Genomic DNA, 110,980 nt, shown 5'->3' with positions numbered 1-110,980 from the left:
TCAGCATAATGACTCAGCATCAGCTGTAAGATGTAACCATTTAACAGCCACATTTGAGGCACTTCCCTCTGGATGCTCACTGTGTCTTTACATCTTTCCACCCTCAGCACTGTAGTTGTGAGTGATGGCTTTTGTTGCATTTCTCATCTTGGCTGTTGTCTTTATAGTCTCTCCTCTTCCTGTTTTCATGATGGGTCATGTGACCAAGGTCTGTTTGTAGGTCTTTCAATGTATACAGTATGTACTATATATCATTTAATGCAATTAATAAATGTATTACTTGTTATTGACTACTTAAAGCTAGGTAGTCTTGGAAAACTAGCATGAATTTGAATGTAGCATGTCTTCAGGACTCTGTCTAACCCCTCCCCCTTCCCCTCGGAGCTCCTCCAAAATGACTCCCCGCTCACATGCACAAGCGCCGCTGATTCATGACCATATGATGGTGACTTATTCAAAATCGGTCCTCACCAAAACATTATCATGAAAGTTAAAAACACAAAAAAAATGGCTGTTGTTAGTACTCACAACTGTCATGCTTGCATTATCCAGTTGTACTGGTGACACGATATCAGGAGAAAAGTTATAACACATATAATACTGTAACAGCTCTACTGTTTGTTAAACGAGTTCAGTGTAGATGTTCTTAATTCCTACAGTGTTGACAGTCAGTGAAGGCATCATCAAGGAGAGGATGTGAGAGAGTGCAGGTGAGCGGGAGAGAGGAGACAAGAGGAGAAGTTATTCATTCATTCAAACATTGATTATTGCTTTGTTGGTTGGCGTGATCACGGCCGACAGTGACCGGTTATTAAAGATCAACGTGTTCACGAACCGGCTCGTCATCACTACAGCGTCCGGACGGACGCTACGATACATCTACATTTTCTGTAGGACTTACTAGATGTCATTAATTCTTTTGCTTGTCAGAGCCCCCGTGGTGAGAGCTTTTTAGACTTTGATCCGGACTACAGTCCTGAGCAAAGCACCTCATTGGGTCAGAGGGGACAGGCCCGACGTCGAGCCAGAGGGGCAGTAAATAGAGTCAGGGGAAGAAGAGGCAGAGGCAGGAGATGGGGAGTGCACGCCGGGGAAATGTACGCGCAGGAGGCGGGCAGAACGACAGGACAGGATTTGATTGGTTTAAAATTTTGGGACCCAAAAACGGTGATTGGTTGGTGTTTTCCCAGGTTTACTCCGGCTGTAGATAGCAGCGTTTTTTTCACTCTTTTTTTAGGAACACATTATGTATTGATTGCCATCTGGACATAAGGATCATTTTAACCAGTATAACAAAAAGTGTATCTAAATCTGACTACCAACCCCAGCTTTAAGTGATTTTCTTTTCTGTACATGAAACACATTTTTGAACACAGACTTTCCAAAGCTGTGTTGTTCCTGTTCAACTGTATGAGTACAAGTGTTGTGGGTCGTTAAAAAAACCCAGTCCCAGTCCCGTATCCACGTTTAGCTGATTCTGACAGGAAACAAAGTTTTAGCCACAATAATATATGATGCTCCAAATACAGTGTGCTGGTACACAACCATCATGTCCAGCTTTATTTTTTCAAGGTCAGCATCTGAGATTAGTGTCAACAAAACAGTATCCAACCAGATGTGAAATATGGCCACAACCACCCTGTCTGTTTCTGAGTTATTGTGTTGAATGTTGGCCAGAAAGGGGATTTGGTATAAAACTATGACATCAGGGTGAAGTCAACCCCTTTGGCCCTTTGGATACAAAATGTGATCTTAATCATTCCAGCCTATTGATAACTGGGGTATGATTATGTTTTGTCAGAACATATTGGACATCACCGCAGCACCATTTGCTACATAATAAAAATGATAAAACATGAAACAGAATCTACAGAGGACAGAGTTCTTCATGTAATTTTTTATCTGGAAATCAGCTTCATATTCCATTTAGGGGAGACAGTTGAACAAAACAGGGCTTCAATAAAGCCTGTTAAACCCTTCAACCCTGTTCATCTTTTAAATTCAAGCTCATATTCAATGTTCAGAGCAGGGTTTATGTTGTTGCCTGTAGGCTGATTTTTTAAGTGGCTGGTCTACATTTTTTTTAAGCTAATGAAATAATCATACTTACAGAAGTATAAATCAAAGGTTTTATTGACGCTGACCATTTTTTTTTATCAGTTATTCCTTAAGTCCAAGAGGATGTGCGAGTCAAATGTAATGAAACTCCCTAGAGATATTACTAAAATATGGTTTTCACAAGAACAACCTGCAGACAAAATGCTTCAGCCCTGGCTGTTTGGAGCCAGAGAAACACATCAGACGTGGTTTACATGACTCAAACCGCTTAAAGAGTAAAATAAAAATAATCGCAAATTATCGCAAAACTGCTGTCACGGCTGTAAATGTCCATTAGATTTACTTCCAGGTTCATCTTTGACCTGCTGCAGTTCTCTAATGCTATGCATGTTTTTAATGGACTTTTCATTTTTCCTTTTCACATACACTTGAAATCATTTGGCTAAGGTAATTGTGCTGCCGAGTATTTCTTTGCAACCTGTCTGACCACTTGAGCTGCTTTTAAAGGGAAACAAATCACACTTTACTGATTCATATATTTTGCTCAGCTCAGTGATTTATGAGGAGGGAAGATCTTTACTATCAGGAGTCTTCTGATTTCTTTTAATTGTCACTGTGATCACATCAGAAAAGGGATTTAGTGTCATGCCAGAAAACAGTCAAATAATGCAGATTTAACTTTAATTCACCTCTTAAAATATCTGCACATTAATGCAGATAACAATTTTGACTTACCTATTATGCGATCAGGTTTACAATTCCAAGTCAAGTCTCTCATGGTTTCAGTAAAAAAACAACTAGTTAGTCATATAATGGAGGACCTCGGCAATTGAAAAAAATTACACAATGTATTTTACATCATGTCATACATTGATTTTTCATCAAATTCTAATTCTGCAAAGTTGTTATACTATCCATACTGCAAGAGGCAGATCCAGACATTTTTGACTAAGGTGGTCAAACTGGGTCTCTGACTTTTACAGCATAGGCATAGGCGTCCGGTCAAATTTTGGAGACGGGGCCTGAATCCACCCCTGACAACTGCAGCTTTCCTCTTTCTCTGCAAACAGCAGGACGTCCAAATAACACAACCCACGTTTTGAATATACCATTGTCACAACAGGTGATCTGTGTGTGGATGGGGCTTAATAATGGCAATCCAAAACTTCAGCAACCATCTGCACAACACTGTTAAAACAGCTGAAAGAGAGGGTTTACATTTAACATGACACACTGACCTCAATTGCTGCATTAGAAGGAGGGAAATACAGATAGACATGTCTCTCTCTTTTTCACTCTGATCACCAACACAGCAGGCCTATTAGATGCTATTTACAACATACACAGCAGGGGAGATTGCTCACTTCTTTATTGAGATGATGGTCTTGTGGAGATTTAGAATAAGTAAAGCTGTTCAGTGAATAGACTTCAGCAACCTTACAATGTATGGTCTAAGAGTAGAAAACACTGTACTGTAAATCTGCATGTGATGTGCTCAACATAGTTTCATGTGTTTGCTCATGCATCAGATGCAGGATGGAAGGGAATGACTTTCAGCAAATGTTATATCAATGGGCCAAAACATATAAAATAAAACAATTTTCCATGAGTTCTAAAGCACAAGTCAGAGGCAAGTCTCAAGTCTTTAAGGGGCAAGTCAAGTCTGAAGTCACGTCAGTATGCGATCATAAGTGGGACTTTTTCAAAGTCTCACACTTGAGTCCCCATCACTTATTACACTCAGTGGACTGATACCCCAAACAATCAAACAAAAATCAAAATCAAAATCAAAATAAAGGATGCTGGAAAATATTTGTGGTGACAGTTGCAGATTTGTTAGGTTTTGCCCTAAAACTATTGGTTGGCTTTAGGAGAGGTCACAGCTTAATGTTAAAACAGACAGTATTGACTGATGGTCTATAAGTGTTACAGTAAAAGTGCTGTGTTCTGATTTATGATCCCATCCTGACCAGCCCCCAATGCAAAATGTTCCCCACATAAAGCACTCTGTGGTCTGGCTCCACAGACCCTGAGTGCTGGTTTCACATAAACAACACTTAAATGGATAAACTGTAGTTCCTTAGATGGCCCACGTCAGGCTTGCTCCAAAGTGAACCAATCTCCATAGAAGCCAAATTTAAATGTCCAACCTAACATCAGAAATAAACCTGCTTATGACATGGTACAGGCTTTATCGCTAATCCTCTAAAAGGGAACTGAAGAGATGAAAGTTTAACAACTCGAGTTAAAATTAGTTAAACACTGCAATTTATGCTTTTTTTGTGGGCATGGAAACAGCTGGGTGCTGTTGGCTGTTAGCAGTGGAATCACCTCAGCTAACCCAGGTCAATGTACCCAACCTTTGGATATCAACCCCAACCACCCCACTTCCCCCCTTACCCCACACTTACACCACCTCCACCAACACAAACTGCTCCTGTCAACTCAGCCATGCCCCTAATCATAAAAGTGTATTAACTCCACAGCTTTGTATCACCTTATAGGTTGTCAAGTGGACACTCCAGGAACTGCAGCCTTTTGAACGTCCTCTTTTGCTTTTTTTCAACACCATATGTTGCCGCTTGTCCCTCATCCAATTTTGGCAAAGACAAAAAAAAGCTACAGAACTGTTTTCCCATGTCCAAATGGTGACACACAGTGGTACATCCCCTCTACAAACAGTCTTTGTTTATTTCACGTTCTTCCTCTTCACCAATAACTATCACTCCTGCTACTGCTTCTGTCTACATGTGGGTACTTTCACATTTACTATGAGTATATCAATTTTTTTAAATCATACATCACTATATTTTATTTTCCTAGCATCACTATCACATCAATATTATCTGTCTTGATGCAGCTCGGACCAATTGTACTCCTGACACCTTGAAGAGTATTTGTGAGTATGAATATTAGATTTGTTTGTATTTGTGTATTTCAAGACAACAAAACAGATCCAGGGGTCTCACCTTCATAGAAGTGTCCTGAGGAAAACCACAAACTTAACCACCCCTTGTATGCTCACACTCATTTCTAAATGCTTGTTTGCGTTAAGGTGAATAAAATGTAGTTTTTCAAACAACCTTGGTGGAATAAAAGATTACCTCCTGCTGTTTCTCCCTCTTCCCTCTCTGTATGTTTCCTGCTTGCCAGTAGGTGGAGCTTGTCTCCTTTGGCTAGAGAGAAAGAGAGAAGAAGGGAGAGAAGGAGATGATTAAAGCGAGAAGAAAGACAGCAAGAGGAGAGGCAGAGAGGAAGAGAGAGATGGAAGAGAGAGGGAGGGATGGAGATGGAGCTGGAGAGGGAGGAGGGGAGGAGAGAGCAAGCGTCAGCACTCCATGCGTTAAAAGGGCAGATGGTAACCGCGGGTAACTGAGGAGCAAACCACTCTGCTGGCCACAGAGCAAGAGATCAGCAGAGAGAGGGAGGAGGAGGGAGGGAGGAAAGCGAGCACATGCAGCGCAGGCAGCAGAGGAGAGGAGAGGAGCATCTGAGAGGAAGCTGCACGCCGCCTCTGACAGAAAAAGACTGAGTTCTTCTGCTCCTCACTAACAAGGAGGCAAAGAGAGAAACAAAGACAGGAGAGAGAGAGAGGGAGAGGAAAGTATCCCTCCTTTCCACTTAGAGGGAGACAAAGAAGGAGGGAAAACCAAAGGGGAGGTTGAAGTGGAGGGAGAGGAAAGGCAGCCGGCGGGAGATAGTTAGAGGAACTGCAAGGCTGATCAATGAGCGAGCTGAGATTTCGGGAAGAAATTTCGACTCAGCAAGAATAAGAGAGGAAGAGAGAGGGAGTCAATGACAGGGAAAGATTGATGAATGAAAGATGGGAGCAAAACATCTGGAGAGGAATAGGACTTAGAAATAATTAAAGGGGGACCTAAAGAGAATTTAGAAAGAGAATAAAAACATTTAGAGGAATAGAAGAGGATAAGAGAGGAGGGAAAGGAGGAGCAGAGGGTGAAATATTTAAAAAGAGACAGAAGCTGAGGGAAGACGAGCGGAGAGTCAGAGAGTCACCGGCACAAAACTTCGAGAAGAGAGAGAATAAATCAGAGCAGCAGGAGAGGAGGGGGCACTCCTCCTTTTCTCTCATTTTTTCATTTTTTTTCATTGAGTCCCTCCTCTTCTTTATAAAACAGAGGAGGGCATGAGGAGAGCCGGAGCAGAAGATTAAGGAGGAGAAGAAGACTTTTTTTTCTGCAGATTGATTGTTCTCAAAGTTTGTAAAACTTAGTCAAATCCAATGGCGTGCTACTACATTGTGATCAGTTCCACCCACCTGCGTGACGGACAGCTGAGGAGCATCAAAGGGGTGTTCAGAGGACCAATAGGAACCACCGGACAAAGAAGCACGGTAAGGCCTTGTTGTCTTTGTTGTTTTGACTTCTTCATTTTCTGTAAGATAGAAAAAAAAAGCCAATCTGACATGCTTCATTTTGAAAAGTTTGTGTGAAGTCCTCACTGTAGGTTTACTGCTGTGAGAAAGTCAAACTTTAAACTTTCTTTCTGACTCATTTCAGTTTTGAGCTCCTTTAATCGACATAAATCCAGTCTAATCCAGAGTGCATGTGCCTCTTTGTTTTTTTATGTGCTCCATCAAAGAAAGCCATTACCTTTAAATCAGCATCAGTAAAACCACTCCCACTCGCTTGATTGTCAGCTCCTTAATCATCGTGTTTGCCGGGTTAATTAATTGCCACTTCCATTAGGTTAATTGACTCGGAGGCAGAAAGATGCAGAAAGACGGGGGTGGATAAGCTGGAGAGGGTTTCCCCCTTTCTCACACTAAGAGCTCCTCTGGCTCCGCGTCTGCACTTAAACATGTTTGGCATCTTGCGTCCTACATTTTAAATGTTTGATGTTTGAGGTCAGTAAAAAGTCAAGAGGGGTTTTTCTCCTTACATTTAGCCTCATTCTGACATGGCGCTTATGCTCCTTTACTGGAAACACATGCAGAAGTAAAGTGTTTACATGGTTTGATACACAATTTTTTGCGAAACATTTCAATCCTTTAATCACAGTCCTACTTTTTAAAAAGCCTTTCAAAGTAGAAAAAAAGGCAAAAAGATGAAAAACAAATGCATCCAAAATACAATTAGGTGTTAATAAAACAATCTAGATGCTTTTATTAAATCCTGAATGAACAGGAGTTGAGGGAAACTTGCTGCGGTGTGCAGTCTTACAGCTGTGTGGGAAGAATCAGTCCTAACAGATGAGTCACACATTTTCTTTACTTCTTTCTCTTAATCTCAACTCCGGTTAAACCTTGTTCCTTCACTCTCTGTCACTCTTACTGAACGGTACATGGAAACATGATTACAGCAAGTCCTTGGAGAAGCAACAAAAAATTCCAACAGCCTTTGAAGGGAGACATCATATGAGATGTGAGAATGTTATGTAGAGGTACAAGTACAGTACGCTCATTCCATACAACACACAACAAGCTCCTTTTAGCTTGAATAATTCATATTGATTACAGTTTCTTATTTAAATGAACCTCTTTCAAATATGGTTGTTTTATGTTTTAACATTAAAAACAATTAGAGTCATGTACTGATGACATTTTGTGTTAAACAGTGATGATTTGAGCAAAGGTTTGAACACAGTACCCTGATTTTGTTCTGGTGTGTTATCACTGTCGGATCATATTTCACTTCAACTTGTGTCAATACTTTTAATAAGCAACATAAATCATAAATTATGATGACATGCCATGGAGAGCTGATGGAGCTATCAGTCTGTGTGAGTGACTGGCCTACAGTAAATCAACAATGCACCTGACTCAGACTGTAATTAACTGTAGAAATATAACAGGCTGCGGCAGCGCTCGAGTGTCCTGCAGCTGCAGCCGAGTGTTTGTGTTGTTTTATTGGGCGTCTTATTAAAACAGTGTTGGGCTGCAACAACTTGGCATGCAGATGTTGGACCTTTTTCATTATCACATGAATGCATAATGTAACACTTGCATAACGCTGGTGTTTATGGTTTCAAATGAATACTAAAATGAATTCTTATGGGGCAAATCCCAAATCTGGATTACAGCAGAGATGAGAATTTGTTTTCATGTCTAACAATAATTTTAAAGCCAAATGCAGAAACTTAACGATAAACATGTAGTCAGAAAAAAGGTGTCTTGAGTCGTTGGCACTTTTGAGACCATGATGAAGAGCAGCATAAAACATGGGGCTCCAATCAGAGTTAATAAAAACCTTGATCAATTTTTATTGTCTGAGCGTGCAATCACTTCTGCAAACACTTGGACTTCTTATTCCCTCATTCACTAAGACATGAAGCTTCACTTGAATGACATGTGCCAGAGTTTTCTTATCTGAAACCCCAATTATGACCATAGCATCATCCGTGTTTTCTTAAAAAATTCAAGACAAAGGGCAGAGGACTTGGACTTTGGATAAATGAGCTTGTAGCAGTTACTTTAGACTCAGTCAGTTGAAACTAATGCATGTAGGCCTACAAAGCACTGCTTCATAAATAAAAAAATATGTTATGATTTTGTATGGCAGGGGATTGGGTTTGTGACCCAGTGAGTGCTAACTAGGATTTCAATGTTGAAATTTGGTTGAGAACACGGGGAAATCTTTTTTTTTGTGTGGTGGTATCCAAAGTAAAGGTATTCCAGTGGCTGTCTTAATACCGTCTACACAAAGACATGATGTCAACATACTTTTTTAAAATCATAAACTAAAAAGCATTATTGGCTGTTAAATGTTAACAGGAAGGTTCAGAGACAGAATAATAAAGAAGACTTTGCATCCACGATTACTCAAGCTGCACAGCTCAGATTATCATGTTAAAAGGCCCCCTGGGTGCTGACGTAGTAGAAGGATACCTGATGGATAATAATACGACAGAGCTTAGATGCCAATGGTGATTAGAGGCCGATGTGCTGGCTGTTGCATGATTGAATTTCGCCTCACTTCTTCAATATATTCATCAGTGACTGTGATGCATTGTTCTACAATCATTTTAGCTGGAATATAAACAAGACGCGACTCGAAGATTCGAGTAGACAGTAGATTTCCCTGTGACATGGACGTTTTTATCAAAGTGTAGTTGGTGAAAATGTTTGCACTTTTTCAGACATTTTTAAAATGGAGAAATGCTCACAGTGTAGTCTTAGTCTCCAAACCATATGGCTACAGTTAAGCTTTGGATTAAAATGCTGCATGACCTTTGTTTCTCCAGACTCAGATTTGTATGCAACAGTGAAACTTTGGCTGTCTTTTTTTTGGTTAGTAAAGTAACTTTTTTAGTGTATCATAATACCATTTGCAATATGACATAAGCAATACCAGCAACTGTCTGCTTGTTACCTGAGTTTATTCCACTTTGGTGTCTCTGATTTTAGAATGACTTGTGGGTGGAAGATGTCAGGTAGCCCCAGGGATGCATCTTGCTTGGCTGGAAGTGAAGCTTCCAGCAAAGCGTCTACCCCCTGGTGGCTGGCAGCAGTATAGGTCAAAAACTCTGTCTCCCCCATTCATTTGAATGGGGCTGCGGTCAAACTTTAAAAAATAAATACATGTGGTACGAATGTTTCTCACATCCGTATGCTGTGGTGATATGTAGTTATTATTTGACTATTTTGTGTTCAAGGCCTCTTTTTTCTGAAAAGTTTATTTTTCGTTTGTTATTAGAGAAAAAAAATTAAAAAATGGGGTTTTACTTCCGGGTTTGCTTTGATTGACAGCTGCCGTAGAGGGAAACTCCATAGGATCTTGTGACACTACGCTGTAGGGCGGAGCGTGTTACCGTGCCGACACAGAAATTACAGTGGCAACCACAGAAATTCTGTGGCTTCGCAGACTCTGGCTGCACAATGGCTGCGCCCTGGAGTGGGGTTTTTCGGCTTCAGAACCATACAATGGGAAGAGGCGGAGCAACGCTATTCATTTTTATTGACAGTCTATGGGTAGCCCCAGCAGAAACTGAAAACTCTAAGGTATAACTTTTACATACAGTATGATTATACTCAGTCATGCTTTTCCCCCATTGGTCAGTGTGTTGAAATGACACAAATAGCTTATAGCCCAATTAAGTTAAAGTTCATGAAACCGGCCATCAAAAGTTTGCATGCATGGCGGTTCTTGGTGATTTCAGGCATCAGTATCTCTGTAGAGACCATACTGTGTTTTATTATTCAAACTATATTCAAAACATCCCTTTGTGTTTTTAAAATTCAAACTACAAACAGCCCGTGTAAGTTGCTTATGATGCTTTGTATGTGGACACCATTGGACTCTTGGGATATAAGGATCTCAAAAGAAAAGTTCCCACATTTTGTTGGCTCACACTCACCTCCTCCTGCAGCATACTTTGTGTAGCTATTAAACTTTATTTTCTTGAATATTAATCCTAATAACTATATCTTAGAGAGGTATTTGTCACTAATGTTTCTGAGTGTCACTTTTGGCCGGCTTCTTAGGAAAAAACTCACATTTCTTCTTGTTTCTTGAAATATCTTACAGATGGAGCTTTTTTTCACCTTTGATTAAATTTATACCCAAACCCAGACTTCTTATTACAGACTATGAAAGAAAAGTTAAAAACAGATGTTCACATACTCTCCTTTAAACACACATTTGTGCTTCACAAAATAGATGACAAACAAATGACGCTGTTAGCACCTTTCGAGAGAGAGAGAGAGAGAGAGAGAGAGAGAGAGAGAGAGAGAGAGAGAGAGAGAGAGAGAGAGAGCTTTCAAACTTATTAGAATAAAATAATACACAAGAAACATAAGGAAAAGTTTCCACTAAAAACATAAATAAGTCTTCTCTAATTACCCACACAAGAAAACGAAGGCATTTCAAAGGCACGCATTCAACTGTGTTCGTCACCTCGTCCAGGAATAGAAAGCTATATCAAGAGATTTAATTGGCGAACAACCACACATGACGATCACCAGTCACCTTGGGTTCTCGTGTACCAGAGCTAATTTTATCTCCAACTTCTCCAGTGCAGGCAGGTCTGATGAAATTTAATGAAATGATCACGTCTTAAAAATCACATATCAGGCTGTGTGCATGGGAAATGAGAGACGTATGTGCGTGCCAGCACAAAAGGATTGCAAAAGAGGAGGGCTGAGACAGGAAGCAGTTTGAAGCCAAAAAAGTGTAATGTGAGAGATCAGTGGGATGGATGAGCGTCTGCAGTCTGCTTTGAACTCAAGTTTAGTATAATGTTTATGCAAATATGTTTTCATGTTCAGACATCATGGACAAAATCTTACTCTAGATATACTTTAAACTTTTATTAGAGTTTGCAAGTCCACAGATCTTATCAAAGAAAGTGACAAATTTAAAGTTTTAAAGGTTATTCCAACAGTTACAGGCAGCTATTATTATCAATCCATAGCTGAAATCACAGTGAACTTCAAGTCTGTACAAACATTCTGTTGCCTTGAGTTTTAATTGCATGGTAACAGTGGCTGAATAAAGATCGATGTGGAACATTACTTCACACCTGTCGCACCAAACATGTACTGTATGTAGTTATATATATGTGGGAGAAACATACTTTTCATTTTTGGACTACATCTTTGATTTGATTTTGATTTTTACAGTTGTGTCATGAACGGAGCTTAGCTTAAGTATATTGATAAAAAATAGGTGCCAAATAAGTTACCACAAAAATGTAGCTTCTGCAAAAATACACAAACCTTTGAAGGCGAGAAATTAAGTGTGATGGAACTCGAGTAATGTTTAGGGATCTGAAGTTATTAATTCCTTGAATGCCTTGTACTTTTTTAATGCATGATGTGGCTCAAGACGAATCAACTGAACCTGTAGAAATCATTCATTTGAGTGAAGCAAGAGTTAAGTAGTGTTACCTACTTGGGCCAGCTGAGATGAAAGTGAAACGTAGTAAAAAACAATTATCACCGAGGTATTTGACATCCCGCTGAACCTGCCCAACATGTAAAATGTTTAGTTCCATGTTAAAGTTCATAAGATATATCACAGTTAGTTTGTTTAGTCAGGTTTCTGCCTGTTGTTGTGTTGTGTTGGAAACAAAATCACTGGAGACTCATGAGCAATAAATTTGGTGTTTCTAAAAACGTTTCCTCGCCAGTACGGGAGTTTTTTTTCAATTTTCTAAAAAAGATGTTGTGTTTAAATGTGGAACAACAGTGACTGCAAAACAGAGAAAATGTAAAATGGATATAAATCAGAGTGTTTAGTCATCTGTGGTCTCTGGAGTTAGCCTATTTTAGTCAGGGAATCACGTTTCATTATTATTTTCACATGTGAAATCATCAAGGTCTACAAAGTGTCCTACCTGTCTTGCTTCCTCTTCCCCCCACGATGAGCTCAGAGCTCCAAGATTAAGTAAATTGATCGGTCCACTCTGCATTCGTTCAGGCAGCCAATCAGTGCAGAACCTCATTAACATAGCATCCCCGCCCACTCACATCACTGCATGGATAATGAGGTTAGAAACTGAGAGGCTGCAGATTTTCCAGAGGCTGAATTTGTGATTTTTTAAAAAACTGAATTCAAAACATTTCTTTAAAGAAAACTAGGACATGTTGCAAACAGTTAAAAATACCATGATGTGTGACCTTTGAAAAGACAACCAGTCTAAAAATGCCTCAAGAAAAATGCCACTGTCTCTAACCATACAAATATTCTGCAGTAGTTTAGAGATGTTAGAAATGCGATATGATTTGTCTTAAAACAATCTAACAAAATCTAAGTCAATGAATCAGTCATTTGTATTTCCTCACCTTTGTTACTGCAAGTAGCAACAGCATTTATTCTCTTCGAGTACGCAATGCCCCTTTAATAAATTACTGTTTCACCCATCCATATCTTTTCTGCCTTTAAGTCTCAGAGTATAATGATGAATTCAAACCACTGTAACATAATCTTTTCCTGTTTCATAACTGTACTCTCAGACTTAATCCTCATTTCCTGAAATTTTGGACACTTTGTTATTCGACAGGTGAGCATTTAGCGGCTGCAGACAGCAAACAGATCTCACACTGCATGCTGATATCACCCTCTTCTCTCCTCTTTAAAGGGAAAATAAATTATCCTAACACCCTGAATAAAATGTTGTTTTTTTTCTCTACCTTAATTGCCTGACTGTGCCAGCGATATTTGGGCACGTTGCCTGTGTCTCTCTGTGTTACTATTCATGCTGTCAACACTGCTCGTCTCAAAAACCACAGCGCCTCGTCCAAAGCCTTTATTTATTAAAGCAACATTTAAAATCATTCAGGAAGTGTACATGCATACATTGTGTGTGTTTGTGTGTTTTTCTATAACTCAGGTAGTTCACACAGTCACTTTGCTGCAACATTAATTCATGATGGCCCACCAGCTGTCAGCTAATTTTTCACACCTTTCCCAATATCAGTGAGGCCACAGTTGTGTTGCTATAGAAACATTGATTCCAGTAAGTTAAATAACGCTGATTTTCTACACCCTACTTGGCACAAAATTTGACATCAAATTCCTTCTGAGTACATAATTTATTCTCTGCAGTGATATTTTTTCAAGCAATTTATTTTGTTTTGGAGGCTTCCTGAGCCGCATGTGTGAAGTGCACTTTTGCTCTCGAGGAAGTATTTTCTGTTAAAAAAGCTCCTGACTGAGGAAGAAGTAAAAAAGGAAAAAAAAAGGGATGAGTTTATAGTATTCAGGTTTATTTGTTTTTATTAGAAGTCAGTATTTTAGTGTTGTGTGTTTTCAATTAAAAGCCTGGGTGCAGCTGACTGTCTTGTAAAAGTAATAATGTCCTTGAGCCGCCAGGTTATGGTGCAATATTCTCACTCTGTGCAATCGACTATTTGACATCAGACCTAACAACACCCATGACAATACTGCTCTATAACCTACTGCCTCTCAGCCTTCAGAGCTTCAAGTGTATGTGTGTGTATGTGTGTGTATGTGTGTGTATGTGTGTGTGTGTATGAGAAAGGGGGAGAGAGCGAGAGTGAGAGAGGCTGTAAGTTTGTGTGTGTGTTATTGGGTTTTGGCTTCGTTGCCAGCAACATGGCTCCTCACTCCATAAATTAACGCTGATGAGGACACACCGTGCACACGTGTATATGTATTTGTGCTTGTGACTAAGCGACTGTATGTATCAACGCTTATACGTGTGTGTATATGTGAGTGTGTGAGTCGTGACTCACATGGTTGGTCTGCCTGGGTTCAAGCGGTTATGTATGTGTGCAAGCATGTTCCTCTTTGTGTGTTCAGAAGATGTGACTTGCATGCCACGAGTTTGTGTGTGTGTGTGTGTGTGTGTGTGTGTGTGTGTGTGTGTGTGTGTGTAGTTGTGAGTACATGGTGTGCTTCATTGATGTGTGAAACATCAGCTATGACTGTGGAGCCATCTGCTCCAAAGGGAGAGATAGAGTGCAAGCGCGTGTTCATGCATGTGTGTGTGTGCGTGCATGTATTTTCTTCTCCATGCATGAGTGTGTTTGTGTAACAAAGCAGTGTGTACATGTGTGTGTAAATTTCTGACAGTCTAACAACTTGGCCAAACCAACAAGTTGGTTTTTTTTGACGCATGTGAGACATCGTGAAGTTTTAAAGTTAGATTATCATCTTCAAACTTTTAAAGAAGTCTTTATGTCTGTGTATTTGTGTTTGATTTCAGCCTTCTCTTTAATACTTTCAGATACACTCAGCTAGATTAATAAGAAAGTCCTACAAATCAAACAGCAAAAATTCATCAGCACATATCTTCTAAAACAATTAACAAAAACAGCCTTCCTGACTTGTGCATCCAATGATTCCCTGAGTTGACCACCGACCGAAAAATTCATTGCACCGCTGTCCGCTGCACAACTACAGAATCTCTCAGCCACCGAAAATAAATCACACAAAGTACAAAACCACAACTCAGACGTGGGAGAGCAAGAGCATGCATTAACCCAAATACATAAACATAACTCACATGCATCTATTCCAGTTACTTTCCATAAGGGTCTACATATGTAATGTTGTAAAGGAATAAACTTAAAAACATTCATACTGTGAGGGAACATTGCTTTGATAGATAAAAAACAGAAAACAAACAAACTTGTAAGCCTGATAGTTTTTGTCCTCTTATAGTATTAATAGCAACTTTCAGCTTGCAAATCACCAAAACCAGACTTAATGAGTTTCTAGACTGTGATTCAACTTTGGAAAAACATGTTTTTGCAAAACCCAACAACCCCGTGCTCCTTGAAATCTTCATGGATTTAATTTTGTCTCCATAAAACCCTCACGCTTCGTCTGAAATCAGAGACTCTCCAAATACGAAACCTCACTGCCATTAGGCTTTGACAAGAAGCCAACTGCTGAGACTCACAGCATATGCTGTTGTTAAATGCTCACAGAATAATGAAATGTGGATGTCTATGAACATAAACATAAATAAATTCACTGTATTTACACTCAAAAAAAATATTTAAAACACACTAAGGAAGAGGAGAACTTTCTACGTGTGGAATTAACATAATTAAAACAAACTTGTGAACAGAACCAGCTAATATTGCAGTAATGTGGTCTGAATCTGTGTTTGTAGACGCCTGCCATTAGCTGCCTATTTCAGAAAGATTTTTCTTCCCCCTGCTATCTGGATGTACTTCTTCAAATCCTCTTGATACGTAACACAAAAACTTCAAAGCCAAAGTGTAGGGCTGCCCACTGCAACTGTGATTAGTTTGAAGATATACAAGCCGTCCCAAGCATATATCCTTTGGGGTAGCACAGGTACAGGGCTGCAGAGATGCGTTTGGCAGTGTATGTAACGCTATTGTAATGGGTAAAAAACACTTATAGTATAAAACCCATTTGGTGTAAAATAGACTACTGGGTCTCAAAACAAAGTTCCCCCTTTGAAATACAGGAAAACTTAAAAGTTCTTGGAGGGAGTTCAAGCTCGATACAGAGGTACAATACAGTGTTGTGTCATCAGTAGTTGCATACAATTCGCCAGTTAAAGGTAGAAGATAGTTATGCCTCGTCTGCAATGTGTTACACTCAAAGAAGAATGAACGAGCAAGGTTGTTCCGCCTCTGATCTGCTGACATAGTTAGTAACAAAAGGGGAACAGAGGGAGAAGGTGGCACTGTACGGTGTCAGAACAGCACTGTTTGTTTGTGTACATCCCTGACTGTGTGTGTATGGTGAACACTCGCTGTGTGGTTACATGTGCCGGGAAATAATGCAGAAGTTCAAAGGTGTGCCTGCATTTGTATGAAGTTGTCATTTGAAAGACTCTGGATCATAGGCGTTTCTAGCCCATTTTTGGGGGTGCTGAAGCATCTCTAAATTAAATCCCATCACCCCTAAAATTTGGGAGATTTTTAATTTTTTTTTACTGTATGTCCTTTCTAACAAGCTACAAAAGTTTAAAAACCATACAGTACTTGGTTGAAACGTATTATTTTAACAACAAAAATACAGCAGCTTCACCGCGTTTTACATGTTGTGCATTGCTTTTCAAATGAAAGTCCAAAAAATAACTCCAATGTCAATTTTTGGTATTTTTGGTACTCACTGTAGGGGTCTGGTTTATTCCAGAAACATACATACTGTTTATGTGTATGTTGAGGAGCTGCTGTATCAAACTGATTCCTCCTTCCCCAGAAATTAGGGCTACCATATGTTTATTTTTATTAGTCCAATCAATTTCTCTTTTGCTGTGGCTCAGCATTTAAATAATCTTTATCAGATTTGATGGTTTAGTCAAAGACTTTCCCAAAAAGTGCTATACTTTTCTTTCACAAATGTGGGAATGAAATTGCATTAAAATGTACAAAACAGGGAAATGTATCTTGCATGGCTCAGCCCCCCTAAACATCCGATCCTAGAATTGCCCCTGCTCTGAATAGAGGAGTGAAATGAATGTCTAGCCACATTGTAGCAACATCTGAAGCCAAAATGACCCGGTCAGGTAAGAACATGCTGCCTGTAGAAAGTGTCTAAGAAAAGTCATGACCTGTATCTGGAGCTTGCCTGTGAGAAAAACAGATAATTTATGTGATAATCTGTTTAAAGTACGTTTGTGATGACAGGCTTTTCAGAAAAAATCAATACACAAACATCCATGTGAAAACTCATTGAGATTCAGAGGCCAGTGGAACAGATGTAGAGGAGGAGAGGAGGCGGGACTCCGTCTGTGTGTGTGTTAGCGTTGGTCACTCATGGTGTCAGGCACAATATGTTTGATATCTTACCTTTCTGCTGACTGGAGAACTTTTCACTGCTTTCATCATACACTGAGAAGGATCAGAAATAGCTCTCCAAAACACGAGATGCTGTTTCTCAAAGGGTTAATATGAACACATGTTAAATATGCTGAATGAATGGCTGATTTTGTACACACAGCGTTGGAGCATTTATACCCAAATAAGCTTTGATCTGACTCTCTCATGAGTCGTGAATAAAGAATGTTCTCTGGTGCTCATGAAATCCCCCGGGGTCACATTTACCATCATGTTGCGCTCGGCAGAGCAGCTCACTCTTTTACATCCCTGCTACCTCACAGGTTCAGAGCTCCTCTTTTTTTTTCTGTGCTCACAAACACTCACAGGAGTAAACCAACACACAGAAAGTCCTCTAAATTTACCGTGGTGGCCCCTTTAAGAGGAACAACACCCTGAGAGATGAATTTTTCATCCAAAGACGTTCTTAATGAGTTGTGGAGTGCCGAATGTTAAAGCATATATTTATGTAGCACGGTCGCTACTCGATTACCATGGAAACTGAGGTAGCATGTTGGAGGTGAGTGGGCGTCAACGCGACTTAGATGAACCCTGCGAATGTGGTGGGTGGGACAGAGAGAGAGAGAGAGAGAGAGAGAGAGAGAGAGAGAGAGAAAGAGAGAGGCTGAAATAGAGAAAGTGACAGAGGAAATGGAGGCAGATGGAGAAAAGTAAGATGTGATTTAACTTTCAGGAGGAAACTTTGTTGTGCTGAAAAGTTTGCATTTACCTTCCTTTACTTTCATCTTCTTTCCTCTCTCACCTCATCCGCTCCTCTTTTTATCTTATCCTCCTGTTGCATATTGTATCCTCTTACTTCTCTTTACATTTCATCCACACATCTGTTGTCCCTCTCATCCTCTTTTCTTTGCTCAACGCCTGGATTCCTGCTTCTCGCTAACTTTGTCTTGCCTGTTGACCTCACTCATTCTGTTTTCAGATTCTTTGTTGTCCTGAATAGAGAGAGGATATTTCTTCTCAGTCTTTCATACAAAAAAAAACAAACATTCTAAATAACAAAACAACAGAAGTCTATCCCAGTGACAGGGTATTTAAAGTAGCTGGGGGCACTAAACTCTTCCTGAAGTGTGTTTTAATCCTGCAGAACGAACACTTGTATCTGCAGCTAGAGGAGAAGAAGGTGAAACATGGTTTTAAGGGTGTCAGGGGTACTCTGATCAGGGCTCTTTAAGTGGCAATGTCAGGACTACTCAACAAGTCCTGTAATGAAACATGACAAATGGGGTTGTTTGTCTGCACCTGACACATGAATTGTTTTGATAAAAAGATCCTGCAATAACAGCGTAGAGCAGGCCAGTCATTACAGCGGCTTTGTTTATAAACTGACACAAAAAGAGCAGTCGTATTGTTCCCCTAGAGTGTGATTTGACACAGCCAGCTTGAGGTGCCGACATTGCTGTCCAAACAATAATAATGGTCTTTTAATATACCTGTAATATGGTGGTTGAGCACTCTGCTCAAAGGGTGAGGAGCTCTCAGACATCGGCTTCCAAACTATGGACTGTATTTGAAGATGAGCGACATGACATCTCCCAATAATAGAAGCCAAAACATTTGTGACCCAAAATATTCACATGTATTTTGTATTTTTTTTTGGGGGGGGGGGACTGTTATATCTGGGTTATATCCTTTACCTATCCGAGTCCGGTGCGATAGTGTTCACACTGATAAAATCAACTGGACTTTGGGGTCGAGTGTATCTCATTGTGAAACCACCCTAACATTTTTCAACTCCTGCATACTACTCTTCTCTTCTCTCCCGTTTCTTGACCTGTCTGTTTGTTTTGTTTCTTCATTGCCTTTCCTCTCTCTCTTCTCTCAGCAAACTCTATAGTTTGAAGTTGTCCTTTAACTTTTCTCCACCCTTCCTTTATTTGTGTTATCTTTGCGCCTCTCTCCTCCCTCGTCTTCTACTAGTCTTTTCCTCCTTTCATCACGTCTCTCCTCTCCACCCTCTTTTACTCTAGCTGTCCTCTCCTCTTTTTGACATTTGTCTTCCTCTGGTTCACACTGTCTCCCCTTTGTTTCCTTCAACTCGTCTTCTCCTTCTCCTTGTTTCAATGAGCTCTCCTCCTCTCCTTGTTCTGTACTTGCTCTCCTCCTACTTTCCACCTGTTTGTTTTTTAACCTTCTTAGTTTGCAAATACAAAGTACAAAAAGGAAAGATAAAGAGTACAATCAAAAACTAGGAATAAAGTCACAAACATTCTAGTCCCCTCTTTTATTGTAACGGTTTAATGGCTCCTTACTGGGAACTAGTTTCATCAGCTGTTATCGCAGATTTTTAACCTTATGTTTAAATCTATTAGAGTTCGGTGTATAGTGCACGAACTGCCTGCAGTTGTTGCTCATTTTCTGATGGGTATGTTGTCTTAAATTTCTTATTCCTGCCCTCCATTGTTTTGAAAAGAAGCAACATGAAAATGACAACTCCAGTGAAGCAATGCATGTCTTGGCTGCTAACATCCAATGCACCCTGGTCCATGAAGGCACAAGAGAAAGCTCTGAAAGAAGGAAACCTCAGCTGTCTTGGTCAATATTGCACACAGAGAATTTCTCTATTTTCAGTGACTGCATTTACCATCAACACTGATTCAACATCCCAGTCAAATTTGGCAAAATTCCCTTTAACTGAGGATGCAGTGGGTGGAAAGATGCATGAATTTGCATTTTTATGCTGTTTCACCAAAATTTTGTAAAACTTTGCACTAATTTTGTATGGAAGAAGATCTGTTGGCAAACTGGCTTCTGTCTCATCTTTTACTTGTTCCATCCTTCCTCCACCCACCCTCCTCTTACCATTTACTGCTCATCTTATATGCCTTCTCTATTGTCTTACACTGAGTTTTCCTCTTTCTCTGTTTTTGTCACCTCTTACGTTGTCTTCTTTCTCTGTTTTAAAAGACTCTTTGTCTTCTTTATTTCTCTCTTGGGTTGCATCCTTTGTTCTTGTCCTTTGCCCTCCCCTCTTCTCCTATGTCTTTTTCAGTCAACCTTTCATTCCCCTCTCTGAGCCTCTTCTACTTTTTATTACCAGCCCTTTCTTTTCTGTTTATTTAAGTTTCTCCTCTAATTGTGTCTGCGTAAACCTTAGCACCCTTGCTTTTTTATCTTATCCTCCTTCAATTACCTCTCTGTGGTCCTATCCTCCTCACTTTTTCCTTAATAGTTTCCCCTCTCATCTCCTTTTCCTCCTGCTTCCTCTGCTCTCTTCACCTTGTTTCCTCCTCTGTTTTCCTACCTCCTCTCCACTCTTCATTCTCAGTTTAGTGAGCAGTAAAAACAACGATAAAATAATAATAAAAACAACAACTGTCCCGTGATTATAAACCCATCTCCATCTGGATCTCTCACACCCTCACACTGAGACACACACTGAGCCGAATAGGAAGTCAAACAGAAGGCCAATAAGACACGCTTGACTGGAGGCGACTCTGCGTATGTGTGTGCGTGTGTGTGTGTGTGTGTTTGCGAAAAAGAGAGATAGATAGAGAGAGATAAAGAGGGACTGTGTGTACGTGAGCAGAGAGAGTATCCACTCCTGTCATTGTGTGAACCTTGTGTCCTCACAGCTAAAAGAAAGTGAGATAAATCCTTAAACATTTTTGTCGATACTCGAGGGAACGTTTCCAACTAAAGGCACCTGGAGGTGTTGAAGCGACGCTTCCTCCTGTAGTAGTAAAATAAAATGAGTAGAAAGCAGTAATCAAGCTGGAACGACAGCAGTAATTCCTGATTAGACCCTAGAAACTGAGAATGGTATTTAACTTACAGGCTTTTACAACATGTTGACTCATTAATATTGTGTGTTTGTGTCATAAGATTTTCTTGCTGTCACCTGCTAGGGAAGTTTTTTAATTAAAGTTCTAGAGATAGACCATTATAAAACAAACGTTGGTGTGTGTGTGCATATGCAAATAAATGTATGCTTGATGAAGTTTTAGGAGCAGTGGTGCAAAAAGTGATGGGCAGAAAGGGACACATCTGGCCATAAAAGCCTGAGGGACACACACACACACATTTGCGTATGAGTTCACATTCGTGTAAGAACTCTTTACTGACACTCCAATAGTCTATGACTTTAGCCTGCCCTAAATGTAAGGTTAATGTAAAACTTAATCCAACGCTGGGTTTTTCATGTATATAAAACTATGGTGGTCCCTTCAACAAATTTCATACCCCTCCTTGACCTCGTCAGAGTCTGATTAGAGTTTCATAAAGAACAGACTTTTGTCCCGATCATTAGTTGTCATTTTATTTATTTTTAATTTTTTTGCATTTATTAGATAGGAGAGCTGGAGAGAGGAAATATAGGAAGTAAAGAGTGGGGGAAGACATGCAGCAAATTTTAGAGGCAGGGAGGTCGAAACCGGTCCTGCTGCAACGAGGACTGTAGACCTGTATTTGGGGTGGCGCTTAGACTGCCAGGCCAACAGTGCCCACTTCAACCTGATTTTAACAATGTAGATTATCACATCATATGCTGTATTGACATTTTATCAATTTATTTCGAAAAATTGGGCAGGATTTAGTTTGAGATTGCCCTCTCTCCACTAATACAATGATTAGAAATCCTAAATACACTGTGTGTGCAACGTGGATGAGCAAGTACGCACAGTACACATTCTTCTGTGTGCATATGGTAAGGGTGGTTACCACCAAGTCCCAAAAATGTCCATTTACAGTTGTGAGGACAGCATTGACACATACAATAGAGAACAAATACACACTCAATTCTTTGTCACATCATAAATAAAGGAGTGTGGTTTACTAGATCTTATACTGGGACCAAATCTCCCCTTATATCTTAACGCACCTGTGAGGTGAAGCTAAACAAGCACAGGGGACAGTGATCACACAGGCGGGGATAGATTAAATCACAGACAGTAGAGCTTCAGTAACATGAGTGGGATGAGAAACAAGGTTAAAAACAGGACACGTTAAACACATGAACAAAGTAAAGCACAGAGGCATTTTGATTATCTCTTCATTTTAGCTTCAGAGTGACTGCATACAAAAAGAGATCTTCATTTTATGCTGTTAGCTAGCTGCTACTAACTATTGAAACTAACTAAATAACTTACCTAATTTCTTTCTGCAGTCACTGGACAGTGGGTAACAAAATGCAACTATAACTCAACCACACAAAATAGGGAAGAGTCACCCAAGAAAAACCTGACAACAGTATGCATTTTCAATCTGTTTTCCTTCTCTCCCCTTAGCTGTTGTAAGCTAACTCTGTCCTTTAAGCAAATACAATTTCTACAACTTAAGACTCAATCATTTTCTAATTATATAAGACACTAAACTCACAGTCAGACTACAGTATGTTTTTTTAGTTTGTTTGCCTTGTATCTCTGTTATCTCTGTTTCGCTTTTGTTAGCTAACCTTCAGCACAAGTCCTCTTATCAGACAATACAAACAGGATTATTGCTAATACAATTACGGAGGTTATTCACTTTTTTTAAAATTTATATTAAATCCTTCTTTTTTTATGCCCTCATCTTCTATCAAAGTTAAAATCCAGATCAGATGGCCTTTACTGTAAAAGTCTTCTAAGCAGACTACAGTACAAACACACAGCTACTGCTAATACAATTACACAACACCAGAAATGATTTTAAAACGTTGGGATCCTATTTTACTACAACACCAGACCAAGTCACACCACAGCATGTTTATTTTTTTCCATCTGTCCTCCTTGTGATCTTCTACCTCTGTTATCTCTGTTTAGCGGTTGTTAGCTAACGGTCTGTACAAGTCTTCCAGGCAGACCCTACAGCGTAAACAACAGATGACATAGAGATGCCCTTGCTCCGGGGCACGTCGGCAGTGTCGGCCCCACTGTTGATACCTGAGATCAAACCAGTAATTCCCTCTCCTGCTCGGTGGCCTTTCTAAGAGGAAAGAAAGATGGTCCGATATTTTGGCACTCAGGCTCTGCTCTAATGACACAGGAGAGGAGCAGATAGCATTGATCAGAGTGACCCCTCTTTCTAAATCAATAGAAATGATCCCATCTAGATAACGTTACACACAATCAATAACTCTCTGTCTGCGTGTGTGTGTGTCTACGTGTGTGTCTGCTCGTGTTCCTCATGACCTGACCGATGTCTTGGTGAGGCTACCTGCATGTGTGTGTGTGTGTATGTGTGTGTGTGTGTGTGTGCCTTAATATAGTTTTGAGAGCACATTTGTCTCTGTATAGGTGCATGTGTAAATTGTGTGTTCGTGTGCGTGTTAAGGGTTTGGGTAGGGCAGCTTAAGGTCAGACAAGGTGAGGCGTAATGGGACTCTGACCAGATCCAATCTGGGACCACTTGTGGCAAAATGAATTGGCCTCAGACGTAGGAAGTCTATCCTTGAGTGTGTGTGTGTGTCCTTCTGTCATCGTGTGTGTGCGTACATGTGCTCCCAGCTGACTGTGTGTTACTTGCAATGTGTTTGTTTATGTGGAATGGCCATACTTGCCTCGGAAAACTAATCTAATTTTGACGGGTTCACACAGACAAAAGGCCACATTTATTAAAAAAATAATCATAAAATGACGAGGCGACACATTGGCTTTGCACCACTAAGTGTGTACAAGAAATCACCGGCTGATCTGGTCGAATGTTTCACACACCAGCCGCCACTTTGTGACCGATTGTGCCGAGTGTAAAATGCCACATGATTGGTTGTGTTGCGTTGTGGAAAAGCATCTCCATTCCCTCGCCGTCTGGTTCATCGCCTCGCGGTCGACTCTGCAGATCAGATGTCGTCTTCAATCCTTAAACTGTCTCTGCCACCTTTGTTTCTCCCTTCACCGCAGCCTGTCGACCGATTTGTTGCTGATATTTCCAGGTTTGTGACGGTTTAGGTCAAAAAATGTCTGGACTGAAGGTCAAAACTGAACTAATGCTGGTAAAAAAAAGTAGGGAGAGTTTTATGTTGTCATCTATGTTACTTATAAATTTACTTTCAACTGAATAGTGACTCTTATTTGAAAGCTTACAAAGAACATGCCCAAATATAGTTATTCAAAGGCTTAGTGAAAAGGCTGTTTTCACAAAGATCTAAATTAGTCAGAGAGGGGAGGAGCCAACAATAAGATATATATCAATAAAAGTAACCAACTTTGGACATTTTTACACAATGAACAGATCAAACAGCCTACACAGCAGAAAAGCGCCAATAGCCAGTAAGTCTGCAGGTTGTGGCACATGAAGTACATGTGGGAGTACACGCCCACAATGTACGGCATTGTTTGAGCTGAGGGTGAATACAGTGAATATTTTCTGTTTAAGAGAGACATAAAAGAGAGAAACAGGAGACCAAAGAACTACTGTGAAAGATGTCCTCCAAAGCTGAGGTATTATTGACCAGAAATAGTAATATGCTGTCACTTACATGGACCAAAGTAGCATCTGTACAAGAAGGCTCCTCATTGAACATCTTTGGTTCATTTGAAGAAACATATAAACCTCTTCATTCATCCTTTTTACCAGTTTAATTTACTTGAACCGTTTGTTTTAGCAAAGAAAATACTTCTACAGATATGGCTTCCCTCAAAAACTTGTTTTTAAGATGTGAAGCATGAACGCTGAATTAATAACCAGAAGACCTTGAGCTCTGAAAGAAGCAAACGTTAGCAGCAGCTCACCTCGTAGCACTTCTGTCATTGTCAGGATACTCCTCTAACTGGCAGCATTTCATGTAGTGATAGGTATGAATAATTGTCAGCACTTGATCACAGGCCCCAAGAATTTACCTCCAAGCAGGCCTTGTAGTGGTACACAACAGACTATATAGGAATGGATGGAGAGGGGAGAAAATATAGAGGCTTTATGGTTATGGATGAGTGGAAGAAGGGATGTGGTATGAATGTAAATGGATCTGAGGTAAATGGCAGAAGTTGCACTGATTGGGTAAAAGTAGGATTGACAGATGATGAGTGTTATGTAGCCTTGTCCAGCTCTAGATCTTGGGTTCACTCATGTGTTGTCATGACTTGCATCCCAAAGACATATCTTGATTTAAATGCCCTTGAAACAACATCTGAGAATAACTTAAAAGTACAATACAGATAAAAGAAAAGGAATGGGTTGTGTTAACTCAGCTGTAATCCAAATATCCAGATGGCCAGAGAGGAGTGCAAATAAGGGAAAATAAGAATTGAGAGTGCAAATATATTCCTGTGCATTTGGGGGTTGCACCATTATTTTTCTTGGTCCACTTTCCTGAGGTCTGGCAAAGCACAGGGACAAACAAACACATCTATGCATTTATTCGCAGTTAAGAATCAATCTGGGTGTATTTGGACTCTCTAAGTGCTCCAGTTTTTGAGGGCTGTGCTGAGTTTGAACCCAGCCAGGACCTTCTTGTTGAGAGGTGAAAATTGTCAAGCACCTCTCCTCTGAAATCATTTCTCTTGAGTATCAATTTCTCACCATATGTGGGTCTGGAAAGTGGCTCTGAAAAGTTTGTAGTTCAGAGCACTTAAAATGGATTTCAATGGTGATTCAAGAGCCACAGCGAGAAAAAACAAGAGAAATGTCTCAAAGCCATGGCTTCGAGAATATCGACTCAACATTATCTGTGTGTTGTCAGCATTGACAGACTCTAAGATTACCGTATGTGCAAAAGATAATATATATACAGTATGCAAGATATATGTCCTTATATTATCACTGTCAAGAGAGTTCGAAAGATAATCTCAGAAATTACAGGCTCTGTGATTACATAATCCCATATGTTTATTCTTTGAGAAGCATTGCATTACAGTTAGACTGCATTAGAATTTTTCAAGATGGTTGTTACCAACTTCCACATTTTAACTACACCTTTTCACTTTATTTAGTATTAATTAACAAACTAGCCCATTTAAAAATCATCACCTTGCCTTAGTTTTCTCTCAAAAGTTTTTTTTTTGTCCTACAAATCAGTCATAAAATGTGATACACAGCGCAAGACGTTTTAAGGAAAATGTTGTTAGTGACATAGCGTTTCAAAATTCGCAAAAAGAATGTAGTTCTGAATGACAACAGCACTTTTTACAATCTTAAAAATGTGACAGGAATGTATTTACATCTCACAAGAAAGGGCATGTTGCGTTTGGACATGAGCGTGTTTCTTTAAGTGTGTGTGAGTAGAAGAAATTAAAGCCATATTGGGCCTCATTCACTAATAAATGCGTAGAAATGTTCTTACTTCATGACACGTGCGTACCAGCCAATTTTGCTCTCACCACCTATTAGTGAATCAGAGTCATTCTAAATTGACAGGCGTGTGCCCGCAGCCTGCAATCAGCATACTACCACGCCCCAATTCATCCATATAAGGACATCTGTTCGGTGCATCAAGACGCTGAATTTCCCCTCGGCTGAAATAGAGGTGATTGTTTCGGAGGTTGAGATAAGAATACCAACACTTTTCCGAAGCGTATCAGCAAGAGTCACCATGACAGGAAGAAAAGGAAGCCTGGGTTTCTTAGTGAGGCGACGACGACTAGAGACTTCATCTAAATAAAACAAAAAATATGCTCACCAACTAGCCATCCGTTTCTAAGAGCAGGCAGGGGTTCCCAAAGTGGGGCTTGGGACCCCCTGGGGGTCGTGAGACACAAATGGGGGGTCGTGAGATGTCTTCTAGAATAGTTTTTTAAAAGTTGTCTAAAATAGTACACTTTACCCATTATAATGAAAAAATATGGACAAAAATAGTAGCTAACCTTGAAATAAAACCTTGAAAATAGAAAATGTGCTAAGTTTTCTGCTATTCTTTTTGCTAGATGGCTATGTGACAGTCATCTGGCTTTTTTCTTTTGCTGAAAGTAGTTTAAATATGACATGCATTTAGTTAAAAGAGTATGTGTTTACATTTTCTGAGAAAGTTGGTCGTCATCATTTGTGCGTAGGCATGGTCTGAGGAAGTTCTAAATTTGTTTGTAATGTAAGAACAAATTCAAGAAAGAATATATTAATGAATCCCAGATTTGTGCTTCAAACGTTCATATGCACAGTTTAAGTACGTATTCGTGCGTACGCACTGTTAGTGAATGAGGCCCATTGTGTTCATCACCTTAACTACAAAGCAGCTGTGGTCTGGTGTATGATCAGTGATATACTTATGACGCAAGCCTATCTGTGCTCATTATTTACCTGGTTATTTTCTCTGTAATTCATTAATCAAAACTTACATGAAAATTTAACAGCCCTAAGATATATGTTTATATATGTATAGGCTCAAAAATAAGACCATTTAATATAAAATCTACAATACACACATAAGTTACAAATGCTGATGTAAAAACAGAAAACTTCCTTCCTGTATAAATATGGTGAATACGGTTATGACACCTGCTTCAGATGTTTTCAGTCCATTGCTGATCCATTATAAGTTTTTACTACTTTAGAATGCCATAGATGGTGTGATCTGCCACTTTAATGCTGAGAGACGGTTGTAGTCTGATGATGTTGAGTTCCCAAAACTAAAAACCTTGGTTTTGGCTGGAAGTCACATTAGCTACATGTCGTAACTTATATCTTCACCCAAGTTTCTCCCATGCTCTGCTCTCGTTACACTAACTATGGCAAGTTGGGGTCTCTGCTAAAGTTCAAAGTAGTGTTGTTCCACCTAACCAAGAGCCAATTAGAGTTTCCCAAAAATATCTTCTTCTTAAAGAAATAAATTGAGCAGATAAAGCAAATTACCCTTTGGTATTCAAATATGCCATTGTGAAGCTGGCTATGCTGTAAAGCTGGTTTAAGACACTATAATAGATGCTTTGTAGCCCTGTTAACTATGACTCTAAGGATCCTTTCTCCATCTATTGTAACTGAATTCAAGTTTTCCTGAGCTGAGTGAGTGAGCTACAGTCAAAAAAAGATTTGACATTCAAGAGCTAAGCCCCTAGAAGACCACTTATTTGGGCACTGAGCTGACTTTTGTTGATTCTTCTGTCAAATACCTTGTGGTCAGCTCAACCAATTGCATGCTTTTAAAGTATTTTCCTCAGCCATCTTTGTCCCGTGCTCACCACAGCAGCTTGAATGTCACCTGTCTCAGATTTTCCGTCACCGCTATTTCCGGCTTCCCTCGGTTTACCTTATTCCTCACTACACGGCTCCATGCAGCGTGGAATGTAAATAAACCAACAACTGAGGTGCCACAGCCAGTACACACAGACACACAGACACACAGACACACACACACACACAGACACACACACACACACACACACACACACACACACACACACACACACACACACACACACACACACACACACACACACACACACATACACACACACACACACACACACACACACAGATTTGTATGCAGCGAAGAGTTCGAATGTGTTTCTATTTCTGGCCGGTTTGACTTCTTTGTAAGTCTGCCGTGCCGCCTTTTTGAGCGTTTCTTGGTTGTAAAATAAAGAATACAGATACATGTACTTCTCCACAAAGATTTGTTCACTCTCTCCATTACAAGGTGTGTGTCTGTGTGTTTGTGTGTGTATTTGACAGTGTGTGTGTATGTGTGAGTGAAGAAAGAGAGACAGAGATAACATTGTTCCCCTAGAAATCTATCAGCGCCAACAGGATTGCTTTTCCCCCCGCCTCGCTTTTTCCTGTGTTTCATTCCTGTTTCCATCTCCCCCGCCTCGTCTTTCTCTCTTTTTCTCTATTCACTGCTTTCCCTCCTTCCTCCCCCCTGCCATCTCTCCCTTTCTCTCCCTCCTTCGCCTCTCTCTCCATTACTCTCTTTTTTCTCGAGCTCTCCCCCTAAGAAACTGGGCACCAGTTGCACTTTATAACATCTAGTTTAGCAGCTGCCCACCAAAAGACGCAGACCACATGGAGACAAAGGATAGCTGGGCCAATGTGTGTGTGTGTGTGTGTGTGTGTGTGTGTGTGTGTGTGTGTGTGTGTGTGTGTGTGCATCGGTATGTCTGTGAAAGCTATCTTCTCTAAATGATACTCTGCCTCCTCTTACCCCTGACAGAGAAAGAGATAGATCTGAAGATGGCAGAGAAACGGGAGTAGAGAGGGAGATGGAGAGGCGGGAGACGGATGAAAAGAAGGGGGAGTGAAAGAGGAAAGAGGGGAAAGAGGGGGAAAGTGAGACGACGTGGGAAGATGTAGCGTGGGGGAGCAATGAGTGATCGCAGGCCAGAGAATAAAAAGAGATGTATAGGGATTAGGGTGAGAGGGGAAAAATTAGTTATGGCCGCTGCAGACGGTAGGGATCGAGGTAGGGCGGATCAAGGTTGTACTTTACATTTGTCAGTTCAACTGTTACACTGTGAAATGTATAATTTCTTCATGTAGGGGGCAATTACTGCACATGTAGAGTACTACATACCATATAAGAGGCAGCCTGGGAGGTTTGATGTATAAGCAAATAAACAGGCTGATAGTGTGCTGGTGATAAAAACATCTGAAACCTACAGCACAAAGTACTTAAAGCAAGACTTGGTAAATGGGCTGCATTTAAGTAGTGCTTTCATCCAAAGCCCTTTATATTTTTGCCCATCATTCACACAAACTTACACACTACAAGACACCATCCAAGAAGCCGCCTGACCACCACACAGTTTTTTGGACCAAAACCAAAGCTGTCAGTCTGTACATCAATACTTACCTACCTTTCTCCCAGTCTGCTGAGAATGCAGACCCTCAAATTCTCCCTCTGCGTCGAAAAATGTGGTTGGCTAATTGTAACCTCTCGTGGTTGTTTGACCTTCATTCTGCAGAATGATGTATGTGCAGATAAAAGAAGGCTGAAGGGTCCTAAATCTCACTTACAGACTTGAAGTAGTGCACAAGTTTGGGAGCCAATTATGGTCCAATAAGCTCACACCAAGTCTTGAAAGTTTGGAACCAATCAGCTGTTGGTGGTATAATGTCAAGGTTATTCTCGACAAGCTGTTTTGTGTAAACAATTACTCATTTGCTACAGAAATGTGTAATATTTACAGTGACACAACCCCTCCATCTTTTTTTGTCTGATGTCTTCCATCGTCTCCCACTAGATGCCAGAGCTGAAATAACTTACATGGTCACAAAATGCAAGGGGACTATTTTTCCTCTCAAGTCTGCAGCATCATACAATCTGCTCTCAGAACATGCTTATTTCATCTGACTATAGCAGAAAATTAAATCACATTTTCACCATCACTGAAAAATGAACCTGAGCGGTAAACACAAAACAAAATATGGTCTAAATTGGCCAGAACATGAAAACATTTTACGTGCAAATGAATTGTATCAAAACTTAGAAAACAAATTTTATCCTGTCAGATGGAGGCCTCTATGACCCTTTTTAAAATGTTTCCAAACAATTAATTTAAGATCAGTATTCAGCTCTGTTTTGGTCTCCACCACCTCCTGACAGAGATAATATATGATATCGTAAGATGAAAAATATTAAGCTATATTTTTAAAAATGTGTATTGGGGCTAAATTTTGCCATAATGAACAGGACAGCCCAAGAGAGACAGGAAATATGGGTAAAGAGTGGGGGATGACATGCAGCTCAGGGTTATGGGCGAGGGTCCAACCAGTGGCTGCTGCAACAAGGACAATAGCCTCTGCACATGGGGTGCATGCTTTCACTGCTGAGCTAAACTGGCGCCAAATATTAAGCTGGCTTCACTATTACTAACCCTGCGTCTCTCCTCAGTTGTTGGCTGAGTGATGTACAGTGGGTTTATCAGCGGATGTCGCCTGCTGTATCTGCAAACAAGGTTTGTAAGCAGAGAGAGTGAACACTAAAAAACATGCCAAAGAACCATCAACAAGATAAAATAGGCTTAAAAGCTTAGCAAAGCTGCAATATAATAGTTTCCTTTGACTTCAGATTCACAATACGTAGTTAACTTCTTTAATTTTACGATGAAAAATACTGAATTATTTTCTTTGTACAATGTATAAAATGAATAAAATAAAACTCTACCGTTTTACCTGTGCACCATTTCTTGTTCACCACAAAATTAACTGAAAATGTTCATTTATTTAACTCTGAAGTTCATTATTTGAATATGTGATAAACATGGGTTTGGGCTTTAAGTAATTATGTTGCAGGTACCTCCTGCTACAAGTTAGTAAACCTTTCTAATTGCAGTATTGGATTGCTCATGCCTTGCTGCAAACCATTAACTAAATGTCTGAGGAGCCAGATATACGCTGTGAGGTAGTTAATTAGAATGGAGCAATGCCAGCGGTTAAGACATCCCATAATATAGCTATAATGCCTGAGAGATCTCGGCAGAGCAAACCCTCTATGGCTGGAGGAGAGCGGCTCAGTCTTACAGACATATTTTCAGACGTCCAAGAAGCTGGACGTTAGATACTGAAAGCAGCGTAGCGAGGCGAGTGCGACGATGAGCTTTTCACAGCTTCCTTCATCAATCCTTTCCAGTGGATTTCTGTCACCGCTTCGCAATATTTCAAAATAATATCCCATCTTAGCTGAAACCTCCCCACTCTATCCTCCCTCCCCTCAGTCTGTTCATTATTTACCTACCTGCATTTTTTCTCTTTCATCCCCTTGTCTTCCTACATCCCTCCTCCTATCTATTTCTCCTCTCTTCTCCTCCCCGGCCTGTAAATCTATTCATCTAGATCTCCTTCTGTCTCTTTATGTCTTTCTCCTCCTCCCGCTCCCTTTAGTAACCTCTTAGAAATTCCTTAACGGCACTTTTCTTTTTTTTTCCTGAGAGGAAAGGCAGAGATTGATGGAGTGAACAGCAATAAAGAGACAGTAGAAGACGAAGTAAAAGTGTGTGTGTGTGTGTGTGTGGGGGGGGGGGGGGGGGGGGGGGGGGAATATAGGGAAGTAGTGAAAGAGCAGGGAGGGAGAGAGGAGAAAAAAAGGAGGAGAAGTGAAAAATCTCTGAGCCATAATCTTCACTCAGCCTGGAGAAGCTCTGCCAAGCTGACCACACACACACACACACACACACACACACACACACACACACACACACACACACACACACACACACACACACACACACAAACACAAACACACACACACACACACACACACACACACACACACTAGTGCGCACAAACACACACGTTGTGTGGGCTAAGTTTAAGACAGAGTGGAAATCAATGCAACCACTACCACTATGCATGATAATGAGAAACACTGTGCCTCTATATGTGTGTATGGGAGTGTGTGTGAGTGTGTGTGTGCGTTTGTGTCAAGCAGTTTGACAGAAGATGTGTGTATAAAACCAGCATCTGTTTGTGTGTGTGTGGATGCGAGTGGATATCTGCAGCGTGTGTGTGTGTGTGTGGTCTAATCCTAACTAAGCCTGTAGATGTGTGTCTGACGCTGATACAGTGTCATAGGCTGATTGGTGTATCTGCCCTGTGAATGTGTGTGCGTGTTTGAGTGTGTGTACTATAAGTGCACTCATCTATAAAAGTGTGTATCTGTGGAGGTAAACTCAACCCCCTGAATGAAATGAGGAAGAGTTCAGGTTCAACAAAAAGTCACTTTATTAAATGTGCAGGAAAAGGTTGGGGGTAGTGAGTGAAACTAAGCTTCTTCCTGGTCACGCTGCCTTCCCTCTGCGCGGTCCAGGCGGATGCAAGCCTTGTCCGCTCGTGGGCAGAGGAGGAGAGGTGGGGAGGAGCTGGTGGAGGTTAAAGACAGGGCCGTGTAACTACAAGCAGCACTAACCCGTCCAGATCCAGCGCTTGAAGCTGCGATCCAAAATCGTTATTCCTGGTCATGCTGCAGGGTCCAAAGAAATCTATAACACCACCACTGAATACTGACGCGTCGGACTCTTCATCAGCAGTTCTTCCTCATGTTAAACAGATATAAAATGGTACAGATGGCAGACTGACATATTATGGAAATTAAGATGTATTAGTTTCTAGAAAAAATCAGATAGAAAATGTTACATGCCCTTCCAACATTTTTCTTTTGTTTTTTTATCGATACCAATGTGGTGACAATCACCATATTGTTGCAGTGGTTGTATTGTGATAAAGCCTTGGATTTATGCATGTTGTGCTGCAGCAGCAGGGAGCATTTTTGAATTGTTTTTTAAGTTAAACTTCAAATTTTGGTTTATATCAAACTGAGAAGAGGCATGAAGAAATAATACTGAATCATCAAGTTAGTCTTGGTTTTATTTTTTGCTTTAATACCTGTTTCATATTGAATCAATATTAAGACTAAAATCTTTTCAGCCCACGACTCCCAAAATAGTGGTGGCAGAGACCAGTGACCCCCACTGTCCCTCGAGGTACTTAAATGTTCCTCACTGCTGTGGGAATACACTAAAAGGCAAATCCACAAACGGACAAAAGTGAAAAATTGTCATTAATCAGGATTAATCACCTCAGGGGTCTTATGGCAACAAAGAAAAGTGGAAAACAAATCAAACATTTTCTATATGCATGGTTCTATTTGAAATTGAACCACTATTTTTGTCTATATTTTTATAATTATAGATTAAATTTGCAATTGTAAATAGTTTATGAATTGAAAGGCATTTGGTGAGCCCCCTTTTAGTGTTTCCCAACCCCCCAGGGTGTTCTGACCCCCACTTTGGGAACCACTGACCTAGACCATGCAGTTTGTAAATGTCATACACATTGCCTTGCCCAGCTAGTAGATAAAACACAACCATGATGAACTCACTCAAATCAGAGTCTCATGCATCCGTTGACCTCTTTTCTCAATTTTTTTACATTTCAAGGAAGGGCCTATGACACCCTGATCACCCCTCTGGACATACCCCTGGTACTGATATGAATTATGCTGTGTTTCGAGTCTAAGGTGTTAACTTTAAGAACCAGTATGTACCAGAATATCTTGCTCAAGGCGCAGTGTCTTTATTAAAAAAATGAGGTTAAACTGTTCAGAGAATCTGGCCCTGTCACACTCAGCTGTGTGTGTATGTATCTCTATATCTGCCCAGTACTCTAAGTTTGTGTTTGTGTAATTTATAAGAGTGTATATTGCTGATGTAGTTGTGTGAGAGTGTTTGCTTTGCATGAGTGTGTGGATGTGGGGTGTGTGAGTGTGATTTGTGAGAGTGTCTGTGTGTTAATTGGAGGGCTGTTGTCTTGAAAGATCATCCATTTGTCTCCATCTGGCCCTCTGGCTGCAGATACTTCCCTGCTACATCACACACACACATACACACACACACACATTTACTCTCTAATTTACTAGCATGCACATCAATGCTACATCAACTAGGCTCTGGTGTTCCTGCCGTGCGCCAAGGTCCTCACCCGCCACACTTGAAACATTTTTGGAGTCAACAATACTGACAACATTTCATCAAAGCCGCCGCTCAAATGCATTTTAATCTGCATCTTCAATCAGAGTGGTCCTCTATGATTCCCAGGGTTGTTTAGTCTGCAGGATAAAAGCCTTTAATATCGACTGTAAAGTGGAGGTGGAGGACATGCTGCGGGCCCACCAGCTCATTTCAGAGCAGCCTGGCCTCTCATTTATCTCCAAAAAATGATGGTGGAGGTGATGCTTAGGCTCTGCCTCCATTAAAATCCATCCAAATCTTCATCCAGTGTGAGCAATAAACTCTCAGCCTAACATGAAATAACTGCCATAATAGTGAAGGATGAACCCTGCATTGAAGACTTAGTGATGAGAGCTGCACTGCAGGCAGAGTGTGCGAGTGTGTGTCTGAGTATGTGAGTGAGAACAATGTTTATTCATAGGATCAGACTGTTTGGCCAGGATGTTGGTCGTCTTCACGAAACAACATGGCAAACACTCCTGAAATTGATGCAATATTAATGTCAATATGCCTGTCTCATTTTCATTTCGTTGTTGTAGACATGGTAGGACTTCTTAAAGCGTCAGATTCATGGAAATACCACCATGCACTCGAGGTGAACTTGTGTGTAAGAGTGCTTCTCAAATTGAATCTCAAACACCTCTTCTAAAGAAGACTGAACTCTCTCTAAGATCACTTTTACAAGTCAGAGATTATGCTTTTCAGAGTGTGGAAACTGTTGAACGCGTCAAAGGCTGTAGTATGAGAACATAATGCTGGTAATGTCATCAGGATTATCTCAGCTTGGATTCGGAAAGAAAACATTGTTAACAGTGAGGGTGGTGAAGTATGAAAGACGGAAAGTGGGCAGTTCTCTGAAGGGAGGGTCTTACAAAAGACGCTATCAAATTGCATCATGAGAAATGTTGAATTCAGCAGATCATCCGGCAGCCTGACCCAGAGTACAGACTTAAGGGTCCTTAAAACACACATACACACATTCAGGAGCTGGAACAACAGGCAGCTCAGTGTGGTTTTGACATGACTTCCTGCCCTTTATATTCACAGGTTCAACAAGAGAAAAATTTGTTTAAATGGAAACAGTAACAGGAGAAAGGAGTTCTTTACCGCTCTGCGGCACTACTGAAATGGGGGAATCCTTCCAGCAGCATACAGAACCACAAACAGCTTTGGTGCTGCAGCAAGGCACCACCAGTTAAATTCTAGTAGTCTGGAACCTGTCTGCTCATTTTCCATTTCCAAGGGTATTATCACCAGCACTACACCATACTGCCTCTGTATGCAAAATACACACAACTACTGTACAACCAATAACTGGGAGAGAATGTGTGACACGACAGATAAGTATTACAGTTTCCCACCAGTGGCACCGTCAAGGCCCCCCCTTGAGGGGGGGCAAGGGGGCCAAGGCCATTTATCAGGAATGAGAAGAAGAAAAAAATGAAAAGAGGAGCTTGAATGTTAAGTTAATGTAGCTTTTGTTATCTGTTCTCACAGAGACCCAGCTGCAGCTGAATGAAGCTGAATGAAAAACACTCAGAGGCTTCTGTGTGGTGTTTCTAAACTTATGCAGCTCGTCCCCAGCAAATGTTTCGTTCTAAACAATCAAAGTAATCCTTCAAAATAAAGTTATATGTTTGATTTCTGGGGGCGCTGCTGCTTCCAACTTGAACTAGGTTGAATAAATATTAGTCTGAATGGGGGTCATTGAGAATAGTGAAATGTTTAAAAATGACAAAACTGATAAAGAATAGTATTCTGCTTAGCATTTACACATCAATTTGAAGATTGAGCGGCTGTTTCTTAAGTGGAGTTCACACTGCAAAATAATTGGGCCTGACTCCCCCCCCCTTACGGCAAACTGAGCAAAGGCCTGGTTATTTTGATGGTTGTCTTTCCAGATTCTCATGTAGTGTGAGGTATGTTAAGAGTTATTTCACATGCCCTATCTGCTCAGAAGAAGATCCAGTGGCTGCACTGATTTGAAATCGTAACTATCAAAGATGTTCAATGTTTTCAATCAGATACCCTGGTGTGTGGGGGGAACCAGGAGGACAGCCAAGCACACACTCCGTGGGTTGTCACATACAATGATACAAAAGCTGGTTAGGAAAACTGAGTGGAGACAGAGACAGAGGGAAAAGGAGAAAGATAAACTGACTGGAGAAGGAAGCACTAATAACACAGACATCGCGACAACAGTAAACGGGTAGCATAAAGTTGGATTGACATCTGAAGTGGAGGACCAATCCTGTTGATTTGTGGCAACAAACCGACAAGGAGAGGAGTCGACCAGAAAATGTTACCACATTGGGTAGCTAAGCAACTAGCGAGTTTAGCTTGACAACCAGACATGTTAGACTGCAAGAGATGTTAACAATTGTGACAGTCGGGTTTCTGGTTGTTCGTGAATGAATCTGTCAGTGTGTGGTGTGCTGTGTTGGCCATATAGCTGCACTCTACACACTATAAAAACAAAACTGTCAAATCTGTCATTATTTGTTGTTACGCCGGGGTTAAACATTTCTGCTCAGATTTTATAAGTTGTTCACAGTTGACCAGGCTTTAGTTCCCTTTATTCTTAAATAGCAATTATTAACGCCACTTTAAAGAGTTTGATAACAACAGATAACTTGAAAAAGAAAAGTAATCACTCAGCTGAGTTTCAGTGACATACTGACTCAATGACTGAGAGTTGCTTCCTTTCAGTTAAATAAACCCACTGAATAATTTCATGAGGTGTTCCAGTGCAGAGCTGAGGTGCAAGCTGGCTCACATATGCTGCTTACAAGCATATTTACTAAAGTGCAGACGTAATTAATATTGTCACTGATACCCATTGTTCCCCTGCTGTTCAAATCAAAATACCTACCATCAGCAAAAATTAAGCACTGGCTTCCAACCAGGATGTCATTGTATAAATATCAAAATAATTACACTGGAAAAAAAGGATAGAAGACACACTTTCATCTCCATAAATCACCATCAATATTCTCTTATCTTTTAAGGTTATTTTACTCAAAAACCCAACAACAGAGTTAAGTCTTTGTTTAATTAATTGCAACTCAAAAACATATGTGGAAAGGAACTGGAGGTCTATTGGCAGTGATTGTACGTGGGAAGCAGGTGAGGTATCATATGCTTTTAGTTGTTCTACCAGCTTGTAAAGGAGTGTCTGCATTGTGATAAGAATAATAGTGCACAGGACAGAGAGGAAAATATATGAAATCACAAACAGCATTGTACAAAAACTCTGACTGTGCAAACAGAATGACAGAAAAGATTGACTAGAGTGATAACAAATTGGCTGTGATTATGAAAGATGTTACATCCTTCATTACAGTAACCCTTGTTTTTATTACTTGAGCTTCAGCTGACCGGATGCATTACCGCCCATGTCTTCCATACGGTATAATAATAGTTCACACTGAGGACTACAATCACCATTAAAAAAATATCTGGCATTAAACTCAACTTTGCAATCTGGCTGGTGTCCGACTCATGTGGGAGCAAGCTGAGGCACAACAACATAACAGACACAAAGGAGTTTCACCCATATGGTGTCAGAAGGCTGATACAAATATTTTCAGACCAAAGTCAACAGCAGCAGATATTCACAACTTTGAAACATTCATTTTTTTTAACACAGATGCCATTATTATTTTAAGTAAGTTATCTGCTAACTGCTTTTAGCCAATTATCAAGTGCTCAAGTTATTAGCTTCTGAAAAAGTTATCATATGGTGCGTACATGTTTTTAACAATTGCAAATGCAGCAGTGCTTACAATTGTACTTGCCATCATTTGTTATTGAATACAATAACTTGGGTTTTTTGGTTGCATGAATACTGTTAATAACGTATTTTTAAGCGTAATACTGGGACTGGTATTTTGTCTAAGCGCCCTCTTCTAGTGAGAGTTGAAGGGTGTGCTCCATGTTGTGTTGATTTGTAGTTAGCTCCTTGCATTAAATTAAGTCAGTTTTTCTGGGTGACAGTGAATGTATCCATGTGGTATGTTTCAGATAACCTCTAAATTGAATATCCAACACTTTTGTAAGGATATTGATTCACTGCAGAGAAGTTTTGACTTACTATGTGATACTATACTGGCTAGCTTGTAACTATGTCATTAATCTCCATACGTAGCAACACCATCCCACAGTCTGATTTATTATTGCTTTCTGAGTTCAAGTATTTTCTTTAACTTATTATTGGGTGTTACAGACCTACTATGAGGTTGTTGTTTTCAGAATAAATGGTGTGTAGGAGCCAAAAGTGAATGTTTAAACCCTGTTCATCACAAATAGTGAGGGAAAGCATAATCAGCTCTTATTTTGGACAGAGATAAGTTGTGCATACAAGCTAAAAATGATCAACTTTGCGGGACTTAAGGTACTCTCTACTCTTCACAAATGGCAGATGAAAAATAATCTTTTGACACATTTCAATTAACCAAAGTTCTTGTTTGCCTGAAGGTGATTCCCTAAGCTTTCAGTGGAGAGCAGATGTGTCTTAAATTTCAGGCGTTTCAGGTTAAGTAGTATTAATTGCAAAGGAAGTAAAATACAAAGGAGAGCACAAATGGTTGAGTTTTAACAAAACTTTCAACCAAGTGACAGAGGCACTTGTCCCATTTATATCCAAAAAGCAAGGTTTTAGTTTAAACATTTTAAATGTATTTAAATTACGTATTCATTCAACTATTTCCAAATATAAACTATTTAGAGTTTTTTCATTACAAAGGTTGTATGATCTTCATGAAGACCATCTGTTTTACAGCTTAACTAAAACTCATATTTTATCACCACTAAATTACAAACTGATGTCATCCAAGCATTTGAGTCCATCTCGTCTCCTCACGAGCTAATGGTAATGTTAGTGTGTCACCTTCATTTAAAAGGAGTGGGTAAAGTTGTATGAATTCAATGCAGATTTGGGACAAAGCTAATTACATGGCAAAGCAAAAAAACTTTTGTTTTAATTTTGTTTGTGATACATAGAACTGTCATTTTAAATGATTCCTCACACTTTCAAAATTCTAACTTAAGACAGACTTCTTATGTGGATACTTTTAAATGTATAGCGCATGTTCATGGTTGATTTCCTATGATGAAAACATGTGATTAGTACAAGTCAAAAAAATGGAAAGAAAGCAAAATAACTACAAGAGAAATTAATGTATTCTGGTTGTTTTAAGAGGCATCATATGTTATGGTCTATTCATCTAATTATCTTATCCATTACATGAATATTTCAGTCCAGCACCCTTCCATCCTCACATATTTATCTTTCACAAAAGCAAAAAGTGAAGGCGGAAGAGAAGTGGGAGGAAAAGCCTGCGTAATTAACCCACAAAGTACACTGTCGACTTCAAAAACCCTCTTTACTCCCTTCCTTTATCTCTCTCCTTTTCCCTCCTCCATCCCCGTCTCCATCTCTCTATCTTCCTCTCTTGCCATCTCTCTGAAGTCCAGTCGCCATATCAGACGGGCTAATTAAAGCAGCACATAATGAGAGAGCAGAGGAGGAGGAGGAGGGGGAGGAGGAAAGGGGAGGGTCAGAGAAGAAAGGAGTCAGGATTCGGGGATGTCACACTCCTATCAAAGGAACTTGTTCTTCAGACACGCAACTCATTTCCTCTCCCACTGAACCCTCAACGTGTTTCCTCATTCTTCTTTTATTTGTGATTAAATTATTGAAAGTAACAGAATCATAAAATCAGCGTTCTGATGAAGAGAAGCAGCTGATACCTGTGGGGTGTTAATTAAGGCCGGTTTCAAAAGTTAAAGAAATGTAACATGCAGCCTAAGGACCTCCCCGGAGACGAGAGAGTCGATGTTTCAAACACATGAATCGGCTCGTTTTAAATTAGCTGAGAGAAAGGTGCCTGGCAGAGAGGGAGGAACACCTATGTGTATTTTTCTGCGGTATACTTGAGATTCATTATGAAATGGTCCATGTAATAGAGATGTGGAGGTGATTCCTGTCTGGAATATACCTGGATATGTGCTGCATGTTAAATTAAGATGTTAGAAGACCTCCTGCTGCTGAGAATCAGACTCTGACTCTGCAGACGGGTGAAAAGATCAGCTGTGAACACGGATGGCTCAGAGACACAGACATATCAGAGCCCCCCCCCCCCCCCCCCCCCCCCCCCCCCCCACCAGTCCTGCAAAAGAGCCAGACACTCCGGCACAAACAGACACAAAATGCACCTGCTTGTGTTTGGGTTTTTGGTCCTTTGAGGTGTTTGTTTATTTCTTTGAAGTAGTTTTGCATCTGTCTGTTGCCATTTTTCACTTCTGTTTGTAGTTGTTTTATGTTTCTTTGCAGCCATTTTGAATCCCTTTTGACTAATTTTGCTTCAATGTGGAATATTTTGTGTCTTTTGTCAGAGCTCTGCTTTCTTTTTGGCCATGTTGGGTCATTTTGTGATAATGCATCTCTTTGAAGTCACTTTGATTTACTTTGAAGTTGTTTTGCTGCTTCTCTTTTGTTTTATGCTACTTTTGCATCATTAATTACTTCAATATTCTTTGACATGTTGCGTCACTGTTTAGCCAGTGTTAATCATTTTTGGTTTTTAGGTTTTCATTTTGCATTGATTTCATTTTTTGTGGTATTGGAACTTTGTGTCTTTGGACGTCCAAAAAGAGACAGGAAATGTGAGGAGAAGAGAGAGGGAGATGCCTCGCTGCAAATAGCAACGGAATAGGAAGTTGCACCTGCAACCCCACTTTTGTCTTTGTATATATTTTGCATATCTTTGGGGTTTACTTTGCTTCCCTCTGAATTCATTGTGAGTGTCTTTGTAGTCATTGTGTCTCCTTTTTTAATGCTATATAAGAATGCTTTTGTTGAATAGCAACTCTGTGTGTAGGCACTTGGTGTGATGCTACTTGGTGTAACGCTAGTCGCGTGAAAAATGCATACAGACACATAACTACATTTTGCATCCCTCTTTCTGGCTTTTTTCGTTAATAACTTGCACCTCTTTGTGGTTGCTTATTTCTTTGGCTTTACCTTGCTTCACTGATGAGTTGTTTTGCATCCCTTTGTAGTCATTTAAAATCCCTTCAATGTTGCATCCCATTTTTTTGTCTTTTTAGCTGTTTTCTTTTGTCCTTTTGCATCTCTTTTAATCCATTTTGCATCTCCACATTAGGCCACTTGGTAAATTTTGCATTTCTGTGGCAGATTTCTGTCTCTTTGCTGTCATTTTTTGCCTCTTTGTGTCTTTTTGGCTGTTTTGACTCTTTCTATCTTTTTTGCCCCCTTTGTTTGTGCTGCGCCTCATTCACTGACATGTTAGATATATGCCCATTCAGTAATCCACCCGTGGGTGTAAGCCACACAGCAATCTTTGCGGTCTCAGTTCCAGTGCAGTAAAACAGTCTTGGAGGTTTTTGACTCGGTCGTGTCTCCACTGCGTGGCCAATGATGAAATGACTTGAAAGATGAGAGACCGACAAAGAAAGACAGAGATATGGAGAGGCTAAGAGAAGAGACAGGAGGAGAAGGAGACAAAGATAGGGGACACAGAGGGAGCTGCAGAGACAATAAGGAGGATGTTATCCCTGCATCATTACTTCAACACCCATTCTCCCTCTACAGTCTCATCTTCTCTTTTTTATTATTCGCGCTCCCTCTCATCTTTTCTTTCTATTATTCATCCTCTCTCGTCCTGTCTCTGTCATTAGTTTTTATCTCTCTGTCTCTCTCACTTTCTGTTGTTCAGACACTCAGACAAATGAGGCATGAAATATTCGCCATCAAGTCACAGGGAGAGTTTCTGTGAGAGTGTGTAGCTGTGGGTGTGGGTGGCAGGCTCTGCACATGCATGTATGCATGTTAGCAAGTGTGTGTGTCTCTGTGTGGGTGTGTGCTCATTTTTTACTTTGAAGTCTGTCAGGTCTACTAGCCGCTCTGGAAGGTAGCCCACCTGAGTTCGATCTGACGTTTATGATCCAAAAAATAATTTGGCAGGAAAAAAGTCAAATTGGCTGCAGGAAGTTGTGAATTCACTGGCTGCTGCACAGCTGACCAGCAAAGAAGAAAGGATGTTAAACGAAGATCTCAGCCAGATATCTCACAAAATCCCCAGAAAGCCGAAAAAAAGGCTCTAATATTCATAACAATTTGATGGTAAATGTGCAATGAGTACAATTTGAGCACAGTTTTTGAATTTCTCAACAGTTACTTTAACAGGTTCTGTGACTGGAGTTTTTTAAATCAATATTCTTTTATCAATAAATCAATTAAAGAGATTCACATTCTATTTAAGGATTTGCATTTTATATCCATATATATATATACATTTTTTTTTTCAACCAATGCCAATGCCGTCCAGTTTTCAGTTTTATGCTTGCTGACCTGTGAGTGCCCCACGTTAATGCTTATTGCGACAATGCACTCCATTGATGTTGTTACTGTTTTGTATCACAGACCTGTTGATGATGTGGCTATTTCCTGGTTCCTGTCAGGGGTCATTCAAAGCTCTAAGTGACACAAAACCCCATCAGGATAATTCCGTTAGCTTATAGTAATTAACCAGGCACAAAGGGGATTGAAACAGGAAAGCAGTTCTGTATACAATAAGTTATAGAACAGCATCCTGAAAGTTTAATTCACTGAAAAATAAAAATGTTTGCAGAACCTCATTTAGCAAAGGTAGATTCAGATAAAGCTAAATTAACACTTTTGAAGTCAAAATTCATCATCTGCATTACATAAGATGTTCTTTGCAGTTTTTAAAATGAGACAGGACTCAGTTTAAATGTGTTTGCAGAGAAGCCACGTTCTAAATGTTGGTCGTCCTGGCCCTCTTTACACAACGCACATCTTGTAAAATATGCATAAAATCCTGCATTACTGATACGAAGCCAGAGGCACTGCCACATGTTTGATCTCTCACGTCTTTGGGCTCCAGCCCACATTCACACACAACTTCTTCCCTTGTGTTTGAGCCTCTGCATCCAGAGTGGCTCTGAAGAAGTTGTCCTCCTTTTAAGTGCGCTGGAAAGTCAAGAGCAAACCCCTCTTATAACAGAGAGAGAAACACAGATCCATTCTTGGCCCTTAACACACTTTTTTTCATGTACTGCTGTGTGAAGCTGGATCAAACCATCCACCCAGCTGGCAATGAAATTCATAAGAATGTACAAATGCAAATGTCTTTGTTGTAAGTCATCGTGACAAGTATTATCCACATCCTTTAAACTGGAGATCTACTCTTCACTGATCCTGCCTCAAAGTGCAGGCATGAGGAAAACAAAACCACACCCCAGTTATAAGTAAAGGCAGAATGGACTGTACATATATGGTGCTTTTTCTAACAAGCTTTTAGACTTCATGTCAGATTCACAGAACACTCATACAGTCATGGCAAAGGATGCTACAGAAAGTGCCCTTCAACGTGCGTCTTAACTAGGGGTGGGACAAAATATCGATAAGGATACCTATTATCGCCCTGACCTGTGTGATACAGTTATCGATTTGCTGGAGCTAAATATAAATAATTCAACCGAATGAATATAGCAATTTAAACAGATTTCCCTGCCAGTTTGACTCACGGCAGCACTACTTAATGTGGTGGCCATGTGGTGGCACAAATGACATGACTGAGGGGAAGTGAACAGCAGTTTAATGACGGCAGAAGAAGTTGACAGCAGCTTAATTCCAGATAGTGGGATGCCAGACAGGGTGAAAAGGGGCTAAGAGATGTGCTAGCCGGTCTTAAGAAAACATCAGAGCATTGCAGTATAGCAGTATCGTGATATTACTGTGATCATGGGCCAAGTATCGTATCGTATCGTATTGTACCTTATCCTATCATATCGCATCGTGAGACACCAAGCTATTCCCACCCCTAGTCTTAACCAATCCCAGTTATACACTGCTGGATATGTCAACAGGAGAAATTTTAGCATCAGGCCTATAAGGACTCTTCAGCATGTAGACTGCAGGAGCTGGGATCGAATCTCCAACCTTTCAACTGAGAGATAACCAACTCTGCTACTGAGCCACCACTGCTCCATAATGAATAATGAATTAAGAGCATGTTTTTCAAGATGTTTGCTTATATTGGCAATTCCATATTCATACCAAATGTAGAGAATTTAGCCTGATAGCTGAAACATACTGCATTCCTTGGCATGGATTTTGTTCATGTATGGTCAAATGACAATTCAACATGTCATTGCTTCCACATTATTTCTTTAAACATTTGTATGTGCAGTTAAACCAGCATAAAGATAAAAAGGAGCTAGTTATTGAGGCAGTGTTGATACAGCTATACATTAAACTGCCTTTCCTGCCCTGTTAACAAAAGGTGAAATTGCAAATTGCAAAAATTCACACAAAAAAATTAGTTTGCTTAATTCATGTGTTAGCCTTGTGTTCCTTTGTATTGCTGCACGGTAGCTTGCTTCAAAGATCCAGCTCAGTCTACTCTGTTGTTGTATGTGCAAGGTGCTATCATAAATGATGGTTCCTCCTCTGTGCTTTTTCACAGGATTTAAATAAATAAATGATGAGAATGATGAATGTAACCTAGTTGCCAAAGAGCTTACTCAACCCAATTTGATCCAGTTTCACCTTGATGCTTGGATATCCTGTAAACCCCCCTGTAAAGGCTCAGAGGATCATTACATCTCACAGAAACACACATAGGTTAGTCATTAAATGCTTGAAAAACGTACTTGCTGCTTTCAAAGGAAGTTGCTTTTTAGAACATTTCTGCCACCAGCTGCCTAACACACTCCTTCAATGCTTGTGTAAGCAACAAAATCCTACAGAAACACACATCATCCAGAGAAACCTCAGTGCAGCAGGGTGGGCAGCTGGCGCTCAGGCACGTCCAGCCTCCTCAGCCTTTATTGTCCCGGCTCGAGCTTCTGCAGCCTGAGCCTCGGCCTCGCTTTGTGTCAGTCCCTCAGCGCACAGCTCTGCCTCTACCAGCACGCTCCAACTCTGACAACATTTTATTAAATGTGAAGTGATGCAGGAGGTCCCCGGTGTGCACACACTGGAAAGTTGTTTTAGTGAGCTGAAATGATGCAACTCCGATGGCTGAGAGAGCAGGAGTGCGCTCCCCAGAGGCAGAGAGTTGAAATCAGCTAAAGTTTCCTATGTAGCTCTTTTATTTATTAGCCAGTGTGAGAACGCTTCAGTTGACAGTGAGTCAGTAAACTAAGTCAACTTTCCTATAGTGACAGACGGATCATTACTATCAGGAAAAAAAGCTTTTGGTGTCTTTTAAGATGCAAAAAATACAATGATCTAATAATTATGTTTATAAGACCATGTTGGGAAATAGCATTTTACAAATACATTTAGAGAATCTTAACATATTTTCATCTTTTATCTATGAAAATATGATGCATGTTGTACCCCCAATGAAGCACATATGGGAAATAATCAAAAAAATATGTGCAGGATTAAAAACAAGCAGTGCTGTTAACCTTAAAAGTGAGGTTTGGATGATTCGTTTCATATTATAGAGTTCAGGTTTAGGTGAGAATTAATTTCTTTGAACTGTTTGTTTCTGAAACTGTTTTGCTGTCAAGTTACCAAGTGTTTCTTTAATTGATATGTCAGTAATTAATCTGTTTTTATTCAAATGTAGCCTAACTGCATCAGCTTCCAGGCTTCAAGGATTAGTCATATTTCACTTTCCATAAAAAAAAAATTCAAATTCAAAATATAAAAACTATGTGTCTGAATACTTAATTCAGTAGTAGTTGGCATTTTTTGTCTATTCTCTCTTGGCAAGTGTTTCAGCTGAGAGCCAATACTGCTGCCTTTTTTTTCAAAATTCTTCTTTTCTACAGTTTATCTCATTTTTGCATTACATTAATGTAATAAAGCAGGCTTTTTTTTAAAAAAAAGCAACTTTCAAAAGTACATCCAAACTAAAAAGGAATAAGATACATCTGTCAAAAAAAGTTGGATGTACATCCTTTTGAAACCATCAACCAAAAGTGTTCTGACTGCTGCAGGGTTAGTGCTCACTTTCTTCTCTCTCTGTTGCCGAATTAACAAACCACAAACTGACATTTTTCATCATCAGTCACAGTATCCTTCAGTTTCTGTGAGTAATTATTTTTATTTTACAGTGAAATCTGAGAGAATGAACAATCTCACTCTTTAGCCTCCATTTAATCAAATGAGCCAGAGACTGAGCTTGTGCCAAACTAACACACCCTGCAGAGTGCTAATCTTTAACCCACAAAAAATAAATTTCCTTTGAAACATCTTTACAATTTACTAACATCAGCTGTAGTTACAACAATCATGAAGCCTGAATGTTTGCAGTCTGAACAACCACATCTTTGTTTCTGAAGTGACATTCGGACAAGACAGTAGAGTGGTCTTACCATGTCTCTGGTCTGATTGACAGGGTGCTGTGGCAAGAAATTTCCACTTATACGTCCTCATGCATAGACCTAACTAGCCTAATGTCTTAATTGCAGAATTTTTTACAAAATGAACTTCCTGATGAAATGATGAAGACTTGAAAGTAGAAAATAAGGTAGTAAGACAACGTTTTCCATTCAGTAATGTATTTCCAAACACTGAAGATTTAAGACACTTTTTCAACCAGCAGAGATATCTTCAGATTACATGCAATCTAGCATAAACTACCAAACAACAGGATGTCCATTAGCAGGTCTGCGGTGATGTCTGGATTTCATCAGTTCAAATTATTGACCAATATTACCTTGCTTTTCCCCCGAAGATCAGAGCAGCCCTCTAATAATAATATAACATAATATAATATAATATACTATAATATAATATAATATAATATAATATAATATAATATAATATAAATATATAATACAGATAATATTTCCTTCTAAAAGGGTTGAGTGGCATATGGCAGTAAGGTCAAATACTTTTTTCGCTTTCAATTATGAAAGGCACTTATTCTGATTGTATTGTGGATGTTGGAAACACACACCCACACACCCACAGGCACACAATGTACACTGCTAATTTATGTAACCGTGCACACAAACACACACACATACACACTCAATTCATTTCACTTCATTCCCCTTTTAATTTAAATCCTTAGTGTCCCAGAAGGATTTATTTTTTTGTTCGTTTCCAGGCAGAATTTATGATAAAAAACACACTATAATAAAAACAATTAAATAAAACAATAAAACACACACACAGAAAATTAAACAGCACGGAATATAAAAACAAAGCACAATAGCTGTAGAGCTAATAGCTCCATATAGTCCTATAAAAAGTTGATTATCAGTGGAAAATATGACGTTCCTGGGTAGATAAAAAGCTCCATCATTTTGTCTGCAAATTAAACCGTTACAATGCAGAGGGGATAGAGTAGTCCCATATTATTTTAATCTTGGATTTTGGCACTCTAAGATGTCACCCAGAGGGCTCACAGCACCCTCAGAGGGGCTGACCTGGGCAGTCAGCTTTCCTCGCCATATGCTTCCCAAAGGTTGAGTCAATTTTTCCTCAGTAATCTTCCCGGCTACTTTTCACCCTCCTCACTAATCGTGTTTTATTGCTGAAGGCTGCTGAGCCAAGCTGCAATTCAGAAAGCCTCAAAACTATGCAATGAAACTCAAATTAAACAACATTTTAGACTTTCTCCTGCACGGTAGGAGGAACAAACGCTGCACTGTCTCCCTATGGATCAAATCTTTCATTGTGTTTCGTGATTTGAAGTTAAAAACAGATATTTGCAGATGTCTACCGATTCAATTAACTTGTCTTTTATCACAGTAGGTTTCAGTAAAGGTTGTGACATTGTCCTTAGTATTAAAAGCAAGCCTGTCATCAGTCTGCCATGCCACTGCTGCACAAAGTGATCAAAATTAAGCTTGTCTGTTTTCTCTCTTTTGCAAAAAGATATTTACAAAATGACCTGGTGTGACCCCTACACTTCATAAAAAAACATCTCTCTATGCACTGGCTGTGGTGAGTCATTAGTGTTAAGAAAGTACAAGCTTGGAGAAAGAACATAACCCTGAGGGAGATGGAGGAAAGGAGATCTGTCAGTAAGAGAAGTCATTTACAGGAGCTGCTCGGCGAGCGTGTGAGGCTGGGAAAAAAGCTGCAGAGGAGCTTCACTTCACAAGTCTTCACACTTCAGACTTATCAAGCCAGTTATACGACATCGAAAATCAAATTAGTTACAGCCGACAGCTTTGTTTCAGCTAAAGTAATACATTTCAAGATATTGAGTTGAGCCAGACGTTCTAAAGAGTAGATTATTTGATGCTTTCCCCCAAGCTTTTATCATGTTTTTCTCCTTCTGTCTCAAGTAAAAATATGAAACAAAAAGTCCAAAATGAGGCACACACTTCTGCTAATTGGGTGTTAACACCCAGCTCTGCAGCCCTAAGCACATTTTAGCCTCTTTTAGATCACTGTCTCCCTTTTTTTCAGCTGAAAGGCTGCAGTTTCCACCAACAAAATCAGACAAAGTGTGCACTGAACTTCCCCCATCAAACGACAGAGACGTGAAGTAAACAAGTGGAAAGTGGTGTGAGAAGTCTGAAAAGGCTGAAGAGACAGACGTTCTCTCAGGGGCTGGAGAAGACAGAGTGAATGTTGACCTTTGATAAGACCAGTCAGTAACACAACTTCAATGCTCATGCTGCTGTGTCCAATGGACGGGTAAACAGGCAACAGTTTTCTTGTAGCTAGAAGTCAATAGCTGCCTGAGCCAGTTGTGTGTAATGTTAAATTTCCTACATCTATCTAGACTTCAAGCCAACAAGTACATTTTAACAGCTAATTTCTATCTATCTTATTTTTTATGGTATTGGAGAAAGTATAAAGGGATTGGCTTGAACCAATTCAACAAGTCCTCCCATCTACGATCACAGGTTTTTTCATTGTTTAAATGTGAGTCCTTATTAAGCCAGGCAACACAACCCCAGACCTCGAACACAACCTGCGTACTAGACAACATGGAACCTGTGATGAATGTACTGAAGCAGTCTTTATTTGGTTAGAGTTAAGGCTCATTTGTGGACTGAAGTAAAACATGGCAGCTCTTCCAACAATCATTCTCGTGTCCCAAATCCAAGCTATGATTTAGCAGACTTTGACATGACAAAAAATAAGTCAAGTCAATATCTTGTGATATTTCCCAAGATATTTCTACATCAGTGTCAACACTGTCCACAAATTACTGTATTGTTCTCCAGCAGCTCATCTGTTTCCTTTGTGTGGGGCAATCAAGGAAAATATTGTGTATCGACAGCAGCAGCTTTCAAAATCAACAGGTTTTGCTCTCCATTGTTTTGGGTTTATTCTTTTTATTCTTTTGACACTTTTCAGGCTGAAGTATGACTCCAAGTCTGAGCAGAAATTTTAGCATGCCTGTTTTGATGAACAAACACTACAGAAATCAAATGCATCCACTTTATAGGAAGAAGCAAGTTGTAAAAGCAAAGGTACCCTCAAAACAGGTGGACGCTAGTGGACTTAATATTTTTTCAGTTTGCTTCTCCAAATAATTGACAAACTATTTCAGCGCTAAAATCCTTGAAAACAAAAATTGGCCATAGAGTTATACATGCACAATCCTTCTTTCTGTCACATATATAGAGCCATATTGGTAAGAAACAGAATATTATGATCTGAAATCTATAAATAGTTTGTTAAGTTTATGCAGCTCATATCTGGAGCGCTTTTGGGAGGCTTCTAAGAGTTTGTCCTGTGGGTTTTGAAAAATTAATTCTCACTGTTGGGTCAGGCTGTTTCCTCAACTCTTCCAGGAAAACTCTCCCTCAGCTTACACTAAGAAAAACAGGAAGGAGAATCTCCCATGGCAACAAGAAATCCTCTATTTTGTTGTGATGCAGTGTACCAAAAAGCTCCTAAAGTGCAATGTGTTTCAATTTGAGAGTTTACAGAGCAGCAATTTCCAGGCTACCCGGTGCGCCATGTTTAATGGACACCAAAACCCATCTTCAACGAGCTAATGCAACACAATGACATCTTTAATGGTATAATGCAAACCAATGCTGTCTTAGATTAAATAATGCAAATGTAATGCTTTGTTCTGTAATAGAATGATGTAACATAGATTTGTTACTTAATGGAATTACGGTAGCTGCAGTAATCACTTGTGTGCGGAGCTAATGCTGACTGAGGCAGGAGCTCCCGGCGGTAATGGCCGGGGATGGCGGCTGTTCTGGGACCGTGAGGGATTAAACAAGGTTGTGTGCATTTCCCCTCTGCTTATGTCACTGTCAGTCTGTTTGTCTCCATCTGTTCTCCGTCACATTGTAAGCCTGACTCACTCACTGCTGTCTTTCTGTCTCACTCTGTCTCCCTCCACTCATTCGGACTGCCTCCTGACGGCCGCAGAGTTTAGGAACCTTCTACACTGCAATCTTTAAAAGACTAAAAGTTCAAATTTCTAACTTATGCAAACTGTGACACGCATGCACACACACACACACACACACACACACACACACACACACACACACACACACACACACACACACACACACACACACACACACACACACACACACACACATATATATAGACACATACTCAGCGCCTAGACCTCCACTGAAGGTCGTGTCAGAGATTGAATGTTCCCTACTTTTAAAGATAAATCAATCTTCCATTAATGGAGTTGGTGTGTGTGCGTGTGTGTGAGTCTGCTAGTAAAATCCTGCATTGCTAAGTCTGTGAATGTCCGTCACACTACTTTGTGGAAAGCCATGTGCTTACAGAGATTGGTGCATTTGTTTGTGAGTGTATCAGTGTATGCGAGTGTGTGCTGATCGATAGTTGTGATTGAAAGGCCTATTAGCCATCGGAAGCAATAGAGACGGCATCACTCCACATGACAACCTCTATGAGAGCTCACGCAGACACACACTCACACAATACGACAGGTAACAAATTAAGAGCTTGAGCATGATGAATACACAATTCCCTTTGGTGCATTTTATGTCCCATACTGCCTCTGACTGTAATCAGCCACCCTTGCCTACACAGGAAGTTACACACACATATAAACACACACATACAGAAAGTTTTTTTTCCAACTGTCTTTATGTCCAAATCTCAATGTCTGAAGTCAGGATTAACACAAGATCCTATGGAATAAATTCAGCAGTAGGGGAGAACGGGGTTGGTTGTCACACTTTTTACTGTTTTGATGATTGCTCATCATCAAAACATCTTTCAATAGTCATTCCTACATTAAATTGAAGCTTAAGGTGTTGGCTTGAAATGTGTATCCCTCTCATTTCCCAACTCATTGTAACAAAGAGGCAATTAACTATCAAAGACACTCTGACACATTGTTACAACCAACCCCATCACGGGGATGGTTGTCACACACTATGGGGTTGGTTGTCACAATGGTATTTCAATGGGAAAAATATTTTAAAAAAGGAAAGAAGGCAGAACTAAATTTGAAAGTTTAATTGCACTGAAAAGTGATAGGCCTACATAACTTAATGCATTTTAACATAAAATGAGCAAGGAACAGGAAACACATCTTTAGGCCAGCCTATAACAACATAAAGAACAAAACAAATAGGCCTAACAATAATGGCTTACTCAACTAGGCTACATGCAGTCACTGTCTGAGTTAAAGTGATGGCAAATGTAGGGTCTGCGCACTCCAACTCATTTCACCATGCATGATTTTGACAACATAGGGGTTGATTTTTACATGTGACAACCAACCCTTAAGAGAATGAGACGACCAACCCCAACTGGAATTTTTTGCTAGCATCAAGGCTAATAACCATCTTACAACTACTTAGCTAGCTAACTATAGCTTTCCCCTCACACTTTGTGGAAATTCACTCAAAGCCTGCTTCTGGTCAGCTGAAGGAGCTGGGCAGTGGTGAACAGACAGAGTATATGATGTATTTTCTGAACCATGGACTGAACGCCCTCTCAAGGTCATAGAGCACTATTTCCCTTTTAGTTTATAAAGGATGATTAGCTTTAAAAATTATTCAACAGTGTACGTGTCCATGTACCTATAGAGTCATTTTCTACCACAGATGGTGAAATCATCTGTTGATAGCTACATTTAAAGCTGGTTTGGCTGAAGTCTGTCTAAAACCAAAGACCAATAGGCTTGAAAATCATCAAGAGTTTCATTGAAATGTCTGCCATCTTGTGAGGGAATACTTAACATATTTTGCAAATAAAATTTATGTGATGCCAGATACCCTATAATACACGTTGTTGTAAAGTGTGTATGTTGTGTAGGAATAGAAGTAATGCCTAATATTAAACATTATCCACTGTATTGACAGCAATGAAATGCAATTGCTGTGTCTGGTGAAAACATCTTTTGGTTTCAATGGAGAAGTTTTGGTAAATCCAATGTTATTACGTCAGAAAATACAGATGGAACAGCCAAAAACTTAAGTCCTCAGAGTGTCATATTTTCAGTTTCATAATTCTTTTAAGCAAAGTTAATCAGGGAGATTAATCTCATTTGATTTCAGCTCGCAGTTTTTCTATGGCACCTTTTGCAACTCAATACAAAAAGTTTGGTTTGAGGACATATAAATTAGTTAAAACTGATCCCTTTGTTCAAAATAATATGGGGTGAAAACAAGGAGCCATTTATCTTGCTAACGGTACAATCACTCTCAAGATCACCACAAAGACGCTCAATACAAGAAGTGAGCTTTTCTATTCAAAGCGTAACTGATTTCTCTTTCTTTTGTCCTCTCTTTCTATTTCCATGTCTTTCTATCTATCTTTCTATCTATCTATCTGTAGGAGGAAGGAGACTCTAGTCTGTACTGCGAGCTCTGTGATAAGCAGTACCTGAGACACCAACAGTATGACAACCACATCAACTCCTACGACCACCACCACAAGCAGGTGAGTCACACCACCCTAACAAGGCAAGGCAAGGCACCCAGGGGTCTTCTTTATCTGGCCAACCAACACCTTAAACCCTCCTCACCAAGGTCATGGATTTATTACATCCCAGAGCCACAACCAGCACTCTGCTCTGGTTTCTGTTACACAGACTGTGGTCGACAAAAATCACAGAAACACACAACAATATCAGCTCTTATGTCCGCTACCACTTCAAACCTCCACTGATTGATTTTAGACTGAGTGAAAACACTACAAACAAATCTGAGTGCTACACTTTTAGCAATTATCATTCTTGGCAAGAGGTGGGCATATTACAAAATAGAGCTTGTTTTAGCAGTACTGTCAAGCTAAGCTGAGCTTTGCAAGTACAACAGGCTAACTTTTGCTAACATTTAAGCTAGCTGTAGTTTAGCTCTAAAATAGCTTATCCAGGAAGTGTTTTGATGTTTCCAAGCTAGTTATCCTTTATATATGATACATTAAATTAACTTTCAATGGTTTTTTTTAATCTTTTTTTTTCTTTCGTGTAAAACACTCACTTGTTGAATTACATTTTGGGGAACTTGCATTTTAAAACCAAGCACCTATAGCTCATTCTCTGTTAATGCCAGAGATATGCCAAATTGGCAGTGTCCAGTGGACATTGAAAGCAATTTGCAAAGTCTTTTCTGTGATTAAAAGTGCTCTTAAGTTTTCTCCAGTCTAAAAACGTTCTCCGATGGTCTTCTTAGCCTTTTGTTTATTCCCAAAAAGAAAATGTTCGTTCAGTAAAGTTGTCAGTGTGTGTGGTTGTCAAAATTAAAATAAATGAATAAATGGGGCTCACATGAACATTAACATTACACTTGTGGCACAAAACAAAGCTTAAAGATAGACAAAAAATAATAAAAGGAGTAAAAACAGTGCTTCAATCAATAAGACTTTGTGTTCTGCACTCTTCATCTGAACAACTGCTTGAGATCGTCCGTTCCTCCAATCAAGCATAGCATACCCCCAACCTCACACAAAAGGATATATGGATAAATTACTTGTAATTAAAGAAGAACTAAATTAAAGCAGCATTTAGCAAAGTAAAAACAGACCTGAGGAAAAAACAATCACAAATCAAATACAGTGAGAAAACACCCGAGGCACAATAACAAATAGATTAAACCATTACACTATTAATATAATCCTTGGCCACGTTTTACCTCAGGGGGAAGCAAAGTATTTTATAACTAGCAGCTTTCCATGTAACATTTCTGGGTGTGTTATTAAAGACTATCATTGTGGGAAACATTGTAAATCAATGAGCAGAGCTGCTCATGGTTTTATTGGAATTGTTAAAGGATTCTTGCATCAATATGATGACAGATTGTGATTCGTCAGCTATCCACTAAAAACTGAGCAGAAAACAGACATGGGGTTTGTGTTATACATCTCATTGAATATCCTTCATTTGTTTTCTAAATCCTGATTTTTATGTAAATTTGTCTGAATTTTCTTTATATGGTACTTAAGGGTTTTCTGTCTCAAGTCTGTCAATTTAATTGATGCTTAAAATGAATAAATCCATAATACTTTCAGTGATCCCTTTACACCACTCTCAATACAAACACATAGTAATCTGGGGCATTGCTCGAGGTTAAGATCAATAGTACATATCAAATAACAGTTTATCAATAATGCATTCGGGTTACCTAAAAAATAAAAGACTTGTCACATCTCTGTTTTATTCCTCCTTTTCCTCTAATCAATCTTTTCTTTTCAGCCTAATTTAAAAACAGTTTGTTGATCCGTAATGGGATGAGGAAGTGACTCTGAGAACTTGCAGCTGTTTACAAAATTATAGGTGCTGGGAGGAATGCATTTGCTGCAATTATCATTTGTTCACTTGCAAGCGACGGAAGAGGCATAATATTTTTCACAGTTAGCTGTGCGTCTGAGTTATTAGGTTTACTTGAGGATGCAGAGTGTTTAGGGCATATTGTTCGAGACTGCAACACTTGCAGGAAATGGATTTCCTTGCAGTAATATTTTTCAGCCTGCACACACAGCGAGCTAAGCCGCCCGTCTTTTGGTTCACGGTCAGTCACGGTCTCATCGTCTTTAGAAAAATGAAGTGGTTTGCAGAGAGGCTACGTCACCAACTCTTGAGGTGCTGCTGCCTGTGACGGATGCAACGATTCACACAGTAAGAAAAAAAAGCACAGTTTATCCTACATTAAGCTGCTGAAAAGGATGTGTGTTTCTGATTGAATATATAATTCATACAGTGTGATCTGAAGGAAGCTGGAAGGTGACACCTTATTGTTGTGTCAACTTCTGCTGATTTGATTCAGCTCTTCCTGAACTGCGAGGAAACGACTGTGACAGAATATAACAATGACATTAGAGAGTCAGCCCCCAGCTCATTTTTCTAAATGTTAATTTCCACATATGATTAAATGTTTCCCTTTTCTACACAAGTTTTTCTCCCCTTTGCTTTCTAACCTTACAGCCAAATTCAGTCTGCTAAAATATCAACTATAACTTTCCTAATATGCCTAGGCTGCTCTTTGTATCAATGTGTAGGCTGGAAGGTATTGTGTTATTGAGAAAGGTAAAATGGGTTTGCCCTCTGCAATAAACCAACTCTCTTTGTTAATATTTCTCCTCTGAGTCATTGCTGAAACAAGGCAGGTGGAGTATTTTTTGGTGTATTTGGATGTGTAAATATTCACCCTTGACAGCAGATGGAAGAACGACTCTCCCGGAAGGCGAAGAGCTTAGGGCGTATACAGATGGCGACATAACACCCCCAAGTTCTCATTCTTAGTGACATCAAGAATCTCAACACAGTCAGCTGATCTTCCTCACCAGTTGAAATGCTTCAGCCTGAGCAAACATGTCTTTAAGGCCTTCTACTAGCTTAAGTTTCTATCAGCATACATCTTCATCTTGACTTGAATGAAAGTTCAGCAACCAAAAGTACTATTCCTTGGTGAGATTTAGAAGTCAGCATTGAACTAACATGGCCTGGATGACTGAGAACCTTCACAGACAAGACGACATTACTTTCAGTTTCACATTAAAACCTCAGTCCTTTTGTCGTTTGACCCATCTATTCACCCTGACCTAGTTTCTACAGACTTAAGACAATGTTTTGACAACACCACCAGACTTCTCACACACCAGAGGGGTTGTTCTCTGCATTTCCTAGCCACACTGATGGGTTTACATTGGAGTTAGTTAAATCCTTGCGGTGACATTTAAGGGGACCTTGTGCAAGGGGCGTGACAAAACAGTGGTATTAGTCGTTTTTGGAATGAGAGTAGGAGTGTGATTGTTTGGCCTTAGTGTCAGTGTCAGGAGATCAATCAGTTATTCCCAGAGGCTGTGTTACATTAAAAGAACATGGAAAATGACATTTTCCTCAAAGGGCACTCTTCTATGCTTCCATATGTAGTGTTTAACTGAACATGGTTTGGGTTTGTCTTTCATAAATACACACAAAAGCCACCACAACCTTAAACCAAACACATTTTACATGTACTTGAGTGCTATTAAAAGTGTTATTTTATACATTGTAAGAATACACTTCTAATTGTAGTTAGAGGATGGACATTTTAAGACTTCAATATGCTTTTATCATCCGTTTTTTTAAATGTTTCAGATTTTTTTTTAACTCTGTGGTTATTTTGTAGGATTTAGCCTGTGTTGTTTTTTAGTAACGTTGACCTATATTGTGTGTTTTCTCTTGCCGTACACCCTGCTCACACTGTACACACACCTGAAGCCACATTTCAAGCCTTAAAAAGCATGCTCCATTTGTGTTGCTGCCTGTCTCTCTGCCTCTCTGTGTGTGATCTGTCTGTCTGTCTGTGTTTTATCTGTCTGTCTATTTTCATCCGTTTATCAGTTTTCTGTCTTTCTACTCGTCTCTCTGCCTGTCTGTTTTCATCTGTCTGTCTATGATATGAGCCCACTGGCATGTTATTAATATTATTTTTTAGTCTCTCTCTCCCACACACACACACACACACACACACACACACACACACACACACACACACACACACACACACACACACACACACACTATCAGTATCTGGAGGTTGCAGACAGAGCTCAGTAAGTGAATTAAGCTGGTCTGGACTGTACTAAAGCTGACACTGGCTGACTTATCGAACACACATAAATACAGGACACAGAACAGACATGCGCATAAACAGACACACACACATGTGTGCAAACACACACACATACATACACACACACACACACACACACACACACACACACACACACACAGACACACATAATATTATACTTACAGAGAAGGCAGATAAATAATTGCTGACGGACAGATAAACTTTCACACACTTTGACACTAAATTCTGCCTGATCAACGTATTTAGACTATTTTTTTCAAAGTTTTACCCTTCTGACCTCCTAATTCTCCCTGTCAAAATAAAATGCAACTTCTACCATGATGACTACTGCTGTTCCTACCAATAATAATAATCATAATCATTGTGCTTGTTCTCCAGCGCCTCAAGGAGCTGAAACAGCGGGAGTTTTACAGAGCGCTCGCTTGCAGGCGGCAGAGGAGACGCAGGGAGGAGAAGAGGGAGGAGAGAGCGCTGAGGAGGCTTCACAAGGATGAAGATAGGAGGTCAGGAGAGTGGTGAGTGAAACGTGCATCAACATCATAACTGAAAAGATCACATATGCTATTTAAATGAGTAACACCTAGGGTGAAATGAGTAAGGGATAATGTATGTGTGGTTATGCAAATTAGAATCCCGATGGTTGAGCAGGACCCCATCGTAAGGCAGAGGGGTATTGTCTCCCCCTGAAGGGATGAGAGAGAACCACCAGTTCACTATACATTATTCTGCTTATTACCCGGCTACCTAAACAAGTTCACAAAAAATACTGATTCAAAGATAATCATATTGATTTAAAAATTATTTATCTATAAAGCTAAAAAGATAGTCAGATTGGTAATGTGGTTGGTAACGCTTTGATGACAATGGATTCTTATCCGTCTCCTTGCTGGAAAAAAATGCTATTATTTCTTTTTATTTCTATTAAAAGTAACGTTAGTCATAACTCACTCCAATCGCCCAATTGGTGCTGTCTGAATTGCATTGCCTGACAACACTTTAATCACATCTTTATTTATTTTACATGTAATCACTCACAAGAATGATATTATACTTGTCTGAGTCGATATGAGTACTAATGGAAACTGATGGTTTTGCCACAGTGTCAACAGGCAGTGGGGAAACTAGCTAGACTCCTTTCAGTGAAATTTATTTGATATGACGTGTGATCAGGTTGGTCCTAGTATTGCTTTTGCTGTTGAGAATTAATTAACCTTGTGATGAGGTTTTGACCAATCAGAATCAAGTATTCAACACAGCCAGTTAATAAAGCAATGATGGATCACTGTAGCAGAAGTGATGTTTTTACAGGTATTTTGTGTGACAAAATTAATTGTCTAAAATTAAGCTGCTCAGTATTTTACAATCATAAATATCAACACTAAAATAGCTTTAAATTCTGAATTCCTCTGGTCTTTAGAACATTTGAATTTGACATTTTAAAGCATAATCAATATTTTCTATATGGGTTAAATGCATAGAGTACAGCTGACACAGAATTGTCCATTATCTCTGTTCCTCTCTGATATATCGAGCCTTTCAGTCTCATAGTTTTGCGTTAATGGACCTCTACCTTACATGGTGTATATTCACCAAAGTCATGAAACAGCAAATTCAGGTGCCATCAACCAATTAAACAGCCATTATTGGTGCCCAGTGGGAGCATTGATAAGAGGTTGTAGAGCCCTACTATATCTACTATAGGTGCTGAGCAGTCCGTTGTCATCTAATGGTTTAACGACCTGTATTACCTTTAGGGTGGCTACTACAGTGGCTTTAAAATTAGTATATCAACAAAGCAATTGGAGGCGGTCAGGAGACAGTGAAAGTGTTTGCTCTATCCATTTATGGTAACATCCAGGTTTATCATCATCAGCACACATATGATACCTGACACGAAGGCAGCTAAATGGAAGAGTTTAAAAATATAGTGTGTTTAATGCTTCTTTTTAATGCTTAGCTTCAAACTAATCCTCTACAATGAACAACCTGCTGTCTATGTTTGTCAACGATACTCTACAGATGAGTGTAATGTTGTTGAAAAATCTACAAGCAGTATCTTTCTGTGTGTTCATATTCTGGCGGGAAGCTCCAACATCTAGGACTATGAGCTGTTTTGAGACAAAGAAAAATATGAAAAAGAAAAGGTAAAACCCTGAGAGAAAAATGACAAAACCAACACAGAGATCTGGAAAAACATGATGTTGGATTATGGCTTGCTCCTTCATGAAATTCAATTTTATGATGAGAGTTCATCTGGCGACCTACCAAAAAGAATTTGGTTTCCCAAAATATATACGATAGCACATGAATGCAAAATTTGAGCTCAGGGCTGCAAGTCAAAACCTGAAGACGCCCACTCAAAAAAAGGAACGAAGTCTCCGCCAAGAAAATAGTCCCTGAAGACTTGATCAAACATCCATGACTTTTAAATTTGCGCATGAAAGTTTGAATCTAAAAGTGGGTCTGCTAGCACACTTTGGTCCAACTTATATTTAAAGACAGTTAATATGCCAGCTGACGTGTGTTTTACAGTGTTGAACATCAGAGGGAATGAAACAGAAGAAGAAAACAGATCATTAACTAGCTCCCTGGTTACAATAAGTGTTGGCACAGCAACCAATGAAACGCATCTTGCTGTGCTTAATGGAGATAATCAGCATGGCCATAAAGTGTTTCTGACCAATCACATCGAGCGGCTGAACCCGCCCGCTTCATACAGAGAATTGGTGTCGGCTGTCACTGCCATTTTGATATTTGCAACAATGCAGTTTGGCTTCTGGCACAAAGAGTGAGCGAGAGAGAGAGAGAGATAGAGAGAGAGCGAGGGACAGAGAAAGCGGGAGAGAGGGAGAGAGTGAAAGAGAAAGAAAAGCATGTACAAATTGATTTTCAGCTGGATTTCAGATTTACTGTCACCGCTCGTCTCCTTGTTTCCTTCTCTCCCCCTCCTCATGTGTTTCCTTTCACCCCGTGTTTTATTCCTTGGCATTTTATCCTCTCTCTCTCTCTCTCTCTCTCTCTCTCTCTCTCTCTCTCTCTCTCTCTCTCTCTCTCTCTCTCTCTCTCTCTCTCTTCCCACTGCTCTCATATTTTGTCTTCTCTCCTTCTTTCTCATCCTGCTCTCATTTGCTCCTCTTATTTTTCATTTTCACTCTTCCTTTTCATTTATCTCATTCTCTCCTCTCCTTGTTCTTTCCTTACCTACTTTACTTTCATCCTCTTTCCTTTCCCTATCTCATTGACTCCTTTTCACTCTCCCCATCAGCTTTCTTCCTTCTTCTCATCTCTTGTCTCCTTGTTTCTCCTCTCCTCATCATCCTTTTAATCCTCCCTTTTTCTCCATTTATCCTCTTTCTTTCTTGCGTTCCTCTCCTTGTTATTTTTCCCCATCCTTCTTTCCTTTCATCCTGTCACCCACTCTTTCTTTTCCCATCAACAGGATTCCTTTCTGCTATTTTTCCTATGTTCTTTCTTCATTGTTCTCATCTCTGTCTCCTTGTTTCCTCATCTCCTCATCAACAGTCTTCTCTTATGTGTTTCCTTTCATCAACACTTTTGTCTTTTCTCCTCTTTCTTTTTCATCCTCTCTTGTATTTATTTCCATCCTCATGATGTTTTGCCTTCCTTTTCTTAAATCCCTTTTCTTTGCTTTCATCCCTCATCAAATGTGTCCTTATATCCTTCTCTCCGTGTTATCCTCTAATTGATTACTTTCATCACCAATTGCTTGTCTGCCTATATCCTCCTTCCTTCTGTCCTCTCCTTTCCCAATTTCTTCTTCCCTGCCGCTTGTCCTCCCATATCCTCCACTCTTGTCATCCGATACTTTTCATACTGTCCTTTTCTCTTTTCCTGTCCTCTTTTCATTACTCTCCTCTTTTCTCATGTCATCTCTCTTCATTATATTTTCCATCCCTCCCCTTCTCCCTACTTTAATTTGGTCCCCTTCATCCTCTCAACTCATTTTCTCCTTTTTCGTATTTGTTTTGTTTCCCTCATTTTCTCTTACTTCATTCCTTTACTCTCCTCCATTTAACCTCTATTTCCCCTCCTCTCATTCCCCCCATCCTTTGTCTCCTTGTTCCCTGCTCTCCTCATTATCCTTTTCTCCATACTCCTTCTTTTACTTCCACTTTCTCTCTTTGCTTTCATTATTTCCTTTGTTTCAACTCATCCTGATTTTTCCTCCTTTTCTGTCCTCCTCATCACTTGTCTTATTGTTCCCGATTCTCCTCCTCCTCATCATTTCCCTCCTTTATTCTCTCTTTGTTTTTTCGCCTCTCCTCTTTCTTCTTTTATTCCTCCTTAATCTCTTCTCTTCTCCCCTCAGTGCTCCGGGTTCTGGCCCCATGTTCCGGTCAACCACTGTGGCAGTCGAACCAGGAAACCAGAGCAGGCCTGACTCCGCGCAGAGCTTGGCCAACATGCATACAAGCAACTCCTCTCTGGGAACAAGTATGATTTTTTTTCAGCTTAAAAGACGAGCACTGTGCCGCTTAAATAGTTAATGAGCGTGTGTTTGGTTTCGCTGATGGAGATATCACTCTTGATATTGAGGGATTAACCAGAGTGTGGTCTCCTGCAGTAGTGCTGAGATGTCTTTATTAACTGCAGACTTTAGAGACAGAATGAACAGCTCTGAATTCTTTGCATAAGATTAGATTAAATGAGATAAAATCCTAGGGGATGGGAGGTTATGGTTTGGGGAAGGAGGGTACACAATTTAACAACAGGAACATGTTCAAGGCAATTATACGCTAAATGGAAAATGACTCTAGGGCCTCGGTCACACTGGCAGAATTTTTGACCAAAACCAATTGATTTCAATAGAAAAGCAGCTATATGTGGATTTCTAATAAAACAGCACACTTTTCAACTTGGGTGAACTTTCTCACACAAATTCCTGCTGCTGACCAACAGTCTGGACAGGACTGACCTTTGAGGTAATGTAGAGCTGGACAATAGAGGGAGGCAATCAGTGTAACTTGAAGTGCACCACCCAAAATTATAAAACACTGCTCTGCTGTGAGGAATGTGCTCCATAAAGAAAGGGACATAGGGGAGCAGTGGATGGTACATGTTTGATCCAAAGTAATTCATTTCCTGGTGGTTTAAAGGGAAATTTAAATTCCAATTTAAGTTCGGAACCAGTCCGAAGGTAAGAAGACACTCAGAAAACAGTCACAATTGAGCACAATTTATCTACACAGATCCACAGAGTACATGGTGTCTGATTGGTTTGCCAATCATGGCTAACAATAGTAGAGCTACTGGTCCTCCCTGCATGTTGACGTACACATGCCTGCTCTGGTTAGGCATTGCTCTGGTCATGTGTTTATATGGCAGTTCAACCAGCCCCGCCATGCACAACATCATCTTCATTTTCTAGACAAAGTACTGCAAAACTGCTATGCATTATGAGATGCCCTCGTGGCCTTTTGCATATTTTGATTAAGTGAATTAAGATAAAATTGTATGACGGCTGTGTCATGTAAACTCATCAGGCATGCGTACATAAACCTGTGTAGAGGACTGAAGGCTGGTGCTGCTAGCTCTGCTAATGTTAACCCCACTGAGCAAACCATGACATTGTTTGTTTTGTGTGACTGAGTGGCCATTGACTTGATTGACATTGATTTCATCTTAAAGAGTTTCAACAGAAACTGTATGTCAACAAAAGATTTATTCTAGGGCTGTGCATTTTTGGCTCAGCATTCAGCAGCAAATTGAGGGTATAAAAATCTTAGTCCATGAATAAACTGTTGTTTGGTGTAGAATTTCCTAGTTAAACTTGTCTTTCAGTCTGGATTTGTTCCGATTCAGGACTTGATAACAGCTCCCTTCAGTGCATCTCAAGGGGATTGTAGGGTGCAAGATGGATTCATGTTTAAAAAGTAGAGAATTCAGAACATGAAATTTGGTAGCGGCATTTCTGTGGTTTCAAAGAAACAATCAATTGTCAACCCGTCTTCTCTGAGAAATATTTCCCTCACATATTCAGTAAGGGTTTCTTTTCTCATTTTAAAGTTTAAACAAAAGAAAGTTTGACAGCTGCATTTAAATTCAAATCTCCTGAAGTGCTAAATGTATTTTCACACTTAGTACTGCAAGAGTAATAATTCATTTGAAAGCGTCCCTCTAAAACTCAAATATTAAACAAAGGGGTTTCTGGTGTGACAGAAGACACATTATGGAAAACTTTTAAAGTTATGAGTCATCTTACAACCTTCACTCAAGAAATAAGTGTATGAATCATTTTCCTCGCTGATGTATAGACAAATGTAGCAAATGAATGTCTGGCAGCGTGTTTTGCTCTAAGATAGATGTAGAAAAATGGATATACATGTTATAAAAATAAAGCCCTTAATCTTGATTTTTTTTCTTTACAAGTCAGCCACTCATTCATCTCACTGCTTACATTCTTTCTTAAGTGCATCCTTCACCCATAAATCTCATTCAGACGTGTTTAAAGCAACAAAAGATTAATGGAAAAGAGGAGGAATGCTGAATGAATCCATAAGCAGCTTACTGTATGGAGAGTCTTCAAGATGAGAGCTATTTTTCTAAATGTATAATTTCAATTTCCTTTCTTTAGAGTCAGGTTAGGCACATAATCCTGTTAAGTTTTACATGTAAATGTAACCAGTGTCATCTGGTGTAATCCTTTCTTTGCTCTCTCATCCATTTAGATCCTCGAGCCACGCTGATCCAGTCCTTCCTTCCCCTGGACCCTGCACTGGAAACCAGACTCCTGAGCAGCTCACAATGGGGGTATGGCCAAATGGATGCCAACAACACTGCTACTACTGCTGACCACTCCAGCATCTTCAAAAAACAACAAACTGACTACACTGACCTGACAGCAGCAGCCATTGCCCCCAACATCACCTCTGACAACATCATGAACACTGACAAGCCAACAAACTTTTACACTTCCAACAAACGCCGCCACTTTAACAAGATCCCCTGGGCTCATAATTATTTAAGCCAGCCCATTACTCCCAGTGACATCCCAACAACTGCCACTAAGGCTACCATCAATGGCTCCATTTACAGCACAACCAACTTCAGTAAGAAAGTCCAAACCACCCCAGCTGCCATTACTGCCACAACTGATATCAGTTCCAACAGTAACAGAGCAGTGTGTGGACTGAATGGAGGCATCAAGTCAGTCCCCAGTAGAGTCCGTCCTGTGTCCTTCTCACTGCCCAAAAGGACCTGTGTCCTCCTCCATCAATCTGCAGCTGTATTCATCCAAGCGGGGCAAGGCTCTGGCTTGTCAGGCAAGCAAGAATTAGTGGCAGCGCAGGAACGAGCCAAAGATCTGGGGGAGAAAATTGCTCATCAGAGGCTCAAATCTCCATTATCTGCAGACGTGGATAATGTAGGTGTGGATCAGTGGGACACTGGAAACCAGTGCAGTGTGGACAGTAAAGTGGCAATCCAACACTCTGAGACAGGAGCCAATATGTCTACTGAGAGGGGAACTGAAGAAGTGTCTCGGACTGGAGCCCAGGTTTCTTTATGTAATCGCAGTGTGATCAGGGTTGAAGACTCTGTTATGAATGGGAATGAAGCCCAGATCTCCTTATGTAATGACAATGGGACTCAAGTCCAAGTCAGCTTTGAAAGTAGGACTGAAGCTCATCTTTATTTAAACAGCGGGATACCAGGACAGGTTTCTGATACAGTAAGCACAGCTGTGACTAAAAATTCTGAAAGCAAGACAGAAAAGCACGACAATGTGGATCGGGAGACAGAGTTGAACGATTCCCAAGAACTGAGGGATGTGCTTTGTTCTGCTACCAATCAGCCTCAAAAGCCAACTTCTATTTTGAATGAGGCCAAAAAGTCTTCAATCCAAACACAGCCCAAGGAACCGAATACCTCTCCATCACACCGGGCTAAAGAGTCAACCTCTCTGACTCCAAGTCGTCCAAAAGAGCCTTTTTGTCCCGTCCTAAGCAGAGATGGTACCAGGGTTCTTCTCTGGCCATCAGAGATGGTCAGTTACACCAAAACCTCTCCCTCTGTCTCTTACAGCGTTAATCCTCTGCTGTATGACTTCCGAGCACATAGCAGGACCAAGGAAGGGGGAGAGGCAAAGAAACAAGGGCTGGAGGAGGCTAGGGAGAGAATAAAGCCACCTGTGATCAAACAAGTCAACTGCCAACAGAGACAGGAAGTAATGGAGGAAGAAAGGGAAGGGAAGATAGATGAAAGGGAAGATGTGGATAAAGGAGGACAGGCAGGAAATCCTGTGAAACTTGTTGCTGGTTGTAGCAGCGCCCCCACAGCTTCAGACCCTAACGACTGCCGTGATGAAAGTGCTCTTTCACTTGCTCCCGTTTCCACGGTATGCCAACTCGCCCCGACAGTAGGTCTTCAAAACACAGTGAGAAAGAGGAGAAGGGGGAGAAGAGGAGGGTCGAGGAGAGGAATGAGAAAGAGGGGGGGAAAGAAAAGAGGAGAGGCTACAGATAGAAATGACTCAGAGAGAGTAAGAAGGGCAATAAGCAGTCTTTCTGAGAATCAGATGTTCGAAGGGAGGGAAGAGAAGCTGAAAGGAGAGGGTGCAGAAAAAGACGAGAGAAGAGAAAAAGGGCTATTAAGTAATCTTGCAGCGCATCGGCTGGTAGGAGGGAGAGAAAAGAAGATGAGGGCAGACGAGAGAAGGAAAAGAGGAGATCAGACAGCGCGAGAGAGGGCAGGTAGAAATGACGAAAAGAGTGGAGAGCTATTAAGTAATCTTCCTGTGAATCGGTGTAATCGGTGTAACCAGCTGTGTGTGCAGGTGAAAAGGGAGGCCAGCCAGCATCAATCCCAGCAATCAACCTCCGGGTGGGGCCAGGGGCTCAGAAAGCTCCTCAGCAGGGGTGCAGCATGTAACTCAGTGATTAGCCCCGTCCCCGGGTCTGTTATAGAGATGCCACGCTGTCCTGCAATTACACCCGACCCTGCTCAGAATGACAGAGAGATGGGGGAGATGCACAAAAATACACAACCGGGGAAGGGGAAAGGGTGGAGAGATGAGCAGCAAAGGAATCCGAGGGAGACGGAGATAAGAGCTGTTCAGGATGCTAAAGAGGATGTGTGTAACCTAGTGATTAGCCGTGTTTCTTTTCCCTGTCGAGAAGTGGTACGCGAGCCTGAAATTTGTCTTGTTCATACACCGCAAAGGGACTCAGCACGCGATCCAGCGATTAGCCCTGTCCCTGCTCCCTTTAGGGAAACAGCGTGTAGTCAAAGACAAATACTACCTGCAGGACACAGCAATCTGGTGTTAGGCCCAGCCCCAAGCTGCTCCACACAACAGACAGAAATACAACTGAGAATTAGATCAGCCTGTTCAGACATGACCCGCCCAGGTGATGCTAATTCTAAAGAAGTCGTGTTGAGAAGCTCGGTAACAGCTGGCAAGAGGAGGATGGAAGCACTGGAGGCAGGGGAAGCACCAAAGAAGAAACGGAAAAGGGGAAGAAGACAAACAAGGAGACTCTGTCCCACATTGAGAACGTGTGCCCAGCGACAGGAAAAAGCTTGTGATGTGCTAAACTCTGACCCTTGCAGAGACGAGGCTTCCTGTATGCAATGGGAGACTCTTTCGGACAACTGCATTAGTTGCAACACAACTGAGTGCGGTCAAGAGGGCGGCAGGACTGAGAAAAACACTGACTGCCACTTTCTTTACAGGACAAAACACTTTGAGCGTCAAAAAACAAATATCAGAGAGGGAACACTCAGTGGTGACCCCACTGACACACCAAATACCTACTGCCGCTGTGATGACAGACACGATTGCAACTGCAGCGCCAATGACCCCAGTCACTTTAGCTCTGAATCTTCGGGAGCTGTAAACCTTTTCAGTGACTGCCACACCTGTAACACGCCAAATGACTGCAGGCAGGATGATGAAAAGGAAGATGGGGGTAAACAACACAATGACTCTGGCATCTGCAGCACAACTTATGACACTCCTCACAACAAAAACGACAAACATGATGCGAGTGAGATGAACTTCAAAGATCATTTGTCCTGTGTTGTGGAGGAACTTAACTCACAAAATGAGAGGGATGCACCCAGCTGTGACATCACGGACACACCTGTGGATTTACTACCAAAGGACTTCTTTACCTGTAGCACAAATGATACACACACTGACCACTGTCAATATAAAAGCACCTCTGTTGACTCTAATCCCATTAACCATTGTGACAAAACAAACTCCACAAGTGGCTCTAGTGAGGAGGATCAAACCAATCAGCAGGGTCACAACCTCTCTGATTCAGCAACTGATAATAGAAAGAGTTTCGGTGAAAGAAATGGAAACCACTGTGACAATATGGACAGTAGTCAGTGTGATCATTTGAACAGTAAACATGTCACTGATTGTCATCTCTGTGGGTTTAATGGTCTTAGTGTGAGTACAGCCAGAAATGCATCAAACGCTCCTGCACTCATGAGCACACTTCAAGAACAGAGAGAGGATGAAAAAGATCTGGAGAGGGTGAGAAAAGAGGAGGAAATTAAACAGATGGAGAGGAGAAAGGTGAAAGAGAGGCAAGAAGAGTGGGAGAAAGAGTGGGTGAGGAGAAAAGAGAAAGAAAAGGAGGACAGGGAGAGAAGGAAGGAGTTGGATTTTGGGCATTTCTTCCCAGAGAAGAGGCCTTGTTTTCCTCACCCTCTCCCTTCACATTGCGTCCCCTTCCATGGTCCTCTCCTCCTCCCGCCTTCCCTCTCCTCCTCCTCCTCTTTCTCCCTCCATCACACCATCATCCAGCACCACCTATCCCTTCTACCGCCTCCGTCACATCTACCTGTCCCACCATACCCACATCTTTTGCCCTCTTTCTCCCCGCATCTCTCCCCTCTAGCTCTTAATCCAACGCCTGCTCCTCCGCCACCTCCTCCTCCCCCGCCTCCCTCTTTCTACACCTCAACCCCTATCCCTCTATTGGATGCCCCTGGTCCGTATCCATTAGCAACAGCATTTCACCCCTTGCAGAGTCACCACCCATCTTTGTATGCCCCGCCCCATCCTGCGGTCATGCCCTTACAGATGCTGTTCTGAAGAAATGAGATACGCTAAGAGATACACACATGACAGGTTTACATATTTTCAAAGAAAAAGTTGTCACCTGAAAGCCGTTTTCACCTGCACAGAGCTCGTCTGAGATGTGAGGCAGAACAATTTCCGGGAGACTTTAGAAGAAAAACAAAATCCAATCTTTCTTAAAACTAAACCTCTGGCAACCTCGTCACCTCGTCAAAACTCTCCAAGCACTGATTCACTCATTGGGTAAAAATGATGGCTAATTATCTTCATCAGCGGCAATCCTGCTCTAAATGAGACTCAGGTGTGCAGCTAGAGAAAATCGGGTTTGGGACACACAGCTGGGCTCGTTTCCCTTGGCACAAATTAGTTGATGCATTTTTTGCATTTCTAACAAACGCCTTGCTTGGTTTAAACCTTTCTGGGAAATTAAAACTGTGGTCTGTGACTTTAAAGGACAAATCCATCATTGTACACTCATATCTTCAATCTATGATAATTAATGCAGGATTTTTTTTTGTCTTGTTTAAATTTACATGTTCTCCCTTAAGAGCTTCCACTTCAGTTTCCTCTTTTCCCCTGAATGACTTTAAGAGGGATGTGTTGCTCTCAGCAGAGGGTCCTTGAGAGTCATTGACCTGCATTACTATTTCAACCAGCTTCTGTTTTGCAAGCATCTGTTAGAACGGGGAGACTCAGGCTCTCTGGAAGGTGGAAAAAGGGTCCTGGAGTTTGTGGTCTGATACCAGTATCAACTAGTGCTGCAAGATTTGGTGAAATTGCACAACTGTGATTTGATTATATTAGATTAGGAGTCTTCTGGCTTTGTTTTCAGGGAACATGCATGTGCTGACACAAATTGGTCGTGTTGCCATGTCGCAATACCTCCATCCAAAATATTCCAATATGGCAGAGCGTTCAGTTCTTCGTTGCTTGTGCTTATCGGCATCTATGTTGGTCCCTTTGAGCTCAGGATAGTCATGTGATCATTAATTTACTGTACGCAGTGCACGCAGACTCCAAACGCAAACTGTCAGAGCAGTTAATGGGCAAAACACAACAGACTCCAAACAATCAGAGGAGATGGTTATAATGTTTACAGACACAAATGCACTTTTTTTTTTTTGCGTTAGGTTTATCTAGGGTTATGTCATTTCCACTTCACTGTTGTGGTTGCATTTAAATGAATCTTGCAGCATTCTTTTCAGCTAGACATTGAAGATACCTAGCACCTTAAGGGGTAGTTATAATACTGTAACTTATCATTTGGTGACTTAGAATTGTTTTTACAAAGATAGGTCTTCAGTTATGTTGTTTGCATTCACTAACAACATGTTCTGGAATATATTTGATAGTAACATGTGGCCAGCCTATTCTCCCTCCCAACTTTCCAAATATGACGCCTTGGGCTTTTAACAAATGCACAAATTCACCCATGACAGGGTTTGATCCCATTAAAGAGACATTCATGTAATTAATGAACAAACAAAAGTCAAAATTGAGTTATATTTCAACCCAACCTATAATCTTTCTCTGATCATAACAAAATCATACTGATGCCTAGACCTGACAGGACTTTGACCATTTCCCAACAATAAGCTCATATTTCTATCTCGGCAATGGTCACCAAAACTCAAAATGTTTTCCTGTAAAATCCATCGGGAGCTTTCATTGTATCATGTCTAATTAACGTATGTAAAGGTGCCGCTCTAGAAAGTCATCTAAGAAAGACTTAAGACTTAAGGCCATGTATAACAAGTTGGGTGGGAGAATGCATTGTCAAACTGTTGCCAGCCTCTTGGAGTATTAGTACTCCAGAACTACGGACTAACAAAGCTATTGCCAGAAAATAAAAAAACTGCCTCAAATAAAAATTGGGATAACTTGGTTTCATTGACCAAAGAATATCCAAATATTTAACATGGTCAAAAATGGCAAAATTGACCATATTTCCATGTATCAAGTTAGAGATAGATTATATGATGTATGGACTACAGGGCTACCTATTTCCTCATTAACTTTCTATATGTTACACACAATTTCAGAACCAGGGGAGTCCATTAAAGAAACATAGGTTTGAGGCCCTTATACCTGAGCTCAAGAAGACACGCCCACTTCTCACATGCAGTCTATATGGTGGACACACCACAATGCTCATGAAACAAGGATTTGTAGACCTATAAAGTCACCTGACATGCATAGTAATCTGATGAATAGTTTGACCCATCCATACCCCTGTCAGCAGACAAAAGTGTGACACAGTCTACTTTAGTTTGTTGTATGGAAGTGGAATACAGATTATGTGTATCCCAGCACACAAGCCTACTGAAACTGATACAAGAGTAGAAAGTGTTTCCCAGCCCCTTTGGAGCTCTGTCTCTCCCTGTGTGACTGCTGAACGTCAGGGCAAAATGTTAAGTTTAGAAATAAGCTTCTGCTCTTTGATTTTGAGGGACTGACTCCAGTGTCTGACCTTTACTCTTGACGTTTCAGGCTGTTGATTTTCTGCCAATCTCACTCCATTGCAGCTGCACTAAAAATACCCCAATGAGGTGGATAACTTTACATTTAGTGACTCATCCATGGAAACAAAGGCCAAAGCACATACAGAAAGTGATTCAGCGCGCCATGTGGCACACACTGCTTCAATAGGGCTGTGGAAAGTCAGACAAAGAGGGGTGCTGTGAGGGTTTGATCGTCAGAAAGTCACCAAACAACCGTTTTTAGATTAAAGTCCTACTCCCAATGTGGTCATTCATTGGTCGAACAGGTTATTTCACAGATCATAGACATCATAACACTAAAAGAATCTCACATTGAGTCACATGCAGGAAGTGAAAATATTCCTTTCTGACAGCTTTTTTATATCCCAGCATTCCCACCGGTTGGATTTTTCCCTTAAAGCGAAGGGTTAAGACAAAAGCACACAGGAGTAAGTGTGGATCAGACCTTCTGCTCAGTTCAACATTTTCCTCTCATGGGTCCAAACACTCTCTACTTTGTCATTAAATGCAGCAGATAAACCTAACAATTGACGAAAACTTGAGCCTTTAGAGGTGTGAGTGGCAGGAGAAGTGACAAGGGAAGAGCAGAGTGACTCCCACACTTACCCATGGATTTGTTTTTCTCAGTTGTTTCCTCTCCCTCCTATGAAATTGAACATCTGGCTGCGATGGCTTTGGGGCATCACTGGCAGCGCTGATCCATCTCAGTGACTATAGATTATTCTGGTGCAGACGGCGATGACAAACATACCCAAACAAATAAAAAATATGCATGAAAAATGGTCTTCGGGAGGCAGATTTTGTGGGTGGATCGCCATCCTTATTTTCACATTGGTTTTAGGCAAGAACTGTGATTTATTTGGGTTTTATTGATCCCATGAGCTTGAAAAACACACGGTTTAAGCATAACAGCTGCCAGACAGTTGCCGTTGTTGACACAGTGATGCCCAGGGTGACGTACTTACGCTTTGTCTTCTTGAAGTGTTTATGAACAGTGTTAGCGACATGAAAAGTACGACTGCTTCTTTTTCTTACAGATCTGAGTACAAGACATCGCCAGAATCATATTTAGCTGGCTTGTTAGCACTTGCGTTCTCACCTGTAGCTCTGTACAACAAGAGATTTGAAACCATATGTTCTCTGAGAAAAGGGTTTTATTTATCATTGTGATAAATCTGTACATTAGAGAATAAAAAAGCTGTTATTAGATGTATTTTTGTAGAGAAGCCTCAGTTGAATGAGGCAGAGTTTTTGTATCATGTACTCTGAGGCTATTTTAGCGAGTATGTAACTCCACTTTATCTGTCCTCCGGTAAAGCTGTTGTATGTTCCTTAAAGTCCTTGTTATTCATGGGTTCAAATGCCACATTTGAGTTCCTCTTAGTAACAGATTTGTCTAAGAAATGTGTTATGATCCTGATAAACCCCCAAAATCAGCATTTTTTCTATGTGTAATCCAATTTCAGCTGACTCATATGCACAGATATTATCCCTGCTCATACAATGGAAAAGCAAATTACCCTGGAAATGAAAATAAATCAGTAGACTTAACATCCCTGTGTCTTGTCGTCATTGTGTTTCATTTTAAGAGAATAACGCACTACCTGGAGTGACTTCCTTCATGAGCACACCAACTTGTAAATCAATACTTCATCTGAGTGAAATAAAAGAAACAAGAAACCAAATAATTCAGAAGAGTGAAAAAGTTCATTCAGTGAATATTTCAGTCACTAAAAAAGGGAGCTTGTATAAATAGAAAAACATGAACTCACACACACTCCCTGTGTTGATCAGATGCTTTGGGACTGAGACCTCATATATGTGTGTTAGTGTCTGTAAATGTGTGGGTTTGTGTGTATGTGTGTGTGCCTCCAGAAGCCCCTCAGACAGCTGGGACCATCATGCTCAATGACTAAAATAGCGTCAAAACTCAACATGTTCGGCACCTGGGGCTGTGTGAGTGCATGTGTGTTGCATGTACGTACAATTTTTGTGTGTGTGTAAGTGTGTAAGAGTGTGTGTGTGTTTTAGGGGCATAAAAGCATCAAACACAGCAACTGTGACAAGCCAAGTTCACTTTATAACCGAATCAATGGTTCTCAGTAATTTGCTTCAGTGACCTTTAAAAACCAACAAGAAACCTTCTGACATTAAAACTTGACTGTGTGAGATTAGTTTCAAAAGTGCAAGTGTGACTTTTGGCCCTGAACGCAGCTTCTTACCATCTTTGTGAATCTTTTTTTTCCCCTCTCTGCATGCTTTTGCAGAAAGTTGATGGATGCTTCGACTCAGGCAGCACTTTACGGTGAATGAGTTGATAGACTCGGTGGTGCAGCGGTGACCACGTGTTATGCTTCCCTTCCTGCTCTTCAGCCACAGAAACTACTCAGAGACATGTTAAGAAAACCACAGCAGTGGTTTGTTTGTGTGCTGCACCAGCGGCAAAGAGACAAAGTTTGTCCATTAATGAGCCATTATGGCTGCTGTCACTCTCTTTGGGCTTAACGAGAAACACAATCTGTTGAAAGATTTATGATATTTTCTGACAAAAATAACTTTAAAATGATTTATGTATCAAAGAGCCTTAAGGTAGACAGGAGGGGAAACGTCTCCTCATAGTATCGCTGGTGGCATGTGAGAACACTTCACGAGAAGATGGCACTAAAAGCAGCAAAATATATTAATATATAGAGAAACTTTAAAAATAATACAAACAGGCATGTCGAGGAAGATAAAAATGTCTGCTTAACATGTTTAAACATATGATTCAGCTAAGCCTTCTTTGCTTGACTCTAAAAAGCTGTTTGTTTTCTGTCTGTGTAGAGTCAACACCAACAAAAAAAAACAGCTGTCTTCATAATTTTCCCACTAAAGCTGTTTGGTTTGTTCTTCTTTAATTAACTTTAAAGCCATGCTCAGACAAACAACACTGAGGGTGAAAAAACACAGCGCTGTCATTCTTTTCTCTTCTGCATTGACTGGGTCCGAGTGTCAAAGGAGAGGCCTCTGCAACAAAACACAAGTTCATCCGCTAATGCATTGCAGGGGCTCAACCAATGCCTCTTTTTGGAGTGGCCGGCTGTTTGAAGAAGCCAAATTCTTCATGTCAAACAAACAGACAAAAATAAATATTTATAGGCGCCGCTTTGGCTTAAGCCTGGCCTAAGTTTTAACAGTTTAAATGTGATGCCACTCATTGTCTGAAAAATAAGTAATCAGACACACAGCTGAGTAACTAAAGTGCAGACAATGGGTCACCTATGATGTTCAAAAGTCATCATAAACTTGTTAAGTGTGCTTTTAGGAGGGCTAACTTTCCTGCTGAGGTTTGTGTCTTCTTTACAGAAAAGGATTTGGGGCAGATGATGAATGAAAGATGCTGTTGGGAGAATAAATGTCAGGATAAAACTGAAGACAGGAAGGCAGGTTAGATTTTTTATGATATATCTGTTACTTTACTTTGAAGGGCTGAGCGGCTCCAGGGAAAGAACAACTTTGTACTCGTTTTGTCTGGGGCTGAAAGCTTTTCGATGTCCTCAAATGGATGAGTGAAGGCTGAAAAACACACAAAGGAGGGTGGGCACTGGAGGTACTTTATGCAAATACTGTCCAACAATGTTCGAGGTATTTAGTAAACTTGTTCTTTTCAGATTTTGGTGAAGCCTTGCTGTTAATCTTTGGTTGAGTAATCAAGTAAAAATACACTTCTGAATAACTTCTGGTTACCATCCTGCCTCCAGCTCAATGACTTTCACAGTTATCTGCAGTTTCTAAGCCAATTAAGTAACATGAAATTCTTCTTTTTACAAGTCTTTAACGTTTTATCTCCAGCTTTATTTTATTTTCTGAGTTTTGGGGATTTAAAACTGAAACAGACCGATGTCACTTTTCAAAGTTTTGATTTTGATACCAAGTCCATTTTTACAGCTTCTAATGGGATAATCTTACCGAGTACAAATGTCAATGCAGGACATTAACTTGTAATGCAGTGTTATTCCCCAGTGTCATTACTACATTAACTTCAGGGATGTGGTGGAGCCATGGGATCCTCGAGGCATCGCTCTGCCAGCGTGCGGTGCACCGACACACTCTGCATGGCTTGTAATGGCTTTGCAGGATGGGTGAACATTTCCTCTCGCAGGAAGTCAAGACTCAGAAAGACCCAAACCACAGGGAGGCAACAGAAAGCAATAACATTTGTTCTAACATTTTTGATCACCCCTGCTGCTGTGCAGAAATGGGTCACGGCTGCCAGAGATGCTTCAAACATCATGCAGTCGTCTGACTCAGTGGAATCTCTGATGGGCCTTTTTCTCCGCGCTGTCAACACGGCTGCTCTCCACTTTCAAAGCTGACAATGTTTTAGTGCTGAGGAACTGAAAAGTAGTTTCAGCCTTTCCACTTTTCTGCTCATTTATGATGACTGATTGTGTCTCACTTCTTGCCTGGAGTTTCTTTTTCCTTGTTGCTCCTGTTTAGGTGAAACAAAAGGTTATTTCGGATTGAATTCTCCAGCGCTGCACTTTCTAAAGCTCGCTACACAAAGTGATTCATCATCCTTAATCAGCACAACTACTGTGGCATCTTCTGTGAGCTTCAACGACTGCTCACTATCATCCTGGGATGAACAGTGCGAGGAGATGCAAAATAAATAAATAAATAAATAAATAAAAGCTTCTTGGACCACAAATTCTCTTCTCCATGAGAAGTATAAAACCAAATTTCACTGGCTCTGATTCAAATTAGGATTTTCAAGGGTTGTGATTGATTTGGCATTGAGCTGCAGCCAAAAAAAAGAAGAAATCAGTTCAACAATCCTGATTCAAGTATGATCAACCATCTCCATTTGACTAGTTTATGGAAGAAGCAGGGGTGAAAATCAGGCTGTTTGTGCTCTGTAGGTAAAGATTTTAAGGGCAGGAGTCACATGATCCGGTCTTTGAAAGATAAATTCAGTCTTTATGTTTCTTGACATTATGCGCTTGTGACATGAAGGCTCTAGATAACATTTACTATCCATCATTACTATAAAATGGATTTTACATTATAACTGTTGAGCCTTTTATTTATATCTATTTATTATTTTGGGGTGCATTTCTGTCTAACTGGATAAGACAGCTGAAGGGAGACAGGAAATGCAAGAAGCAGAGAGTGGGGGAAGAAATGCAGCAAATTGTAGTGGGTCCGGGAGTCCAACCAGCGACCACTGCGACTATAGCCTCTGTACATGAAGCATGCACCTAAACCGCTAGGCCAATGGCCCCCCACCGGTTGTGTCAGGAACGAGGCAAAATGTTCCTTACTGCATGCACCCATGATTCACAATCATCTGAATTTTTTTATTTTCTAGTACTTGAAGTCTCTGAAATTTGTCTCCCTGTTGGGCAGAGTTGGGTCTCCTAAATTTGCATTTAAAATACTGTCAAAACTTTCATTTTCAGCCTCCATATTCTGAACTAGGACAAAGAAACAAAAAGAAAAATAAATAATATATTCTACTCTGAACAGGTCTTATTTTTATATCATGACCTCTGTGCTCTGGGAATTATGTCACATAGCATGTGGTAGATTTTTTTCTTTACAAATTACAGACGGAGCAGATTCCCTGGAGGTTTTGAACACAGATGACAAACACTGTTTAACAGATAAGATCATTGGGTCCTCGGGTCTCACTAATCCAATTAGAGTAGGGCTAGTCCACTTATTGTGTCCTAGAGTGTTAGGCTGCTCTTAAAGTTTGAAAAAAAGTCTGCTTGAACACAGAAATTCTTGATGATTAAAAACCACATGGAAGTATCTGTCTGCACTTACAAACAAAAACAAGCGACCAAATCACCTGTCAAGCAGCTCAGAGGATGATCCAAAGAGACAAACTGAGAACCTGACAGGAGCGTGTGTGAGTCTGTAGCTGACAGACAAACTCTACAAATAAGGGATATATGTCCATGTTTCTCCTCCACAAGAGAGAAAGCTTCAGGGAGGATGGGAATATTGAAAAAAAAAAGCTGGTTTCGAAAGGCTGCTGGTCATCTAATGATCAGAGTCTTCTTCTGTTTTGGTAAATAAAGATTGTATTCCCCCTGACATTCAGCTGCAGTCTGAAAATAGAGAAATCACTAGTAGGATCTTGATTTGGTAATGATCGACCGCTGTTGCTGTTTGACTGGACAAGAGTATGAGACAAGTCTGATATGTTTGGGGTATGTGGGGTTTTGTTGCGATGTATTGCAAAAGCCTTTTGGACAAGAATCCAATAGATTTTAGACTTAATATCTTCACTTTCAGCCTTCTCTTTAAGCTTTTGTGTTTTGTTGAACCCACCGTGCATGCATAGAGTACAAATACTGACCAATTATTTTTACTATTTCCATTTCCCTTTATGTAAAAACTACCCCTAAAGTAGTTGTTTCTCACTTCTTGTCTGTTTTTTTTTTTTTTTTTGTTGTTGTTGCTCTTGTTTGATGAAATAAATGGTTAATCTTTCAAATCACAGACCTTCCTATTGCACTTGCAAAAGTTTGCTCAACTAAGTGATTCATGATCATCCTTAATAATTTCTACCTCAATGTGGAAATGACCACAATGTAGAAATTATTAATATTTTCACACTCAACAACGTATAGTTTTGAAACTTCACCTACAGCTGTTAGCAGCCCGTAGCATGTTGATGCTAAACGATGCTAGGCCCGATGTTCCCTGCGAGCTAAGCAGAAGGAGGCAAGGACGACGTGCTGGTATTGAGGTGCAAGCTAAAAAAGACAACATCGACCTGTCCTTCCACCCACCGTTATGGGGACTGTAAGATCTATTTACGATAAGGTGGACGAGCTAACCCAGCACCAGAGTAGCATCATGCTAACAGAGCTAACACCGGACACGAACGCCACATTGGAAGGATTTCACCTGCTGTGGGCGGACAGGATACAGGAGAGCAAGACTGAACTAACTGGTGAAGAAGGCCAGCTCAGTCCTGGACCGACAGGAGAATTATGTCCAATCTGTCATCTTTGATGAACATTTCTTTTCTATATATTCTTGTTGAAATTCTTGTACTGTACACCTTCTTGTTTGCTGCTGTAACTCAATGAATTTCCCCATTGTGGGGCGAATAAAGGAGTATCTTATCTTATCTTAATGATCAAAATACAGTATTTTCAATAAGACACACCAAATGAATTTGGGTTTGCAGAAGGGCAAACTCTCTGAAAATGCTTAAACGAACAAACTATTCTGAAATATAAAATCAGACAACAAATGTTCAATAAATGAAGAAGTCTATTCACATTATTTACATCAGTGAAATTCAGAAGGTCCTGCAGTAAATACAAGATAATCAGACTAATGGGCAAATATTAAAAGTGAGGAAAATTGAGAAACTGAACAGCTTTAAACAGGGACCAGGCATCAGTGTGTGTGCTGCACTGTTAGAGTAGATTGTGGATCTTTCATTAATTAAACACTTATAAAAATTACATTCTAGGTGTTATTGAAACTGATCTAATATTCAGATATGCGTCAACAACAACTGTCGGTTTTTCACGTTTTTACCCGTGAAACTGAAACTTTATTGTTTCTGCTGGTATCTCGCCGGCATGAAATGAAGATCTCACAGATTGTCACACCATGAAATAAAGTAAAAAAGCGTGTGTTTCAATCACAGTTTGGTGATGAAGTGCTGATGCACTTCCTGGCTGCAGTCTCGGAGCTGTGTGCCAGACGCTGTCAGCACAGGTGGCGAAGGCAGCGGCCAGCCAGCAGCAGAGGAAGCAGCAGCAGAGTGATTATGGTTCAGGGAGCTGAGCGGATCAGCTGGACAGAGCTCAGAGCTGCAGAGAGGCTTCAAGTCCAGTCTAAAAGGCTTCACCTGATGTGACATTAATGTGCTGATAGTCTGTTTGATTACTAAACTCAGAGTGCTTTATAATATGGTTTCAGGAAACATACTCACCACTTTCATCCTGCAGTCAAAGCCTCTCTGTTGTTGTGGCTGTTAAGTGCTGGCAGTGATTTACTTCTCACAAACACTGCGCTGCTTCCTGTCACTGACAGTTTTACTGAAATGCAGGCACAACTGTTTCTGTCATGTTAAGAACTGAGTTATCTGCAAGCTGACTAGACCACAAGGCTTTTATAAAGAGTTGAGTTGGCTTTTTTCACTTTATGACTTTGTTACATTTTCTGACAGAAGAAGTAAGAAAGATACCTCGAGCTATTCGTCCAATCTCATCCCGTCATACCCATATATGTTCCCTGTAGATATGGGAGTGCTTAGTATTGCACTGTCACTGTCGTGATGGGTGAAGGCTATAATGTGACTTTAAATTGCTAAATTATGCACTCCACGTGAGTCCCCATCTCTACAGACCTTCCTGAAGGACTGACATTAAATTCCATGGTCTGACTGTCCAACTAGCTAATAAATGTAAAAAAATGTTTGCTATTTTTATTGAAGTCGAAATCAACAAAGTTATATAAAAAAAACATAATATAAACAATTGTGGATGGTAAATGATAAAATGTTAAATGGCCTTTTTTCGTCTTTCTGGCGATTTTTAGCATTTACAAATAATCCAAAATTAAAGGCACTTCTGACTTTTGATAATTTGCTAAAAATATATAAACACTGAAAAACAGAACACCAAAATACATGCTGGAGATCAATTTAGTTTTTTAATATTTGTTACCTGGCTGTGTTAAATAGTTGATTCTGATTGGATAAATCCCCATACCGAATGATATTTATTCTCAATAGCAAAAGCTATGCCTGGTGCAACCTGGGTACACACTTTATATCAAATCAGCCCTCCGAAAAAAGCCCAGCACATTTTGCAGGCAGAGGCCTGTTGACACTGTGGCAAAAACATTAGATTAGATCTCAGGTTGGTCTTGAGAATGGGGGAATAAAGACAGGTAGCATGACAGAGAGCAGCCCTAGGAGCTAATGTACCCCAGCCATCTCTGATAGGGAAAGATTGAGTAACATCCTGTCCTGCAATCCAGTCAACAGCAGCAGAGCTGGTGAGAGTATCTCTAAGCTGCTCTACAAAGTAACTCTAACCATAAGTGGTAGTAATAAAAAAAAAACAATGTTAAGTTTCACAAGTTGCAAAGCCTGGAAAACATGGAGAGCTGAATGAGGACAGAAATGTCAACATAAATATTTGTGCAGTTCACCTTGTCTATCCTTGTTCACTTTTCTTTAAATGGCATTTTTCAATTTGATATGAACTATAATAAAAAAGAGTGGTAATGTTTTAACTCAACAATGAAGTGAAATGTTTAGTTTAATTTTCATTAGTACCACATCAGAGTCCTGCTCACCCTGTCTTAGCCCTGATTGCACAACCACCCTTTCATTATACATCATCCCCTTCTTAATGGGGTAGACAATGTGAAATGTTATGATAGTGTGTCCTATTCCTATTATTTTTATACCAACTAGAGCCCTCCAACAGTAGATTCATGCATTCGGGCACTGCATGCTTGACGTCTGATCTGATTGATAACCATCCCTCCTCAAACTACTAAAGACTGATGATGGCTTTAATAAGGGTTTAACACACTCCAAGTGTCCTGCTGTCAGTTGATTAATTTATGTATAGATATTTCAGTGTTTTATAAACCTTGTTTTATGTGCTTATGTCTCTCTGTTTATGTTTTTGCCAGGCTGTCAGAACAATTTTAATCGGGTACAATAAAGTTGAAGCTGAAGAGTGAGTTAAGCATCCTCTGCTTGTAAGACATGAAAATGGTTACCTGACCGCATAAAACACTCCAGCACCACTCCAAAGTCAAACATCTATCAGTAGAGTTTTTCAACCTTGAAATCTTAAAACACTCACAAAATGTTCTCTTTGCTCTTGTGCTGTCGAGGGTCTTGACGTTTTTTCTGTCTGCTTGTTTTTCTACTTAACACTAGAGTTTCAGATTTCGACTTTCTGTCTCTTGGTCCCATATATTTGAACTTCATGCACTGTATGGCAACTCATTTCCAAAGACACACATTTAAATCATAGAATATGTCGTGCAGAGCGCAGTGACATGAAATGTGGTACTATCATCAGATGCCACTTTTGCCGAGAGCCAATCCGATTCAGTGATTGTCTGCATGTAAGAACCATGTAAACTCACAAAAAGATAACAATGGGTGCTAATGAAACACAACTTTTGTTGTTGAAAAATGAAGCCACTATGCTGATTAAACATGTTTACAGCCAGGTTCAACAAACAACTTCGGCTATGTACCCATTTATTTATGTGTACACACTAGGGGTAAGGCAAACACTTGCATGATTGTGGCACGGCTGATGGACAGGTAGGTGTGTTGTAGCTTTTTGCCTGGAGGCTAAAAGCTTGCCTTGCCTTTTACTCTTGCTGAGTTAGATTGAGTCAGCATTTCCAATACTATCATTGCTGGGCTTCAAACATCTCTTCACAAACCAATGGGTGGCATCACTGAGTGACATCATCTCCATGTTGCTAAAGGAAGTATCATTGTGCATTTCCTCCAACATCTGTGGCATCATTCACCACAGATTACCAAACTGCCTCTGGAGTAATATCATCACACTAACTGTGTATCAGTAGTACCCTGAAATGGTCTGCCATGGCCTCGTGAAGGCCTTAAACCCATGTACAACGCCAAGCTTCCGGTGTGTTGGTGCAGCAAGGGAAACATGTTCTTTGGAGAGATCACTGCTAATGTGTAAGACAACTTGAAAAATGAAATGCCCACCAAGCTCAATTGAGTTCCATGGTGTGGATCGACACTCAATCTATGAAACATGTTAATACTGATCTTGATATATATTTGTATCAGTTTTTTAATAAACATATGATAAAGTACTCATTTCAGCCTCAAAAATCAGTGTTATTTATGTAAACGACCATTAAAACACCTCACATAAGAGAGAGAAACCTTGTGTGTAGATGGAACATTTCTACAGGAAACACACACACTAACACACAAATCTGCACAGAGGCTATTTTGGCAGACTGCCCCTCTTAAAGCAGTAATCCATAGTGATTGAACTGTGACATCCGAGCTAAAGCTTTACAGATGACAGTGCTGAGCCCTGTCTCTCATTTAGCTGATGTTCATTCATCAGTTTGTCCCAACAGACAACCACAACACACAAAATATAGATTGGTAGGTAATTTCAAAACTGCAGTTTTATCTTTAAGTTTAAAAAGATAATAATTGAGATGAGGTGTAGTCAGAAATAGATTTGTGCTCCCCAGAAACATCGTGGAGAGTGACATCTGTGCCCCGCTGAGATGTTAATGATGACTTATAAAACGGATTCTCTTTGTCCTCTGTTCTGATTGGCTGATCTGAAGCTGTTGTTAAACACCCAATAAACGCGCACCTGTGACCGTGTAAGTGTTCATTTAAATGTTAATGCACCAACGGAAGATCACCAGTCATGTTGTGAATGAAAATAAACTGCTTGATGAAAGTTCTTGGTGATTTCCAGAGGAAAAGAAAATAGTTTTATTGAGTTTCTTGTTGAGAGCATGCTTTGTTCCAGAAATAAGAAAGAACAGGTATCGTCAACGACTTCTCCAGCCCTCCAGCTTTCATCCCCTCAAGCGTTGTCACTCTAATAGTGAAAGAAGGGACTGCGGATGTATTCATCAAAGAGCTAGTATGTCCTTATTTTTGCTGAAATAAGTGTATCTTGGTGTCAGGAGCTCAAACAATCATTTCATGAGTCCAAAAGCGTCAAACTTCTTTTCTCTCAGCGTTTGTGGTGCAGCGCTGCAAAGTCTGAGCTGTTGACATCACTGATTAGAGGTTTCGCTCTTGCTCGGACTCTTGGCTGTGGGGGAGAACTGCACAGCACCACCTCTTCAATTACATCAAAAACAGAGGCGAGGAGGAGAGTAGGAGGGAGATGTAAAGGGGAGGGTAGGAAAAAAGAGGGAGCGAGAAGAGAGATCGGAGGAGCAGAAAATTAAAGAATAAGCCACAAGAGGCCACAGCGATTTCAGAGGGAAAGTCTTTGTCTCTTTTAAAATCCCGTTAGCTGATTTAACATCAAGCTGTCAAGTGTCTTACTGCTTCTTTTATTGCTTTTATAAAACCAGTGTCATAAAAAGGACTGCAGTAAAATAAATAATTAATCCAGATTGCATTTTCTGTGTACGTATGTTTAAATGACAGGCTTTCTATTGTTAATGTAAGAGCAGTGATAGTGTAGGGGGTCTGCAGCGGGGTGTGAAACTTGTGAATGCATGAAAAATGAGAGAAATATGTTCCCCTCCGACATGAAAAGCAGAACATGAAGTGGGCAGCAGTACATGCAGCAGTCAGAGGTCTGACAGTGAAATTACAAAGTGCAAAGTCAGAGTGTGGAGGCCGAGCAGGGGGATCAAAGTGTGTATTTACCTTCAGCTGCACTGACCTGAGTTAAATCCCAACGCATGCCGAGAAGGTTTCTATCATCACCGAAGTTTTCATTTCAAATCAAAGGTTAAACTCAATCCATTCGGCGCCTCCTCCCAACTCAACCACGGATTTGGCTGTCCAACTTTAACTCACTTTGTTTGACCAGATAGGAATTAATGCAGAACAGCAGTTGAACTTTTAATTTGCACATGTATGAAATCAGTGAGTCCAGCTAGCATCAAACAGTTCCATCCTCATTCTGCTGCATTTTTATCTTGTACAGGTGAAGCTCAAGGAATTAGAATACTGAGAAAAATTTCAATATTTTCGGTCAGTTATTTAACAAAGTGAAAATTGGATGTACTGTGGACTGATTTCTTGCAAACTAAAATGTTTAGAGTCTTCTTTGATTTTGATTTTAATAACTATGGTCTACAGCTAAAGAAACAGAACATTGAATGTCAAGTTTGAGTAAATCACTATTCAGACAGTATAAATACTGTGTATTTCTTAGCCTAGCTCAGAACATACTATCATGGTCATGAGACAGACTGCTGACTTTACAGTTGTCTGTTCTCAGAGTGCTGTATTGCTCCAGAGTAAAAAGTCAGGAACAAGTTGGTGATTTGTGAATGCAGCCAGTTAAAGTCCAGAATATTCATCACAAAGTGAGTAAGCGTAGTGATGCAGCATTCGTGCAGAGCAAAGTTTCTCTGCTTTATACTCTTTACTGCTCGATTCAGTTGTAGAATTATGATTTAACAGTCGTGTTCATGTTGCAGAAATGTCAAAAGGAATATAAAGACAGAACCAGTCACTATGACGTCTCCCCTCCTACTTACCTTAACCACATGGGGAATTTCAAATTGTGAGTATCTGACAGAGAGTTAATCTCCAGCTGTGAGAAGTGATGTTGTGACTGACGCCTTCATTGAGCCCCATTTGCAGTCTTTATCGACCTTGAACACAACATAACGTAACCTTATGTCACCTCATTTGGTTAGCTAAGCTGCCTTTACCCTGCTGAGTCTGACACAGCACTGGACTTTAACAAGACTTGCAAGTCAAGACTTTAACACAAAGACAGCTGAAGACACTACATCTTGGTTAAACTTGATGTGCAGTGCTGATGTGCTTGGCCATGGAGGTTGTGTTCTCTGCTTGCAAGAAATCATTTTGCATCATACATTCACTTAACTTCCTTCATTAGCTACTTCTGTCACAGCTTAGATGCACAGAAACACCAAACTTGAATCTCTAAATAAGAAATACAGAACTAAAAGTAACTAAATAAACATATTTAACATTAAAAAAAAAAAGGAATCATTAAATGTGGATGGAAATGGAGTCAGTTTTGGCTCTGGGTGTTTGTAATCTGTTCATCAGGTTACTATTATACTATTGAGGAGGGTTAAAACTTTGCTTTTTGATAAAGCTTATAGTTAGAGCTGGCTCAGGCTTGGACCAGCTTTTGTTATGCTGCTATAGGCCTAGACTGCTGGGGGAACTGGCTCACTGACACACTGGGATCCTATCCCACCCCCTTCCCCCCAACCCCCCATCACCTACTTTAACTCTATATGTCCCATTGAAAGTTACTAACCATAGACCTTTCTGGAGTCCCTGAGCTCCCTTGTCTCGTAGGTCCCTCTGAGCTGCCATAGGCATCCTCCTGCTGCGGACGTTCTGGACTCCAGCTGATACGGACGTGCTGGACTCCAGCATCAACAGCTTCTACTACTCGTCTCATCACTATCACCTCTCTCTCTTACTGACCTCTATCCCTCTTTCAAGACCCAACTCGTCGGGGAGGTTATTTGTTGTTTTGTATTTCGTATGTCATTTGTGTGTTTCTTTGTTCCAAAAAACAGGAAAATGTACCAACTTCTAATTTTGGATGTGACTGTTTTTCTATGTGAAAATCAATAAACAAAGTTTAAAAAAAAAAAAAAAAGACCCAACTTGGTCAAGGCATGATGGCTGTCTAACATGAGTCTGGTTCTGCCTGAGGTTTCTGCCTGTTCAAAGGACATTTTTCCTCGCCACTGTAACTATACTGCGATGTGCAATGCTCATGATGGATTAAGGTGGGGTCAGACTGAGTCTTACCCTGTCTTGAAGTTGGGTCTCTGTTCATAATTTGACATAGAGTGGTCTACACCTCCTATGTTTGTAAAAGCGTCTTGAGATAACGTTTGTTGTGATTTGGCGCTATACAAATAAAGGTTGATTGATTGATTGATTGATGGATTGATTGATTGTTTTATGTTAACCATTACCAGCACTTTTAAACACTACGTTTGACCTTTTGTGTTTAAAAAAAAACATTATGGTGAAGTGTGGCAGAATGGCAAAAGTAGATAAATTTTTTTCCTTTGCAAATGCTCGAACACGGTTTAGCCAATTAGAGCTGAGAGCCTCAACTAACCACTATATGAGAGAGAGTTAATGGCATGCGGATGATGAAGGTATAGAGCACTACGAGGCATGAAGAAAAGACATTATACCTCAGAGGAGGGAGAGCGCTGTGACAAGGAGGAGAGGAGTCTGGGAAAAGAGGCATATGGTGAAGATGGAAGGAGGAGACTGAAAGAAGAGGAGGAGGAGGAGGAGGAAGAAGAGACGGAGCAAGAGATGTTCTGCTGTCTCCACCAGCAGAAGCTGAGGGGTCCGACAGCACACACAGCAAAACTCTCCCAGTCCACTGCCAGATAAATAGCTTTGCACACAAACACACACACACGCACACACATACAGAGATGGACACACACACTCGAAACTAAATAAATAGCTTTATACTCAGCAACAGCCAAAGTGGGTCAGACATCAAAGTAGCCACTCGAAAAGCTGCTGGAGCTGTCGACACACACAAACACACATGGCCACGCACACACTTGCTTACTCCAAATTGCTACTTGAACTGTCTACACACTCACACACACACAAATTTAGAGAGACACACACTTGTGCTTACTCCAAATTGCCACATTCTCCTCCTCTCTCCTTGCTCCCTCGTCTTCTCCTTCTTTCTCTGCTCTCTCTCACACACACTATTACACACACACACACGCACAACCTCTTGCATCTTGTAAATTGCAGCGAGCGGGTGCCATGGCTGACCAAATAACAGCAATCAGGAAGTCTGAGTGCTGAGGGACAAAGGCTGTGGACCACTTTAGATAGACACACACACACACACACACACACACACACAAACTGACAGACACACAGTCCGTCGCACACCTTCAGCAGCTACGTTTGTGTCTATTTCAGAATATCAGGCCAATAAAAGGTCAAATGACAGGACAATAAGTGTTACAACAGAATATGGAAACTCTAGCTTCACTCATTGATACATCCATCCATCCATGATCTTTAACACTCATCCCATTCAGGCTTCTGTGGGGCTGGAGCCCTTCCCAGCTGTCATTGGGTAAGAGGTGAGGTACACCCCAGACAGGTCGTCTGTCCTTCACAGGGCTTGTATGTAGAGATAAACAACCATTCAAGCACACACTCACACCTACGGGAAATTTCCCATCACTCATCAATCTAATGAGCATGTGTTTGGACTTGGGAGTAAGCCGGAATACCCTGAGAGAACCCACGCATGAACAGGGAGAACATGGAAACTCCACACAGAAGGGCACCTGCCCAGCCTGGGATTCAAACCTTCCTGCTCTGGGGCAACAACGCCCTTTTCAGATTTTTTCCTCGCCATATAAAAATCTGGATTTAAAAAAATGTGCTGTACAAAACCTGCCCAGCAAATTCAAATAAATTGCCAGTTCAGTTTCTGATGTAGTATTTGTGGTGAATCGCCATTGTTTCGTGACTTTCAACGTAGCCAGCAGTTTTTATGTGGCGTTCACACCAAATGTGGATAAAATTTTTGCCAGTGAAGTATTTGTAAAGTTAATGTAATGATGCAAGTAGCAAGTTTTTGTCGGGTGTGAATGACATGAATTGGGCAGCGCAAATTGAGTGATTTGCACAGATGATTATAAGTGTGAATGGAGCGAATTTGCACGCATTCATCTGATTGCAGCTATCTCTTCTACTAGCAAGTTAGCACTGCCCCAATTAGCATAACTGGCTTCTCCATTCGATGTAGTGAAGCTCAACCTCCCCTCTCGTAAGGATCACCTCTTTGGGGACATGCCAATGGAGCAAGAAATTTGTGCGACAAAGCAAATGAATACAAAACATTCTGGCGTTCATATATGCACAAAAGAGATTGTTTGCGTTTGGTGTGGAAGCAACATTATACCCAATAGTGGATATATACTACTGGCCAGTCAGAGAAGAAAGTTAAGATGTGACAAAAGATTGACAGATCACCAAATACCACCTCAAAGAGTTAAAGCTAAATGTTGCATTGTGTGTTGCACTTGTTTTACACGTTTTACAAAGATTGTTTTCCTGCTAAGCCAAAGCCTGTCTGGACAGTACTACATAGACTGAAAACCAAAACTAGAACTCCTTCTACAAAATCTTGTCCATCACCTACAACTTTATATCATAATGCATACATCTTTCACAGACATGACATCCTTGCTTTTGAGGAAAGTGCAGCTAAAAGCTGCAAAAAAGGCACACATTTTTGTCAGTGGATCATGACACCTGGTGTCCATAAATTAGACACTTCTAATGTGAAATCTTAAAATTAAAGCTGCTTACAGATTTAAAGCTAGGGTTGGTAGTCACGGAAAACTAGCATGAGTTTGAATGTAGCATTTCCTCAGGACTCTGTCTAACCCCTCCCCTCGGAGCTCCTCCAAAATGGCGCCCCCGCGACCATATGATCATGACTGATTCAAAACTGGTCCTCACAAAACATTATCATAGTGAATGTTAAAAACACAAACAAACATGGCTGCTGTTAGTACTCACAACTGTCATGCTAGCATTATCCAGTTGTACTGGTGACACGATATCAGGAGAAAAGTTATATAATACTGTAACAGCTCTACTGTTTGTTAAACGTGTTCAGTGTAGATGTTCTTAATTCCTACAGTGTTGACAGTTAGTGAAGGCATCAGGAGACTGAGGTGTAGAGTGTGCGAGCGGGAGAGCGAGGAGAGACAAGAGGAGAAGTTTTTAATTGATTCAAACATTGATTGTTGTTTTGTTGGTTGGCGTGGTCACGGCCGACAGTGACCAGTTAGTAAAGCTCAACGTGTTCACGAATCGGCTCGTCATCCCTACAGCATCCGGACGGACGCTACAGTACACATACATTTTCTGTAGGACTTACTGAATGTCATTAATTCTTTTGCTTGTCAGAGCCCCCGTGGTGAGAGCTTTGTAGACTCTGATCCGGACTACTGTCCTGAGCAAAGCACCTCATCGGGTCAGAGGGGACAGGCCCGAGGTTGAGCGAGAGGGGCAGTAAATAGAGTCAGGGGAAGCAGAGGCAGGGTGGCAATGCATAGAGCTGGAGCTGACAGGGCAGAACAGTGCTGTGAGTGTCCATGTATGAGTGTGTGTGTGTGTGTGTGTGTGTGATGCTCTCGCTGCGTGTTAACGCGCAGTGCCTCTCGTGCTTCCAAAAGCACACACTGGGACACTAATAGTATGTCATTATGGATGCAAGGTATCCAAAGGCGTGATGAGAGCGAAACTTTGTTACACCGCTGTTGCAGACTCGGATTGTGTAAGCAGCTTGAACTTAAATAAGTCTTGCGTGACTTCACCCTATCTCATCCCAGGTGAGAGAATCCTGCCTCAAACACACACCATTTGTCAACATTCATGTCTGCTACCAAAAAACCAGCATCACTTTTTGTGTCTTTCATTTACTTTTTATTGAAACGCACTAACATACACTGAAACATACGTTCTGCATCCTGTCTGTTATACGCGCTGACCAAGAAACTTTCTTTTCCCCCTAAACCAGATCAGAAATTAAATGACTAGGATAAACTGACGGAATAAGGATCTGAAAGTTTTTAAGTGTGTCTGCTACAACTATGACTTGAACTATGACTCCTATGACATAATGATGCTACCCTGTTTCTACTATGCGAATAGTGGCAAACATATTGGCCCTCATTTATCAAACGCAAATTTCCATCATTTCCACGCAAAGATCTGCATCATCAATCTGGACATGGGCGGATACGCTCAAATCCCACGCCAGGTCTCAGCTCCTGTACGCCAGTTCTTATGTCATGGTGCAACAAATAAGTAAATCTGTCTGTGGCAGAGAATTATTAGATCATATAAGTACAATGCATTTTCAGACAGACAATTCTTGGCCAGGCTACATGTGACAAAATGACCACAACTGGAGTTGATTAAAAACAATTGATAGGTTAACCAATCTGCAGCCTAGGGTATCGGATATACCATCATCTGCATCGGTCGCTGGTTCAGGTTCAGGTTCATCTGTGACGCCTGCCCCACGATGCAGAACTGGTAAGTGCTGCCGCTCACTCCTCAGTGCGACAGTTTCAGGCTAGAATCCGACTGGATTCCTCCAGCGCAGCTTATTCTGAGAGCCGCCCCTCTTTTTTTCAGTAGCGATCTTAAGGTCTGACCAATTTTTCTTACTTATATGAACGCCTCTAAAAGGTAAATATTGCAGATTAATATATTAAGGTTTTAAAGAAAGATGTATATATTAAATGTTTTATCTTCGGCTGGAGTTTGATTTTCCAAGCCCACGCTGTTGTCTGCTGCAGTGACATTCTTTCAGACGTGTTTTTGACTTCCTTTAATGCCTCTTTTCAGGCTGCCAAACAACACCGATTTGTGTCTCTATAACTCTGTTGCTATAGTGTCGATCGACAGCTCAGAGAAGTTTCTTCGTAGAATGCCCCTCTGTGTCATAAATTCTGTGGGCAATCCCGGCTGAACTCGGAATACTTAAGAGCGTGATATTCAAATGACGGTTGATTTCAGCCGCTACAGTTATCAACACTTGATCACGCTAGACCGAGATTGGCCCAGATATGCACATTTTATAAATAATACATGTACCTTGCTGTACGCTGATTTCAGTACCCAAATCTCCACTGGTTTCTACACCTTATTGATAAATGAGGGCCATTAAGTGCAGCAATCAAACAGAGCAATAATGTTTTATGAGAGTGTTTCTTTAAAATAAGTTTGACTCATGTCTGTCCCAAACTAGTGGAAAATTGATTCATGCATGTTTAAGTTTTGAAATAAGTCAAAAGTGTATAAGAAATTTTACTGCAGTATGATTTTGCCCCGGGCTACAACTTAACATATTTTACCAATGAAAAACTTGCCTAAGGGTGAAACTAATTCATATTTTTTATTATTGCATAGCATTCAGATGATATCGTTGTCTTTGTGAAAAATATCATCAGAGTTCCCCAAAGCCCAGGTGAGGTCTTCAGATTGTTTGCTTTGAAAAAATAAATATGCAAAATCTTCCAGGAAAAAGTGAACCAACAATGCTGTGAGTCATATCTGGTCATAAATATATATATATGAGGAATTTTAATATGCTTATGTAAAGAAAGCAGGCGGTGTTATTGACTTGATGTTTTCTAGACTCTGGCTCTCTCACCCTTAAAGGATTTCAGACTTGATTTTTGATTTAAAAAGTCAGGGAATGGAAGAAACTAAAAGCAACATTTAAGCGCTTGATATACTTCAACGATACTCTAAGGTCAAATTAAAAGACAACAAGCCCTTCAAAGTTCATAAATATCTGCACATTAATCCTGGAAAGATGAAATCATAACATAAAACTGTGCAGCAAATAAACATAAACTTACCCTGAAATAACCCCGTGTAGCTACTCCACTTTCCGCTTTTGCACATTTGAGAGGCTGTGTTTCTCTTGAAGTCTAGCTTCTCTTTGAGAGCGTCTACAGTATGTCTCTGAATTTAGCTCCTGCAAGCTCAGGCAGCTGCTAACACAAACAGGGAGTGATTTATCGTAGCAGACAGTCGGTGTTTTCATTGTCAGGAGGTTGGTAATGGGAGCCAATTGAGGAGTGAAAAGAAACATTGTGTTGCTTTGAGTGTAAGAACTATAGTGAGGAGCTTTGTGGGAATGTGCTGTTCTTTTCTGTCACCCTCCTCAAACTGCACAGCGTTCACTGCAGAGCCCAGCACACCTCCACAGGATCTGGACTCAGACTTCCCTCCCAAACAACTGGCTGACAGCCTCACACTCACTGTTAATGGCGTTGTGGGAAAAATCAAACATCTGAAAGAGGTTTTGTACAGCCATTGTAGGAACATCTTACGAAATAGGGTGTACCTGACTCAGATGTCATTAGCAGAAACAGATTAGGCAGTTCATTATTTCATTAATCAACTAATCTTTAAACAACAAACTACAATTTTTTGTCCTTTATGAGGCTCACTTTTTAATTGTTAGGAGCACAGCTGATGTTGGCTGGACAACAGGACATAATAATCTCAGTGTATCAAGCCACATTCTTTATTATTGTACAATAGTAGAGATGTAACGGTATTGTAAATATCGCAGTATTTCGGTTTCAAAATTCTCACAATAATGCCGTGGCGTGTGACGGTGTCAAACAGGGACTCAGAGTACTCCCGCTAGTGTAGTTTTTTTCTGGCACCATTGAGTGGGCCGGTCTGAAAAGCAAAACATCATCTCCCATGATCCCCTGCGCAGTGCAGGAAGAGATGGCGGAAAGCACAGAGGGGAAGCAGAGCGGAAAACTTAAACTAGTGGAACCTCCTGCAAAGTTTAAATCAGAAGTATGGACGCACTTTGGTTTTGCAGTAAACAAAAACGATCGAGGAGAAAACATGACGGACATGCAAAAAAAACTGTTTGCAGACACTGCCAGACCGCGAGTCAGGGAATACAAGTAATATGAGAAGCCACTTGATGAATGAATCATCTGCAGCCGTTTTCAGTGGTGGACAATGAGGGATTTAAAAGGTTGGTGAGCGTGCTTGAGCCAAGTTACAAAATTCCTGTCAGTTTAAAGACACTCAACTGAAAGTTTTTTTTATTTGCTTTTTACTTGAAACACTGGATGTGCCTGCACTGTTCTTTGCACTTGAAAATACCTGTTGGTGGTAATAAATGTGATTAGAACATTTAAGCATTATGTTTGTGTTCAATTACAGTAAGTGTGTTTATCCTTATCATTCCTGGCACTTAATTTTCCACACTATGACATTTTTTCAAAGTCATCTTATTTTTTTGACAATACCACAATAATACCGTACCATGACCTTAATACCGTGACGATATCATACTGTGAGATTTTGATACCGTTGCATCCCTATACAATAGGAAGGATTTCAGTGAGCTAGTAAGCAAGTCATTTGCAGCTCAGCTCGCAGTCCCTGAAGCTCTACTAATCGTGGAAAACTTGATGTGAACCTCCTTCAATTGGGTTTTAACCAGGTTTACTACTTAGTTCCTTACTTTTTTATGAGAGCTCTTTGGCTGTTAGTGTTAAAGCCTGAACAATAACAATTAAGACATCTTCAAAACTTCAAAGAAGCTCAGCTCTCAGACCCAGCTGAAAAATGTGGCGCCTAGTATAAAAATTCTTTAACGATAAACCATTATGGGTCATTTTAGGACTGAGTTCATGCCATGCTGTTGCTCATCTATCTATAGGTGAAATGAAAAGAAAATGCAAATTGTTGATATTTGACCCTCAAAATGGCCAAATTATTTTGATTTCTTTTTATCTGTTATTGAATATTTTTATGAATTCACAATATAAATAGCTTGATTTGTGCACCCTGTGGGTTCTTGGCTGCGTGATCTCAGCACCAGCCTCAAGCTGCATCCTCGCCTCTTATCAAAAAACACTTTATTTCCTCTCACTCTGACCGCCCCAGAGAGAACCACCCCAGCCATAAGCCGATGTTTCTGCATCTACCTGACCGTGGCCCACAGGGCAGAGGAGTCGCGCTCAGGCGTGAACACACTGTATGACAACTCAATGAATAAAATGGATGAAGTAATGACTTTGGTGAGGTGGCTGCTCCACTCTACTAGTTGTAGAGTTTTAATACTGCGAGGAAAGGATTGACCCAAACAGGTAAACCTGGAGAAATGTTAAAAACTTCATGCATGGCAAGGAAATGAAACAAAGTTTTTTCAACGTCATGCTTTCACTGCAGAGTAATTTTCATCACAGTGTTTAAAAATAAGAAAAACCATGACACCATTTTTTTTACAATTGAAATTTTCTGGACTGTTGCACCTCAGACCGTATCAAAAGGTATTTTAAGGTATATTAAAGCAGTCTGAGTGTATTTCTCTACAGCTTATCAGCAAGGTGAAAAGTTCAGGCACTAAAGATCAAATAATCCAGATTTTCAGCTGATGTCACCTTACTTTTAAACAGTCCGTATCGACTGACCTTTCTGACTACGTCCCTGTTGTATTTTTTCTCTCAAATGCAAATGTGGACACCTTTGTAGAAGCACACAAGGAAGACATACACACCCCTGCCTACGTTTAATGCTGCTCTGCTGAAGAAGAGTTGACCACAGAGGGAGACTGCTGGTTTGCACAGACTGACAGCAATAAAGCAGGATTCCAGTCAAAGATTGATCAACTCTGCTGATGGCTTGTGAAGACATAAATGAATGCTGGGCCTTTATAATGACTCTGATGACAGGGACTGACTGGTTATAAAAGTTTTATTAGCGTTATCCAGAAAGACATGATTTGAGGACATAGCGCACCAGTGACTGAAAAGGTCAAAATATCAACATTTTAAGAGAGACTTACTGACCATGTGATATCTTTTGGGGGTCCTCCAGAAAATGTTGGCTGATGCAATAGCCTGTCACATGACTATCCAAATCCAAATATGGTAATATGTAGCCACTTTATGTGTGTTACCCAGGAAGAACATTCGGAAATCCAAATATGTAGACAAAAGTTTCTTGCATAAATATGTAAATAAGCTTAGTGTTGTGGGTATCATTGCAAATATCAATACAATTATGCCCCAGTACATAATTAATGCTTTTATTAAGATTTCTGACATTTTTAGCATATTTTTGTACTTAGATTTTAAGCCCGGATGTTATCCACGAAGGACAGTTCTGTATTTTTGAGGTCAATTGTTCCTTAAATTAGATTTTTTTTTTTATAGTGAAAACACATATGAGTAGGTAAAGTGGAGAGAGTTTAGTACTGTAATGTGGTATTTTTAAATCTTTATATATTTTTAAGATTATAATCATGCTTTAGACGACAGAAATGGCATGCCACATCTTTGACCCAAAGATTTAGTGATTTGAAATTCTGTTATTCATGTATGCCTTTAGGCAACGTTTAAATTCAGGTGAATAGACATGTTGGGTGTTCACTTGATTTCTAATCTGGGACCGAGAGGTTGTCTGTTCACGTCCAGTTCAGGATGAAGTCAGAAAGAATTGGGCCAGGAGCTGGAGAGGTGACTGTTTACTTTCTGGGCACTGCAGAGGTGCCCTTCAGCAAGGCACTGAACCTCTAATTGCTTGGGGCACTTGACCTTGTGCAGTCCCCTCACCTTGACATCTCTTTATTAATGAATGTTTTCATTAATTGCAGTGACTTACACAATGTTCCAAATATGAATAATATGAGAAACCACTTGGCAAATCGTCACACCAAAAAGATTAAAAGAAGATGCAAGGGAAAAAGAGAAGCTAAAGGAAGTATTTACAGCCTGACTTCCCCATGACAGTGTAAGAGCTCATGATCACAAGATGTATCAATGAATATATAGCCAAAGACCTACGGACATTTGCTGTAGTTGACAACGAAGGATTCAGAATATTACTGAATACACCGAAACCAAAGAAAAAATGGCATTGTCTCCAAGTCTGGACATTTTATTGAGTTAGTATCCTATTCACAGATTTTGACATCATTACATCCATACCATGTATGTATTAGTAAAGTTGAAGCCACAAGGAAAATCCTTTAGCAGTTGCAGAGTTTTAGATATTTTTTCCTTTTTCTGAAAACACAAGTTAAACCTTCTTCAATGCTTAATGCAGCACACCTCCACTGCACCAAGCATAGCAAAATTATCAAGATGTGAGTTTCTTGATCCATGATTTAAGCTTTGTCTATTTGCAAAGAAGAATTTCAGAAGGTAAACTGTTTTGTTGGGTTTGTGGGAGGGAGAAAAAAAAACAACTTTCCAACTAGTTTGGCTTTTTCTCCTTGACCTTATATTTACTGAAACCAATGTGACTATCTCTACAAGCACAAATTGCACTGGCACAGCTGCTCAGTGGTTTTGCTGCAACAATATTGTCATAATACCACGACTGGCTATGATACACTACAGTCTAATTGTACATTACTTGTGTTTCTACTTCAGATATCATGGGGGAAAGAGGGGAGATGTCCTTGATCGTTGTCCCACCAAGTCTTTGTCTTACAATTAACAGATTCATGGTGAACTTGTGTGAACTAAGCTGCTGATTTTCAGTCTAGATCTGAGTGTTCTTAAATGGTGTGGTTTCTGAACAGAGGCTTGGCTAACACCAACATAAAGTGCATTACAGTAACCAAGATGTGTGGTGACAAAAGCATGTATTTTTCAAAATTGGATAAAAGATGCAGATGGAAAGAGCTTGATTTCACAACTGCATTTATTTGTCTAGTTTCAAAATAGCTCAAAGGAGACAGGTCCAACTTGGGATCATTACAGCCTCCATTGGATCCAAAGATAATAACTTCAGTCTTGCTGTTGTTTAGCTTGAGGAAGTTTAAAGCCACCCAAGCTTAAATCACATCATGACATGAAACTTGAAATGTCTTATTGCACTGAAGTCAGCACTAAGCAACAAAAGTTCAGGCAACTTACTAGAAATGCAGACATCTTGCTCTTTTGGAAAAGCCTCCTGCAGCAAATCATGATTTCTTAGGATATGTCACACAATGAACTCCTCCTTTGTCTACTACACAAAGTAGCTGAGTCAAACACCAACATGTGGAGTTGAGTTTGATGGTAGTATTGGTGTGAGTGTTTTAGTTTCAAAGACTTGTCCTGACAAAACTTCTCATCTTCCGTACACCCCTGAAGGCTATTGTGATATTTGTCGGTACACTATCTCTACCACACTTTGCCACTGCAGTAACATGTTTCTATTCCATCTGGTGATGATCTAAGGTGTGGATCAGAAGGCCATGCCACTAAGCCACAGGAACGGAAGTCTTAATGACTTTGGACCATAAATGCAGTGTAGGTTTGGCTTACTGTTTCCTCCATATTTTCACCACAGAGCACCATTGGGACATTTAACTGTGTGTTGTTGTACTGCATTACATCCATTAGGTATATTTTGCTGATCCTATCAGCTGTGGTTACATGGTGAAATTTGGTCCTAGTAATTTGACCAGCCCTATAGGCGTGCCAAGCTCCTTTGACCTTGATTGTTACGATGTCACAAATTCCAGTTTCTCACATTGCTGGGGCTGTAGCGTACTTTTCAGTCTGTGAAATGTTTCTTAACTCTTCATCTGCATTTCCTGAGGGGAGAGTTGCATGAGTGCTCTGCTGAATAAAGCGTCAATGACTGAGATAAGTACAGAGTTTCCTCTTTGTCAGTGTCAGAACATGCAGAACATGCAGTGTCCATGTCACTATTTCACTATTATCCAGACTTGTCAGCACAGCAGCAGCTGGGTCCACGACCTCCTGTTCCCATATTTCATCATCTGTTAACTCTGATGACAAAGCAACAGAAAAACACAATTATTGTTTTGTACAATACTACTACTACTACTACTAATAATAATAATAATAATCATAATATTAATAATAATAATGTTTGAAGAATCAGTGATGAATTCAAACTAAAAAAAATAGAGGAAAAGTTATAAACAGTCACACAAAGGTCAGTACCTACAATATGGAAGTAAAAATGTTTCCCACCAACTAAGTATCACGATATTGACATGATGAAACTGTGTTTAAAGGCTTTTATGGTTTTCATAGCTGTGTTACCAGGATATATATTCTGACTTAGACTGCATTAGGATGTGAAAAGAATAAGCATAAGCCTTGAAAATGAACTTAACGCACTATGGCAAAAGGTAACTTATCTAGGTTGTGTCAACTACTGCATGCCGCTGGGTGTGACTCTCTTGTTCCGAGCTGCTTTTGAAGCTGCTGGAAGCTGCCTGCCGAGCCTCTTTGGTTTGTGGAGGCTGATTTCCCTCAACTTGACTTCTTTCCTGTGTTTGTCTTTCAACATGCACACTCCAGAAGTAACGGCTTTCTCTGTTCCTCCCATCCTTGCACATAACTCAACTTTGAATAATATATGCAGCTGAATGGCTGCAACAGGACCAAAGCCTGGAATGTTATAAAGACATAACAAAGCACACTTACTAATCAAATAAAGGTTTTGTAATGTTATGGCCATTACTTAAAATTAATACACTCTCAAAGTTTTGTTGTGGCGAAGAAGTTTATAAGATCTACTAGACATGTTTTCATGTATCCAACCTTAGCTCAATCAGGTATTCAATGCAAATATTTAGTGCTGCAATCCTGGACACAACCCTTACTGTGCATGTTTAAATAAAAACGCTGGTTTAAAACCCTATTTACCTGTTCATTTAACTACTTTAACATCAAACAAATAACTTTGCTAATTAGCATGTTAACAACAACATTTTTGATATATTTTTTTACCATACAGGCTCAGTTTAATGTCCGTTTGCTGTCAGGATGTAGATTTCTGGCTTCTTTAAAATGACCCAGGCCCACACGTAGTAGTCATGTGTCCTTGTCTCTTGGCTTTTGAGGATGTCCGATTTGAAGACATGAAACTCATAGTCTATGTCATGATATCTGGCGTTCCGTACATGACCAAAGATAACATAGTCAGAATCATCCAGTGACTTGTGTGCTCTTAATTTTTCTTTAAAGTCAATGCTAGGATTTTCAACCAAATACGTATCTGGACATTGTATATTTGGCCACCTGCTAACATCCTCTGTCCATTCACTGATATTACAAGAATGTTGAAGTTGTTTCCGATTCGTTGAAGAAAGTTTCTTGAAGCAATAGTCACAATCTTTTGTTGTTGATCCCCCACAAAGCTTGACAAGCCAATGTAATCTGCCATACTTCCATTGCCAAACTACGTACGCACCCTTACACGTCATCATTGTTTGCAAATTGTAAATGGGTTTTTATAAAGTTATGATTGTATTTGCTAAAGGAAATATCCAGCAGATTGATCTATAGTGAACATAATCATTATTTGCAGCTCAACCTAAACTGTGGGAAGTTGGTGAAGATGCCCTTAACGGCTGGCAGACCCAACATTAGGACTTTTTTTCCTTCACTATGACCAGCCCATTAAAGTAAATGGAACAAATGGTCCCTTCTTCCAACAAGAAATCAAGTTATTGTTAAATGCAGCAGGAAAAAGGTAGCACTTGGCTTTAGATTGAAAGAAAGACAACAGCTGGGGTGTGAGCTGAAGACACAGGGGTCTAGAACTGAGGGGGGTTTACCATGGACACCAGCTGTCTCTGATGAGCCCTCAAGAGATGTTGTTGGTTTATCATCGAAACATCAAAGACGGAGGATGCCCACCTGATGACCTAAATGACGTACCTACCCCTCTCTTTCATCACTTCAATCCAGCTGTCAACATCAAGAGTGACGACTTACCACAGGGATCAAAACATCAGCTCCTATTATCTCTTCAAATTTTACAGGAGGTCGTTGAGACACCACACACTGACAGAAAGGCTTCCAGGTGCCTTGATTCTGCACATCTGCACAACTCTACAGAAGGGACAAAATATAGGTTTTCCAAAGTACATGCTCTCATTTCTTGCTTGAATGATTGTGGTTAGGAGTACTGTCTTACTCTGACTTCTAACTGGAAATGATGAGAGTAAAGGAGCAAGTAAACATCAGATAGTTTCAATTCTTTTTTCCAATGAGGATGTCCTAAACCTGCCAACAGGCTGAGTAATGTGTCACTTCTTTGAAAAACTGCTTGCTCTGGTACTCCTGTGAAGTTAGAGCACCTGCACTTTATTTGCAGACAGGAAAGTGGACACCATGAAACCCTCTCAAGCTCTGACGCGTGCTGTGTAGTTTATCTAAAAAAATGTTCATTCTCCATCTGCTGTTGGTAGCTTCTATAAGACACAGAGGTGCTATTTGTTGTGTGTTCAAATGAGGGAGGCTGTCTGAACAAACTTCTATAGAATCAAGAGGCAGAAGAGATTTGGATTTGACCCCAAAATGCACTGAACCTCTTGCTCAGGACTGCCCAGTCCAGAGAAGAGAATTAAGGAGGGAGCAGAACTCTAATGGCTAAATTCCACCAGATCTGTGGTCCGCTCCACCACAGCACTGGAGCTGATAGGTTTCAATTCCAGTCAATTGGCTCTGCTCCGTTTCAGCTCCGGCAATCTGCAACAGATACGCAAGACTGCTATATTTGCCAGATGCTGGAGCAAGACACATCATTAGCACAGAGCAGATCAAGTGGGACAGGAGGACAGGCACTGAAAGCTAATTAAAAAATCTGGTTCATTTACAGAATAAAACACTCTGTGTTGACTCCAATCATATTTCACTTAACAACAACAACAAAGCGTCATTATGAGCTGAGCTAGGCCTGGAGTCAACAGGTTAGAGGTTTTCTTAGACCAATTAGTAATTACTGCCTTAAAGCCTTGGTCTCGTGACTCCAGCTGTCCGGTTGTCCTGCTCAGTGCTGCGCTCTGAAAACTCAGCCAGTTAGTGTTGACGGACAAGGGAGCACGGAGCCAAACTGCAGCGGAGCAGAGTCAGACCAGACAGCAGGCTCCTGTGCTACCTGGAGGAGGCAGCGGCGTAGATGTGCTGAGGTCTGATGAGCCTGTTCAGCCATCTGTGCACTCACTAAAACTCAGCAAAATGAGATGTGCGTGGTCATCACCAACAATGATGGGATTAAAAGAAGATATCTCTAAAAGAGTGATGGTTAATTTTGGATTGGGTATTTTGAAACTAGAAAGTGGGAGACTTTGCATTCTCTTCTGGAGATGATGCGTTTTTTCATGAATTTTATTTGATCGAAACACAAAAAGTAAAATCTACATGCATCCTCTTTTCATCCATTAATTTTAGTTGATCAGAAAAAGAAACCCAATGTGTTTTGTTGAAAAAATGACTTGAGACTTCCATTGTCACTTACAGTAGTGGTGGTGTCTCTGTCTGTTTTTGCTAATGCTCTTAACATGCAGTAAGACTTGAGCAGTCCTCTATGATAATACTTTTGTGTGTTTAAAGCCTAACTGGGCTCTGAATAGGAACAAATCTAAGAACCTCCTCCGCCCCTGCTAAAACAGCACACAAGGATTCATGAGTAACTGAAGATTTGAGTCATCATCACCTCTGCGTCACATAGTCTTAACCAAAACTGCACATTACAGGCTTGCAGTATTAGCATTAGCCGCACAGCTGTCGTATTGTTGCATTATACATTAGACTGAATGGGTATTCGTGTTATTGTGTCCACCCCCTGTGGCAGTGCTCCCCTGCTGTTCCGTGCTATTGAGGCAGTAATTGCACAATCTCACTTTGCTTTACACTGTGTGCACAACCTTATATTACCCCAGCATTTGCTCACTGTGCCATTTTACAGCCTCAGGAATTATGTATAATGCTCTGAAACTCTTATAACTTACTTGAGAAGTTTATTCAACTTTGTGCTTTCATCAGCAGGATTCAGAAGTGGACAGGGACTGACTCACTCTGTCCTGTGCTACAGCATAAAATCCTTTAGAACTGGACACTGGTATACATGCATTAAGTATACTGCTGGTATAATTAGTGAGTGAATATGTAATATCTGTGAATTATTTATCCTACTGACAGTGGAGTATGAATCTTATACCATAGCTTCTTTGCTTCCCCTGACCTGTGAGAGCTCTCACAGTATCCACCACACACATTTAATTTAACAATGAGTTTATCTCTAAAAATCCAACAACTCCTCTCCCTCAGTTCCATCTGTCTCCTCCTCTATTTCCTCTCTCATCGCCTTCTGTTTTCTTGTAACCGCTTGAACCCTGACCCCCCCATCCCAGTGTTGTCATGACGACAATATGGAAAAATGTAAGTGTTGCTAATTGTTGCACAGATATATTTTTATGCTGTCATATGTGCAGTGTGTGTCTCCTAGCTGTGCTGAAGCCCTTTCATGTCTTTAACCCTGACCATCGCCACACTCCTGCTCTCACACTTGGGCGATGAGAGAGTGCAGTCTGTGCTGACTGAAATCAACGTCTAATGAGCCATGAAATTCTTTTATTCTCTCTCTGGTATCTTATAATTTTCTTTTGACATTTATGTTAGTGTTGTTTTTTTCTGAGTTAATGTGTTCCTTTCTATTTTTTGTTCAGAGAAAGCTATTTACCAGCATTGTTGTAATTATTGCAGTGTAGCAGAGCCTGTTGTAATCGCTTTATGGGTCTAGATAAGATGCTTTAAGTAAATAACTATTAACACATTGAGGGAAATTATGTGTTTAAATCTGACAGTTGTTAACTAAAGATAGAATTCAGTAGAATAACATTATTTTCAATCACAAAGATCATAATACACAGGTGTAACAGCTTACCATGTTCACTTTTCAGTTTTTGCACATCAGCAAGCTATCAATTGCCAATAAGCAGTCAATAAAAGCAAAGCCGGGGCCGATGGGATTGATGTTTTTGTTGCAGAGTTGCAGTCTTGAGATCAGCAACATGATCAAATTTCTTCCTTCGGGGGCATGAATGTTTGGAGGAATTTCATGACGATGTAATAAATGGTTGCTGTATTGTACAGGAAACAGCAAATATTACTTTTTAGCTGGTCAGAGGGTTTCTAAAGTTATATATTACATATTGAAAGTTTGTCAAGCAAGATGAAATTCAGAAGTAACACATTATTTCTGTCACTATGCTCAGCTAAAGGTCCAGGGTGGGTTACTATTTCCTTTCAGAATTCTTTCAATGTTTTTTTAAGGGAATAGAAAATTCCTCGGAAATTAAATTCAATTAAATTAAATTCAAACCTTTATTTATTCTCGAAAAGACATTGAGGTTTCCCTCATTTCCAATGTCGTCGAGATCACAGTTAGATTACAAACAACAAACAAACAAACAAACACAATCATACACAAAATAATAGATTAATTAAAACAGATACAGGAAATGCAAACAACACAGATTAAAGTTGGGAAATGCGAACACCAGCATGCTGAAGCAGTCACAACAGCAATGCTAGCAAGCTGGTATTACATTTTCACATGTTTACTAGTTAAGTTACCTATTTCACATCCTGTATGTCAAGTTGGTACAAGAGAAAAAGTCAGAGGACAACTTAAAGCTCCTATGAGGGACTTTCCAGTTGTCAATTTGGTGACCACTGTTGACAAATCAGGACAACTTATAAGATAAGATAAGATAAGATAAGATAAGATACTCCTTTATTCGTCCCACAGCGGGGAAATTCATGGAGTTACAGCAGCAAACAAAAAGGTGTACAGTACAAGAATTTCAACAAGAATTTATATAGAAAAAAACAATGTCCATCAGATACGACAGCTTGGCCATAATTCTCCTGTCAGCCACCACCTCCACAGGGTCCAGGACTGAGCTGGCCTTCTTCCTCAGTTAGTTCAGTCTTGCTCTCCTGTATCGTGTCCGCCCACAGCAGGTGAAATCCTTCCAATGTGGCGTTCGTGTCTGGTGTTAGCTCTGTTAGCATGATGTTACTCTGCCAGTGTTCCCTCTGGTGCTGGGTTAGCTCGTCCACCTTATCGTAGATAGATCTTACATTCCCCATTTTTAGCTTGCACCTCAATACCAGCACGTCATCCTTGCCTCCTTCTCCTCAGCTCGCAGGGAACATCGGGCCTAGCATCGTTTAGCATCACCATGCTGCTAACAGCTGACCTTGTATGTAAACAATTTTACCATGGTTACACAGGATCTCCGGACACACACAGGAACAAATAGAGTAAAAACACCACTGCAAACGTTGCCAGTTTGGTGTCCATGGCCAACAAATGAGTCATTAAAAGTCATGAAAGGCTCCAAATACAAAGATAACCAAACAGATATGAAAAAAGAGTCGAAAAAAGAACAACGAAGAGAGAGCTGCTGCAACAAGCAGCCACTCGAGCGGCGCTAAGCATGTTCAGCTTGTAATATCTCTTGCTGATCATGTCCTGTACATGCAAATGTATGTTTATGTCAAATATTATCATCCTCCCTTATTTCAAATGAGTTCATAATAAATATTTGCCAAGAAAATGAAAGGCTCTGCAGCACACTATTAGTGTCTCATCTGACACCAACCCCGTGGCAGGGATTACTGGCGAATATAATAAGGAAATAGAAATAATCAATCATCTCACTGATGAATCATCTGTCTTGTTGGCTTTTATATAGATCATGCAGAGGCAGTCCGTGTCCTAACAAGTTACAAACTCTTCACGGGAGCTTTACGTTAGTCTGATTCATCTTGTGGTGACCATGAATGTGCAGCAGTCCATTCAGTAGTTACTTAGACATTTTTGTTTGTTCAAACATTGTGGATCAACCAAAACACAACTTCAGTAAAAACCATGTTGATAAGCATGTCTTGCATTGTCAAGGCCATTCTGATATCAAGAACATAATTGCATATTGAGTCACAGTGACAATGGAGCTCGATGGCAGAGAAATTACCTCTAATCAAAAAACACAAAACTGGGAGATTACAGCCAGTTTGGACTCCCAGAAGGAAAAATCCATTTAAGCACTTCCAGTCATGCTGTGGTAATGATGTAGATACAGTATGAATATGTATGTTACCTGATGGTGCGTTTCATTACAGGCCCTGCACTCCCACAGTACACCCACACAGGTGATTTGACTTTATGCCTGATTGGAGCTCCTCTGAAGACTGTAGAGAAAATAACTGATTGACATTATACACGCTGTCCTCTGAGCTCGCTTTGCACCTGCAAGGCTGAAACAAATTATACCTTTATCTTTCTTATTTGTACACGGACTCCAGTGGCTTTGTGTATCTGCAATAAAGCTGCACCTTCAACCTAAGCAGCGGTCTAAGCAATAAACAAATGGTTGTCAGACAGGCATTAGAAATACCAAGACAATAAGATTTAGGAATAAACAGGAGCACTCAGTCTGTTATGTTGACTAATACATCATCTGTTCAGCAGATCCCTAGTCAGTGCTGTGACTAGGGACGTGCACGCTCAGTCGACTAAGCTATTAAACGTTGTCAGTTAAGCAAATTATTAATATTTCTAATTACAGAAGGACCAATTTACCTGTCATATGTCATGTCTAATCTGCAGTTCAGCCACCTGCTATTTGCCAGTGCTGTAGCTCTGGTTGATGGTTACTGCCAAACTGCTATGATGGTCTACTACCTGGATGTAAACAAGAATAGATGACAGATGGGGCGCTGGTGGCCTAGCGGTCTAAGCGTCCCACATACAGGAGGCTATAATAATAATAATAATAATAATAATAATAATACATTTTATTTAAAGGCGCCTTTCTCGGCACTCAAGGACACCGCACAGATATACATATATACATACACGAATTTACATTAAAGGAAACAAAATCAGAGTCAAAAATGAAAACAATATAAACTAACAAGGGGTAAGAAAAAATAGAAACAATAACAAAATGACAGTGCAATTGGAGTCAGACGGAGTAAGCGGTTTTGAACAGATATGTTTTGAGTTGTGATTTGAAATGGGGGAAAGAATCTGTGTTTCTGAGTTGAGGTGGTAATGAGTTCCAGAGACGGGGAGCAGAGCGGCTGAATGCTCGGCTCCCCATAGTGGTGAGACGGGCGGAGGGGACAGACAGGTGTATGGAGGTCCTAGTCACAGAGGTTATAGGTTTGATTCCAGCCTCGACCATTTCCTGCATGTCCTCCCCCTCTCTTTGCCCCCCACATTTCCTGTCTCTCTTCAACTGTCCTATCCATAAAGGCAAAAATGCCCCAAAAATATAACTTAAAAAAAGAAAAGAATAGATGACATATGTTTGACTGTCATTTTGATCTAAAGAATGGACAGGTGTGTAACCATCATAGACATGAACGTTAACCAGCAAGGGGGACGAAAGGCTGGTGGTGCTAGCTCTGCTTTTGTTAGCCACACTGTGCAAACCAATTTTATTTGTTTAGCCACGGACTCTATGACCGCATGTTTAGCCCTGTAAAATAAATTGTTCTAAATGTTGAGTGTTTGAGTGTTTTCTTACCTTTCGACCAGTTGGATAGTTAAATTTTTTATTTATTTTGAAAAGACCAGTAAATCATCCGCTTTGCACGTCCCTTGATTTGACCCAGTTTGTCAAAAAGTGTCAAAATGCTGCCAAAATCACACATTTCTAGCTTTTGAATTTTCAAAATTAACTGCTATTCTCTATCTGATGAGACAGTAAACTAAGCTTTTTTAGATGTTGGATGGTGCTCACTATTTTCTTGCCAAAAAATTGACTCATTTTCAAAAATGATAAGCTGCAGCTCTAGTTGAATCAAGAACGTGATTTTTAATGTGTTAAAAAAAATACACACTAAAAGCTTTGCAAAGAGATGAGTTTATGGGCATAACGCAGAAGTACAAAAGAACTTCAATCATGGCTTACTTACTGTTTTTAACATGTGTTAATAGCCAAAAGTGTGACATGAGTGCAAAACTAAATCTGGTTTATACTCTTCTGAGGAGGTTTTGTTTTCAGCACCATTTGTTTGAATGTTTGGCAGCAGGGTAAAGAAAAAAGTGCCTTATTTTGTGGAGCCTGGTTTGTTTTTGACTCAAAACAAGACAATATATAGGTCAAACATAACACTTAGAAGTGTATCTGAATCACATGCATGTTACTCTCATCAGCTGAGATTATAACACTACATAAATAATATTTGAAGATGTTTTTTATAATTTTGGAAATACATCCATATTTGTAATAGTTGTTTTTTTTTTTTACTCATCTGTGTCCAGACTGTTGGCCTTGGTGTTGGTCTACATTTTCAAAGAGCTCCTCTAGTTTCAATCTGGTTTTGTCTCCATGTGCAGTTTTAGTCCAGACTGGATAGAAAGCAATTTAGTTTCCAGTCTCCTTTTGGGTTCCATGTCCAAACAAATAGTCACCAAAGAGTTTCACATCATTTTTTAAACAAGCACTCAACTCTGATTCAGTGAGAAATCTATCAGAACAGGCAGGGGCATAAACTCCTCCACTGACAGCCGACTTCAGCGCAGCTCAAAGTAAAGTGCAGCCACAAGTTGTGTTTCAAGTGAAGCACACATGTCTCACTTTTTTTGACAAGATAAACAAGACTCTCATGTCCTGCTGAGAAAACGAGAGCTGAAAGCAACAAGTTCAAACTTCTGCTCTGGAAGTTTGACAAAGTACTCCAGAAAATGAGAAGTTGTAGAAATGAAAGAGGCAAGCTGAGGAAAAGAAAGAGGCTCCACATTTGGTTTCCTTTTCTCACCAAGGCTGGTTTCTATGGTGATAACAAGGTCAATGAGCACTAAATATGAAACCTAAAATTTAACAGGTAAGTAAAGAGTGACAATGTTACGGATCTACAGACAGGAGGATCTGAATCAGATTCCAGCACATCATTTAGCATTCAATACTGCAAACTATGTTGTTAAGAGGCAGAAAGTGATAAGATTACAGAGCTGGGAAATAACAAATAAGCTGACAGATAGTAGGAGTTATCAATTCTTTGGGTTTGCTTGCATTTGACGAGTGAATCTCCAACACAAGAATGAACCAGATCCAGGATGGCAGGACATCAGATTTCTGCCTCGCATGCACCAAACCAGCGCTCTTTCCATGGCAACCGTATCAGAGGCTGTTTGGCAGCCGCTCGCCGTGTTCCAACCAAATGACAAATCAACAATGTTGATGCCATCACACTTCCACTGAGATGCCCGTCATTTTTGTGTGCGTGTGTGTTATTCTGTGCGTCTGTCTTCCAAGATATGTCCACTGCAGATCAAGATAGAGACAAGCCACTAAAATCTGAATGCAGAGTGGGCCTGTGGGATGAAAAAATAGAGTGTAGGTTTTATTTCTGCCTGACAGTAAGGACATGGTTTGGATCACACAGGCTAAATGCATATTTTTCTCCAAATTATCAACACAATAACAAAAAAGGATACATTGGTTAAGGAAGGATTCAAATAAATTACACAAGTGCAAATGATAACTGAACATTTTAAAATGCTTCATATTAAAATTTAACTGAGCATCACAGGATTACTGGGATTAAAGTGGCTTTAGTTCATAAAATAATATGTGTGTAAAATGATGAGAAAAAACATCACAAGCTTTGAGTTAATTTTGGCAGTTATTTAAGTCTTAGTCTTTAGCCTTTTGACAAAAATGCCTATGACCTGTATTCAAATTTTAGTATTTTTTGGCCTTCATGGTTAGTCTAGTTTCAGTCGACAACAAACTCTCAGCGTTTTAGGCTAGTCGATAAAAAGTAATTACTTTTTAGTTAAAATGTTTCCTCTCTTTGAACTAATGTAGCTCTAGCGAAAGTTCTGACAGGAAGACTATAAAGCAATCACAGCAGTTGTTTAACTCTCCTCTCCCTTCAATAGCTCACCCGCTTCCAGCTGCATGCTCCGGAGCTGTCATTGGTTAATCAGCGGCGGCTGTCATCCAATAGCTTAGTGGCACGCCCTTATTGTCAGCCAATCAACTTTCTGCTGTCTTTTTAAATGTGTCTCTCTCTCCAGGTAGTTCCTTCTTGCATTGATGGTGTGCACCCCTCCACCTCTCCATCTCCACCTGGTCTCTGCAAGTCTTCAATTCCTAGAATTCATCAACCACAAACACCAGTGTCTGGACTCTAGGGGGATTTCTTCTGCTGCCAAATTCACACATCCTACGCTCACAGAAATATCCCCATAGAGTCCACACCAAGCGGCAACCTCCGGTCTAAAAATATGAGTCCAATGCGGAAGTGTTAAAAGCTGCAGTTCATCGAGGATCCGCTTGAGGCTGGCTCCGGAAGTACCGGAAGTCACATACACATGAATGGGAAAAAGACAATCTTTACAGCAGAAATAAACATGTTTACAGCCTGGTACAAAAGACGAGTGTAGTCTGGATAACTCATTTCTTGATGTGCTCTCACTGTGAGGGGGGTGAACTTTTTTCTAACGCGGCAATTTCAAAGATATTGAGATAACGAGTCTTCCAATGAGAGGCACAGCTACCTATCTCACAATGGCTCGACAGCAGCAATATGGCTGCCGCCAACGATTGGCCTCAGACAGTGCTTCAGAAACAGATGGGTGACATCAGGGATACTACGTCCATATTTTATACAGTCTATTGTCCATACGCCAAAGATTTCTGTCAAGTTTCATCATTCATTAAGTTGTAATAAATATCCTTTATTTATACAAAATAATCAAGGAAAATGATAAAGCTGCAGGGAGGCAGTAAGACTTTTCTCCCACAGCCCATTTGTTGAAGGTTAGTGACCAAGTTAACACTGCAACCCTCAACTAACTCAGCCTCTAACAGGATTGCATTGCTTGTATTCTTCTTTCACACATTAGATGCTCATTGGGGGAAAATATCATGGATTTTGAATGTCTGGCAGTTTACATTATTGTCTTGTCATCGTCTCGTTAACTGAAATAAAGCAAACGTACGTCAGAGTTTTTTATTTTTAGATATATATTTTTAACTTGTCATTTTCTCATCTTCATCATGGACTAAAGGCTGTTGATGACCATGTATGGTCATAAATTTTGTTACCACAATCAACACTACTCAAGCTGTAATCACACCAAACTCGTGAAAGCACCCCATCACTGTACTTACTCAACAAAGTAATTTAACTAAACTTAATTTTTCTACAAAACATAAATGATAACAATTGATTAATTAATTAATTAAACAAAGGCGTGCATCAGTAAAATGACCAAATGTATGGTTTTGCTAAGAGAGAAAAGTTGCACACACGGATAATAACTTTCAAACATGCAGGTCATTTGTGGGCATCGTTTTGGTGATGAAGCGTGGGAGCTGTGCAGCACCCACAGTCACACTTTGCCCTGAGTGTACCATGGCTTTGGAGTTATATCAGTTCCATTTGAAAACATTTTTAGTTTCCCTTTGCATGTCAACTGCAAAGAGGGTTACTAAGTCTGCAAATAGCCACGTGAGCTCAGTACATTGAAGCACAGCAAAACTTTGTTTTATTGCTGCATTTGAGTCTTTTACAGCAGCATCTTGGCTTTGAGAGCTCTCACTGCATCATATGTGTGCATGATCACATGGTCCTATCTATAGACTGTATATTTAAATGGACACCATAAGTGTTCACTAACTGTGGAACCAAAACATTTAGAGCTCCCCCTTCTGACTGGCTGCAGAAAAGGTAAAAACCCTGCCTCCTCCATTATAACTGATGGAAAATGGGTCAAACTATAACATTAAACTACACATAAAATATACTTTATATATTTATGTTTTCATTTTTCTTACAGTTACTTAGTTTTAATAAGTAATTTGATTTTAAACGATGATTGATTGACAGCTCTGTGGACAAATGTGGGCAACTACAGTGCTCCGTACCAGATTATCTGATGTCATGGCATGATAAATGTCACCAGGGTCAAAAGGGTGAAGAGGTGTGATCTGCTGTTAATTATAATCAACAAAGAAATAAATATACTAATCACTAGTAGTTGGCGATATAGCGTTAAAATTGTGAAATTTGCCATAAAGATTAATATGAGGATATGGAAAGAAAAATACGGACAAAGTGACAGTGATTCAGCTTGCATAAAAAAATTACGACAAATAAAATCACAGGCATTTTCCATCAAAGCATTCACTTCTTTGTCCACCTGCCACTGTGGTTTGTTGATTCCAAAACCTACCAGCTCCTCATTATTTGTACAAGTCAATTTTTTTTAACCAACACAATTGTGTAATGGTGTGTATTATAATAAACAGGGCTTTTAATATTCAAGTGATATGTTGAATTTTAGAGATAAATATTTCAACTTTTTATTAAAATACTGACATGATCTTTGCTCCACTCACCAACACAATACAATTTTTTTTTTTAAATTTATTTTAGTTTATTAGTTTGAGGCTTGTTAGTGCCTTCATTGCAGCCGTGTTCTCCAAGGCTGATTTAGCTGTCATGAAACCTTGACTGAGAGGCAAGAGAGTAATTTCATTATTTTAAATGATGTCTGAATGTGTGAGGAGAGTGATCATAGGAACATAGCTTCAGCTTGAAACTTTATCTTTTTGTGATTGTGCTTATGAATGAACTCACATGTAGTGCAGACCTTTTTGGTGAAGTACATTTCTTACGGTCTCAGACTGTTTTCACTTAAAAGACAGTTTCATTTGATCACATTAAGCTCTAGGAATATGTGAAGTCATTTTTCACT

The 110,980-nt window shown here is 40.2% G+C and overlaps 1 protein-coding gene across 1 annotated transcript; it reads left to right on the top strand.

Moving 5' to 3' along the window:
• Nucleotides 1-6,301: 6,301 nt before the first annotated feature.
• Nucleotides 6,302-72,711, top strand: LOC117811839. The gene is made up of 5 exons (XM_034682314.1): nucleotides 6,302-6,412; nucleotides 53,363-53,467; nucleotides 57,982-58,118; nucleotides 61,934-62,058; nucleotides 64,293-72,711. Exons 1-5 carry the CDS (start codon nucleotides 6,302-6,304, stop codon nucleotides 68,672-68,674), a joined length of 4,860 nt encoding a protein of 1,619 aa, XP_034538205.1. The 3' UTR covers nucleotides 68,675-72,711.
• Nucleotides 72,712-110,980: the final 38,269 nt, after the last annotated feature.

Source organism: Notolabrus celidotus, chromosome 4 (genome assembly GCF_009762535.1).
Source record: "Notolabrus celidotus isolate fNotCel1 chromosome 4, fNotCel1.pri, whole genome shotgun sequence".
In the NCBI taxonomy this organism is placed as follows: domain Eukaryota; kingdom Metazoa; phylum Chordata; class Actinopteri; order Labriformes; family Labridae; genus Notolabrus; species Notolabrus celidotus.
This window is presented reverse-complemented; position numbering and strand designations above follow the sequence as displayed.

Excerpts from the sequence above, each read along its gene's own strand:
- LOC117811839 (XM_034682314.1), top strand. The coding sequence starts at position 6,302 with ATGGCGTGCTACTACATTGTGATCAGTTCCACCCACCTGCGTGACGGA. Across the intron at positions 53,468-57,981 it reads ACGACCACCACCACAAGCAG|CGCCTCAAGGAGCTGAAACA; the intron begins GTGAGTCACACC and ends CTTGTTCTCCAG. Across the intron at positions 58,119-61,933 it reads GATAGGAGGTCAGGAGAGTG|TGCTCCGGGTTCTGGCCCCA; the intron begins GTGAGTGAAACG and ends TTCTCCCCTCAG.